The sequence below is a fragment of the Anabrus simplex genome, chromosome 1 (assembly GCF_040414725.1).
Source record: "Anabrus simplex isolate iqAnaSimp1 chromosome 1, ASM4041472v1, whole genome shotgun sequence".
Lineage (NCBI taxonomy): Eukaryota > Metazoa > Arthropoda > Insecta > Orthoptera > Tettigoniidae > Anabrus > Anabrus simplex.
This window is the reverse complement of record NC_090265.1, coordinates 1,592,265,133-1,592,409,311: the sequence shown is the minus strand read 5'-3', so window position 1 is coordinate 1,592,409,311 and position 144,179 is coordinate 1,592,265,133.

Here is a 144,179-nt window from a genome sequence, read left to right as displayed (position 1 = left end):
GTCCGTTTATTGATAACAATTGCCGTTTAGCCACAGGAGAGCTCGAAACGAAAGCCTGCACCGTCATTGAATTTGGCTTAATATTTCGAATTTTTTAGTGGATAAAATATTAAATATTTTAACTTTTTGCAATTTCTACGTCGGTTACAGGCTAGGAGCTAGAACTTTGCCAAATATTAATTTTCTAGGGCACTGCATCACGGTATCCGCCATTTTGTTTGGGGGGAGGGGGGCAAAAATTTAAAATTTAAAATTTTTGGAAATTTTCCGTAGGTTACACGCTAATAGCTATCACCTTGCCAAATTTCAAGTTTCCAGCTCATGTCGAAGTGGGCAAACATTTATGTCAGTCAGTGAGCCTTGCGGCTTTATATATATAAGATAAGATAGAGCCAGGCAATGTGCACGCTGAATAGTGCAGGCTTTCGTTTGGAAATTTATTGCGAGCAAACGGTGCATCGTATCGCGGTACGGTTTGCGGCGTTAGGCGACCCTTTTAGTGGTCTATATTACTATCTTTGGCGCCTTCTCCTGCCCCGCATATTTATGCCATAGAAAGAGGTGAACGTTTCGATCCATGTCAAATTTCGCCCACTTTTCACAAATTGAAAAATAATTTTGCCAACTTGGCAGACAGCTACAGTCTTGAAACTTTGCAGGCAGGTTGACGATGAAACGACCTATAATTTTGGTTATTTGAGGTTTTGCCGTATCTCAACGGGTTTCGCCATAAATTGCTTATGAATCATCAATTAGGCCGAAATTTCAATAGTGTTCCCACATGTACCCTCCGTTTTCCCATACTTGCAAGGCAGCTAGAATAACGAAAGTCGGTCTACATATGGCCAATGACGTTGCCAAGGAGTGTCCTGAATTTAGTTCATCTATCCATCTTATGAGTGTGTGAATCAGTAAAATCATTTATGGAAATTTAACAAAAATGACCAAAACCGGGAAAATGAAGCTCAATCTAAGGTAGAAGGAGTCGAGATACGGCAAAAAGTCATAGGACCAAAGTTGTAGATCTCTTCATTTTAAGGGACGAAAGTGCAGTCCGTTTATTGATAACAATTGCCGTTTAGCCACAGGAGAGCTCGAAACGAAAGCCTGCACCGTCATTGAATTTGGCTTAATATTTCGAATTTTTTAGTGGATAAAATATTAAATATTTTAACTTTTTGCAATTTCTACGTCGGTTACAGGCTAGGAGCTAGAACTTTGCCAAATATTAATTTTCTAGGGCACTGCATCACGGTATCCGCCATTTTGTTTGGGGGGAGGGGGGCAAAAATTTAAAATTTAAAATTTTTGGAAATTTTCCGTAGGTTACACGCTAATAGCTATCACCTTGCCAAATTTCAAGTTTCCAGCTCATGTCGAAGTGGGCAAACATTTATGTCAGTCAGTGAGCCTTGCGGCTTTATATATATAAGATAAGATAGAGCCAGGCAATGTGCACGCTGAATAGTGCAGGCTTTCGTTTGGAAATTTATTGCGAGCAAACGGTGCATCGTATCGCGGTACGGTTTGCGGCGTTAGGCGACCCTTTTAGTGGTCTATATTACTATCTTTGGCGCCTTCTCCTGCCCCGCATATTTATGCCATAGAAAGAGGTGAACGTTTCGATCCATGTCAAATTTCGCCCACTTTTCACAAATTGAAAAATAATTTTGCCAACTTGGCAGGCAGCTACAGTCTTGAAACTTTGCAGGCAGGTTGACGATGAAACGACCTATAATTTTGGTTATTTGAGGTTTTGCCGTATCTCAACGGGTTTCGCCATAAATTGCTTATGAATCATCAATTAGGCCGAAATTTCAATAGTGTTCCCACATGTACCCTCCGTTTTCCCATACTTGCAAGGCAGCTAGAATAACGAAAGTCGGTCTACATATGGCCAATGACGTTGCCAAGGAGTGTCCTGAATTTAGTTCATCTATCCATCTTATGAGTGTGTGAATCAGTAAAATCATTTATGGAAATTTAACAAAAATGACCAAAACCGGGAAAATGAAGCTCAATCTAAGGTAGAAGGAGTCGAGATACGGCAAAAAGTCATAGGACCAAAGTTGTAGATCTCTTCATTTTAAGGGACGAAAGTGCAGTCCGTTTATTGATAACAATTGCCGTTTAGCCACAGGAGAGCTCGAAACGAAAGCCTGCACCGTCATTGAATTTGGCTTAATATTTCGAATTTTTTAGTGGATAAAATATTAAATATTTTAACTTTTTGCAATTTCTACGTCGGTTACAGGCTAGGAGCTAGAACTTTGCCAAATATTAATTTTCTAGGGCACTGCATCACGGTATCCGCCATTTTGTTTGGGGGGAGGGGGGCAAAAATTTAAAATTTAAAATTTTTGGAAATTTTCCGTAGGTTACACGCTAATAGCTATCACCTTGCCAAATTTCAAGTTTCCAGCTCATGTCGAAGTGGGCAAACATTTATGTCAGTCAGTGAGCCTTGCGGCTTTATATATATAAGATAAGATAGAGCCAGGCAATGTGCACGCTGAATAGTGCAGGCTTTCGTTTGGAAATTTATTGCGAGCAAACGGTGCATCGTATCGCGGTACGGTTTGCGGCGTTAGGCGACCCTTTTAGTGGTCTATATTACTATCTTTGGCGCCTTCTCCTGCCCCGCATATTTATGCCATAGAAAGAGGTGAACGTTTCGATCCATGTCAAATTTCGCCCACTTTTCACAAATTGAAAAATAATTTTGCCAACTTGGCAGACAGCTACAGTCTTGAAACTTTGCAGGCAGGTTGACGATGAAACGACCTATAATTTTGGTTATTTGAGGTTTTGCCGTATCTCAACGGGTTTCGCCATAAATTGCTTATGAATCATCAATTAGGCCGAAATTTCAATAGTGTTCCCACATGTACCCTCCGTTTTCCCATACTTGCAAGGCAGCTAGAATAACGAAAGTCGGTCTACATATGGCCAATGACGTTGCCAAGGAGTGTCCTGAATTTAGTTCATCTATCCATCTTATGAGTGTGTGAATCAGTAAAATCATTTATGGAAATTTAACAAAAATGACCAAAACCGGGAAAATGAAGCTCAATCTAAGGTAGAAGGAGTCGAGATACGGCAAAAAGTCATAGGACCAAAGTTGTAGATCTCTTCATTTTAAGGGACGAAAGTGCAGTCCGTTTATTGATAACAATTGCCGTTTAGCCACAGGAGAGCTCGAAACGAAAGCCTGCACCGTCATTGAATTTGGCTTAATATTTCGAATTTTTTAGTGGATAAAATATTAAATATTTTAACTTTTTGCAATTTCTACGTCGGTTACAGGCTAGGAGCTAGAACTTTGCCAAATATTAATTTTCTAGGGCACTGCATCACGGTATCCGCCATTTTGTTTGGGGGGAGGGGGGCAAAAATTTAAAATTTAAAATTTTTGGAAATTTTCCGTAGGTTACACGCTAATAGCTATCACCTTGCCAAATTTCAAGTTTCCAGCTCATGTCGAAGTGGGCAAACATTTATGTCAGTCAGTGAGCCTTGCGGCTTTATATATATAAGATAAGATAGAGCCAGGCAATGTGCACGCTGAATAGTGCAGGCTTTCGTTTGGAAATTTATTGCGAGCAAACGGTGCATCGTATCGCGGTACGGTTTGCGGCGTTAGGCGACCCTTTTAGTGGTCTATATTACTATCTTTGGCGCCTTCTCCTGCCCCGCATATTTATGCCATAGAAAGAGGTGAACGTTTCGATCCATGTCAAATTTCGCCCACTTTTCACAAATTGAAAAATAATTTTGCCAACTTGGCAGGCAGCTACAGTCTTGAAACTTTGCAGGCAGGTTGACGATGAAACGACCTATAATTTTGGTTATTTGAGGTTTTGCCGTATCTCAACGGGTTTCGCCATAAATTGCTTATGAATCATCAATTAGGCCGAAATTTCAATAGTGTTCCCACATGTACCCTCCGTTTTCCCATACTTGCAAGGCAGCTAGAATAACGAAAGTCGGTCTACATATGGCCAATGACGTTGCCAAGGAGTGTCCTGAATTTAGTTCATCTATCCATCTTATGAGTGTGTGAATCAGTAAAATCATTTATGGAAATTTAACAAAAATGACCAAAACCGGGAAAATGAAGCTCAATCTAAGGTAGAAGGAGTCGAGATACGGCAAAAAGTCATAGGACCAAAGTTGTAGATCTCTTCATTTTAAGGGACGAAAGTGCAGTCCGTTTATTGATAACAATTGCCGTTTAGCCACAGGAGAGCTCGAAACGAAAGCCTGCACCGTCATTGAATTTGGCTTAATATTTCGAATTTTTTAGTGGATAAAATATTAAATATTTTAACTTTTTGCAATTTCTACGTCGGTTACAGGCTAGGAGCTAGAACTTTGCCAAATATTAATTTTCTAGGGCACTGCATCACGGTATCCGCCATTTTGTTTGGGGGGAGGGGGGCAAAAATTTAAAATTTAAAATTTTTGGAAATTTTCCGTAGGTTACACGCTAATAGCTATCACCTTGCCAAATTTCAAGTTTCCAGCTCATGTCGAAGTGGGCAAACATTTATGTCAGTCAGTGAGCCTTGCGGCTTTATATATATAAGATAAGATAGAGCCAGGCAATGTGCACGCTGAATAGTGCAGGCTTTCGTTTGGAAATTTATTGCGAGCAAACGGTGCATCGTATCGCGGTACGGTTTGCGGCGTTAGGCGACCCTTTTAGTGGTCTATATTACTATCTTTGGCGCCTTCTCCTGCCCCGCATATTTATGCCATAGAAAGAGGTGAACGTTTCGATCCATGTCAAATTTCGCCCACTTTTCACAAATTGAAAAATAATTTTGCCAACTTGGCAGACAGCTACAGTCTTGAAACTTTGCAGGCAGGTTGACGATGAAACGACCTATAATTTTGGTTATTTGAGGTTTTGCCGTATCTCAACGGGTTTCGCCATAAATTGCTTATGAATCATCAATTAGGCCGAAATTTCAATAGTGTTCCCACATGTACCCTCCGTTTTCCCATACTTGCAAGGCAGCTAGAATAACGAAAGTCGGTCTACATATGGCCAATGACGTTGCCAAGGAGTGTCCTGAATTTAGTTCATCTATCCATCTTATGAGTGTGTGAATCAGTAAAATCATTTATGGAAATTTAACAAAAATGACCAAAACCGGGAAAATGAAGCTCAATCTAAGGTAGAAGGAGTCGAGATACGGCAAAAAGTCATAGGACCAAAGTTGTAGATCTCTTCATTTTAAGGGACGAAAGTGCAGTCCGTTTATTGATAACAATTGCCGTTTAGCCACAGGAGAGCTCGAAACGAAAGCCTGCACCGTCATTGAATTTGGCTTAATATTTCGAATTTTTTAGTGGATAAAATATTAAATATTTTAACTTTTTGCAATTTCTACGTCGGTTACAGGCTAGGAGCTAGAACTTTGCCAAATATTAATTTTCTAGGGCACTGCATCACGGTATCCGCCATTTTGTTTGGGGGGAGGGGGGCAAAAATTTAAAATTTAAAATTTTTGGAAATTTTCCGTAGGTTACACGCTAATAGCTATCACCTTGCCAAATTTCAAGTTTCCAGCTCATGTCGAAGTGGGCAAACATTTATGTCAGTCAGTGAGCCTTGCGGCTTTATATATATAAGATAAGATAGAGCCAGGCAATGTGCACGCTGAATAGTGCAGGCTTTCGTTTGGAAATTTATTGCGAGCAAACGGTGCATCGTATCGCGGTACGGTTTGCGGCGTTAGGCGACCCTTTTAGTGGTCTATATTACTATCTTTGGCGCCTTCTCCTGCCCCGCATATTTATGCCATAGAAAGAGGTGAACGTTTCGATCCATGTCAAATTTCGCCCACTTTTCACAAATTGAAAAATAATTTTGCCAACTTGGCAGGCAGCTACAGTCTTGAAACTTTGCAGGCAGGTTGACGATGAAACGACCTATAATTTTGGTTATTTGAGGTTTTGCCGTATCTCAACGGGTTTCGCCATAAATTGCTTATGAATCATCAATTAGGCCGAAATTTCAATAGTGTTCCCACATGTACCCTCCGTTTTCCCATACTTGCAAGGCAGCTAGAATAACGAAAGTCGGTCTACATATGGCCAATGACGTTGCCAAGGAGTGTCCTGAATTTAGTTCATCTATCCATCTTATGAGTGTGTGAATCAGTAAAATCATTTATGGAAATTTAACAAAAATGACCAAAACCGGGAAAATGAAGCTCAATCTAAGGTAGAAGGAGTCGAGATACGGCAAAAAGTCATAGGACCAAAGTTGTAGATCTCTTCATTTTAAGGGACGAAAGTGCAGTCCGTTTATTGATAACAATTGCCGTTTAGCCACAGGAGAGCTCGAAACGAAAGCCTGCACCGTCATTGAATTTGGCTTAATATTTCGAATTTTTTAGTGGATAAAATATTAAATATTTTAACTTTTTGCAATTTCTACGTCGGTTACAGGCTAGGAGCTAGAACTTTGCCAAATATTAATTTTCTAGGGCACTGCATCACGGTATCCGCCATTTTGTTTGGGGGGAGGGGGGCAAAAATTTAAAATTTAAAATTTTTGGAAATTTTCCGTAGGTTACACGCTAATAGCTATCACCTTGCCAAATTTCAAGTTTCCAGCTCATGTCGAAGTGGGCAAACATTTATGTCAGTCAGTGAGCCTTGCGGCTTTATATATATAAGATAAGATAGAGCCAGGCAATGTGCACGCTGAATAGTGCAGGCTTTCGTTTGGAAATTTATTGCGAGCAAACGGTGCATCGTATCGCGGTACGGTTTGCGGCGTTAGGCGACCCTTTTAGTGGTCTATATTACTATCTTTGGCGCCTTCTCCTGCCCCGCATATTTATGCCATAGAAAGAGGTGAACGTTTCGATCCATGTCAAATTTCGCCCACTTTTCACAAATTGAAAAATAATTTTGCCAACTTGGCAGACAGCTACAGTCTTGAAACTTTGCAGGCAGGTTGACGATGAAACGACCTATAATTTTGGTTATTTGAGGTTTTGCCGTATCTCAACGGGTTTCGCCATAAATTGCTTATGAATCATCAATTAGGCCGAAATTTCAATAGTGTTCCCACATGTACCCTCCGTTTTCCCATACTTGCAAGGCAGCTAGAATAACGAAAGTCGGTCTACATATGGCCAATGACGTTGCCAAGGAGTGTCCTGAATTTAGTTCATCTATCCATCTTATGAGTGTGTGAATCAGTAAAATCATTTATGGAAATTTAACAAAAATGACCAAAACCGGGAAAATGAAGCTCAATCTAAGGTAGAAGGAGTCGAGATACGGCAAAAAGTCATAGGACCAAAGTTGTAGATCTCTTCATTTTAAGGGACGAAAGTGCAGTCCGTTTATTGATAACAATTGCCGTTTAGCCACAGGAGAGCTCGAAACGAAAGCCTGCACCGTCATTGAATTTGGCTTAATATTTCGAATTTTTTAGTGGATAAAATATTAAATATTTTAACTTTTTGCAATTTCTACGTCGGTTACAGGCTAGGAGCTAGAACTTTGCCAAATATTAATTTTCTAGGGCACTGCATCACGGTATCCGCCATTTTGTTTGGGGGGAGGGGGGCAAAAATTTAAAATTTAAAATTTTTGGAAATTTTCCGTAGGTTACACGCTAATAGCTATCACCTTGCCAAATTTCAAGTTTCCAGCTCATGTCGAAGTGGGCAAACATTTATGTCAGTCAGTGAGCCTTGCGGCTTTATATATATAAGATAAGATAGAGCCAGGCAATGTGCACGCTGAATAGTGCAGGCTTTCGTTTGGAAATTTATTGCGAGCAAACGGTGCATCGTATCGCGGTACGGTTTGCGGCGTTAGGCGACCCTTTTAGTGTCTATATTACTATCTTTGGCGCCTTCTCCTGCCCCGCATATTTATGCCATAGAAAGAGGTGAACGTTTCGATCCATGTCAAATTTCGCCCACTTTTCACAAATTGAAAAATAATTTTGCCAACTTGGCAGACAGCTACAGTCTTGAAACTTTGCAGGCAGGTTGACGATGAAACGACCTATAATTTTGGTTATTTGAGGTTTTGCCGTATCTCAACGGGTTTCGCCATAAATTGCTTATGAATCATCAATTAGGCCGAAATTTCAATAGTGTTCCCACATGTACCCTCCGTTTTCCCATACTTGCAAGGCAGCTAGAATAACGAAAGTCGGTCTACATATGGCCAATGACGTTGCCAAGGAGTGTCCTGAATTTAGTTCATCTATCCATCTTATGAGTGTGTGAATCAGTAAAATCATTTATGGAAATTTAACAAAAATGACCAAAACCGGGAAAATGAAGCTCAATCTAAGGTAGAAGGAGTCGAGATACGGCAAAAAGTCATAGGACCAAAGTTGTAGATCTCTTCATTTTAAGGGACGAAAGTGCAGTCCGTTTATTGATAACAATTGCCGTTTAGCCACAGGAGAGCTCGAAACGAAAGCCTGCACCGTCATTGAATTTGGCTTAATATTTCGAATTTTTTAGTGGATAAAATATTAAATATTTTAACTTTTTGCAATTTCTACGTCGGTTACAGGCTAGGAGCTAGAACTTTGCCAAATATTAATTTTCTAGGGCACTGCATCACGGTATCCGCCATTTTGTTTGGGGGGAGGGGGGCAAAAATTTAAAATTTAAAATTTTTGGAAATTTTCCGTAGGTTACACGCTAATAGCTATCACCTTGCCAAATTTCAAGTTTCCAGCTCATGTCGAAGTGGGCAAACATTTATGTCAGTCAGTGAGCCTTGCGGCTTTATATATATAAGATAAGATAGAGCCAGGCAATGTGCACGCTGAATAGTGCAGGCTTTCGTTTGGAAATTTATTGCGAGCAAACGGTGCATCGTATCGCGGTACGGTTTGCGGCGTTAGGCGACCCTTTTAGTGGTCTATATTACTATCTTTGGCGCCTTCTCCTGCCCCGCATATTTATGCCATAGAAAGAGGTGAACGTTTCGATCCATGTCAAATTTCGCCCACTTTTCACAAATTGAAAAATAATTTTGCCAACTTGGCAGGCAGCTACAGTCTTGAAACTTTGCAGGCAGGTTGACGATGAAACGACCTATAATTTTGGTTATTTGAGGTTTTGCCGTATCTCAACGGGTTTCGCCATAAATTGCTTATGAATCATCAATTAGGCCGAAATTTCAATAGTGTTCCCACATGTACCCTCCGTTTTCCCATACTTGCAAGGCAGCTAGAATAACGAAAGTCGGTCTACATATGGCCAATGACGTTGCCAAGGAGTGTCCTGAATTTAGTTCATCTATCCATCTTATGAGTGTGTGAATCAGTAAAATCATTTATGGAAATTTAACAAAAATGACCAAAACCGGGAAAATGAAGCTCAATCTAAGGTAGAAGGAGTCGAGATACGGCAAAAAGTCATAGGACCAAAGTTGTAGATCTCTTCATTTTAAGGGACGAAAGTGCAGTCCGTTTATTGATAACAATTGCCGTTTAGCCACAGGAGAGCTCGAAACGAAAGCCTGCACCGTCATTGAATTTGGCTTAATATTTCGAATTTTTTAGTGGATAAAATATTAAATATTTTAACTTTTTGCAATTTCTACGTCGGTTACAGGCTAGGAGCTAGAACTTTGCCAAATATTAATTTTCTAGGGCACTGCATCACGGTATCCGCCATTTTGTTTGGGGGGAGGGGGGCAAAAATTTAAAATTTAAAATTTTTGGAAATTTTCCGTAGGTTACACGCTAATAGCTATCACCTTGCCAAATTTCAAGTTTCCAGCTCATGTCGAAGTGGGCAAACATTTATGTCAGTCAGTGAGCCTTGCGGCTTTATATATATAAGATAAGATAGAGCCAGGCAATGTGCACGCTGAATAGTGCAGGCTTTCGTTTGGAAATTTATTGCGAGCAAACGGTGCATCGTATCGCGGTACGGTTTGCGGCGTTAGGCGACCCTTTTAGTGGTCTATATTACTATCTTTGGCGCCTTCTCCTGCCCCGCATATTTATGCCATAGAAAGAGGTGAACGTTTCGATCCATGTCAAATTTCGCCCACTTTTCACAAATTGAAAAATAATTTTGCCAACTTGGCAGACAGCTACAGTCTTGAAACTTTGCAGGCAGGTTGACGATGAAACGACCTATAATTTTGGTTATTTGAGGTTTTGCCGTATCTCAACGGGTTTCGCCATAAATTGCTTATGAATCATCAATTAGGCCGAAATTTCAATAGTGTTCCCACATGTACCCTCCGTTTTCCCATACTTGCAAGGCAGCTAGAATAACGAAAGTCGGTCTACATATGGCCAATGACGTTGCCAAGGAGTGTCCTGAATTTAGTTCATCTATCCATCTTATGAGTGTGTGAATCAGTAAAATCATTTATGGAAATTTAACAAAAATGACCAAAACCGGGAAAATGAAGCTCAATCTAAGGTAGAAGGAGTCGAGATACGGCAAAAAGTCATAGGACCAAAGTTGTAGATCTCTTCATTTTAAGGGACGAAAGTGCAGTCCGTTTATTGATAACAATTGCCGTTTAGCCACAGGAGAGCTCGAAACGAAAGCCTGCACCGTCATTGAATTTGGCTTAATATTTCGAATTTTTTAGTGGATAAAATATTAAATATTTTAACTTTTTGCAATTTCTACGTCGGTTACAGGCTAGGAGCTAGAACTTTGCCAAATATTAATTTTCTAGGGCACTGCATCACGGTATCCGCCATTTTGTTTGGGGGGAGGGGGGCAAAAATTTAAAATTTAAAATTTTTGGAAATTTTCCGTAGGTTACACGCTAATAGCTATCACCTTGCCAAATTTCAAGTTTCCAGCTCATGTCGAAGTGGGCAAACATTTATGTCAGTCAGTGAGCCTTGCGGCTTTATATATATAAGATAAGATAGAGCCAGGCAATGTGCACGCTGAATAGTGCAGGCTTTCGTTTGGAAATTTATTGCGAGCAAACGGTGCATCGTATCGCGGTACGGTTTGCGGCGTTAGGCGACCCTTTTAGTGGTCTATATTACTATCTTTGGCGCCTTCTCCTGCCCCGCATATTTATGCCATAGAAAGAGGTGAACGTTTCGATCCATGTCAAATTTCGCCCACTTTTCACAAATTGAAAAATAATTTTGCCAACTTGGCAGACAGCTACAGTCTTGAAACTTTGCAGGCAGGTTGACGATGAAACGACCTATAATTTTGGTTATTTGAGGTTTTGCCGTATCTCAACGGGTTTCGCCATAAATTGCTTATGAATCATCAATTAGGCCGAAATTTCAATAGTGTTCCCACATGTACCCTCCGTTTTCCCATACTTGCAAGGCAGCTAGAATAACGAAAGTCGGTCTACATATGGCCAATGACGTTGCCAAGGAGTGTCCTGAATTTAGTTCATCTATCCATCTTATGAGTGTGTGAATCAGTAAAATCATTTATGGAAATTTAACAAAAATGACCAAAACCGGGAAAATGAAGCTCAATCTAAGGTAGAAGGAGTCGAGATACGGCAAAAAGTCATAGGACCAAAGTTGTAGATCTCTTCATTTTAAGGGACGAAAGTGCAGTCCGTTTATTGATAACAATTGCCGTTTAGCCACAGGAGAGCTCGAAACGAAAGCCTGCACCGTCATTGAATTTGGCTTAATATTTCGAATTTTTTAGTGGATAAAATATTAAATATTTTAACTTTTTGCAATTTCTACGTCGGTTACAGGCTAGGAGCTAGAACTTTGCCAAATATTAATTTTCTAGGGCACTGCATCACGGTATCCGCCATTTTGTTTGGGGGGAGGGGGGCAAAAATTTAAAATTTAAAATTTTTGGAAATTTTCCGTAGGTTACACGCTAATAGCTATCACCTTGCCAAATTTCAAGTTTCCAGCTCATGTCGAAGTGGGCAAACATTTATGTCAGTCAGTGAGCCTTGCGGCTTTATATATATAAGATAAGATAGAGCCAGGCAATGTGCACGCTGAATAGTGCAGGCTTTCGTTTGGAAATTTATTGCGAGCAAACGGTGCATCGTATCGCGGTACGGTTTGCGGCGTTAGGCGACCCTTTTAGTGGTCTATATTACTATCTTTGGCGCCTTCTCCTGCCCCGCATATTTATGCCATAGAAAGAGGTGAACGTTTCGATCCATGTCAAATTTCGCCCACTTTTCACAAATTGAAAAATAATTTTGCCAACTTGGCAGACAGCTACAGTCTTGAAACTTTGCAGGCAGGTTGACGATGAAACGACCTATAATTTTGGTTATTTGAGGTTTTGCCGTATCTCAACGGGTTTCGCCATAAATTGCTTATGAATCATCAATTAGGCCGAAATTTCAATAGTGTTCCCACATGTACCCTCCGTTTTCCCATACTTGCAAGGCAGCTAGAATAACGAAAGTCGGTCTACATATGGCCAATGACGTTGCCAAGGAGTGTCCTGAATTTAGTTCATCTATCCATCTTATGAGTGTGTGAATCAGTAAAATCATTTATGGAAATTTAACAAAAATGACCAAAACCGGGAAAATGAAGCTCAATCTAAGGTAGAAGGAGTCGAGATACGGCAAAAAGTCATAGGACCAAAGTTGTAGATCTCTTCATTTTAAGGGACGAAAGTGCAGTCCGTTTATTGATAACAATTGCCGTTTAGCCACAGGAGAGCTCGAAACGAAAGCCTGCACCGTCATTGAATTTGGCTTAATATTTCGAATTTTTTAGTGGATAAAATATTAAATATTTTAACTTTTTGCAATTTCTACGTCGGTTACAGGCTAGGAGCTAGAACTTTGCCAAATATTAATTTTCTAGGGCACTGCATCACGGTATCCGCCATTTTGTTTGGGGGGAGGGGGGCAAAAATTTAAAATTTAAAATTTTTGGAAATTTTCCGTAGGTTACACGCTAATAGCTATCACCTTGCCAAATTTCAAGTTTCCAGCTCATGTCGAAGTGGGCAAACATTTATGTCAGTCAGTGAGCCTTGCGGCTTTATATATATAAGATAAGATAGAGCCAGGCAATGTGCACGCTGAATAGTGCAGGCTTTCGTTTGGAAATTTATTGCGAGCAAACGGTGCATCGTATCGCGGTACGGTTTGCGGCGTTAGGCGACCCTTTTAGTGGTCTATATTACTATCTTTGGCGCCTTCTCCTGCCCCGCATATTTATGCCATAGAAAGAGGTGAACGTTTCGATCCATGTCAAATTTCGCCCACTTTTCACAAATTGAAAAATAATTTTGCCAACTTGGCAGACAGCTACAGTCTTGAAACTTTGCAGGCAGGTTGACGATGAAACGACCTATAATTTTGGTTATTTGAGGTTTTGCCGTATCTCAACGGGTTTCGCCATAAATTGCTTATGAATCATCAATTAGGCCGAAATTTCAATAGTGTTCCCACATGTACCCTCCGTTTTCCCATACTTGCAAGGCAGCTAGAATAACGAAAGTCGGTCTACATATGGCCAATGACGTTGCCAAGGAGTGTCCTGAATTTAGTTCATCTATCCATCTTATGAGTGTGTGAATCAGTAAAATCATTTATGGAAATTTAACAAAAATGACCAAAACCGGGAAAATGAAGCTCAATCTAAGGTAGAAGGAGTCGAGATACGGCAAAAAGTCATAGGACCAAAGTTGTAGATCTCTTCATTTTAAGGGACGAAAGTGCAGTCCGTTTATTGATAACAATTGCCGTTTAGCCACAGGAGAGCTCGAAACGAAAGCCTGCACCGTCATTGAATTTGGCTTAATATTTCGAATTTTTTAGTGGATAAAATATTAAATATTTTAACTTTTTGCAATTTCTACGTCGGTTACAGGCTAGGAGCTAGAACTTTGCCAAATATTAATTTTCTAGGGCACTGCATCACGGTATCCGCCATTTTGTTTGGGGGGAGGGGGGCAAAAATTTAAAATTTAAAATTTTTGGAAATTTTCCGTAGGTTACACGCTAATAGCTATCACCTTGCCAAATTTCAAGTTTCCAGCTCATGTCGAAGTGGGCAAACATTTATGTCAGTCAGTGAGCCTTGCGGCTTTATATATATAAGATAAGATAGAGCCAGGCAATGTGCACGCTGAATAGTGCAGGCTTTCGTTTGGAAATTTATTGCGAGCAAACGGTGCATCGTATCGCGGTACGGTTTGCGGCGTTAGGCGACCCTTTTAGTGGTCTATATTACTATCTTTGGCGCCTTCTCCTGCCCCGCATATTTATGCCATAGAAAGAGGTGAACGTTTCGATCCATGTCAAATTTCGCCCACTTTTCACAAATTGAAAAATAATTTTGCCAACTTGGCAGACAGCTACAGTCTTGAAACTTTGCAGGCAGGTTGACGATGAAACGACCTATAATTTTGGTTATTTGAGGTTTTGCCGTATCTCAACGGGTTTCGCCATAAATTGCTTATGAATCATCAATTAGGCCGAAATTTCAATAGTGTTCCCACATGTACCCTCCGTTTTCCCATACTTGCAAGGCAGCTAGAATAACGAAAGTCGGTCTACATATGGCCAATGACGTTGCCAAGGAGTGTCCTGAATTTAGTTCATCTATCCATCTTATGAGTGTGTGAATCAGTAAAATCATTTATGGAAATTTAACAAAAATGACCAAAACCGGGAAAATGAAGCTCAATCTAAGGTAGAAGGAGTCGAGATACGGCAAAAAGTCATAGGACCAAAGTTGTAGATCTCTTCATTTTAAGGGACGAAAGTGCAGTCCGTTTATTGATAACAATTGCCGTTTAGCCACAGGAGAGCTCGAAACGAAAGCCTGCACCGTCATTGAATTTGGCTTAATATTTCGAATTTTTTAGTGGATAAAATATTAAATATTTTAACTTTTTGCAATTTCTACGTCGGTTACAGGCTAGGAGCTAGAACTTTGCCAAATATTAATTTTCTAGGGCACTGCATCACGGTATCCGCCATTTTGTTTGGGGGGAGGGGGGCAAAAATTTAAAATTTAAAATTTTTGGAAATTTTCCGTAGGTTACACGCTAATAGCTATCACCTTGCCAAATTTCAAGTTTCCAGCTCATGTCGAAGTGGGCAAACATTTATGTCAGTCAGTGAGCCTTGCGGCTTTATATATATAAGATAAGATAGAGCCAGGCAATGTGCACGCTGAATAGTGCAGGCTTTCGTTTGGAAATTTATTGCGAGCAAACGGTGCATCGTATCGCGGTACGGTTTGCGGCGTTAGGCGACCCTTTTAGTGGTCTATATTACTATCTTTGGCGCCTTCTCCTGCCCCGCATATTTATGCCATAGAAAGAGGTGAACGTTTCGATCCATGTCAAATTTCGCCCACTTTTCACAAATTGAAAAATAATTTTGCCAACTTGGCAGACAGCTACAGTCTTGAAACTTTGCAGGCAGGTTGACGATGAAACGACCTATAATTTTGGTTATTTGAGGTTTTGCCGTATCTCAACGGGTTTCGCCATAAATTGCTTATGAATCATCAATTAGGCCGAAATTTCAATAGTGTTCCCACATGTACCCTCCGTTTTCCCATACTTGCAAGGCAGCTAGAATAACGAAAGTCGGTCTACATATGGCCAATGACGTTGCCAAGGAGTGTCCTGAATTTAGTTCATCTATCCATCTTATGAGTGTGTGAATCAGTAAAATCATTTATGGAAATTTAACAAAAATGACCAAAACCGGGAAAATGAAGCTCAATCTAAGGTAGAAGGAGTCGAGATACGGCAAAAAGTCATAGGACCAAAGTTGTAGATCTCTTCATTTTAAGGGACGAAAGTGCAGTCCGTTTATTGATAACAATTGCCGTTTAGCCACAGGAGAGCTCGAAACGAAAGCCTGCACCGTCATTGAATTTGGCTTAATATTTCGAATTTTTTAGTGGATAAAATATTAAATATTTTAACTTTTTGCAATTTCTACGTCGGTTACAGGCTAGGAGCTAGAACTTTGCCAAATATTAATTTTCTAGGGCACTGCATCACGGTATCCGCCATTTTGTTTGGGGGGAGGGGGGCAAAAATTTAAAATTTAAAATTTTTGGAAATTTTCCGTAGGTTACACGCTAATAGCTATCACCTTGCCAAATTTCAAGTTTCCAGCTCATGTCGAAGTGGGCAAACATTTATGTCAGTCAGTGAGCCTTGCGGCTTTATATATATAAGATAAGATAGAGCCAGGCAATGTGCACGCTGAATAGTGCAGGCTTTCGTTTGGAAATTTATTGCGAGCAAACGGTGCATCGTATCGCGGTACGGTTTGCGGCGTTAGGCGACCCTTTTAGTGGTCTATATTACTATCTTTGGCGCCTTCTCCTGCCCCGCATATTTATGCCATAGAAAGAGGTGAACGTTTCGATCCATGTCAAATTTCGCCCACTTTTCACAAATTGAAAAATAATTTTGCCAACTTGGCAGGCAGCTACAGTCTTGAAACTTTGCAGGCAGGTTGACGATGAAACGACCTATAATTTTGGTTATTTGAGGTTTTGCCGTATCTCAACGGGTTTCGCCATAAATTGCTTATGAATCATCAATTAGGCCGAAATTTCAATAGTGTTCCCACATGTACCCTCCGTTTTCCCATACTTGCAAGGCAGCTAGAATAACGAAAGTCGGTCTACATATGGCCAATGACGTTGCCAAGGAGTGTCCTGAATTTAGTTCATCTATCCATCTTATGAGTGTGTGAATCAGTAAAATCATTTATGGAAATTTAACAAAAATGACCAAAACCGGGAAAATGAAGCTCAATCTAAGGTAGAAGGAGTCGAGATACGGCAAAAAGTCATAGGACCAAAGTTGTAGATCTCTTCATTTTAAGGGACGAAAGTGCAGTCCGTTTATTGATAACAATTGCCGTTTAGCCACAGGAGAGCTCGAAACGAAAGCCTGCACCGTCATTGAATTTGGCTTAATATTTCGAATTTTTTAGTGGATAAAATATTAAATATTTTAACTTTTTGCAATTTCTACGTCGGTTACAGGCTAGGAGCTAGAACTTTGCCAAATATTAATTTTCTAGGGCACTGCATCACGGTATCCGCCATTTTGTTTGGGGGGAGGGGGGCAAAAATTTAAAATTTAAAATTTTTGGAAATTTTCCGTAGGTTACACGCTAATAGCTATCACCTTGCCAAATTTCAAGTTTCCAGCTCATGTCGAAGTGGGCAAACATTTATGTCAGTCAGTGAGCCTTGCGGCTTTATATATATAAGATATTATTTCAATGTTAAATGAGTAAATTGTCCTTCAAACATGAAGGTATTATGCACTGTCTGTTAGGAATTCTTTCTTTCTTTCTTTCTTTCTTTCTTAATCTCTTTACCCTCGAAGGTCGGCTTATCGCTCGGACTCAGCGAGGGATCCCACCTCTACAGCCTCAAGGGCAGTGTCCTGGAGCTTCACTCTTGGTCGGGGGATACAACTGGGGAGGATGATCATTGCCTCGCCCAGGTGGTCTCACATGCTGTGCTGAACAGGTGGGGGATGGGAAGATTGGAAGGGATAGACAGACTTCAGGATTTCAGCAAGATATAGCAGATATCCTGGATTCAGGAGGCCAAATGGACTGTATTGCGATTGACCTATCTAAGGCATTTGATAGGGTAGATCATGGAAGACTACTGGCAAAAATGAGTGCAATTCGACTAGAAAAAAGAGTGACTGAATGGGTGGCTATATTTCTAGAAAATAGAACTCAGAGAATTAGAGTAGGCGAAGCTTTATCTGACCCTGTAATAATTAAGAGGGGAATTCCTCAAGGTAGTATTATTGGACCTTTATATTTTCTTATATATATCAATGATATGTGTAAAGAAGCGAAATCAGAGATAAGGCTGCTTGCAGATGATGTTATTCTGTACAGAGTAATAAATAAGTTACAAGATTGTGAGCGGCTGCAGGGTGACCTCGATAGTGTTGTGAGATGGACGGTGGGCAATGGTATGATTATAAACGGGGTTAAAAGTCAGGTTGTGAGTTTCACAAAATAGGAAAAGTCCTCTCAGTTTTAATTACTGCATTGATGGAGTGAAAGTTACTTTTGGGGATCATTGTAAGTACCTCGGTGTTAATATAAGAAAAGACCTTCATTGGGGTAATCACATAAATATGATTGTTAATAAAGGGTACAGATCTCTGCACATGGTTATAAGGGTATTTAGGGGTTGTAGTAAGGATGTAAAGGAATAATAATAATAATTTCGTGTGGCTATTTCTAGTCGAGTGCAGCCCTTGTAAGGCAGACCATCCGATGAGGGTGGGCGGCATCTGCCATGCGTAGGTAACTGCGTGTTATTGTGGTGGAGGATAGTGTTATGTGTGGTATGTGAGTTGCAGGGATGTTGGGGACAGCACAAACACCTTGGCCCCGAGCCTTTGGAATTAACCAATGAAGGTTAAAATCCCCGACCCGGCCGGGAATCGAACCCGGGACCCTCTGAACCGAAGGTCAGTACGCTGACCATTCAGCCAACGAGTCGGACAGGATGTAAAGGAGAGGGCATATAAGTCTCTGGTAAGACCCCAACTAGAGTATGGTTCCAGTGTATGGGACCCTCAGCAGGATTACTTGATTCAAGAACTGGAAAAAAATCCAAAGAAAAGCAGCTCGATTTGTTCTGAGTGATTTCCGACAAAAGAGTAGCGTTACATAAATGTTGCAAAGTTTGGGCTGGGAAGATTTGGGAGAAAGGAGACGAGCTGCTCGATTAAATGGTATGTTCCGAGCTGTCAGAGGATAGGTGGCGTGGGAGGACATCAGTAGGCGAATAAGTTTGAGTGGTGTCTTTAAAAGTAGGAAAGATCACAATATGAAGATAAAGTTGGAATTCAAGAGGACAAATTGGGGCAAACATTCGTTTATAGGAAGGGGAGTTAGGGATTGGAATAACTTACCAAGGTAAATGTTCAATAATTTTCCAATTTCTTTGCGATCATTTAAGAAAAGGCTAGGAAAACAACAGATAGGGAATCTGCCACGTGGGCGACTGCCCTAAATGCAGATCAGTAGTGATTGATTGATTGATTGATTGATTGATTGATTGATTGATTGATTGATTGATTGATTGATTTGGAAGAAGGAAGGAAGCGGCCGTGGCCTTAAGTTAGGTACCATCCCGGCATTTGCCTGGAGGAGAAGTGGGAAACCACGGAAAAACACTTCCAGGATGGCTGAGGTGGGAATCGAACCCACCTCTACTTAGTTGACCTCCCAAGGCTGAGTGGACCCCGTACCAGCCCTCGTATCACTTTTCAAATTTCGTGACAGAACCGGGAATCGAACCCGGGCCTCCGGGGACGGCAGCTAATCACACTAACCAATACACCACAGAGGCGGACGTCTGTTAGGAATTTCTGTGCATTATCGCTTGTATTGTGATATCTCCATTGAAAGTATTTCTAAAAGAAGGAAATAAGTTGAAGTGGTCAGAATGTATTCCTCAGTGGGTAATTCATTTGACCAAATGATACGTATGGTTTTCTGACAATCTCCTAATTTAGGCAAGTCTTAAATTGAAGTCTCTATGTCTACACTTTAAATCCGTTTCTTGGTACGGGATCGGGGACGAGGTGAGATGACTATACATTGCATGTATTTAAGACCGGCTGCCCTTCCTGACATCAATCTCAGTTGAGAAGTTAATGAAGATGAAATAAATGATGGTGACAGACATTGGAAGGGAAGTGAAGGGAACCGGCTGTGCCCTTTGAATAGGATCTCACCCGGCATTTGTCAGAAAGTAAAAATGGGTAAAATACAGAAAACCATTCTTAGGACAGACAACGGTGGGGTTCGAATCTCAAGAATGCAGAGCTTTGGCTCCACAGCCGAAGCGCGTTAACACCCGCGGCCACTCCGCTTAGTCGAGTGTTAAATCAAATTAACTCTATTGTTGAAAAAATATCAAAAGACATTTCAATTACTATTGCTTTACACAATTCTCGTAAGTAATGGCACAAATCATCCATTACTGTTTGGGTCATGAGTGTATAGACTGGTTTGATGCAGCCCAGAATCCCACCCTATCATATGCTAACCTTTCCATTTTTACGTAAAATATTTCATCCTACATCTTACATGTCATATTCATACCTTAGTCTAACCCTATCGTTTTTCCCGCTTACATTTTCCTCAAAAGCCAACCGAACCAATCCTGGGTACCTTAATATGCGATCTACCACTCTATGTCTTCTTCTGGTCAAATTTCGCCAAATCGTTTTCCCCTCACCAAATAGAATTAGTATCTCTTCATTCATCACTCAATCTATCCATCTCACCTTCAGCATTCTTCTGCATCACAACATTTCAAAAGCTTTAATTCTCTTTCCTTTTAAGCTAGTTCTCTTCCATGTTTCACTTCCGGATAATGCCGCGATTATTTCAATTTCTATATCAATCTTCGAAATGAGAAAATTTCTTTTCTTAACAAAGGCATTCCTTGCTTGTGCTGTTCTGCATTTTACGTCCTTCTTATTACTACCATCATTAGTTAACCAAGTTACCCAAATAACACAATTTTGTAACTCAATTGAGTATATTCAGGGATTTTGGAATAGTATAGACCCTAAACTCACTGACACTGCCCTTGAGACGGTAGAGGTGAGACCCCTCGCTGAGTCCGAGGGAAAAACCAACCCTGAAGGGTAAACAAATTAAGAAGAAGATAGACCCTAAAACCTACGTTTGGATGGGTAGATACTAAATATGAAGTTTAATTAAAATGTTATCAGTAGTTTTCCAGTGATAAAAACTCAAACAGGAAACATTCAAACAGTAATTATTACACCCGAAACGGATAACTATAAAAAAAAATCCATAGTTCTACTCCTTTGAACAAGCAACTGAACATTGAAAATGTTCCTTCCCGACATGTGGAAAAGGGAACTTTTATGACATTAAGGAAAATAAACCATGAGATTGCTTACAATGTATCACTCGGCCCTGGTTCCTCACTATATTTCCTTAATTTCATTTCTTTTCCCCAATTTTATAACTTTCTATATGCAACCAAACGACGTGTACGTGTTGGTGGCATAAGGGCGCACGATATACTCACGTGATTCATTGTTAGATAACATAACATCAAACTGGAAACTTATTGGTTGACTAACACTAGTAATGCTATTGTCACATCATACATGACCCTCTTCAAATCGAATTGGAGACCTTAGTATTGCGAAACTAAAAATCTGGCACGTTTAGAAAAGTATCAATCTATCTATTGACATATTTAAAATGAACATCGGGTAATAATTGTGGAACAAGGTCATTTTTCACATTTGTCCTTTGTACGGGTTTTCGTGAACAACATTTGGACCGGATATGATTTCCGTAACTTTCTCTTTCCTTTTGATAAAGATCTCCAAAACATATGTTTTTGCACCTTCAGCATTTCAATACTTTCAAAACTTCACGTTTTTGCTGAAGTGGGGGGGCCTACAATTACTGTGTGATCTAAGAAATATTTTCACTGTTAAAAAATCGCCACAATAATCGACGTACAGATACATGGTCGTTACGATTTTACTTACAGTATATACATTGAATATTGTGTTACTAGCTAGAACTTTTTTACATTCCAATTTCTTCCCCGCGGAACTCGAAATATCGTTCGATCGGATCTCATTAAATATCCTTTAAAGTTTTAATAACTCTGGCCAGGAAATGTGTGACGGTGATGTGGGGTTTGTTGAAGAGTGTCTGGCCTAATACAGGAACTGTCCCTAAATTTTTATGAAAACGAGAATGGAAAACTACAGAAAAGCATTCTCGGGACAGCCGACTGTGAAGCAAGCGTACCGCGTACCGCACCGCTAGGTTGGATCTCATTTCAATGTCACATAACAGATAAGATTAGAGAAATAGTTTTACAGATTATACAAACTCAAGTTAGACCGGATCTTAAAACTGGAATTTAAAGGATGGAATAATTAGAATGCAGCATAATAATTATAAGGAGGCTAAATTGAGTCATCCATTTATCATGTAGTGGTTAAGTTAATTAACTCTAATATAAGCTTGTCTTCTTGTGACCTGAAGAAACAGTTACTTTACTTACCAGCAGCAACACTGGGGAGCAATTTTCTTCATTGCGCGAGAAACTCACCTGAAATAAGGAGAGAAAAACGTTAATATTCGTTATAATGATTGGTGCATCATTATTTATTGGAAGAACTAGGATATTCAAGTACAGTTCAGGATATCACTGCAATATAGTTACAGTAATAATAATAATAATAATAATAATAATAATAATAATAATAATAATGGTTTTATGTCCAACTAACTACTTTTTACGGTTTTCTGAGACACCGAGGTGCCGGTATTCAGCCCCGCAGGAGTTCTTTTACGTGCCAGTAAATGTACCGACACGAGCCTGACGTATTTGAGCACCTTCAAATACCACAGGACTGAGCCTTGATAAACCTGCCAAGTTGGGGTCAGAAGGCCAGCTCCTCAACCGTCCGAGCCACTCAGCCCGGCGAGGTACAGAGAATAGTACCGAGTAAATTTTCGAGATTTCTGAGTACAATATCACTACTCAAAGTATGACAATTATTTAAATATATCAATGTGCTAGGATTTTATATCCTAGTCAGCAGGAAATAGGTTAGAGATCTTTGGATCATTTATAAAATGTTTAAACATTCTCTTGATAGTCCATAATTGGATTTACAATATAACTCTCATATCTCTCTCTTCTTTCGGACCCAAACTCATTTCATTTCAGTTCCCTAAATGTAAGCTGCCTCTGTGGATCAGTGGTGGAGTGTCGCCTCCGGATTCCAAGATAGAGGGTTTAAACCCGGCAAAGGTAGTCGGGTTTTTGAAGGGCGAAAAAAAAAGTCCATTCGGCACTACTCTGTCATGTAGTAGGCCTAGAGTAAAACGGAAAACATCGACATTGACGAGCAAACAGCCAGATGGCGTCAAATTAAAGTGTCTGCATACGTCAGCTGAGACCCTTTGATTATTATTATTGTTATTATTGAAAATGAAAGTGAAAACCTACAACCTTTTTTCCAGTCTTTGACCGGGTCAGGGATGTAATGAATGAATCATACATATAGGCTGTTAGTACGATGGGATCGCCACTCCCTAAGTGATTTATATTAATGACTGATAGATGCTATGAAATGAGAATGAGAACGGAGAGTGTTGCTGGAATGAAAGATGACAGGGAAAACCGGAGTACCCGAAGAAAAACCTGCCCCGTCCCCGCTTTGTCCAGCACAAATCTCACATGGAGTGACCGGGATTTGAACCACGGTATACAGCGGTGAGAAGCCGACGCGCTGCCGTCTGAGCCACGGAGGCTACTGTTGTTATTATTATTGACACGATATAGGACTGAGTATTATAAACACTCACATTTCCTAAGGCCTTAAAATATGAGTACATTTTTCCTACATTTAAATTTATTTTCTTGCAACTGAATGATTTATAGATTTCATGCCATTGTTTAGACATCTGGCTACCGTGTTTTTATATACGTAATCAATTGTTACCAATTATTGTATTCACAAATAGCACTATAGCACTGGCATTCGTGTAGTAACGTTATTGTTACGTTTATCTTTCTTTCTTTCTTTCTTTCTTTCTTTCTTTCTTTCTTTCTTTCTTGCTTTCTTTCTTAATCTGTTTACCCTCCAGGGTTGGTTTTTCTCTCGGACTCAGCGAGGGATGCCACCTCTACCACCTCAAGGGCAGTGTCGTGGAGCGTGAGACATTGGGTCGGGGATACAACTGGGGAGGCTGACCAGTACCTCGCCCAGGCGGCCTCACCTGCTATGCTTAACAGGGGCCTCATTGTTACGTTTATATTGAAATTAATTGACACTACCATACATTGCAACTCGTTTAACATCACATTAACTGAGACAGGGTTTCAGTGATGAAGGGATAGGAAAGGGCTCGGATCGAGCCATTGACCACAGGGTTAGGGTCGTGCAGCTGTGAGCTTGGATTCTGGAAATAGTGGGTTCGAAGTCCACTGTCGGCAGCCCTGAAGATGGTTTTCCATGGTTTCCCATTGCCACACGAGGCAAATCCTGGAACTGTACTTTAATTAAGGCCACGGCCACTTCCTTCCCTCTCCTACCCTTTTCCTATCCCATCGTGGCCGTAAGACTTATCTGTGTCGTAAAGCAGTTTGTAAATAAAGGAATATAAATGGAAACGTCGCAGTCCTTAAGGTACAGCTCCGGAATTTAACTGGTGTGAGAATGGTAAATCACGGAATGTCATTATCAGGTCTGTCAATGGTGCCGTTCGAACACACCATCTTCCGAATACAAGCCTATAACTACATGGTCACTACAACGCAGACAGATCACTCGATGACACTACCACTATTATGCTTAAAGATCACTGAATAGATAGGGTTTCATAGGGAAACCGCAACAGTCTTACATCCCTGCCGTTCAAATGTATTACGTTTAGGCCCCGAAACATATCAAAATATGGAGGCAATTTCAATGACAGCGCAGATATTCGTTTCGTGATAACTGCTTTCTAAACGGTAAGTAATTTCACAAAGCAGATTACACAATGGCTGCTCAATTTGGAGAGATCTTCAATTTTGGTCCTATGCTTTATTGCCATATATCGATTCTTTATACATTAAAAAGCGCTGCATTTCTCGATTATAATCAAATTTCTCCAACTCTATTTGTCAAGCTTATTTCCAAAAAGGTACCAAATCCAAAAAAGTTGAAATTGAAATTATGATAGAAAACGTACATTGGTTGCTCCATCGTATGAAAGAAAAAGAAATAGCCAAAACGACCTAAATCCATATCAAACGGGGCATTAAAAATCTCGTTTGATGCCAATAAGTACCAAATACTGTGGCCTGAATGTGCCAATACGTACCGTATCCATGCAGCCAATGAGAGGCCATTTCCGGGTCACGTGAACAGCAGCAAAATGGCCGCGCTCTGTTCACAAGATGTGAAGTGACAGTTTTCTTACGAAGTTGGTTTTGTTACTGTGTGCTATTTGTTTTTCAAAAGTATGGAATCAGATATCTCAGATGAGTACTGTGATACTCGCGAAGAAGCAAATAAAGCAAGGAAGAGGCTATTAGCTCCAGATAAATGGAAGAAAACGCGTACTAGAGTGCAAAAATACGGGAGTAAAGCGAGTGTTAAACCAAAAATTGCTTTTTTCCACAATGTCGGTGAGATTTGTAGAGCCCGTGATTCAACAGAACAAGAAATAGTAGTGTTTCATGGTGCCTTCTGGGAAAATACAGATGCTGTTTCTCAAAAAAAAAATTGCTTCGTATATTGATGTATCACCAGAAAGGCATAGGCCTAATCAAAAGACACAATGTACGCATGTTTCGAAGAAAATGACGATTAAATATAAAGCTAGAAGTAATAGCGGTATTGTCAGTGTACTGGATAATATTATCCATTGTCTAGTTCACAAGTTATTTACCATATTCATGTTCTTTACACACAAATTACAATTATAATTCCTTAAGTTCAGTACTGATACTTTGCATGATTTTCATTGTTTTGTTCAATTTTATTTAATATTATTTTAATAATCTGTGCTTTCACTGTAAGTATCTTAAATCTAATTAGTGTATAACTAAATACAGTCAGTTTTATGAAGGATTCTGATGACTCCAGTGAAATTTATGTCTTTCAGGTGAAGGTATTTAGAGTTTCAGTGCCAAAAAAATACCAAATCCATCATTTTCTTTGAATATTTCCTAAACTGCAAAAGCTTCACAGAAATAATTAGTATAACAATGCATTTATTCTATCTGAACATAGTAAAAGTACTCAAATGAATTTTCAGTTGAAATTTTACACTCTGAGCGTTTTTCCTCTCTCGTGTAAAATATTACTTTTTGGAAACAAGCTTCTCATTTCGACTGGCATTAGGAAAGGGGGCCTGTCATTATAATGAAAACTATCCATCTCTATTGTGAATGGCAGTTGGCATGTGAGCCTGCCGTTATTGTAGAAACTCCTTTACTTGATTGTGAATGGCAGGGTAGGAAATGTGGCCCTCCATTATCATCAAAATTTCCCCAACGTGCACCGTACATCGGATCAATATATGAGGTTCTCCTTGTTTTGTTTCTCGGGTAGCGCTAAGAGTTATGCAAATGAATATAATCTTACTCACCGTGTGTACAACAATTTACGTAGAACTCCTTATACAAGGTAGAATACCGTAGTGAAGCATGGGCACATTTGCTAGTAAATAAATAAATAGCCTTGCAAATACCCTAAGGGCTATGGCCTCCTGGAATGCACGGACAACGCTCAGTTTAACTCATCAGTTTAGCTGATCCTGAGGAGCACTATTATACAGGTTATTTCCTAGTTTGTTTCGTGGGAACGTATTACTGCATGGTGTACGCTTGCGTAGTCTCAACTCCGCGTGGATACAAATGTATCTTCCGAGGTCAACAATTTGCAAAAGAAAATATCTATTATAAAGTATATAAATAAATAAAAATAATATATGATATAGAATGAAAATGAAAACCTACAACCTGTTTTCCAGTCATTACCGAGCTCGATAGCTGCAGTCGCTTAAGTGCGGCCAGTATCCAGTATTCGGGAGATAGTAGGTTCGAATCCCACTGTCGGCAGCCCTGAAGATGGTTTTCCGTGGTTTCCCATTTTCACACCAGGCAAATGCTGGGGCTGTACATTAATTAAGGACACGGCCGCTTCCTTCCCACTCCCAGCCCTTTCCTCTCCCATCGTCGCCATAAAACATATCTGTGTCGGTGCGACGTAAAGCCAATAGCAAAAAAATAAAAATAAAATAATTTTCCAGTCATTGACCGGGTCAGGAATGTAATGAATGAATCATATATAGGCTATTAGTACGATGGGGTCGCCACTCCCAAAGTGATTTATTAATGACCGATAGATGCTATGAAATGAGAAAGGAGAGTGTTGCTGGAATGAAAGATGAGAGGGAAAACCGGAGTACCCGGAGAAAAACCTGTCCCGCCTCCGCTTTGTCCAGCACAAATCTCACATGGAGTGATCGGGATTTGAACCACGGTATCCAGCGGTGAGAGGCCGACGCGTTGCCGTCTGAGCCACGGCGGCTCATTATATAGAATATATAGGATAAATATAATATAAATTTTCATTCTCTCTGGCCAGGAAAAGTGTGGCGTTGATCTGAGATGTGGTGAAGAATGTGTGGCCTATAACAGGACCTGTCTTGGAATTGAGATGAAAGTGAGAATGAGAAACCATAGAAAACATTTCCAGGACAGCGAACGGTGGAATGAAAAAATATAAACAATAAATAAATTATAAGTATTATTTATTATAAAATTATGTATACACATACACTGTAAAGAGAGGACATTGTGAGCTTTTTTATGAGGAGGGTGATATTGGGAACTATTCAACCAATTTCAGCTAATCCTTCACCATTAGAAAGCTTATTTGTTCCTAATTATATCGGACATATACGAATGTATGCTTATCTGGGGGCAGATAGTTCTTAAAAGGCAGAGCAAATAGGCAAATATGTGCGTTCGAGGCCCTTAAAAATGCCTGAAAAGTTAATTCTATTACAAGCAGAGCTCACGAAGTGTGCTAAGAAGTTTTCCAAACAAAAATAATAAATACATCATATGCATTTTCTTCCCAACTAACTAACTATCCAGGAATAAGGTGCCTTTGTTTTGGCGCATGCTCGATCCGATGATAACCAAACTAACAAGTAAACAGTTAGTCTCATAAAAAGGAGCATAAATACAGGATTTAGAATTGAATTTTCTATAAAATATCCCTATTCGTGTACTGCATAGCTTCAGAATTTTGCACGAAAATTGCGCGTTTACCATGTTTATACAAGCATTTTTTTGCATGTGGCCAGGGCATGTGCATGGCGAGCATGGTATAGCTGGGTGGTTAAGGCTAAAACTGCTTAGTTTTAATTCATTATTGGTGCAAGAACAATATTCGTTATACATTTTCACTGCCCATTTTCACTGCCTGAAAGAAAGATTGAGGCTGAAAGAAGGAGCACTAAAAAAATTATGGACAAAGCCATACTAAACATATGTCTGGAACACTTTAAAGGGAATGCACAGCCTATTAACAGTATGTTACATGTACAAGTTAAATACAGGAAAATGTTTCCTAGCTACGGCCTTGGACATGCCAATTGATTACAGTAATACTGCCATTGGTTTTTACGTCTCATTAACTACTTTAACGGGTTGCGCAGACGCCGAGGTACCCAAAGTTTGTCCCACAGGGTTTCTTTTACGTGCCGGTAAATCCACCGACACTGGGATGTCGTATAAGAGCACCTTTAAATATCACCAGACCGAGTCAGGGTCTAATCTGATAACATGAGCTCAGAAAGCCAGCGTCTTAACCGTCTGAGCCACTCAGCTCCGCATGCAAATTGATGTAGATGCCACCATCTTCCGAACGCAAGCCAATAGCTACATCGATGGCCTAGATTGAATATCTCGTATCTCACAATGTTCTTCCTATCCATTATTTCCCTTAAGACTGGTCATGCCTTCCAGCCACATTTGGATATTCAGTCCATCAGAACAATGTTCGTTGGGTTTATTTTCCTATGCTTACGAGTAAAGGAAAATGAGCCTTATAAAAATTATACTCTAGGAGTTAGTAAATACGTCACGCAGACATACTTTTCTATAGTACGGTACGGTAAGGTTCATTTTCCTTCACACATCGGCATAGGAAGAAGGAACACAACGAACGAACATTGTTCTGATGGACTGCATATTCATGTGTGGCTGCGAGACGTAACTAATCTTAAGGGAAATAATGGATAGGAAGAACTTTGTCAGATACAAGGTATTCATTCTAGGCCATCGATACGGCCCGTACTACACAGAGAAGATAGTCAGGGATAAAATTATTGTTGAACTATTAGCTTTTGTTGCCAGCAGCGCACAAATCTAAGTTTGACTTCAACGCCAGAGGAGCCGTGGGAACTGTTAGCACGTTATATTATATACGGCTTTCACAATAATAATAATAATAATAATAATAATAATAATAATAATAATAATAATAATAATAATAATAATAATAATAATAATAATAATAATAATAATAATAATAATGTATTTTGGATATTCAGCCCGAAGGTTGATCTGATCCTCTACAGCTACACTACCTGCTGTCATAGATATCCTAGGTGTCACCGAAGAGGAATACTAGGGAAACGAGGAGTGAGGTAGTTTCCTCTTGCTTTCTTCACTGAGCCAGAAGTTGCTATTACATATCAGTCTGCCAAGCCCACTGAAATGCATGCATCAACCGACCCTATGAGCGACATTTTCACACCATTCATAACAGGGACTGGCTGCATAAGGAACGGTATTACTAGAATCGCTCGTACCTCGAGTTGTCAAAGCCAAGGATGAGACTGAGACAGGTCAATGAAAGTAACACATTTATTCTAGCCCATACCAGAAGACATAGTGCACTGTAAACACTACATCCTGCCAACAAAGGCATATAATAACAACAAATCAATATTAAATTTAATTATTAATTAATAATTATTTATTATTATTATTATTTATTATTATTCCGGGGATTTAAATGGATCAGAGAAGAGGAAAGGCGAAAGGAGTAAATGGCTGGACAGAGCGAGAACCAGTTTAAATTGAAAAAATGTTATTTATCATGATCTCTTTCCTTTTCTTTGAACATCGTTTCAGAAAACAACAGAAATAGAGATTTAACAACAGGAAATAAATAAAAGACAATCGTAGAGGCTTAGTTAATTCACAACCATGGAGGATGGACTCACACAATCTTTCAGTCACAACCAGAACAATAGATGTTACAAATATTTAAATCTTTGGCATAAATGATATTACATAAGATGTCCTCCAGCAGAAGGAATGTAGGAACTTTCTTAGAAAGGAGAGGAGCCCCAGAACAATGTTAACAACAGGGGAATTGATCCCTTAAATTCGAAGTTACGCATGATGTGGGCCTCGAAACCTGAACCACAATTTATAATTTAAAATTTACAATGGGCTAATGGCCTCGAATTCGCATTAGATTAACGAATTCACTTCAGGGCACCTCTTGTTATATTTTTCAGATCACAACATTCCGCCCTTAAAAGCTTAATGAGCTTTTACACTCGCTACACTTATTACATAGGGTAACCATAAAAAATAAAGAACTCAATATTATTGCTCTTCTTCAACGAGAGGAGAATGCAGGGTTGATATCTACCATACAGGTCACGATACACATTTCACACAAAATTAATTACACCAGATTGTTGACCTAAATTTAACAATCCACATGCAGATAAAATCAGCATATTAATTTAGTAAAGAAAAGGAGCAAACTTCATGTTAACTAATAGCATCGAGTTTCAAAAGATAAGACTTTTCCCTCATTTTCTACATCCTCTACGCTGTACATGCCGGATGCAAGTAATATTCATTTCTTCTTCTATTCTTGCCCCAGCTACATACACTTGTATACAAAAGAGAACACATGTATGTTTCATTCTGACTTGGTCGATATTCTATAACGGTTTTTTTCCCAGTGAAGCGTAAACTTATCATCAGTACAGGGTCTAATATATACAAGAAATTTTTCTTGCCTTATCAGAATGACCCGCTGTATGATTTGAATGTAAGAAATATATGATTTGAGGCAACTGCATGTTTCTTTTTCTTGTCATCTTTTATTTGTGTACACTCTGTGGCTATATTGCTATTTCTTCAAGATATAATGGTAGTAGCATGTGGGTAGAAGTTGAACGCAAGTCAAGTATTTTTCTTCTTTCCCCAAAGGAAAGGAACTCGCCCACAATATCAAGACCTTTTCTCCTCAATACAGAAAACTTGCATGTCCCTCACATTGCGTTCACAATACATATAGATTTCTGCAATGACTTTAAAAATCAGTTGTTGATTACAGTGGGGTCTGAAAGGATGTGATCATCAGGTCCACATACACAGTTCAGCATTTGTTTACTAAATAGCACAGTAGTGTGTGTGTGTGTGTGTGTAATGTGTGAAGTGATGCACCATCCTTGCATCACCTGGAGTGAGCTGGAATTTGGAGTAACATTTATATATTGTTGTTTCTAATTAGTTTTTAAGAGCTTCGATAACCTTTATTTAGTGATTGTTTCTAATCCGTTTAAAGAACTTGGAACAATATTCATTTTTGTTTGTATATAACTAGTGCAAGAGCTTAGAAGAACATTTAATTTTGTTTATTTCTGATTCGTTGTAAGAGTTTGGAACAATCATTATATACATCTAATACTTTTACTAGTTTGAACTACATTTGATTTGGTTTTCCCTTTTTCAATTAAACGCTTGAAATAATGTTTTATTCCGCATTTGTTTCTGGTGAATTGTGAGAGCCAGAAAAGTTATGATGTTGGTTTGTTTCCCATTAATTTAGAGAATTTTGAACATTTTCTTTTGTCCTTTTCGAACTCGTTGCAAAAACTTGGAACAACAGTTATATTTTGGAGCGTTAAGAGCTTATAACAATATTTGCCTTTTGATCCTGATTCATTGCAAGTGTTCTGAACAACATTTTTATACATTCTTCTTTTGTTTTATGAGCTTGGAACACGCCATTCGATTGTGTTTATTTAGGCATACTTCATTTGAAATTATTTATTGTGTATTTTGAAGAGATTATGATGCAATTTTTATATTGTATTAAAATATACGTTCCAGCGTTACCAGTTTAAGTTGGTATAAGTGGGCTGCTGTTTACTTGCTTCATCAATAATTCGTATTTGAGAAGTTTCATTTCTCTGTTGTTGAAGGTGGACTAATATAATCGATTCGTGCAACTATTATATTAACAATACAACATTTTATGAATTTAATATTTCCGCATCTATTTTCACCGCAGATGATGAAAACAATGTTCCCTTTTGTATCTCCAGCTGGACCTAAATGAGATTTTAAAAATATTTTGGATGGATCCATCGAGTTCTCTTAGTTATTTTGAAAGAGACTGTGCGTGTTGAATGCAGATGACGTATATCTATTCATATATTTGTAATTGAAATTTTAATATAATAATAATAATAATACATGTAATGTTCTTTCGACTACTATTGATGTTGAGGGATGCTGAATTATCACAATGTTTTCCATAAAAGAGATTATTTACTGTGTTATTAATTCGACTGGCACATACCTCTTTGTATTTTAATAACTGAAACCGACTGTGCCAAATCAATTAAATTACACATCCTATTTGATTATGAAAGTAGGCTACTATACATTAAAAATTTCTTTCTATTTGAACAGTAGAATGTAGTTACTCTGCTGTGTAACTCCGTATACATGGTACCAATAACTGCTAAATGATATTTAAACTGCAGAAGGGATTTTTGAAGATCTATTACCTGGAACGAAACCAGGCAGTTGCATTCAAACCACGTTAATTTTCATCTACAGCTATAAACGGTATCATTAGTGTCATAATTGTTCGAAATAATAATAATAATAATAATAATAATAATAATAATAATAATAATAATAATAATAATAATAATAATAATAATAATAATAACGAAAAGTGGATTCGTGAGAACTTTGAGTTAAGGATCCCACGGCCTGTTGAACTAAATGTACGTTCTTAATCCGACTTGGATCGTGCTGTTGTTTAATGACCATTATGTACAGGTGTATAGCAGCCTTCATTATAAGACCGACTGAAACACCCGAATTTGATCCGAGCAGCGTAGGTCTTTTAGCTGGCTGGGGAATTTAATAATTTCGGCTTGATTAAGAATACTACAATATTTTTGAAACGTTGCTAAACTGTGCATAATTAACATACTGTAGAACAAGAGCACTGCCTAACCTGGACGAAGAAAGCGATGGATTCGCAGTAATTTGGTCTTTGCTAGGCAGAAGTCTCCATGGACAAGCAGTTCGACGTAGAAGATCGGAGTGGGATGTACTTACCATATTACGAAAAAGACCGCTCCCATTTCTATAGTAGAGATTTCGATTCGATTCGATTCCCGTGAGTAGTTATGCTTCTATATTATTAATCTTGTAACGAATTTGTTTGGAATAGGCATCCTTTTAAATATTTAGATATTTTGAAAATTGTCTCTGATATATAGTTTCAAATTTCTGCTAAATCAAAAAACTTAAATCTACGTAAACGATTCAGTTTTTGAAAGAATTAGACAATGATCTCTAAGAGATAAAGTTCTTCGTACAATAACCTATTCTTGTTGCGTAATGAGGCAGGTATCTTGAGCACAAACACAGGGCTGGTCTTCCGTGAAATACAAACCCTTCTCACCGCTGTACCTCTTTAAACGTGCTCAGTTTCTCTTTAAGGTTCCCCTTCTCCCCCATGGCCTGGCCAGAAGCCCAATTAACCTTTCCTGAGCGACTTCAATAAGCTTATTGTCTGTACACGGCTCCTGTATACGTCGATTGAATCGTGCAAAGGGCACGCCACGCCCTTCCAAGGGTGGCGAAGGGCTGCTTGAATTTCAGACATAACTTGGCCGGGCCCTGAAGCACCTGGCGGAGGTTTGATTACAAGGTCATGAATACAATTAAGTTAAGATCAACAGCGCTTTGTGTTTATACTCTCAAACAAATGCAGTACATTAACCTGCCGATCATAATAGTATCACCGTTTCAAAACCACACGAAATCTTCTCACATTACGGCAACATCTAGCTTTATTCGACAGACCGTCAGCTACCATCCCCGGAGCAGAACTGGATGCTATATAGTCGGTATGACGTCAACGAGTTCACCGAGACGAGCGTCACTATGTTTTGACATTGAGAGCGAAACTGATCTTTGCTATACGAGAGTGAAAGCTAGGTGGACTAAGGATTTCTTATTCATGAGTTAGAACAGAAATGAAAATAGCAAGAATGATTGCTGGTACAAACAGGTGGGAGCAATGGCAGGAGAATACTCGGAATGGGGTGATGAAGGATAAGTTAAGAATGAACTCGATGGATGAAGCTGTACGCGTAAACCGGATTTGGTGGTGGGGTCATGTGAGGCGACTGGAGGAGGATAGGTTTCCTAGGAAAATACTAGACTCTGTTATACAGGGTAAGAGAAGAAGAGGGAGAATAAGATGACAATGGTTAGAGTCAGTTTCTTACGACTTAAAGGTGAGATTAGGTATAGAACTAAAGGAGGCCACAGAACTAGTTACAAGTTGTGGCAGCGGTTAGTAAATTCACAAAGGCTTTCAGATTGAACGCCGAAGGGCATAACAGTCTATAATGAAGATGTACGTATATATGTATGCACGTATGCACGTGTGCTATTTTTATACGGCAAAAATTGACCCATCAATAATTACATTTTTGCTTAAACAGCCATAGTGTTAGTAATAGATATCAGATACGAAAAATACACTCAACGAATCATCAGAGCTGCTCATCCATTAAGGATATCCCGTTGATAGCACCATCGGTGGTTGTTCTCCCAGTGAACTTCTGTTACGAGCATTCCATTGCCACATGACAGATAGTTCGAGGCTTGTTCTCACAATGACAATAACGATGTTCGGTTTGATTCCACTTTATGAAGCTAGAGTTATGACCTGGCACGTTTTTTCCGTATTCGATTAAGGCAAGTCCCAATTCTCGTAAGTACATTAAAGTCAGGTGGACGTCTATTAGTCCTAGCTGGTCAGAATTTGAAGTGGCATAATTTTTCCACCACGCTTGATGACACTATGCGTTAAGTCAATGTGTACCAGGTTCCGTCATAAATCGGATTATATATTAAAAAACACTGCTTAAATTTAAATTCGAATTTCCCTCAAACCGGTCCTTGTTAAACGATCGTCTCATCTCGAAGAAAATACGATGTGAACAGTTATAAAAATATAAGAGTAATCCTACATGTCGATTCTCTTATGTGGAAAGAATATATTATTACCTGCAGCAAGCAAAGAAAACTGTATTTCAATTGTGTATTTGATTTTTATATTTTATTCTATGACGACAGAGAAGCACAGCATTTTAACCACACCAATATTATACAAAAGAGATGTTACTACTAACCGATAAATACTATTTGTATTAACTCTTTTATTAATGTTAATAATAATAATGGCAAGTGGCTTTCGAAGAGGCCTCGTTCAGGTCCTTCGAGTTATGACGTATAGGCAACATACGTGTCTGAGTGTATGAGGTATCATCTAGGATGAATTCTAATGTTAAAGTCCGGCTCCATGGCTAAATGGTTAGCGTGCTGGCCTTTGGTCACAGGGGTCCCGGGTTCGATTCCCGGCAGTGTCGTGAATTTTAACCTTAATTGGTTAATTTCGCTGTCACTGGGGCTGGGTGTATGTGTCGTCTTTATCATCATTTCATCCTCATCACGACGCGCAGGTCGCCTACGGAAGTCAAATCAAAAACCGGCATCTGGAGAGCCGAATATGTCCTCGGACACTCCTGGCACTAAAAGCCATTCGCCATTTCATTTCTAATGCTGAAGAGGGCACACACACACACACACACAAACACACACACACACACACACCCATCCCCTGAACCATTGGTAATGACCATTGAAGGTTAAAATTTCCGAGCCACTCGGAAATTGAACCCGGGACCCCTGGGTCAAAGGCCAGAACGCTAACCATTTAGCCACGGAGCAGAATTTATTAGTGTTGAAACATAGTAACTCATCTACATACGTCCCTGATGGTCCTAAGGCTCATAACATTGGGATGGAACATTTCGTGCTAGTAAACTTTGGTGAGAGTTCATATTGTAGTGCAGTGTTGCATATCACAATATTTCTAGGAGATCACCGCGCAATAATGTAATTGCAGAATAGTTCTTGGAAGTTAAATTACCCCCTAAAAATCGGTAAGTAATTTTTTAGAAGTTTGCACTGTCATTAGTAAGAGTTTACAAAATTTCTAGATAGTTTATCAACTCCGTTGACTTTGAAAGACGAAATGACAGAAGAGCCACTCGCATGTAGAATGAAACATTGGATGGTGAATAAAACCTAGGATGATGAATATATCAAATCTCCCCTAAGCAGCATAGTAAAGCAGAATTCAAGCCTGAAGCTTGATGTGACTGTTCATATAAATCGCGGAACCTGAAGTCATACGTGGAATTGGAGCCACAGGAACACACATTTTTCATTTCAAAATGAGGTGGTGTCATCTATGGTGATAACCTTTATTGATTGCGGCAATGATCGTCACAGAGGTATCCGAGGACATATTAGAGAAAGAGGCCGAACGAATCTCATTGTCGACAAGTTCATATGGCTAAGGCCAGGCAAAACGTACTGGAGAGCTATTGGTTTTAATGTGATACTGCTGTTGGGTGTTGTGGACTGTCTGTATGTTGACAAGGGATTCATTCGAGTAGTTGTCCCACTGAAGGCGAACTTTACAGGAAAATTCCCGCACTCACACTGCACGTATCTCTAAAGCTCATAACTTTGCAATGGTCCGCCAGCTTTCTCTACCTATACGATGCGCCGTGTGGCTCGTGTTGTGGAGACGACTGAATGACTCAGTCTTGCTTGTACAGCCGGCCAAGCAGGTTGTCTGGCCGGGCCCTGCTAACTTGACGAGGACGGTAGTGTGAGTGTTTGTTCATCTGAAGTTGCAGTTTATTGAACAAGTACCGTTAGGAAACATGGCATCCAAAATTACACGGCAAAACACCCTGAAAGTTGTATTTGGCAAGGAGCAACAAAGACCAACAGCCCACGAAATCCACCAGTGGATAGAAGACGTTCTAAAGGTATGTGATGATGAACTACAAACAATTCAACTAGTTGGAAAACAGAATGCAGCCTATCTCAAATTTAATAATGACAGAAGCTACCAGAAGTACATACATTCCTTTAGAGGTACAAATTCTCTTACATTAATGAATGGCGATTCAGTAACAGTTACAATCATGCCCGGTGAAATAGAACTTATCACTGTACGCTTAATGAATATACCGCCGGAAGTACCAAACGAGCGGGTACAGTACGTATTGCAGAATTATGGCAAGGTACAACAGATAGAAAACGAGAAGTGGTCAAACAGATACCGCTATCAAGTCGATACAGGAATAAGGGTAGTTCAGATGTCAATTGAAAAGCCTATTCCTTCAACCCTCAATGTAGCGGGTTATGAGGCATATGTAACCTATCCCGGACAGGAGCAACATTGTTTTTCATGTGGAAGTTGTTCTCATATTCGGACTAATTGTCCCACTAGATTTACTAACAGCAAACCATCGACGGCATCTAGATCACGCTTCACATTGAGCGATCTATTCAAACCTCCCTCATTTGACAGTGCGCGGTCAGATAGAGAACCCGCTCTCACGGATGTAAACAAACCAACGTCCGTGCAGAGCAGGGTAGCGAACGGTGCAGTGGAAAGTAGCACAGATAGCAACGTCAACCCTACAACACCTGGCTCAAGTCATGACAATAAGTTAGAACATATGGACATAGTAAACACACTAGTGTTAACAGCCGATTCACAGGATATAGCTAACGCACCTGCAGGGGACCAATTTCCATTACCTTCAAATGACAGTACAGACTCAGATACCGTATCAGTAGAAGAAACATTAGATATCAGGGACATACACGTATCAGATAAAAGAACCATAGAAGAAAATAACGCGATCACAAACACGCTGAGACAGGAAGACCAACAACTTGATACAATGCCCATCACTCTTCAACCTTTGACAAGGTCTGAAACTGAGAGCCAGCGCCCTCCGGAAAGTACATTATCTTCGTCTGATATGGATAGGTCTGTGATCACTGAACAGCATCCTCCCACTCTCGGATCGTGGAACAGTCAGATGGACCTGGAGGAGGAAGTATTGCGGAGTGAGGACCCAGTAGCAGAAATATCGCTTGATGTAACAAAATGTAACCCCGGTCAGCAAAAAGTAAGCAAGTTAGCTAGTAAACAACGAAACCATCCGTATAAGACAGGAACGAGTAAGCAAGGATTACCTCCCCCGACTACGAAGAAATAGTTTGACAGAATATCAATATGTGGACTGCATTCTATTTTTCTCTCTGTTGTAGTGTCATGACCCTCACACTAACAGTGGGGACAGTCAACTTCAACAATAATTCATCCCCAACTAAAATGCATGCTCTGCTGAAATTTCTACAGTGTCATGATATATATCTTGTAATGCTACAGGAGGTCTCCATCAATGATTTTTCTTCGGTATTAAACTATAATGCCTATGTAAATACTGGTAGTGAGAACCTAGGTACTGCTATCCTTACTAAGTCAGGTATTGAACTGCAATTCATAGAGAAGCTTCCCTCTGGTCGTGGAATGAGTGGCAGATTTCAAGATTACCTGTTTTACAATGTTTATGCACCATCTGGGAGTAATAAACGCCAGGAAAGGAACGAATTCTTCCAGTCGGACTTAACATATTTACTTCGCTCCTTGCCTACGCATTATGTGATGGGGGGTGATTTTAACTGTGTACTGCGTGCAGTAGATTGTACAGGTCCCTTTAAGCCGAGCAGCAGCTTACAGACTCTAGTTACAAATCTCCAAATGTGTGATCCTTGGGTGCTAAAACATAATACCCCAGGATTTACTTTCTTTTCTTCAAATTCAGCAGCAAGACTGGATCGATTTTATGTTCCTCAAAATTTAGCTAATGACATAAGTCGTGTAGAAGTAGTACCAGTCACATTTTCTGATCATGAAGCTGTTATCCTACGTATAAGATTAAATATAAATTTTATACCTAGAGGACGGTCTTACTGGAAGATGAATGTAACCTGTCTTCAAAATTCTAGTATCCTTGAAGAGCTGAAATTGCTTTGGTCAGAATGGAGTAAAAGAAAGATTAGATATCAAGATTGTGCTGATTGGTGGGATCGGTATGTAAAGCCGCAAATAAAGTATTTCTTTAAGCGAAAATCTTACGAACTTTATCAAGACGAAGAACGTCTAATAAACCTTTATTTTAGGTGTATTTATGACTTACAAGAAAACTACCAGCCATCACCAGAGAGAAGAAGTAAAATCAGCCGCTATAAAGCAAAAATACTTTCTATATATCACAAACGACTGCAGGGACTCAAAATACGCAGTCGGGTCAACGAACCAATCGAAAATGAACGGATCAATCTTTATCATTTAATGAAGGACTTCAAGCGCCGCAGATCATCTCTCATATTGAAAGTTCAGGACCCAGAAGGACAAGAGTACATAACACAACCGACTATAAGTAAGGCTTTCGATTCCTTTTATCGACAACTGTTTGATGCCGAGCCCACCCACGACAATGAAATTAATTTTTTTGCTGACTGTAAGCCTCCACCGCTCAGAGAAGAGGATAACTCAAGCCTTGAAGGACCCATAACCAAGGAAGAGGTTTTAAAAGCGATACAACATGGGAAGAGCTCAAGAACACCTGGGATTGATGGAATACCTCAGGAATTTTACTCTACCTGCTGGCCGATAATTGGAGAAGACCTCACCTGCGTCCTGAACACTGTGTTACAGAGGAAACAACTCTGTGAATCACATCGTCGAGGGATTGTTGTACTGATAAAGAAGTTCTCTACAGCTATCACTGTCAATGACTATCGCCCAATTACCCTCCTTACTTACGACTACAAAATATTAGCCAGAATTCTCGTCAACAGATTACAACCTTTATTATCCTCCATCATTCACCCTGCACAACACTGTGGAGTGCCTGGACGAACAATTTTTGATGTTACCTGTTCGCTGCGTGATTACGTGGCGTCCACGGAACGCACTCATTCACAGAGCTTACTAGTGTCCTTAGACTACCAGCGTGCGTTTGACAGTGTGAATCATCAGTATCTGCTAAACTGCTTAAAGTGGCATGGTCTTAGTCCCACATTTATCTCTTACATTCAGTGCCTATACACAAACGTATCTGCGATTTTGCAAATTAATGGCTTTCACACTAAAACCATTCCCATTAAGAGGTCAGTAAAACAAGGATGTCCGGCTTCGATGGTGCTGTTTACCTTGGCCATAAATCCTCTCATTTGCAAGCTGCATAAAGAAATAGGAGGAATAACACAAGGAAGTGCAAAGCTCGCGGTAGCTGCTTACGCGGATGACGTCAGTGTAATATTATCATCGGATAACGATATACTCCACATGCGAAATGCTCTCGCACAGTTCAGTGCAGTATCTGGGTTGTCTATTAACTATCGTAAATCGAAAGTGATTCCGCTAGGAGACTGGGCATCATTACCTCAACTCCCACCGCTACAAACGGTAGAATCACACAAGATACTTGGAATACATTACACTCGAAAGACCAGTGACATGAATCAACAAAACTGGGGACCTGTTGTCAACAAGATAAAAGTCTATGCAAAAGAACTCTACTGCCGAGACCTCTCTCTAATCCGAAGGATCTGGACTGTCCACACATACCTTCTATCACAATGCTGGTATCTTGCACAAGTACTACCACTGCCTGCAACGTTTGCTAGACAGATAATATGTGCTAGTTCCTGGTACATATGGCGTGGCAATATCTTCCGAGTACCGATAACTACCTTGTGTCTTCCACCAACAGCTGGTGGACTTGGGTTGGTAAACGTCATCATTAAATGTCAAGCCCTCTTCTTGAGTCGTGGAAGAAAAATAGAAATGAACCAACGGAGCTTCTCATCTGCTTGGCTGAAACACTGGTCTACTGTGACGGACTTGCGCAATCCACCTGATCTTCGGATTGTCCCGTCTGCCCTGAAGTATCTCCGAATTTATTTGCAAGAATGGTGATATTTGACGGAAGCCAAGTTCGTATCAGAAGTACAATTAACACGTCGGGTTTATACTGATTTATTTCGTCTAACACCTACACCACTTATGCGTTTATTTCAACAAGTGCCTTCAAACACCGACTTTAAACAACTTTGGAAAAACATTAGTGCCCCTCATCTCCCTGCTAAAGTGCGATCTACATGGTATATGGTAGTCCATGACATTGTACCCACAAAAGAACGGCTATATCGAATACGAATGACTGATTCGGACTCCTGCTCATATTGTACTCAACATGACTCAATACTTCACAGACTGACCACTTGTATGAGGGTCAGACCGGTGTATATGCAAGCCAAAGTGTTTCTTCACCAACTGAACTTCACAATCAATAGAGATGACCAATTCATAAGACCAGATTACCTCCTTACCCCAAGGACAAAGCACAATTCTTCACTATGGATAATTGGACACACTATCCATTTTATAATGACTACTGATGGACAGCTGGACAAGGAACTTTACGGTGCATACCTGAAGCGAACAAGATGGAAGTTTGTTGCTCCCCGAGTCAACGACGTGTGTGGACATTATCTAAGTGATTTGTGATAAGTAGTACTTTGTTGTTGACGTCTTTGTTGGTTTTGTTACAGGAATTACGAAAGTGCCACAGGAATTTCGGATACATTACGGACTCTAAAACCTCAACAGAGAGAAATTTGAACACAGTACAGTAATGTCTTTGTCTAGAATACTCTGTGAAACTAGTTTGTATCACTTCTTAGGTGTGTCTAACATGTAACACGTAAACAGCATTTTTAAAAAGACAATCCAGTCCGTACCAGAATTACAGTATTTCTTTGAAGATGTAACATTAAAAAATCTGTAATTTACTTGATCAATAAAAAAAAAAATAAAAAAAATGACTCATCTCAACCACCTGAGCTTTGGAGGAACGATGTTGACCCACGTGATACTGTAAACATAGACCAGAATCTTATTAACTCCAGTGATTGAGGTGTTCATGCAGTATATTGGCATAATGCATTTCCACAAACATCAGTACAGAGGTGATTACAACATGATTATGAGGGTGTTTAGGGTTGTAGTAAGGATTAACGGAGGGGGCGTATAAGTCCCTCGTAAGACACCAACTACAGTAGGATCGTCGCTATAAGACCTATCTATGTCGGTGCAACATAAAGCCATTAGGAAGAAAAAGCAACTAGAGTAGAGATCCAGTGTATGGGACCATAACCAGGATTACTTGATTCAAGAGGAAACAATCCAAAGGAAAGCAGCTTGACTGGTTCTGGGTAATTTCCGACAAAAGAGTAGCGTTACGAAAATCTTGAAAAGTTTGAGCTGGGAAGACTTGGTAGAAAGGAGACGAGCTGCTCGACTAAGTAGTATGTTCCGAGCTGCCGGTGGAGAGATGGCGTGGAATTACATTAGTAGACGAATAAGTTTGAGTGGTGTTTTTTAAAGGAGGTAAGATCATAATATGAAGATAAAGTTAGAATTCATGAGAAAATTTGGGGCAAATATTCGTTTATAGGAATGGCAAGATGTAGTGTTTACAGTGCACTATGTCTTCTGGTATGAGCTAGAATAAATTTGTTGCTTTCATTGACCTGTCTCAGTCTTATCCTTGGCTTTGACAATATGAAAGTGACTGAGGTATGAGCGATGCTAGTAATGCCATTCCTTATGCAGCCAGTCCCTGCTATGAAAGGTGTGAAAATGTCGCTCATAGGGTCGGTTGGTGCACGCATTTCAGTGGGCTTGGCAGACTGATATGTAATAGCAAAGTCTGACTCAGTGAGGAAAGCAACGGGAAACTACCTCACTCCTCATTTCCCTAGTACGCCTCTTCAGTGATACCTAGGCCATCTATGACAGTTAATGGTGGACCTGATGAGGACCCAACATACAGGAAGGGATTGGAATAATTTACCAAGGGAAATATTCAATAAATTTCCTAATTCTTTGCAATCATTTAAGAAAAGGCTAGGAAAACAAGAGATCGGGAATCTGCCACCTGGGCGACTGCCCTAAATGCACATCAAAGTTGATTGATTGATTGATTTATTTATTTATTTATTTATTTATTGATTGATTGATTGATTGATTGATTGATTGATTGATTGATTGATTGATTGATTGATTGATTGATTGATTGATTGATTGATTGATTGATTGATTGATTGATTGATTGATTGATTGATTGATTGATTTAGAAACCAGTAAATGTTATCCGATCACTGTACGCTCGTCTGCTGCTTCATTGTGTTGCATTTACCATGTTCAATGGTGTATCAAGATAAAATATTTCTTCTTTCTATTTTGTGAATGTTGAATTATGTGATATTTAACTGCCGTGGATCTCAAAGAGACGTATAATCATAGCATTATAGTAATATCCTCGCAGGTGAGTCGTATCAGAACAGTGGCTGTACTGGATGAGATAAGCATTACCCGTATTTGTGACACTTTGTTTTTGTCACGTGACAAGTAGGAGAACAGGAGGAGTAAGGTCAGCTGGTGTGACGTCGTTTATCTCTCAAAGTTATCTGCAACGAGTAAAATGGAGGGAGGGGAAGCAAACACACGGAAACAAAAATATAAAAGTTTGCTCATTTTATGCTAGAGTGGAGACATAAGATAAAGGAGTAACAGTTAGCATAGCTGAAATAAACGTGCACTGCTGTACGACTACAGAACGAGACATTTTAATATTATTTCGCAGCTCCATAAAACCAAAATATTAGACGCTATTCTTTCTCTTTGCAGATTTAGGACATCGTAAGCGATCATTTCTACATTCTGCATGCTACCTGATAATCTATACTACATTAAAGACTGTAAAAGATTCAAACAACCACTTGAAGTTAACAACTCTACTGTAATTCTACGTACCTGAATCTCAATCAATAACTTTCGAAGATTTATATTTTAATTAATCCACACTTCATTAATATCAAATAATCTGTACAATCCAAATGTATGCCAGATCATTATTACTATGTCTCGTTCTACAAATAACTAACTTGTACTTTTTTATACAGACATTAGTATTAATTCCTTGTACATACAATACTATGACATGTTCATTATTGAATTTTAGCTGCATTTTAAGCATCGCTTTCTCCATAGACTAGATTTTTATGACTGTTTTATCTTGTATTAAAGCATGTATTATACTTTAATGAGGAACCCATTTCAGGGCCCTGACTTAGCTTTAGATTAAGTATGGCTGAAGATGCTTACAAAGTCTAAGCGAAACATGTCCCATTTTAACATATATGTAATATTTGTATCTCAAACTTAAAGATTGTTAAGTATTGGAATGGTGGTTTTTTAATATTTGTTTGAAACTTTTACATTCTGTACTCCAATACGGCTATCATAATGAGACTCATAACATGTAACATTAAAGACTGTAAAAAAATGTGCAAGTAAGTATCAGTATTTTGGGGCAATAAGTGACTGTTCCCAATAATATTGTACCAAATTTACACTCAGAATAGCCACTGTTCTTTCTTTCCTTTCTTAATTCATTTACCGTCCAGGGTTGGTTTTTAACTCGGACTCAGCGAGGTATCCCACCTCTACCGCCTCAAAGGTAGTCTTCCGTAGAGTTAGACTTTGGGTCGGTTGATAAAAATGGGAAGGAGGACCAGTATCTCGCCCCGACTACCTCATCTTCCATGCAAAAGAGGAGCCTTGTGGGAGGATGGGAAGATGGAAGGGATGGAAAAGGATGAGGAGGGAATCGGTCGTGGTTTTAAGTTAGGTACCATCCCGGCATTTCCCTGGAGGAGAAGTGAGAAACCACGGAAAATCACTTCGAGAATGGTCTTGGTGTTAATCAAACCCCCTCTACTCAGTTGACTTCCCGAAGCTGAGTACCCCGCTCCAGCCCTCGTAACACTTTTCAAATTTCGTGGCAAAGCCGGGAATTTTAATCTTGTGTGATTAATTCTTCTGACTCGGGGACTAGGTTTTTGTCCCAACACCCTCCTCTTGATATTCAGACAACACACCACACTACCAACCGCATGAAACAATCCAAAGTAAAGCAGCTCGATTTGCTCTGGGTGATTTTTGACAAAAGAGTAGCGTTACGAAAATGTTGTAAAGTTTGGGGCAGGGAAGACTTGGGAGAAAAGAGATGAGCTGCTCGACTAAGTGGTATGTTTTTAATTTGCAAGCTGTCCACTTCATGGCCGTATCGATGAGTTTAATCAACAAATTAATCTAAAAAGCCACCTAATCGATACTTTATTTCTTTTGCCTTTGGCAAACTTAAAAATACATTAACAACCTCCTATACGAACAATTCAGTAAATACGTGGAAATGGTAAACAGTAAACAAACAAGACAAACAAATGAAATACTCGAACACGACGTCACTGAAACACAACCAGTAATCCCTCCCCCCTCACAAGACGTACTAGATGACGACACAACTCTACTTCCCCTTTCTCCGGAATATTCCACGAACAATCAGACCATGTCACACCGCTATCACACTAGGTCGTGCACGAAGGCAGTTCTCCAAGGCAACGCGGTTTAAACATTTGCCAGATAAGGTAAGTCAAGGCCACGCAATCTCGAATACAAATATCTTCCCGCTATCTATTTAGAATTCGGAGCTTTTTACTTTTATCATATGTTATATTTTAATATATTACGATCTCCTGCTGGTTACAGATCGCGAGGCAAGCTGCCCGAATCAGATCGCCAGTTTGTATAACAGAAGCCACCACAGGGTTTTAACAAGTTAAACGACTAACACAATTTCTTATATCACATTCCGAAGAGCAATTCTCGGAAGCTAAACAGTCAACACGGCCTTTTAACCACAAGAATATCACTCAAGGAAGTTATTAAATACAAACAATAAATACCTGAAGACTGGTGCATCTGACATAAACTTTCATTCAAGCACAAGTGTTTTTGAATAAGTGCCTTACCATAGACACTTTAGAATATTTTAAAGTGTGTTTATTAAAAACAAAGTGTTTAACGGCACCACAGACGCGAATTTTAATTAAGTTATTATTTTCTCACGAATGCCTGAAGATTATTACAAACACGAACTTTTTATTCACGCCACCAATTTTATCAAAAAGAATTTTACCATAGACGCTTTTAAATATTTTAAATATGTTTTTCACCATTTAAGTTTTTTAAACACAATTGTAAACGATACTGTAATTTAAGTATCATCCACATAAATCTCCTTACCCCCAACCCCCCCCCCATCTTCCAATTCATTTAATGCATCTAGAACAATAGTTTTTGGATTCCCATGGGATATAGTTTTAAGATCTAATGTGCTTGCTTTTAAATGTTATCATCTAAGATTTTTTTATATACAGCTGAAGATGACCACTAAGTGGTCGAAACATGTACTGTGTTTGTTAATGTATTTTTAAGTTTGCCAAAGGCAAAAGAAATAAAGTATCGATTAGGTGGCTTTTTAGATTAATTTGTTGATGTTTTTAATTGTCAGTGGAGAGATGGCGTGGAATGACATTAGTAGAGGAATACTTTTTTTATTTACGGAAGAAAGAGCAACTGAGCCGAGGCTCTTAACGGTGCAATACAAGGGTTAAATATTGGCGGAGTTTACAAAATATTTACAATACAATAATACCTTATTTCTAAATACGTTACAGTCTTAGAGAAGAGGAAAGCGACACAAATATTACGACCACTGTACATAAGTTGGTTTGTAAGATTTACTGCTCAGTTTCTTTTGTCCAATGATTATTTATTTTTTATTTAAATTTTGAAAATGTTGTTGCCTGTTGTATATGTTTATGGAGAGCATTGTACACCTTCACAGAGTAGTGCCATAAAGAGTTCCAACCATACTTACTATTTTTTACAAATTTTGTATGGACTCTCTCTGCTCCTCGAGTGTTATATGAGTGTATGTTAGAATATGTGATACAGATAGTGTTTATATGAACCAAATTATGCTTAATTAATTACACTATCATAGCTGAAGCTTTATCACGTAACATGTCGAGTGGCGGAAGTCTGCATTTCTTATAAAGATAATCTATAGGTGTTAAGGGCGGCAAATTATAAAGTAATTGCTAATTTTTGTAAAATGGCATCTTTCTAAAAGAGGTCCTTATTGCAACATCCCCAAACATGAATCATATAAGTCAGATGGCTTTCATTGAGAACATGATAAATAGATTTTAAAAACTTATGGTTGAATTTACACTGACTGACAGAGCAAATGCAACACCAAGAAGGAGTGGTCAGAACTTTATGCCAATTGCAGGGTAGACTGACGTCACTGAGGTATGCTCATGATGTGAAATGCGCCGCTGTGCTGCGCACGTAGCGAACGATAAATGGGACAAGGCGTTGGCGAATGGCCCACTTCGTACCGTGATTTCTCAGCCGACAGTCATTGTAGAACGTGTTGTCGTGTGCCACAGGACACGTGTATAGCTAAGAATGCCAGGCCGCCGTCAACGGAGGCATTTCCAGCAGACAGACGACTTTACGAGGGGTATGGTGATCGGGCTGAGAAGGGCAGGTTGATCGCTTCGTCAAATCGCAGCCGATACCCATAGGGATGTGTCCACGGTGCAGCGCCTGTGGCGAAGATGGTTGGCGCAGGGACATGTGGCACGTGCGAGGGGTCCAGGCGCAGCCCGAGTGACGTCAGCACGCGAGGATCGGCGCATCAGCCGCCAAGCGGTGGCAGCCCCGCACGCCACGTCAACCGCCATTCTTCAGCATGTGCAAGACACCCTGGCTGATCCAATATCGACCAGAACAATTTCCCGTCGATTGGTTGAAGGAGGCCTGCACTCCCGGCGTCCGCTCAGAAGACTACCATTGACTCCACAGCATAGACGTGCACGCCTGGCATGGTGCTGGGCTAGAGCGACTTGGATGAGAGAATGGCGGAACGTCGTGTTCTCCGATGATTCACGCTTCTGTTCTGTCAGTGATAGTCACCGCAGACGAGTGTGGGTCGGCGTGGAGAAAGGTCAAATCCGGCAGTAACTGTGGAGCGCCCTACCGCTAGACAGCGCGGCATCATGGTTTGGGGCGCTATTGCGTATGATTCCACGTCACCTCTAGTGCGTATTCAAGGCACGCTAAATGCCCACCGCTACGTGCAGCATGTGCTGCGGCCGGTGGCACTCCCGTACCTTCAGGGGCTGCCCAATGCTCTGTTTCAGCAGGATAATGCCCGCCCACACACTGCTCGCATCTCCCAACAGGCTCTACGAGGTGTACAGATGTTTCCGTGGCCAGCGTACTCTCCGGATCTCTCACCAATCGAACACGTGTGGGATCTCATTGGACGCCGTTTGCAAACTCTGCCCCAGCCTCGTACGGACGACCAACTGTGGCAAATGGTTGACAGAGAATGGAGAACCATCCCTCAGGACACCATCCGCACTCTTATTGAGTCTGTACCTCGACGTGTTTCTGCGTGCATCGCCGCTCGCGGTGGTCCTACATCCTACTGAGTCGATGCCGTGCGCATTGTGTAACCTGCATATCGGTTTGAAATAAACATCAATTATTCGTCCGTGCCGTCTCTGTTTTTTCTCCAACTTTCATCCCTTTCGAACCACTCCTCCTTGGTGTTGCATTTGCTATGTCAGTCAGTGTATATCCTAGTCTGTGAAGCACTCGTATTGCTGGAGTTATTTTTTTGCATATAGTTTTAATTTTCTCATTCCAGTAAAGCATTTCGTCCATTTGTAAACCTAGAAATTTAGTAAATTGTGCTCTCGTAAAGGATGATCTAAAATGTTAATGTAACATCAAGAGGAGTTGCACATGAGGGCTTGTGAAAAATTATGTAGTTGGTGTTGCTAAGATTGATGGATAGTCTACTGTTTGAAAGCCAAGATTGTAATAAGCTAATGTAATACTGCATTTTTACCTCAGTGTCTTTAGCAGAAGTACCAACATGAAAATATTTGTATCATCTGCAAAGATGTAATTTTAGGGAGCCTATATCATTCACAAATATTAGAAATAATACTAGACCAATTAATGAACCTTGAGGAATTCCAATTGATATAGAAAGAGATAAACGTTTTGAATTTTTATATGAAACGAACTGTGATCGATCACTGAGATAATCCTTAAACCAGTTCATCGCTACTTCTCTTACTCCTGCTTCTTCCAGTTTTCTGATTATGATCTTGTGATCAACTGTGTTAAAGGCTTTGCTTAAGTCTATTAATAACCCAGAAGCTAATTTTTGTTAATCAAGAGCTTCCTGCAGTCTAATAATATCCTCAACAGCCCTGTACCGAGCTCGATAGCTGCAGTCGCTTAAGTGCGGCCAGTATCCAGTATTCGGGAGATAGTGGGTTCGAACCCCACTGTCGGCAGCCCTGAAGATGGTTTTCCGTGATTTCCCATTTTCACACCAGGCAATTGCTGGGGCTGTACCTTAATTAAGGCCACGGCCGCTTCCATTCCAGTCCTAGCCCTTTCCTGTCCCATCGTTGCCATAAGACCTATCTGTGACGTAAAGCCAATAACGAAAAAACAGCACTGTAGTGCTGGAATTTGGAATAAAGCCACATTGATATTTATAAAAGTAATTATTCTTAAGAAAGAATTTCAATCATCTTAATTTAACAATTTTTGCTAATATTTTGGCTAAAATGTTGTCTTTTGTTGTTGTTGTTGTTGTTTGAAGTATCTCGTTAACTAATTTCCATGGATTTTTACTAGAAACTAACCTGTTACTGTAATAAGAACTTTCAGCTGCTCTTTTAAGTTAAGTGACCTTATTACAGAGTATTGTATATTCATCTTTTAGATATTCTGAGACATACTGGCATCCCCTTCGCAACCTATAATGCTGTCTCTTAATTTTCCCATATATTTCATTTTTATGTTTTATGAGATTAAGGAGTTCAGGTGTCATCCATGGACATCCTGAGTTTTTGTATCTTGATTCAGCTATTGTCTTGAAAATGGATATTCTGGCTTCTGCTTATAGGTTAGTTTATGAACAGTAGTTTCACAGTTGTCATTAGCATCAAATATCAAAGGACTTTTAGATGAAAGTTTCCTGGCACTTTTAATGTCTACTTTTAGTGTGTGTGTTGTGGAATATTTAAAAATACTACTAATCACCTAGATTACCTATAGTATTCATCTTTAGACAATTAATGCCGTAAGACTAAGAATAACATAACCTAGTTACGCCGATTCTAATTTTAAGATGTCCTATATGCTCCGTATGGTTACTACCTGTGAGGTGTCATCTTTCCTAGCAATGATTTTCCCTTCTATGGACCATATACACTTAAATACTCTCGTTCTAAGGTCCTTTGCTCTCTTCAAGATTCCCTCTGAATTTGGAGTTAAGTGCTCGTTTATATAGATCGGCTGGTCCACAGCATTGATACCAATAGCCCGAGATGAAATTCTTGGACTTCTTGGCGCTGAAAAATTCGGCCCTCTTCCATCTATTCACAAACTTTACAAGTAATGGCCTCGGTAACGCTGGGTTTTCGGACGGTAACCTACGTGCGACGTCAATATCATTTTTATTTATGTCACATGCGATCAACGCACCTATGCTGCTGATAATACTATTAACATCTTCATTATGTACTTCCGGCACACTATGGATTCCCACGCTGTTCCGTCTTATATATATTGATTGATTGATTGATTCATCCTCTTCATGTGAGTTGGAATTCAGCACGTCTTTGTTGCAACTCGGGAATCTCTTTGACTAAGTTCTGCCTTTAAATCAGTAATGATTTTATTGTTAAAGTCAATACTGTCAGTTAACCTAGCAATCTTTTTCAACTAGACGTTCCAACACGACATCTAAGAATGTAGAGCTACTCATAACTCTAATCACCTCTTTGGTTGGGTCAGATGAATCAGCCTCCAGAGGATATCAAATTTCTTCTTGAACCTCCGTTACTCTTTTCCCCGCTACGCAGCTCAGGCTTCGGTCTGGCAATGATGTGGGTGAATTCTCCGTCTTGGTTTTGTTCTGCTTTTGATTTCCCATGTCTTCACTAACAAGACATATTAACACAAGTCACACGTATACAAATGAATTCCACAACTGTTTCATCCGTCACACGCAAGCACCAGTTTGTTTAGTGGGACCCATTTACAAAATATTTCTCTTCTTCGTTACTTAAAGGGTAACAACGAAGTTCAATCTTACGTGGACGATATATTTCGTTTGATTTTAGTTCAGTAAGAAAACGAATGCTACAAGCAGCTGGAAGAAATCTCTAGAGACACCTGATAATTCCAACATTTGTGAGGTACCATATTCCATTTAGCTATGAAGGACGGGTGTTAATTACTCACTATACTAGTGGAAACACAACTCTGTTGAGGAGCGTTCCTCAATCGGGCAGGCACAGTCACATGTGGCACAGACGACCTTATATGGTCCTCTGTCCTATGGAAACGGGTAATGGTGGAGGTGCGGGGTTTGGAGGTGGGGATTGAAGTGAGGGGTAGTTTGATTGGCTCAATTCGTTTGCAGAAATTTCTATATTTATGACGATATTGTAATACTGTTTTAGATACTTTGTGGGGAGTCCGTTAATTCCAGTGTTTCGTTAGTGAATTTAACAGCAGGAACTGGAAAGATAGTTCTGATCGGGTGTTTTCGTTGTGGATTGAGATAGTTAATTGAGTCTGTGGGTCGCGATGCCTAAAGGGGTGTTGGCTTGAAGGCTTAGGAGGTGTGTGTGTCTGCGTGTGTGTTCTGAGGTTGTGGGGTGAAGGTGTGTGTCCATCTGTTTGCATGAGTATTGTGATTTAATTGGTGTTTTTGAAGTAAAGGCGGCCAGAGAACGAAGCGGTGTCCTGCGCGTGCTCCCGTGGTACCTTAGAGGCATTGTGGTGGCGCCTATGTACTCAGCAGCGGAGTGGTTCAATTTGAGCCAGTTAAAGCACATAGAGACCAGGGTAGGGTGACTGGCAGTGTGGGGTACTTGGCGCCAAGTGGTACGGGTTATGAGTGATTGTGCACTCCTGAGGTTTACGTGAGTTTATGGGAGATGTGGGTTTGGTGAGGTGGGTGACTTGGGAGTTGATTATTTGATCCATTTCTTTTTTTAATCTTGCGTGGTGTGATTTGTGTGCTTTGGTCTTCCGTGAACTGTGTGTAGAGTTTATTGTGTGTGGAAGTTGCCGTTTGTACTTCTGTGGTTACAGCGGGTAGTTGTTCGGGAGGGGGGGGAGGAGGAGGAGGAGGTAGGTGCTGGTCGTTGGTTTTATTCGGGGCATAGGCACTTCTTTATTTTCTTCTCTTGGCTAAAATTCAGGGTCTGTGGGTGTTTATTATAATAGGTTTGGGGATTTCCTTCTACCGTGCACCGAGTTAGTGTCACCGATCCTGGGATTGTAAGGGGGGGGGGGAGAGGGAGAGAATTAGGAATTTACTCATAGGGGGAACTGGGAATATTGTGTTATTCTTGATGTAGGTGTTGGGGAATTCATAATTAGCTGGCTCACCGGGCGAGTTGGCTGGCGCGTAGAGGCGCGCGGCTGTGAGCTTGCATCCGGGAGATAGTAGGTTCGAATCCCACTATCGGCAGCCCTGAAGATGGTTTTCCGTGGTTTCCCATGTTCACACCAGGCAAATGCTGGGGCTGTACCTTAATTAAGGCCACGGCCGCTTTCTTCCAAGTCCTAGGCCTTTCCTATCCCATCGTCGCCATAAGACCTATCTGTGTCGGTGCGACGTTAAGCCCCTTGCAAAAAAAATTAGCTGGTTCGGCTGCGATGGGGTAGTGTGACTTGCGTTTGAGCTGGAGGAGGTTGATGGAGACGAGGATTGAAAGGAGTGGTTGGAGATGTGATTTGGGGAGGTAAACTCTTTGTTAAATTGGACAATTTCAGTTTTGAAATTTGAACCAATTTTTACGAAATTTCGAACCATTTCTATGTCTGTCTGCAAATGTTTCGGCTGTTATGGTGAAACCTCAAAAATTGGTAGCAGACCAGAATTGAGGTGTGCTATCCAGGATGAGGCGTGAGATAGTTTGCCATTGCCTATGTCACTAAACGCAAAGTGGTATTTTAGCACTGCTCACCCAATGAGTAGTGCATTTAGAGGCTCTAGTCTTTCTCCGAATGTAATTACTCACTATACCTCATCTCAGCAGCTTCCATACGGTCACCAACGTAAATTGGGCCGAGAATTCGAGAGGAACTGCAATTTGCTCTCTGGTCTGTGCCAAGAGACAGATGCAAAAATAGTAATCCATCAAGAACTGTAAAATAATATATCTTTGAGCAATTGTGACAAGGATCTTCCTTTATTCCCACTTCAAAACAATCGTTTTGATATACACGTGATATATATACCAGCTAGTTACATTTAAACTTTCCTGTTTAAAAATATAACTTTACTTTATTATCATTTGTGTTGTTAATCTGGTAGTAAGCTCAACCGATCGTATCGTGTCGTGGTATTAAGCACTGAAAATACTTAAGTTGTGTGTGAATTTGTAGATATACTGGGCTGAGTGGCTCAGAAGGTTGAGGCGCTGGCTTTCTGACCCCAAGTTGGCAGGTTCGATCCCGGCGCAGTCCGGTAGTATTAGAAGGTGCTCAAGTAAGTCAGCCTCGTTTCGGAAAATTTACTCGCACGTAAAAGAAACTCCTGCGAGACTAAATTTCGGCACCTTGACGTCTACGAAAACCGTAAAAGTCTTTACTGTGACGTAAAGCCAATAACATTATTATTAACATGTATATGATGATGCTGAATTTAGAGTGTTAAACTAGTAGTATATCTTGTAATATTTTGCTTCCATGGAATTGCTTTTTGTACTTTTGTGGTTGTAGTTGTTTTTATTGGAAAATTATACTTTAACATTATTTTATTATCACTTGTTAAGCTAGTAGTAAGCTCATTCTATAGTAGTGTAAGCCGCAGTATTAAGCAATCGAAATAACTAAGTTGTGTGTGATTTTGTATATGATTATGCTGGATTTAGAATGTTAAATTTGTAGTATCTCTTATAATATTTTCTTTCCATGCTCCTATAAATGGACCTATTACATAAACACAGTTCAGTTATACCTGTCTTTGAAGAGCGGTAGGTCCATAGATAGCTTTCTTTTCTTTATCCATCCCCTCAGCTTGTTGAAGACCAACCTCGAATCAGACGGAGGGGTCAATTATTATGTAATGCATAGTGAACCCGAGTGACTTAGGCCCAAAGTCAATCATGATTGATTGATAAAATAATATATGGTACATTTATTGAAATACAGAAGTATAGTTGAAAATATTTCATCTGTGTAATGTCGAAATATGAGCGAGGAAGGACGACAGACTGGAGCCGGACGGATTAGCTCGACACAACAACATTTAGCTACTTCACAGCAGGGGATCTCATTAGTTGGCGAACAGGGAAAAATACAAGTCCACAAATAAGTCTTGGTCAGAAAGAGAAGGGGATAGGTGACACAAAGGAAGCTCGCAACGTGAGTAATGCGCTGGGATATTTTTGGCAGGACGGAGATTCCCGTGACGTCATGGAAAACTACAGCGGTTGCGAGGACATTCGCTAGCCTAGGTTCGGGCAGGTGGAGATTTAAATCACGTGACCGCTTGCCGGCCAATCGATAAAAGTTGATGGAAGACCCAGGGATACCATCTTAAGGAATGATGGATGAGATATTCTCGTAACTTCAAAAATAATCATTAATAAATTATTGTGAGTACACGGATCGATGTAATGAATTTATTAGATGTCGCGCATGGAAAAATAATCAATAATTATTGGCAAATTAAATAAATTGAAGGCTGGATTTCTTGGAAACCAGACAGCTTGAATGTCATTGGCTGGACGAAGACCACGTTGTAAGGGACGCTTCCAAAGGCGCGAAATGTGAGGAACTAAATCCACCCGTATCTCCTAAATCTGTGATCGCCAGGAGTTCATATTTAACCCAGCAAATATGCTAGCGGAGTGGATTAATTTGATATAAATTTTAACGTCCAATTCGGAGTGCAAGGGCCGATAATAAAAATCCACCCCCTCCCTCAGGGGTATGACGTCAATGAATCCGCGAGGGAAAGCTTCATCCATATATACGAGCGCGAGGGATACTCGCCACCACACTTGAAGTGAATCTCTGGAGCTGAACCGTCGGTCGCAGCTAACTTAGAATTCTACGGGCGTACAGTAACTCAACATGTAATGGCGCGAGCATCCGCCAGTGTTTAGAAAGTGTGATCGCGCTCAAGCAACATGAACTGGAAATAGTTAACGTAGGACAGTGTTTGTCAGTTATAAATATCAGTGAAATAAATTAATTGCACTGTAAGAGAGTAATATAAATTGCACCGCAATAAGTACGTAAATAACTCACTGTGTGACGAACAGTACTTTAAGGGAATAATAGCCTGTACTTTGCAATATCGAACCGCTATCATGAACACTTCAAGAAGGTCGTATGAAACGGGCGTATCGCGTCGGACGACATAAATCGCGACGGGCGTAAAATTTGACACCTCGTCGTACGTGTCCAGGTCCATTGTGCGGTAATTGGACGAAGATTAAAATAGTGTAAAATATTAAAATTTTGTGTCTAGGATATTAATTTGTTGTATAAAAGTTAAAGTGTTCAGTGTTAACGTTGTCAATGGTGAAGTTTTGTGATAATTAAGGTATTAGTGTAAAATGGTAATGTGCCAGGAAATCTTTTGTGGAACTACGCCATCAAGAATGGAGGAGTAAAATGCAGAGAGGGGCCGAAAGGAGCCTCTCATCTGCAAAGCTGTAATGGAATACCGAGAAACTAAGATGAGTACATAATGTAAATAATATTTGGGAAATGTTATCGTGATGGGAAAAATGGGAATAATTTGATTAGACTTGGTTACCTTCTGTAACAAGATGAGTCGCTTAACGACCCCATCCTAAATTTGTAGCACGGACAGTAGTAAATAATAACAATGTAAATAATCGGGTCTTTTTATGTATTCAGTTTGTTGTAGATGTAAATTTTGTAGATATAGGGTAGTACGTTAAGTCATGCATGCATTCATATTTTCTTTGTAGTCAAGAATAATTTTCTTTACATTTGATTTTGGTTATTATAGTTAAATAGACCCGATATGTCCTTTTCTGTTTGTCATTTTAACGAGCGATGTAATGACATTGAAGGAAAGTCCAGCCTCGTCATACCAGTTGTGTTTGTTGATGATTAGTATGTTCATATTTTCAAAGTGAAGTTGTTAAAATTTGGGAGAAGCGATAATAATAATAAAATTTCCAAGTGAATCATATCTGGATTGATTAATGCCAGAATAAATCGAAATTGTAAAAGGGGGTTATGCGTTAAACATATTAAGAGTGGACTACCGTGTAACAGGCGAAAATTAATTTTTTTAAAAATTAATAATAATAAATATAATAAAACTACTTTTTTAAAGAAGAATTTACTTTTTTTAATTTGGATATAATAATAATTCATGTGTTATCGGAAATTTAGTGAGCCGTGCGTAATAATAAAATTTAAGTGATCAGGTGTTGAGTTTATCAGGAACCATTTAATGACGGGAGGTCGTTTTTAATTCGGAATTAAAGAGTGTGGTAATTTAATTTGATCAATTAATAGTATTGAAATTTAAGATCGGTGCTAATAATCCGTACATGTTAATGAACGTCTGGTTTAAATTACGGTCCAATATTTTTTTACGTATAAATGTCGTGTCTTAAAGTTGCAATTCATTAGCCGGAACACGTAGGACTAATATTACGAAACCATGATTGTCAAATTTTGGTAAATATAATTTCAAGATGTTACGATTATTTGTGGAGAATGAACTAAGGCGTAGATCAAAATGAGATAGAAAATGTTAAAGAATCTGCAGTCAGATAATAAAAGGTCGTACGATGTCAGAAGTGGAATAAATAAGTCAGTTGATAATTCTGTGAGAAATAAATGAATCAAGGAATATTGAGATAGAAAGGAAAATAAATTCCGTACGAGAGACACTTAGGATATTGAAATGAGTGTAAAATGTACGGGCAGTGTCACAGAGAAATACTGAGTTACGTAGCGGGTAGAATTCGGACCCGTGACAGCATGTACGAAATAAATAGACTGCACAGCTATTCGTCGAGATACTACGGATCTAAGGATAATGAGAGTTCAGAGTCCACATAAATGATCGTATAGTGTAATCATTGTAATGACGAGCGATGACAATCATGATGTCGTGATAATAATAATAATAATAATAAATATTGCAGATAAAGGATTGGACCGCCTTAATTAATTGAGCGTTGATAAAGATGTTAAACGGGAATCTAAATGAGAATATGCAACCGATATAATAATAATAATGTAAGGACGATGTTAAATCATCGCTCTCAGATTAATAATAATTGTCATAATAATAACAGTAATGATGCCGTTGGTTGATCAGTGAAATAATTATAATTGCGACCGATATCTTAATATATTTTGGCGGAAGTGACCGGTTCATTAATAATAATAACCTCTTGAGTGACGTGAATAATAATAATAATATCTGGAGTCACCTATTCTTTACTAATAATAATAACCACAAGAGGGATATATTAATAATAATAACAGTAATAACCATTTGTGTTTGCGTCCCGCATAATAATGACGATATTAATCAAACGTGGCAGTGCCAGGAACCGTTGAGTAATAATAATAATAATAATAATAATAATAATAATAATAATAATAATAATAATAATTTCAAGGATGATAATTTCATGGATAGATGAATATTCTGACGATAGTGAATTAATTAATTGGTGACAACATCCCTCTATTCGTATGTTGAATAATAAGAGTGATAAATATTATAGTCATTTTGTTACCTCGTTATCACACGGTTTCCGCACGGGACGAGTTACAGTAATACTTGGTGTGTTTGTTTACTTCGCCCGCGATGCGAGGGGGGTCATCGGCACGGTATTTCCCACCGCTTCTCGTTATCTCATCTGTGGCAGTAGTCTACTGAGGCTACTTTGTAACATCTCAGATCATGTGTAAATAAAATATAAATGCTAACTCAGTGGTATGGCATCAGCTGGACGTCGTAAGATAGGAACTGTCCGTGTAATCCATTTTTCGTAATTCACGAGAAACATTACCCAGTCCGAGTACCGGTCTCGGAAAAATGTATATAGCCGGGGTACATCATCTTAGTTAAATCGGGAAGCCGACCGTAACATGGGTTATGCTCGGGCTCCCGATAGAAGGAAGCTATATCCTTGAACAACGGTTCGATTCAAATGGAATCGATCCGTAAGTTATACTCCACTTGTAATTTCTTTCAGAAGCAACCCAGCAACATATTGATACCACTTGCGGTATAGCAAGTGATTTATTTATGTAACATGTGTGGGAATTTAAATATCGTTGCCAAATGTATCAAAGTTTCGTACGCCGGATGGCGTAATAAACTGCTCCTTCTGGCAAATTATTTCAAAGGAAACCATTCTCATAATCTTTTTATTGTAGTTAGATGGTACCCTTTTTAAAGTTAACAGTCACTTCCTAGTCCTATCATGGAGTCCTTAAATTCAAGTTTACAATCGAGCCTTCCCCATTTTTAATTTTAAATTGCTCCGTTCATTCCCGTGTTCATTGATGTCGCTATATTTATATTTGATGACTTAAATAATGAACCGACACCCCTGAGATAAATGCTAGTCTGGGACTCGGGAGGTGGACGGGTGCAATAGAGATGTTAGAAAATGTAATAATATCAACTCTTCTAGTAGATCCATCTGAGGAAATGCATGGGATTTCTTCGTGGACTTGCGACTCTTCCTGTAGCAAAATATTAGCGATCATTGACCTCACCATGTGATGGCGCGAATTACGTAACGAATGTTGAAAATTTTAACATACGGTTTGTATGATTAGATGTGTCTGGTGCACTTAAGACGTATACTGTTAGTAATACTTTAATACTCCTACCTATCCCAAAAATTCATATTTTATCGTACGTTACGTCATATGTTTACCATTTTAGGTCATATTTAGCTAGATTTTAGGGCATATTTGCTTTCATACTTTGTACTTCTTTAGATCATAAACTTCCTAAAACTAGTGATCACCCATTGTAGTCCATAATTGTTGTTGTTCATGTTTTTCGTCTTCTCAAAGGAGACCTATAGTTTCTTTTAGTCGGTTGCTCTTCTTTATTGCTTATTTGTTGTTTGAAAAACTATCCAAGTCATTCGCAAACACCAGACAGTCAACGCACACCTCTTTGAGTTTGGAACCTAAACTGAACCAACCTTCGTTCTCTTCTTCTTTTCTCATTACCGAATTATCTTTTCAAAGACACGGTTGTAAACGAGTGGAGAGATTGCGTCAGCTTCTCTAACATCTCAAAGGGTTCAGACACCTCCTACATGTACTGTATTTTACCTCCGACACAGTGTTGGTAAGTGACTGTTTTATCATGCTTCTGGTCATATCATCCACCCAAAACTCTTCTAGAACAGTCAATCACGACCATATGTCAACTGAAACGTATGCTCTCATAAAATAGACGAAAACTGATTAAGTAATTGTAAATTCTGATTGATCATACGATGTTCATGTTGAAAATCTGTTCTGAAACCAGTCTGGTACCCGCCGGTCTGTTTAAAGAGGTGATCTTAAATTCTATTTTGGAGTGTTTTGTAAAGGATCATGTATGGAACAGGAAACAGGAACATGCCTCTATAATTGTTGACGTCCTTCTTGTGTCCATCTTGTGAATACAAGGAATTAGTGCTGACTGCCGCTCGCAAGGTATCCTGCCAGTTCTACAGATATTCTGCAAAAGCTCTGCTAGTACATCCAGAGTATTATCATTCACAAGCTTCAGCCAGTTCCTCATGAATTAGTAGTCTTATTATTCTTTAGATTTTCTATGATATGCTTAATTTCCCATCTTACAAGAATAATGAGTGGCAGATGTACCTCAGAGCCTGTGGGACATTGGTAGTATTTGCCTTCGTTTCTCACAGTCGGAGTAACGTGTTAAAGTACTGAGCCCAAATTTCGCAGGTTTGTTTGATGTTCGAAAGTCTCTAAGGCACCAAGTGGGGACTTGAGAGTCTGATGAAATATCCTGATGTCTTCCCTAGTAAATTCTTATCAAACTCTTCCATCTGGTTTTCATGTTATAGTCTTGCATGTCGGGAACACTCGAACTTTATCATTTCTAATCTTGGGAAGTAAATCAAAATCATCTTGTATTTTAGTAGAGTTTCACTTTTACCAGACTTCGTTATACGTGCCAGTGCATCGTCACGGGTTTCATTCCACCATCTTTATTTTCGTTTGTAATCTACCTGGATTGAAACATTTGCTGTCTGTTGAAATTTGGATGAGATTTAGGGTCAATTCTTGGTTTGAGATGTCACGTGCAGGTGGTACAGTTCCAAAACTTCTTGGTCAATGTTGAGTTTTGTCACGCCATACCACGAAAGCTCTTTCTGGTTTACAGAGCCTTCCTGAAAGGGATGAAGTTCAACTTTATCTTGAATAGGAAATGATGGTCAGAGTCAAACTTGACAGCTCTCTGTACTTTAACGCCCACAATTTCCATCATCGCACTTCTGGAGATTGCCACATGATCAATCTGTTTTCCTTCATTCCAATTAACACCTGACCACCAAGTCATCTGTTTACTTGGTTTGTGTTTTTAGAATGTGGACATTACAAATCTTATTGCGTTTTTGTTGTCATTTTGTGAACCAGATATCTTCTACTTTTATTGACCTGTACCTTGCTTCCAAACGCAATTGAACAACATAATCACCCATCTTGATGTTCTTGACTGGTATTGCTTCCATCTGTTCTTCCATCTGATCCAAAACTGGTGTACTCTCTCCTAACTACTCCTGTTGTCCTCAGTGACTGGTGCGATAATAATAATAATAATAATAATAATAATAATAATAATAATAATAATAATAATAATAATAATAATAATAATAATAATAATAATAAATAATAATAATTATAATAATAATAATAATTATATATTAATAATATTATATAATAATAATAAATAATAAATAATAATAATAATTATAATAATAATAATTATATATTATTATTATTATTATTATTATTATTATTATTATTATTATTATTATTATTGCTATTATTAACTCTGAAGAATTAATTTTCAACGGCGTAGCCTATAACACGTATCATTTTCTATCTCGTGATATCATTAATGTTAGGTGTTATTGAGCATGCCTTACTCTAACCTGGAAACACCAGTTTCGATCTCCGGCTCGTATTTGAATTTTAATTCTGAGCTGAGTGTTGAAGGTCAACAGAGGCGTTTCCTGATACGAAATGGAGCTTCTTCGGTCATGAAAGTCGACTGAGGGACCGTTACACTAACAGCGTGACACTTCAACACCAGTTGGCAAACAGTTACCCTCAATGACTGATATGAGCGAAAGCTTTAGTTCTTATTGAACTTTTTCATTACATCACTCTGTGGAAGCTAGAAACAATCTTTAGATATAGAACGTAGTGCATTGTCTGTAGATATTTCAGAACATGATTTGTGTACGGTTAAGGTACACTAGACTTAGACCGTCCTCCTCAGGTTAAGTGTAACTAGCAAAAGAGGCTGTGCTACAGGCTGTTGTGTCATGACACTGATCCTAACAAAGCCGGTTAGATTAGTCTGTACCAAGTCGAGAACAATGCTGCAAGGAGATTACTTCCTCTTTATCCATGCAATTTCCCGTCAAGATTTTGTACCGCCGCTACATTCTCTTCTAGGCAGAATTAATTTCTGCTCTTGCTTCCTGAGATTACCGTGAATTCCCCGCAACGTTGGCACATTTGTACTTTGAGAATAACATGTACTGGCCTTGGATATTCTCCAGTGTTAAAGATCACGTGTAAGGGTTTTAGTCGGAGAGAAAGACAAGCTGCCTGCAGCGATCGAGTGATGAAATGCTTAGTAGATCAGGGAGAAAACAGTACACGTAGTAGGCCTACTTTGGTTGTACCATATGGTGGACTAAGCACGCAGTTAGGAATTCTGTCGGATGTTCTGTGTAATGGAGGTGTTCGTATCGGTATATGTATTTGTGACAAATTTATTTTGTTCATATACGTACATTTTCAAAACAATGTCGAAATTCTATGTAAATCATTTCTTATTTGTTGTTTTTTTTTCTTTCATGCATGGCAAATGTGGTACAGTGTTATTGTATTATATGTCATTACAAGTAGTGTTTTCTCGGATATAATTTAAAAAATAAAGCGAAGTCATTTCCACAAAGGTCCTGAAGCCCCTTGGAAGAGCGGAAGGTGAAGACTTTCGCTATTCGTAACGTGGCACTTAATAGGGTAGAGTGGTTCGCTCTATCTCCGACAGGTTCTCCCGCCCTCCCGACAGCAATTCCCAGATACTTATTTCAGGTGTAGACTGAGTGAAACTTATAAGCATGTGCCTCTCCAGAATCGGGGGCCTCGTCTATACATTTTCCATGAAACAGAACCAACATCCTTGCGGTTGAAGATAAATCTATTATCGTCTGTAGTTTCAGATCCAAACTTGCACCAATGTAATAAAACATAACAGTTTAATAATCGAAATAATTTTTAGACAAACCTCTGGCGACATTCTTCAGTATCTCAATGCAAAGAGAAAGGATTATTGATCTCGACAGAGATATGATGACTGTGGTGGAGATTGTTTCTTTTTTTTGCTTTACGTCGCACCGACACAGATAGGTCTTGTGGCGACGATGGGAGAGGAAAGGCCTAGGAATTGGAAGGAAGCGGCCGTGACCTTAATTAAGGTACAACCCCGGTATTTGCCTGGTGTGAAAATGGGAAACCACGGAAAACCATCTTCAGGGCTGCCGACAGTAGGGCTCGAACCCACTATCTCCCGATGATTGTTATTTTAAGAGCAAGTGCAACTGGGCAACCATCCTCTATTAACACTAATCACAAGAAAAATGTCCGACTCGTTAGCTAAATGGTCAGCGTGCTGGCCTTCGGTTCAGAGGGTCCCGGGTTCAATTCTCGGTCGGGTCGGAGATTTTAACCTTCATTGGTTAGCTCCATTGGCCGTGAGGCTGGGTGTTTGTGCTGTCCCTAACATCCCTGCAACTCACACACCACACATAACGCTCTCCTCCATCACAATAACACGCAGTTACCTACAAATGGCAGATGCCGCTCACCCTCATCGGAGGGTCTGCCATACAAGGGCTGCACTCGGCTAGAAATAGCCACACGAAATTAAATTGCAAAGACAATTTAAGAGGTCAGACACTTCGAAAAATGAAGGTATCGGCAAAAATGTCACAAACGCTGTAACAACGAAAAATTCACTAGGCCTCCAAAATATAATACTGTTGGGGTCGGAAAAAACAATACTTGACCAAGGGAGATCGGATAGGAATGATAAAAGCCAGGAGCCTGACACAAGTAACTTGAAGCAATGTCAGACCCAGCTAGAGGAACCACTGAAGCCAGCCCCCGTCCGCAAGTCGAAACCTCCTCGTCACCCTTTCAGTAACCTCTTACGACAGGCAAGGGATACCGTGGATGTCATTCTACAGCCCACACCCACGGTGGGTGGTCTCAATTTAAGGTAAGAAAATCGCAGTGCTGCTCGGTTATTAGTCAGGGTAGCTCTGGACTACTGTATGGTGACACGTCGTGTGAGGTGTCATTCGATACGTCTCAGTGAGTTCTAAACCAATACGGCGAAATGAAAACTTGCGGTGCGAAGAAGTGCGAAAAATATATTCCTTTCACAAAAATGTCACGAATTATGGATTTAAAATGCATCAAAATGATCGAAAACCCATTCAAGTGTATTAAGCGGAGTCCAAAATCATCATAAAAATATTATCGGCAGTGTCTCCAAGTCAAGGACGCCCAGCGTCCTGAAGCTAGTTCCCCGCTACCGGATCCTCATCTGTGCAAATCCCTGTCCATGTGATGGTGATGATGAAGCCCAACGCGTCTCCCACAACTATTGAATTTTCTGCCGTAACATTTACGCACATCCCCTGTGAACCACGTGATTTCGCCGCAGTGGGGAGACTTATGGGTCCCAATGAAGTAGACAGCCGAGCCGTAGGTGCAACCATATCGGATGCGTATCCGTCGAGAGATCAGACTAATGTATGGTTCATCGAAAGGTGGTAGCAGGTGGTATAAGTTGCAAGGCCGCCAGTCTCCACGACTGACTGATACGGTCTTGTAATAATATCTAACATGGGTTAGCTGTGTTGATGCTGCTACATGGGTGAAAGCAACGGCAAACTACAGGCGTAACTAACTACCTACTACGTGAAGGTTTCTCTTTATGGATGGATAATGTACTTATGATGGCTTCCAACGGGATAAACTATTCTGGAGGTAAAACAGTTCCCATTTGCATCACCGGGTAGGGACTATACAAGAGTGGGCAATCATCAGAAAGGTGGATACTGACATTCTGCGAGTCGGAGCGTGAAGTGTTGAAAAATCTGAAAAGGGGAATTGATAGGTTGAAGTTAAATGTAGTTGATGTAAGTGAAGTACGTTGGCAAGACGAGCAAGATTTTTTTTGCTAATTGTTTTATGTCGCACCGACACAGATACGTCTTATGGCGACGATGGGACAGGAAAGGGCTAGGAGTGGGAATGAAGCGGCCGTGGCCTTAATTAAGATACAGCCCCAGCATTTGCCTGGTGTGAAAATGGGAAACCACGGCTGCAGACAGTGGGGTTCGAACCTACTATCTCCCGAATACTGGATACTGGCCGCACTTAAGCGACTGCAGCTATCGAGCTCGGTGAGCAAGATTTTTGGTAAGGTGACAACAGAATTATCAACACAATACAAACGGGGGAAATCCAGGTGTTGGTCTCATTATGAATACAAAAGTAAGACAGCGGGTGAGCTACTACGGTCAACATAATGAACGGATTATTGTATTATGATAGACACCAAGTCAATGACCACCACAATAGTGTAGGTCTATATACCTACTATTTCAGCGAATGATGATGAAATCGAAAGAGAGCATGAAGAGATAGAAGATTTAATACAATAAGTAAAAGGAGACGAGAATCTGAATGTAATATAATAGGAGAATTCGTACTGGTTGAATTCTGCACCTATCACAATTTAGTCCTTGCTAATACTGGATTCAGACACTACAAACGACGGCTGTATACGTCGACGAGTCCAGGAGAAACTTGAAGGTATCAAATAGATTTAATTATAATTAGGATTAGATTCAGAAATCAGGTGTTAGATTACATGAAATTCCCGAGAGCAGACGTGGACTCTGACCACAACTTGGTGGTCATGAAAGGGCATGTGAAGTTGAGAAAATTTAAGAAAGGAAGGAATACAAGAAGATGGAATCTACATACGTTGAATGAAAAGAGTGTGAGGGATTGATTCAAAGAATATGCTGCACAAAGACTAAATGAAAAGGCTGAAAGAAATACAATAGATGAAGAGAGGACAGTCGTGTGGAATGAGATCAGTAGGGCTATTGAAGAAAGGTTAGGAAATAATGCAAGATCAAGTATGAATCAATGGATAACTCGGGAGATATTAGACCTGATTGACAAAAGACGAAAATGCAAGGATACTAAAATAATGAGGAGGTCAGAAAAAGGTGATTAAAGAATGAATTAAATAGAAAGTGCAAGAGAGCTAAGGAAGATTGGCTGAAAGAGAAGTGCAAGGTTGTTGAAGGTTGTATGGTTCTAGGAAAGATAGATGCTGCATACAGGAAAATCAAGGTAATCTTCGAAGAAAGAGATATTAAGTGTACCAATATTAAGAGCTCAGATGGAAGACCACTTCTAGGGAAAAAGACAAGACAGAAAGATAGCAGGAACATATCCAACAACTGTATCACGAGAAGGAATTTGAAGATAGGTTTCTTGAACAAGAAGAGGCTGTAGATGCTGATGAAATGGGTGACCCAATTTTGAGGTCAAAAATCTACAGAGAACTGAGAGACCTAAAGAGAAGCAAGGCACCTGGAACTTAATGACATACTCTCAAAATTATTGATTGCCTTAGAAGAAATCAACATGACGAGGTTATTCTATTTATTGTATAAGATGTATGATATTGGAGAAGTGCCATTCGATTTTGTACAGAATGTTATATTTATTCCCAAGAAAGCAGGTGCTGACAAGTGTCAAACCTACTACAGGATTAGTTTAGTATGTTCTCTGGTACGCTTGAAAAATGTTAACACATATTATTTATAGGAGAATGCAAAGGCATATTGAAGATGAGTTTGGAGAAGATAAGCTTGGTTTCCGAAGAAATGTATACACACATTAAGCAATCCTGACTTTACGACTGATTCTAGAGGATCGAATTAAGGAGGTCTAGAAAAGGCCTTCAGTTATGTTGATTGGACCAAGCTGTTTAAGATTCTGAAGGTGATCGGGACCAGATACCAAGAAAGAAGAATTATCTACAATCTGTAGAATAATCAGACTGCAGTGATACGAACAGAGGGCCCAAGAAAAGAATCTTCAATCCAGCAAAGTGTGAGGCAAGGCTGTTTTTTGTTCCATCGCCATTTCACTGTTTATATAGAACAAGAAGTAAAAGAAATCAAAGAGAAATTTGGAAAAGGAATCACAATCTAAGGAGAGGAAATAAAAACTCTGAGATTTTCCGATGATATTGTTATGTTTTCTTAGTCGGCAGAAGACCTGGAGAAATTTCTGAATGGTTTGGACACAGTCAAGGAGTACATGATGAAAATAAACAAACCCGAAACAAATATGATGGAGTACAGTCGTAGGAAGTCAGGTGATGCAGGAAATAGTAGACTAGGAAATGAAGTCCTAAAGGAAGTAGATGGATATTGGTATTTGGGTAGTACAATAACTAATTATAGCAGAAGTAAGGAGGACATAAAATAAAATGCAGAATAACACAAGAAAGGAAGGTCTTTCTTAAGAAGTGCTCACTTTTAATATCGATTTAGGAGTTAGAAAGATGTTTTTGAAGACTTTTGTCTGGAGAGTGGCATTGTATGTAAGTGAAACATGGACGACACCTACCTCAGAAACAGCATAGAGGCCATTGAAATGAGGTGTTACAGAAGGATGCCGAAGGTGGGATGAGTAAATCGAAACACGAATGAAGAGATACTGAATCGAATTGGTAAGAGCAGAACGATTTGGTGAAATTTGATCAGAAGAATAGTATGATAAGACACATCATAAGAAACCCAGGATTTGTTACAAATCTCTCTAACTCATGGCCCGTTCCTTTATCTGGGATACTAATCCTTACTTTCACTTTCCCAATGTCCAGTCACCTCCTACAGCAACTGTGCGTAGATAGCTGGATTTGAACACACTGCCCCTGGCTACACAACACACGATGACTGTTCGTTGGTTCGACTCCATTTATACTTTACACAGTCACATGCAGTGAGCAACCAAACAGCTCCACAGGATTCAACAGAAGGACGATACTCACAACAGTGAACATTAACCCAGGTCCTCGCACTCACGATAGCGCGCTTCCTCGCTGGCTCACGGCGATCCTCAGTAAACAGAATTACACAGCACAATCCTTCGTTCTGTCGTCTTTACCTACGCACTGGTCTCTCCAACACCACAACAACAGCTCCTCGTTCAGACATGGGTGGGACACTAGTGACAGCCAAAACCTCTGTCGCCGTCAGCCCAGCCACCGAACCCCAGTTCACTGAGTGTCACACCTGCTGCACCTCGGAGATCAACTGTCGCTCAATCTCACACTGAATCCCACACGGAGTCCAACTCTGACTGTCCGCGGCTGGCCACCCTTTTCATAATTCGCGTGATGTGGCAAAGCAATTTCGCGATGTCACTAGGGGCAGATCATTCCCGTTGAATCTCCAACGAACTCACAGGTAAGCCGGCCGCCGAGAACAATACACGGGAAGGTCGTCTGCGTCACCAGCCCCTTCCGGAAAGTACCGAAAGGAGGCACCATGGGTCTGGAACGTAACAATAATAATATTCTTCTTCCTCCTTGTCTTTTTCCAATCTATAGGGCAAGTGTTACGGACGGATGCCCTTTCCTCCACAGATGGACGTATTCAATACTGCGTGGCTTTGTACTAGTGCGGTGTGTTTGTGTGTGTGTGTGTGTGTGAAATGTATTAAGACAAACACAAATACTCAGTCTCCGAACTAGGGGAATTAACCGTACACAGTTAATGTCCTCAGGCCAGCCGAGAATCGAACACGCGTCCCTCTGAGCCGAAGAATATTTTTGTTCATTGATATTTAAAACTATTTACAATAATAAATCACGTAACACTAAATTTCACTTCTGAAACTGGCAAAAACGTTGTCCAGATTGTTCTTTCGTAATAGTGAACACTACACTAGACTACGCTAACCATTCAGCTAAAGGGCCGGACTATATTATTAAAAATATTAATTCGACTAAAGGGCCATCAGGCCATCATTCTTTCCTTACTTCACGGCATTGTAAAACAATTATCACTTAGTTGCATTTCAGATCAGGTGACCTTCGGTACTTAAAGTTATTACTATATTGTAGTGTCCAATAGGTGGACAACTAGGGCAGGTTATCATCATCACCATCAAGTCAATTGTAATGCCAATTTTAAATTCCAAAATTCATCCACTGACCAGACTTCAAAACTTGATGTTGAATGAATGAATGAATATGAATTAAAAATAATCAGCGGATCCGACTCACAATACTGAAAGTTAAAAAGTAATTCCAAAACCAATCCACTGACTAGAATTCACGAAGACGGCGATGAACAATGCTTATGAACTTAAAACAATCACTGGATCCGACCCGCAATGCCCCACCTTCCCAGAAACTAACTTAAACATTATGTACAGACCAAGGAGCTGCTTCCAAAGTACAATTCTGAATTGATGATTCTTGTTGTTTAAGGGAGGCTGGGACTGAGTTTTTGGTAAAAAAAAGTAAAAATTGTCGATTTTTCAATTTGTGCATATTATTGTACGCCGGACTCCTGCGGATCATTTGGCGGTGGTATTTTTCGGGTTCCGCCAGTTTTAAAGTACTATCGTGATATTTAAATGTCCGGTTGAGTCCCCATCCACTAGCTTTTACTTACAAAATGTGTTTTTTCATATATATACATTTTCAGTTATTTAAAATGTTCCAGCTGAACCAATTTGGTTTCAAATTCCATGAGAATTTCATGGGTTGTTAACACCTGTATTGTCTTGATATTAACACAAGGAATGTTTTATAATGTTGATACTTTAGAAGGTAGTAGCCTTCAAATGGGTATTTTTTAGCATAATTTGAGAAAAACATAAACACATACAACATTCTCACATTCATGAATTACACATGCAGACTTTCTCTCTGTTAAATTTCTTTCCATACCTTGAAGTGCCTGTACACCAGTTTTCAATGTGATATTTGAAGTAACTCTTCAGCTGGAGCATTTTTTATGCGTATCGATTTTTAATTTTTTTAAAATGTAAGTGTTAGTTTCTCAGAAAGTTCTATTGCTATTTTCCTGAAAATTGGTATATGGTCTTATTTAACCATCAGGAGGCCATAAACCGAATTTCATTCAATTCTATCATTAATTACTATTTTCCATAAATTCAGTCCTAACTTCCCAGGGGTTCAAAATCCAGGTCAACGGCCCCTAATAATTGTATTTATCACTAGTAAGGTATTTCTCATATAGCGTAGCTAGTAACGTAGACTCACGGTGTTCCTCATATTGTCTACTACTCATAGGTAACGCAGACTTGTGGTGTTTCTCACGAAATAGCGCGGCCCATAGGCAACACAGACCCATAGTGTTCCTCACATAGTGGTACCAATTACGGGGACCCGTACTATCCCATGGTGTTCCTCACATAGTGGGTATTCATCACAGGTAAAGCAGACCCATGGTGTCACTCATATAGTGATACTAACCACAGACCTGAGGTGTTCCTCGGAATGCAGACCGATGATATCCATGACCAGATGCTGAAATACCCCTTGGCGTGTTCAACTGAATCTGGACAGAGGGTGAGTCTCCGTCAAAGTGGCGGGTACTGTAAACACATAGTGATCCATCCACAGACCCTTGGTATTCCTCACATAGTGGTACTAATCGCAAGAAAAGTCGACTTATGGTGCTCCTCGAATGATGGTACTAATCACAGGTAAACTCATTGTTCAAAATTCAGGATCACTTGGTCGCTCCTTTTAGTCGTCTCTTACGACAGACAGGGGATATCATGGGTGTATTCCTCGTCTGCTTCCCTCCACTCATAGGTGGTTATGTGTTTAATCTTTGAGAGGTATTTTATTTCACTCAAGTCCGCAAGCAAGCCGGTTAGGACTCCACTATCCGCCACCTGGGACGCGCCACGTTGGAGTATCACCTCTCTTCCTGTTATGGCAGCGTAGTAGGTTCGTGGGGTCAGAACATTACAATCTGAGCCACTCCATCTGTTATCATCATCATCATCAGTATCATCATCTGAATGATATGACTCATGATCGGAAGCCCGCTGTCTTGCCAGCAAGCCGCACTATATTATAGTTGGGGACAAATCATGAAGACCTCGCCTCACACCACTACTTTCCAGCGGCAGCTCGGTGTCTATTAGCGACTTATAGGATTTACAACCTCTGCTGCAGCCAGAGTTGCCAAATCGGCTACTGCACTCTACTCGAAGAAAGGGTAAATACTGCAGAGAGTGAGGAAGAAAGTGGTTTGGCAGCCTCTCCAAAACAAACAAGGATCACTTAGAACTCGTTAACTCAGCAGGGTGCAGGGTGTGATTGACTGCTGGCTTTCAGCTCGCTTCTAGGAACTGAGGCCGTCACTGAACTGTATGAGTAATACTAATTTATTACACCACTTAAAAAGGAACACATCGGGCAGGAAAGCGAAAATGTCATCTCATTCGAAGGGAATGTTTTCTTATGTTAGTCTAATAATACTGAATTGGACATTGTGTCTTAATATAAACACATTTGGGATATCCTACAACATATTTATTCACTTCCAACCTTTCAACTCAGCAATGCTCATGTTGTTAATGAAGATGTATAGTACATTTTTGAAATTTCTAGTATTTTCCTCTATATCTATGAAATTCTGACAAAAATCATGGAGATATGCAAACTAAATATTTTGAGATAAAAGAGCTGCTGTCATTGGTCTTGAGATTTACTTGCCAATTGTGTGAGCAACATAATATATTCCCTCGTCGTAGAAATTATCCGTTGCTTTCTAATTATCCGTACTACAACAGTAGAACACAACAATTATAGCAAATTAACTATATGTATCTTGAAAAACCTGGTTATGCTGAGAAATAATGGGACAGATTTTCTAGGAATCGACAGATTGACAAGAGATGTATTTGTACAATTCAGTTCTTCACTGAGAAGGAGACATGTATATCATGTGAAATACTTGAGCGGATTCTCTCTTGTTGAAATACAGTTATTATGATCCAGCATGTGTTGTGAGAAACAAGGTTATCGCAGTATGGACAGGGTGTAAAGGCCGTTTGTGCATGTCAAATCTGTGCATGTTATTAAGGAAAATATTTTAGTTATACAGGATAACAGACACTATGATCATTCCCACGGGACCTCCAAGTTTTACGTGAAATCCGAACTAACGGGATGTGAATTGTCATTTCAAAGCTCCCATATGTATTGACCAAAATTTAAAAACCAGTCACGTTGATGGCAATCTGGTGCTTACGTCATTCGGCTATTATTCCTCACCGCAACTGTAGTACTGAGCCCCATGTAACATAAAACAATAAATCAACGACGCCCTTCCAGTCCAAGATATTCATATTATATTCAATCACTATTGGTAATCGAGCTAGTTGACTATGTAGCTCTAAACATTCATTCTAGAAATGGTGTGTTTGATCCCCCACCCTCTGATCCACAGTTATGAAAATATGTTTCCTAAAATTTTCTGGTAAACATATCAACACGAGGTTAGTGTGTCTGAGCAATTTCAAATGCCTTTGGAAGGATCCGGTATCCGCCTCGCCAATTTGGGCTCAGGAGGCCATTTCTACCACCTGTTACTCAGCCTGACATAAATAAGTAAATCTATATTGGTGTGTAAAGCTGGAATTTGACCTTGGAAAGGAAGCTTCAAACTCCCAGAAAATTTACCTCAATAGATTGCACCGGTTTTCGACCTTGTAAAACTTGAGCATCGGATGTGATTAAGAACTGCAACAACGTGCAGAAGATGAACAAGCAATAAGAGAAATATCACGCTCACCTTTGTACTTGTTCCAAGTAATTCTGAAACATTCAGCAGTGAGATGCACATATTGAATGGTAAGGTCTTTAATTTGTGACTCCATTTTCCCTCTTTGTTACATTCCCATTTTTGTGGTGGCACAAAGAAGACCATTACAGTTAGGCTTCCTTCCCCTCTGTTACTCCCGGTGTTCGTCCGAAGAATGAAACAACTTAAGGGTCCCCTGCTGCGGTCTACAACTTGATTGATTGGCGCAATCCCTAGCACAGCGCCGTAAAGGAAATATTGACACGTGCTATGAAGAGGTGAAATGGGGACGGGGGTTGAAAGAGCCGAAATGAAGCCAATCACGGGCGCGAGAATAAATCATTAATGAAAGGCAAAGAGTGAGAGAAAGCCTTCTCGAACCACGGGTTAATTATCAATGACCAACCAGATTGAACATACACGAGAATCGGAGACGGTACAGTAATTTGCGTGCAATCTGCTTCCTCATGGGGCGGGAGGAAGGAAAGTACGTGAAATAGGGCTTCTGTTTTAAATGTCTGCCTGCATCTCTTATACGTCATTACATGCATACAATTCTTACCAATAGTTTAGGACCACTAGTACGACTTTGAGAATTTATTCACGGGCTTAAACATACGAAGCGAAGTGCTAATTATTATTTCCAATTTTGCATAGGTCTACCAGGGCGAGTGTTTGAACACAAAAATATTTTCCTATTTTATTTCATTCTACAAATATGAAATGTTAAACAAGAAAGGAAGTTGGGATACATACAGATAGACTTTTTTTTTTTGCTAGTGGCTTTACGTCTCACCGACACAGATAGGTCTTATGGCGACGATGGGATAGGAAAGCTCTAGGAGTTGGAAGGAAGCGGCCGTGGCCTTAATTAAGGTACAGCCCCAGCATTTGCCTGGTGTGCAAATGGGAAACCACGGAAAACCATCTTCAGAGCTGCCGAGAGTGGGATTCGTACCCACTATCTCCCGGATGCAAGCTCACAGCCGCGCGCCCCTAACCGTACGGCCGACTCGCCCGGTGGATGTGTTTTCAGTGTGTACAAAATATACTTCCCATATGGAATGTGTTAATATGTTAACATTGCCATCTACAGATGCATTCAACCAGTTACAAACGGAGCTGCGAACCAAGAACGAAGATATATGGGAAACATTTTACACACAGAGGCTATGACCAGTACGGACTGGATGAAGGCAAACACACGGTTTTCATCACCGCGTGTGTGGCGTGTGTGCTAACAAAACTTTTCACATCCTAAGAAAGGAATGTATATGTGTACTGTGCGAGAAGACTTGCGACTTATATCATGCTGTGACGTGTAGGCTACTAAAAGACAGATGGGACTAACCAAATTCTGTTTAACGTAATTAGTCATGTAAACATATTTTAATGGCCATTGGCTGCAATAAAATGTTTATTTACATATCGTCGTTGCCGGGACAAAACCTCCTATGTGATAATATGTTTTGGAGATATACTGACCCGCAGCACATACGTTGTGAAGAGCGAGAATGCCTTGACAATATGCACACGATATAGCACCTTAGATGACAGAACCTTATCAGCCAAAGTTCTAAGCTAAAATTATTTCACATGGGAGGTTTTGTCCCGGCAGCGACGATATGTTATACATTCTTCCATCATGTACCATATTTTTGGTGAAAAACATAAACGATTTAAATGATCAAATGTGTATTTTTACCCTGATTAACTGTTCTTTGAATACACGTGAAAAATGTATGAAATCATCGAAACATTCATCTCTTCGTACGGCCTATATCGACTGAGAGGCAAAGCCACCTTTCAACACTTCTTTGGTTTGTTATATGCTCAAAACATAGGGATTAAAGGCGGGCAGCTATGAGCTTACATTCGGGAGATAGTGGGTACGAGCCCCAGTCCGCAGCCCTGAAGATGGTTTTCCGTGGTTTCCTATTTTTACACTAGGAAAATGCTGGGGCTACACTTTAATTAAGGTTAAGGTCGCTTCCTTCCCATTCCTATCCCTTTCCTATACCATCGTCGCAATAAGACCTATCTGTGTCGGTGACACATAAAAAAATGGTAAAATTGCAAAGACATGTTCATGGTAAATTACAGGCTTTGTCTGTAAACAGGACCCATTCATTCAATGTCTTACTCTGCTGAGAACAGTGTACACTGCTAAGTTAAAAATTTATTAGAACAGATTACGTGGCAAGATAATTATCATGATCAGGTTTAACAAATCTCGCAAAGCAATCGCAGAACTGTTGAATGCTAGGAAGACTCCTGTAGTTAATGTAATAAAATAAAATAATTAGACAGATACTTTAACAAGCAATTACCTTAGTGAAACGAACTATGGCTCCAGACTTATCATGTTAGTTTTAAGTTGATGGAAACACACTTAATTCTTGAAACACTGAGCAGTACTTCCTAAACAAATCAGACTCATAGTTGGGTGGTTTTTCCAGTCACAGTGTAAAACACACGCACATATGCATTGGCTAATTCCATTCAAAATATCGTTTTTACATTTGATCAATTTATAGTGACTTGGAGCCTTATCAGCGAGATTCTCGTGCGCTTGCCTGAAAAGGAGGCCTTGCAAACATGTCAGCAATGATTCGATCGTACTTCAGTGTACGAGTACTTTGTAACAGCAATCCTTTGGTGATCTGGACTATCTGCTTAACATCATCTACATTTTTCTTGTCGTGGAGCTTCTCTCCGCAGCAAGCCTCTGCTAACATGACCAGCTCCGTAACGGCTTTCTAGATCCTTCTCGTCGCAGAACTTTTCTTCTCCCAAGTACTGGTTACGTCGTCCACCGGGTATACAAACGCATTATGCCTCTATGTTCGCCGTCCCCTTGTGAACAAGCATCCAGGATGAGAATGCGGCAGAGCGGCTAAAGTAAGGAGAGAGTCTTTCCAGGATGGAAATTTCAATTACCACTTTTAATTTGCCCAGAATTTGCTTCACAGTGAAATCATCTTTTGGACATATGTGATCTTCTTTCCTTGCTTTCGTTCCGTATCCTGATGTGGATAGACAAGCCACGGTGACGCCCTCTCATATGCCAGGAGGAGTGCTGCGGTGATATGAGGTGCGGAGATGGGTGAGAGGGGAGCGGCCGTGGGTTATAAAGGGAAATGTCCCGGTATTTGCCTTAGCGAGAGAATGGAAAGTCACGAAAAACCATTCCCAGGAAAGTCGACGGTGGGACCAGCCTACCGCATTACGAATGCAGAGCTCTGTTTCAAGGTGCTCGTTAAATTTATTTAGGTTCTTCAGGCTGCCGAAACCAATTTTTATTAAACACACTTATAAACTACATGAAAAAGAAAACCTATGATAACAGAATTATAGTGAAAAAGAAACGGCTTAAGTAATCCGGCAGGACGCGGGCTCTCTGTCGAGACGCAAGGACGCGCGCTGGGTGAAAAATTACCCACAAGCAAAAATCCTCCGAAATTCTAATTATTGGAAACCATGTAAATGATGATACATTTATGCAATAAATCAATTTTAATAGTTTAGGAGTAATTATAGCAATGTGCAACTTGCGATAATAAGAATGGATATTGAAATATTCATGGTCTCATAACGCTTACACATACACTGGAACACTCAATTGTTGATATTTGTTTATATTAGACATATATTTACTGTACCAAAAGAATCACGTGTGATAAACACCCGTTGGGTATAGAGGGAAGAGCAAAGGGTAAGAGCTGTAGAGGATATTCAAAGTTCAGTCTTGATTACACTTCACTCCTGGTCCATTACTTCCCGTTGCTCATTCACTTGGTCCACACATTCCCCACACACTGGTTTCACATGTTCCCGGTAAACTAATTTTTCGCACATTACACAACACGTTGTGTTTTCCCTGCTCTTTTTGTTTACACGGGTTTTGCATCTTCCTGCTTGTCACTTTCTGTCATTTACCTTTCCCCAGATTTTACAGAAAGCCACTGAATACGACTTCGGAGATTTGCTGGTGGATTCAGTATTTTACTTCTCGATGCCAAATGTTCCTTTGTGAGATCCATGGGTAGCATTTTCAAACAATTTTGTCGGAATGTAGGTTCAGAGTTCAGTTGACATTCCTTGCTTTATAGATGACTTGAGCATTTGAAATAGCATGCAATAATGTCAAATACACTATATAGGAAATAAACATATTAGAAAAGTGTCTGATCACTTTCTTCCACAGTGTCTAATTCTCAGTCATCACTAGCTTGCTTGTTGTTTAAAGGGACCTGACATCCAAGGTCATCGGCCCGTCATCACTAGCCGTGATGTCGCTGTCTTCCCTGGGAGCAACAGGTTTACAATTTCGTTTTGCTTCATAGAGTGATGCTTATTCAGTTCCTGAAATTCAAAAAAAATTCGCCCAAACTTGCCGAAAATACGCATATATATACTATAAAGTAGACTCGTCTGATAATAATTACTGCACTGTTCGTCCGTAAAAACAAGTAGTCAAGCAAGAATGGCATTCTGAAACGTGTGAAGGCGCGCACGGGGGAAATTTACCCAGTCGATGTTTCTCTCACACTATTGTATGAGCGGAACTAACAAAACCGCGCAGCTGATTCGAGGTCATGAAATTTGGAAGGGTTCACTCGAAAGGTACTGAGAGAGGAGGTCTGAAGAGCACATTAGAAATAACTGAAATATCCATTTCAATTTCGCTTGGGTAATTTTTACCCATACGCGCGTCCTTACGGGTTAAAATAGATTGGCGTGTCTCGTTCTTGAAAGAAAATTCCATCAAATCACGCTAAAATATTTAGAAATGTATAAACATTGGATAATTTCAGGAAGTTTTGCTTATCATTTGTGTAAATATGCCGTCCAAAACTCAAGTGAACTTGTTGGAAACGTTGCTGTTCTTATTACAGAGGTGTTGTGATTAATGATAGCAGTCTTAGTGGAACAAACACTAATACATAGTAGTACCCAGATATGTAAGAAAAAAGCAATGAAACGGCCGCAAAGACCTAGTTGTAATCATACATGGGACCATCAGATACATATCTGTCTGATTAGATTCCAACGAAGCTTGGTCTTTCTAGGGTTAAGTAAAAAATAAATTCAACATAGTATCAAATAAAATGTTTTAAGTTACAAGGACGAAAGTGTTCCGGGTATTGGTTTCAAACTTCAGGTCATTTCAACTCATGCTCAGAATCCCTCTTTCGGCCCTTCTGTAGTAAATAACTGTTAGTTGATTAATGAAATTTCAGAGGAGTGTGGAAAATATGGTACATGAAATGGTCAGGGAAAGGAATTAAGTCGAGTTAGTTCTAAGAAATAGTCAAGACCATTAGCTGTCTACACACGGTACATCTGTCTCACTAGCCTCAAACAATTAGTTCCAAGATATATACGTTCCAGACAAGGGAGTAGGAAACTGGTTACTGTCTTTCGATCTGCCTCTCCCGGAAGCAATCTGCGGTAGACTCAACGATGCAGTGTTTCTGAGCCAAGTACTAAGAATTAAAACCTCCCACGGGAATCTATAAATCAGGAGAGGGCCAAGAAGAAAAAGGCAATGAGAAAGTGAAGCAATAAATAGAGATGGAGAACATGCGACAAGGAGGGAAAGACGAGAAGCAATATCCTAGGGAAAATATGATGTATTTCTATTTCTTCCTTTTAACAGGAGGAAACGTTGTAGTCTCATTTTAAGATACGCTGTCGGAATCTATTTCGTAGATATTTCTTTTCTTTTCCCACCTGATCGTTTATGTCTCTGTCTTCTTTTCAGGAGGGTGTGAATGACTGAATCTTCAGTTCCTGGATGCTGCTGTCTGTGAAAATATCTAAAGCCTTAAAACCCATCATTTCGCAGCAACGTTTCCCTTCTCACCCTCCCTAACGGGAGTGACAGGAGGAGATACTTGGGAAGAAAGACATCCTTCTGCTGAGATTCTTAGGGATGTGGGCGAACAACAAGGTGGAGGGTACAGCCGACAACTGTTGGGGAGAGAGAAATAAGAAAGAGTGGACGATAATAGAGGCAAGAGTATTGTTTATGAAGCTTGTAAACAATATCAGGAACAAGACGGAAGAGGGTGATTGAGATCAGAGAAGGGAATGGAACTGAAAATTTGGACGAACAAGGAAGATGCTTTTTAGATAGAAGTGCTTTGTTGTACTGCACGCTATTTTTGGGTTAGGAAACGTGTTTCAAGCTGAATAAATGTTCCTTTGGAATAGAAAATTTGATATGGACAGATGTTTTCAATTTGTTACATCAAGTACTAATTCTAGGCTAATGTCAAATACATGTTTACATTTATTCAGAATTCATAGAGAAACGATAAAGTTTCTGTTATTTTAATCAAACAAAAGCTTATTTAGTCTCTGGGTTATGATTTTTATTCTCAGATTGACAAAGGTTCTGCACAATGTTAAACTGACAAAATGAATTATTTAAAATTCGCCTCGAATGGTATTTAAATGATTATCATATTATTTTTTCTTAATAATAATAATAATAATAATAATAATAATAATAATAATAATAATAATAATAATAATAATACTCGTACAAATATCAATCTCAGCGTTCTTGTTTGTTGTTGCTTAATTTTGGGTTGGTCATCTGCTCGGTGTATCTCGTCCTGTCACATGAAAACACTCTAATGCAATGCAATAATAAAGTACGTCTATTAGTATTCAATTGTCATTGTTGTTATCTAAACGTGTGAAAGAGACGGGCGTTTAACAGAAAGGAATAATTTTGCTATGGTGATTCTGGAAATGTATGTGGAAATTCACACTCAATGTAACAGCTGCCATGATAGGGGATACAGGTAATGTTAATGATGATTATGGTTTTAAATTTGATAAATAATTTCGATTTAGAGACGCCGAACTGCCGAAATTTTGTGCTACAGGAGTTTTTTTACTTGTTAATAAATGTATAAGCATGAGTTGAGTATCCTGGAATATTATCGGCCGCAGCGGGGATCGTGCTACCAACTTGGGCTAAAATGGCTAGCGCTTCCACTGACTGAGCCACTCAGCCGGGCATGGAGTAATAATAATCTCATTAGTTTGATGTCCAACTGACTACATTTTTATGATTTTCAGAGACATCAAGGTGCCGGAAATTTGTTCTGCAGGAGTTCTACTACGTGTCCCTCACCTAGGCAGTCCCAGATTTAATCCCGGACAATGGAGTGGAAGTTTTGAAAGGAAACCTCACCTCCTCGCGGTTTGGGTTTTGTGGCTATAATGCAAAATCTATACGTTTGCTTTCATTTTTAATAGAGATAGGGTGTCTTTGCTACCAGGAAATACATTTGTACTCACTTTTGTAGAATGAGTGAACCCCTTACCGATGCGGCATTTCAACGATTCCTATTCAAACTCATTAAATAATATTCTTTCCCTACCTCAATCTCTGAAATGGTGAAGCTTAAACTTTTCAGACCTATTAATGAGTTACATTTGATGTGATTTCCACATCCCAGGATTGTTTTTCCAGGTAATAAATACAAAATTTCTTTCGTTCGATACTACTGAACTTGAAAAGCCTCATCAGTGTGGAACGAATACTGTGATTAAATAATAACACTATCTTTATGAATATTCTACTTTTGGTAATCGTTTACGTAAATCTTTCTTCAGGACATGTTTTAAATTTTTTAATTTGAGACCATTACTACACTGCTGTGATGTCATCTGGCCTTGATAGTGCGCGGACGATAAACATGTCAGAATGGCCGAGCATTGTGCGTGATAAATTAGGACAGCTCTGGCTCTCGATGCACTAGGACGCTGTTCTTGGTGTCATAAGAGTTTGAAATAGAATATTAAAAATTAAAGGTGATCCTAAAATTGATAACAAATACCACCAAAACTTCTGAAAATAATAATAGTAATAATAATTGTATGGCCTCAGCTACCGTGTGCAGACATTTCAATTTGACGCCATCTGGCTGTCTGCTTGTCAATTTCGACGTTCCGTTTTACTCTAGGTCCCCACTAGACGGAAGACCGAGTAAACCGAAACTCTCTTGGGCGTCTATGGCTGAGATTTAATGAATTTTGTCGGGTAAACACCAAATGTGTCACCAGAGATCTTTTACATGCCGACATCGTACGACATGGAGTGTCGAATGGACTTTTCTCCGCCCTTCAAAAATCCGACTACCTCTGCCGGGTTTGAACCCGCTATCTTGGGATCCGGAGGCCGACACTCTACCGCTGATCCACAGAGGCAGCTACTTCTGAAAATGACAACGCGGGAATACAGCAGCTTGTAGCCGTCTACGACTGCTACAGAGCGGAAAAAAGCCGAACGGGAGCGAGTCAAAGAAGCCAGGCGCGCGGAGCCACAACCGCATATTTCTTGAGTGCAACAAATACATGATGTATAGTGAAGCGAAGGTAAAGGTGTCTATTGTATGTTTTTCAAAGAGGGTCATTAGCTAAAAAATGACGTTCGTGTTTATCGTAGTTCCGCAAGACCTGCCAACAACTGGGTTAATAAACCAGTGGTTGATTGTGGTTCGTGACATCTAAGTCGATGGCCCTGTAACTCCTTCCACCATTACATTCTTTAAATGAAGACTATTAAATTAAGCAAGAATATTTAAAATTAACTTCTGTATTCTATATTTATAACCGATACCGAGGAATTGTAAATATCTCGATATGGTGACAATTCCAATTGGTCCATTATGTTTATTTCTCCACTGTACGATTGCATAGCCTTCTTGATTTGAGCAGTTCAAAGACTAGGTAGTCCAGAGTGCAATTAATTAACAAAAAGTTCTCGTGCAATTCTAGAACATCTTTGGCGTGCAATATGTCGTCCGCTTCGTTCCAATACCCCAAAGGTTAAGTAAATTCTTTATATTTAGAGAAGACATAAATACTAGTAGTAATTTAATCCCAGAGTCGCGTGAGTTTGTTAGAAAGAAAGGAAGCAGCATGGTTAATTTACTTAAAGGGAATCATTCGAAATATTTTTAACGTAGACTTATGTTCTCAACAAAGGGTACATGGACAGAAAAATTTTAAGACGTTTTTAGTGTTTGGGTAGGACGCGTATATCACTGAATGTATCTAACTTACGATATGTTCAATATCTCAATTGACAGATAAAAAAGGGAGTCTAAATGTTGCATAAAAAATTAAATATATGAAAATCTGAAACCTAGTTTTTTTTTGAAATAGCGCTTCAAACTAAGCCAAAATTTGTTCTAAATATGTGACGTCACACGCATGCTCTGTTATAAGATGGCACTGTGTTGACCGGCGCGCTCAGTTGGAGCTAAGCTGTCGTTGTAAATACATCGGGGTCAGTGGTGTAGAATAACAAATTTAATAATGATAAATCCAGATTTGATTAGGATTCTGCAAAGGTAAGGTAAGGGTTATTCTGCCCGAAGGCAGGTCCGAACCTCAGCAGAGGCGTTCCTGAGCCGGAGTTTACGTGCGGTAGGGTGGCCAGTTCCTTTCCGCTCCTCCATTCCCTTACCCCCCACCAAGCTACAGCCCCAGCATTTGCCTGGTGTGAAAATGGGAAGCCGCGGAAAACCATCTCCAGGGCTGCCGACAGTGGGATTTGAACGCACTATCTCCCGAATGCAAGCTTACAGCCGCGCGCTCCTAACCGCACGGCCAACTCGCCCGCTACGAGAAATTGAAACAGTGAATACAATTAACAATATGCAACTCTTTTTATTTTTTACTATTTGGTTTACGTCGCACAGTCACAGATAGGTCTTATGGCGACGATGGGTTAGAGAACGTCTAGGAGTGGGAAGGAAGCAATCGTGGCTTCAATTGAGGTACAGCCCCAGCATTTGCCTTGTGTGAAAATAGCAAACTACGGAAAACCAGATTCAGGGCTGCCGGCAGTGGGGTTTGAAGCCACAATTTCCAGGATGCAAGCTCACAACAGCGTGACCCCTAACCGCACGGCCAACTCGCCCGGTTAACTCTTAAATTGTCTCTTATTTCTCATATCACGGACCGATACTACACCGAGTTATTACCCCACATTCCAAACATACAGCGTTCTATTAAATAAAATGTATTATTCACATCATATTTGTCTTTCATTCTAATGAGTAAGCCTAACCTCAAAACCCTGCGGTCGTTAAAATAGTGACAGGCTACCGCCAGTTTTTCCCTATGAGTTTTTCTCTTCTCCGGCCATTGGGTGGTGTTTCAAATAAAATTCACTCCTTTCCATGTACATGGATTTTTGGAAATGAAGTCTGGCTCCATGGCTAAATGTTTCTGTTCCCGGCAGGGTCGGGAATTTTAACCATAATTGGTTAATTTTCCTGACACGGGGGCTGGGTGTATGTGCTGTCTTCATCATCATTTCATCCTCATCACGACGCGCAGGTCGTCTACGGGAGTCAAATCGATATACCTGCATCTGGAGAGCAGAATTTGTCCTCGGACACTCCCGGCACTAAAAGCCATACGCAATTTTTTTGGAAATATATAGTTACCCCATTAGTGTTAGCAACCTGCTGAAAATTGGAAAGTAATCCAACTTTCTATTATAAGTATGACGATTTTAATATCTAAATGCATTATGGAACTAATGGGGAAAAATCGATCCATTCTCTTAACAAGTAAAAATAATTGTGTTGGTTTGTTGAGTGAGAAATGGCTCTTTCACAAATTATAATTACAATGGAAGAAGATTCTCCACACCGATTAGAGACGGGCAAGAGATAGTCTGGAGGATTCAAGTCTCATGGGAGCTGTGCGTGTAAAGGATTTCAGTAAAAATAATAAATCAGTTGAAACAAGAAAGGCGCATGCCAAGGTAGAGGGGATTTCAGGAGGGAAAGCAGGAGCCAGAGAAAAAAGACACAAGAAGGTTTTCGGACGTGTGTAGGATTTCAAGATGGAATTGTGAACTCATCCGGTAATAAGTTGACAATGAAATCTCAAGGGCTGACAAACGCTCTCGAAACGAACGTAGAGCATCCGGAAAATAAGTTTGGTTCACAAGTACTGTAGAGTTACTTTGTAGTTACCATTGTGTGAGCGGGTGCTTTCACTGCTCTGTTTTACTCCCTGTCTCTGACAACTTGTAAGCACGTTTTATTGAATTCTTCCAAAAATTAATCATTAAGACTGATGCTGTATCAGTGAAGTATTGAGGTTACTTTCCGCTTTTTGGTAACTCTACATAATACATTTAAAGTTATTGAAAAGTACAAACAACATTTTTTGAAACTAGCATGTACCCGCGTCTTCACCCGCGTTTGTTAATTCACCCCTTAGAAGTTTTAAACTATTTATTTAAAAGCAAAATAAAAAAACTCGAGTTCGTGTTTTTTATTATATGTTCTTAATGCACATCGTTTTTACATAAGTAAATTGGATGAAATACAGTACTTTTACATTTTCTAGGTGTGCCCACGACTTCAAACGCGTTGATTTTTCTTTTTGACTTATAAAGATTCCTTGTCAACTTTTGAAGTATTTTGCTGTGTGTTTTTTTTATTTTTTTTGCATTTTCATATTAATCTCGTTGGGAAATCTCTTTGTTTGCAATTTTTGGTGTACGATTCCTTGGGCTATTTTTACTTATAAAGCTTCAACGTTTGAAATAGTTTCATATTTTTTTCTTTTCGTGTTAATCTCATTGAGAAATCTCTTTGTATACAATGTTTGGTGTACGAATTCCTTCGGCTAAAACAACAAAGCTAGTGTCATCCTTCGCTCGTGAACATGCAACATACAGCTGCCCATGGGTAACGCAACCCTTAGTTAAATCTATGCCAGCTTTGCTCACCGTTTGCCCTTGTGACTTGTTGATTGTCATAGCAAAGCTGATATTGATAGGAAATTGCAGACTTTTGAAATCAAAGGAAAAATTTGACGGTATGATGGGAATCCGTGGTATAAATACCGTCTCACCTTTTCCGCATACGGATATTATAAGACCTATTACGTGTCTTTGCAATGATGCTACTCGCAATCGAGTACCATTGCAAAGTTTCGGTGGGTTTAAATTACAGAATAGTATGAAGGGCACGCCAATCTTAAGTTCTAGTTTGTGAGGAGGTAGAGCAGGCATAATTATACTGTATAAAATTTATGTTGGATAATTAACAGCTTCATCCGGATTGCAAACTGTATTCGTGGAAAGGTATGTTTGTGATTCACCAGGAAGCGTATCTAAAATTCGCAGATTAAGCGCAGTAACCTGGTAATTCATTGGTGCTAAAATTGATCTTTCACCTGGTACCTTAAACAGGGACAGTCTCTGTTAATGTATGATAATCCTGTCAGAAGAGTCTCTGGACCTCCATGGTGGGGGTTGGTGTGGGGTTAACTCCCTTACCAATTGAAGGAGCTTTCGCAGTCAGTCTGACTCAAATAAATATGGAAACTTACAAAAGTCAGGCTTTAAAGTATGGGGAAGGAAAACTGAGATGTATGGTGACAGCTGACGAAGGAGGTCTATAGTGCCAACTTTTAAGTATTAGAAATTACGGTGTTAAAATCAAAAAAGGCCAAATTCACATGTGTGACTCAGTATGCACTCGAAACCCAACTAGGGTTCCACTTCGAACATAAAAAATTGTATTTTATTAACGCACATCGTTTTACACCGGTAAATTTGATATTTCTTTCTGAGGTGAATTTAGTACTGTAAGGTGAGAATGGGTGTTGCTGGATTCGGATGAATATTTGCTTACGCCACTTGATATTTAGAAATTTCATCATGATACCTGTTGAAGTTGGATTACAATAAATTGAAATTATTAAGTATCCACCTATTTAATAAAATAGCATTTACTAGTTTGAATAAATCACATGTCGTTTACATAAGGTACTAGTTTCGGCACTTATATCGTGCCATCTTCAGCCATAGAGTCAAATTAGGCAATCACAAACAATCTTAAAACAATTTAAAACCCATTATAACACCTGTCTGTGTCTGTTAGGTCATCAGGCCAGAGGCTGTTTGAATCCTCAAATAGCACCACCAAAGGCTATGCAGTTATAGGGAAACCGCAAAAACCAATGGCAGAGCCCAAATGAGGCGTACTAGGAAAGATGAGGAGTGAGGTAGTTTGCCATTGCTTTCCTCACTGGACCAGAAGGCGCTACTGCAGCACGACTGATCCTATGAGCAACACCTTTCATAACACTCGACACTAGATGTGCTCCAAATGTATTACTCAACACCACCAACACCCCAGTAGCTTCCATATTGTCACAACCATGGATAAAATTGGGACTTCGGTGGAAGCTGCACTTTGCTCTGGCCTGTGCCAAGAGACGGACAAAAATACTGCATCCATAAAGAAAAGGCAACAGGCGGTATAACACCTGTATAGATGAATATTAAATAAAATTATGGTACAAGATAATGTTGCACTCTAATATAAAATCCTTTTAAAAATGATGATGACTCTGTTGTTTTATACACATAGTGCATAGTCCAGCTTGTATATGCCTTTCGTCTTGCTGAATATAAGCTGAAGAATTTTATATTGTCATGTGAGGTTGACACTTGTTTTAATCTGTGGTTTAGGTTGTTCCGAAAGAATAAACGGTCATGTGATGGTTCTAGTTTGACCCAAAAATTGATTCCCACTTCAATATGCGGTTTGGAAGCTGGATACGGAATTAAAAGCCGAATTAGGTAAAGGGTAAGGAGGAAAGAATGAAATGAAATAACTAGAAATGACTAGAATGACTTCGCACCAGACAGTTCAAACTTTTACGACACGTTTGTGCAACCTGTACTCAATCTGTTTCAGCTGTATAATATTCCAATAATTACCAAGCAGCTGCAGAATTGTACTCTGAAAAGTTGATGTGCATCCGTCTTCTTAAGGGAATGCTAACTGTTCCAGAAATTTTCATCAAGTGAGGTAGAGTATGCTCTGTATCATTTAACTCTTAAGAATGTGTACTTAGAATAATTAAAATTTAAATAGAAAATCTCCTGAAGCAGAGAAAAGTTGTGTGTCACACTAAAACCTTTCCAGTAACAATTAGCCAATTATTAAGGTGAAGAAAAGAGGAAAGTTGAACAGTTATGATCAAGATCACATAAATTTGCAGGGCGTAATTTTGTGCAATAGTAAAGTTGTGTTAAACTTTCTTTGATATTTTCCCTGCAATTTGCCACTCTTGGTGGGGGCAGTAGAATACATCCACGGTATCCCCTATCTGTTGTAAGAGGTGACTGAAAGGGGCACCGGACGAATTTGGAGCGTGTTTTGGAGACTATGGGTTTCTAGCTGAGTTTGGCATTTCTTCCCATTACTCGTACCAGGCTACAAACCCCTTTGGTTGACTCTTGTGTCTTTCCGACCTTGATATCTTGCACGGCCTATTGAGTCACTCATTTCTTCGTCCTCAGTGGATTTTTTTACAATTTCATATTTCGAAGTGCCACATGTCTTCCATTTTCATTTCCGATTAGTGTTAAGAGAGGGCAGTTGTACTTCCTCTCAAAATAGTAATCATCACCACCAATGCAGCTTGAAAAATATAAAACTATTATTCCTTTCGTAAAAAGTGTACCCTCAGATCTGGAAGGGTTAAGGACAGTAATTAATTATTTGCACATGTAATACCGTGCAGTGTATCTGTTAGGTCATTAGTCCAGAGGCTGGTTGGATCCTCAAATAGCACCACGAAAGGTTATGCGGTTATAAGGAAACCTCAAAAACCAATGGCAGCACCAAAATGAGGCGTACTAGGCAAGAATAGGAGTGAGGTAATTTGCCATTGCTTTCCTCACTGGGTCAGAAAGTACTATTGCAACACGACTGACCCTATGAGCAGCACAGTTCATAACACTCAGATGCACTAGTCATGCTCTGAATGTCATTACTCAGCACTACCCAATACCCCAGCAGCTTCCATATTGTCACAGCCATGGATGTTGACTGGGACTTCGGTGGAAGCTACACTTTACTCTGGCCTATGCCAAGAGATTGATACAAACGTACTGTATCCAACAAGAAATGGCAGCTTAACAAAGGAAAAAAGAAGGTTAATATTCATTCGATTGTTAAATATGCTGCAATTGTTGTTGACAATTCATGCACATATCCCAGTGTTGGCATGCTTCCTGGCAACCGGAAGCAACTTCAATAATGTCAGAATTTTAATGATTTTAATATTTTAAAATAAAATGTTCAAAATGTCCCGCCTTTTTAACAATATATCACTGTTTCCTTTATAAATTTCAAGTTTATAAGAATTTTCCTACGTTTCCTTTTTTAAAGTGTGTATCAAACCTCCAGCTACAAAATGAACATCAATCATTAACATAGACTGTAATTCGGATTTTTTGTTGGGTTTTTATTCCGAGCACCAGAAAATATTAATATTTTTGTAAATAAATAGGTTATATAGAATCTAATTTTAATCCCATTGATCTTAATGAGATGCAGATTGTAGTACAACACTATGCGAGGAAACTCTGAAAAATTCATATTTATCCGTGAAACAGTAAGGGAGTTATGAAGGAAAGGCGGGAAATTTTGAACATTTTATTTTGAAATGTTATAATTGGAAATTGGAAATTGGAAATTCTGACATTATTGAAGTTGCTTCTGATTGCTCTGAAGCATGCGAATTCTGGGTTATGTACAGCATTTGTCTATTACGTTTGTAGCATATATAAAAATCGAATGAATATTGGCCTATTTTCCTTGTGTTAAGCTAGGTCTCCCCTCTTAAAAACACGACGAACTATTTACATAAAGCCTTTTCTGTCTGATCAATGAACATGGTGTACACGAACGTTGCGGCTCGTGGTCAAAGAGCATCAGTAATTTCTCATTCCTTGCTGATCCCAATCCTCGCCCACATTCCCTTTACCTTGTCACGTCGTCTGCAACCGAGCTATTTAAGAAACGCTTTACCTTGGCTGTTCTTCGTTCCAGCAAGGGAGCCCTGGACATTCCTGGAGCTCAGCCCTTTGAAGAACGAGCTTTTCACTGAAGGAAGGGGACGCCTCACGTCCAGACAGTTCAAGCAGGAAGACACGAGTTTATATTGTAATTACGACTGGAAGTGTCTGTCACACTAGAGTGCGAAAATTGTGAGGAACATGAAAGTTGCTATCACAAATATCTGAAATTTGGACACTTTTAGATTCTAATCCCACAAATACATTTTTAAGCTTAAGAGATTCATTGCAGAAACCAGTTTTTGAGATTTACTTAGAGTTAAAATTACCCCACTTCATGCGTGCTTCCATTGAAACCTTCGCATTTTCAAATGAAGTGACAGAGAGCGAGTGAGGTGGCTACACAGTTCGGGCTGTGCAGCTGCGAGCTTGCATTTGGGAAATGGTGTGTTCAAATCCCATCGTCGGCAGCACAGAAGACAGTATTCCATCGTTTCCATTTTCACACCAGTCGAATTCTGGAGGTATGCATTCATTGAGGCCACGGTGGTTAACTTCCCAAACCTAGCCTTTTCTCATCCTTGCGTGCCTGATAATCTTCAATGTGTGAATGTGACGTTAAACAATTAGTGAAGTAACCGACAAGGATAGAATTATCATTAATTTAAAAAAAAATTACGTTGGTAGTATTGTCTTAAAAGCATATGGCTCCCTGTATTGGAATTATACATAATTTCACGTAACCCATTATTTGATTTAAGTGTCGAAATTTGATACATTTAATACACAGCACTAAAAAGTGTTGAATATTACTTTATCACACAATATTTATCACAGCACCTCAAAAATGTTAGCAGTATGCACTGTAGACATGGTAACGCTAAACCGAGTTCAGGCTCGATAGTTGTCTGATCAGTGTTGATCAGTTCAACTTCACTTGTAAGGTCAGTAGTGTTTAGACAGCACGTGTAGGACTGAGTTTAACATGGCAAAAGACCCATTATTGTTAGTGACCGCATTTGAATTGTGACATTGCTATAAGAATGGTAAGTGCATGCCACTGCTCGTGTTTAAATGAATCGGAGTGACTAGAAACGGTGGCACTAGGTTTTCATTATCTGTAGAAGTCTCCTTGGTATCAGACCTCTGTTTCGAAGCCGACTTCGCACTCTCTAATATGGCACATTAACTCCGGTTGCTCCAAGAAACCCTCTCCGTCCGTATCATATCGCTGAGATGTTCCAGGTATGTCCCTATGTGTACAGATTTTTGTTCGTCAGTGAGGTGCCGGGTACACACTCAGAACACAATTTCCAATACCCTAGTTTCGTCCGCACGATCCTGTGTATGGATCCGGCACTGAGGTTGACTGCCGTTGACAACTCACGCAAAGATACGGAGATATTCTTCACCATCATGTTCAGAAGCAGTTTCTGATCGACAACGGATGGGACGCCCACGCAAAACAGTTCACAGAGAGAATCGGATTTTGTTGATTTCAGCATGTCGTAGGCCCACCGCTTTTGACTTCTCGTTCCGCCAGGGTCTTCAGAGGGCAACCGGAGTTAATGTGTCAGATTAGAGAGTGAGAAGTCTGCTTCGAAACAGAGGTCTGATACCAAGGAGACTTCTACCGATAGCTCCTCTTATATCACACCACCTCGTCAGTTCTTGTGAATTGGGCAACAATTCATAGCCCATGGCGTCAGGAACAGAGAAAGCGTATGCTCTTTTGTGATGAGCTTGCATCCGTACAACAGGAGCACTATAGTCTGGAGACGATCCCGTGAGAGACTTCATTCTGGAGCTCCATAGGGATCAAGGTAGCTTGTCATGTTTTGGGATGGTATCATATTTGGTCGATGTACGGGTCTAACTGCTATCCAGGGTAATATGTCTGCTCTTGTATACTGAGACATCCTCCAACCTGTAGGTACAATATTTGCTGCTACTGTGGCGAGGGTTTTACGCAAGTTGAATATAATGCTAGTGCCCATCGAGTCTAAATGGTCATCATTTCCTGAGGCATAGCAAACAACGACGGTGTGGCCAGCATATTTTGCAGACATGTAATGTGTTGGATATGTATAGCATGAACTGAACACAGCAATTGCCAACAATCTTAATCCTCCAGCAAACATTCAGGAACTGATTGATGCTGCTATCTAAGAATGGGATAATCTGCCATCCCCCGCCCAAAAAATTATTTGGCGTTGAGTATTTTACGATATGGTGAATATTTCATTCATCGAATTTTTTATTAGAATCGAAGCAGCATTCGGCAATTCTACTGAGGACTGCAGAGCATTTCGAAGCCCACCAGCGTAAAAAATTTAATCCACCATAGCAGACTTGGACCACGATTGCTTGGGGAGTTGTTAAGAAATTATGTAATAAATGTACTTAGGAAGAATCTGCACCCAGGCGCTATTAACTGTGGATTTACCGCCACACCTCGGGAACCGAAAATTGTGTTTGAGTATACATCCGATACCAGGACATAGAATTTTTGATAACTTTCAACTTGTTTAATGATAACTGTAACACTGATCAGAGTGTAGAAAAGAATAATGTGTGTATTGCAGCCGTCCACTCTCTGAGTCCCAGACTAGCATAAATGATCTTAAATTTAATTAAATATAAATTTACTTACGTAGTAGTTATCGATAGGGCCACTAATAACCTAGATATTGAAAATTAAATATTAGGCCTTTCCCTAAACTACCATAAAATTATATGCAGCTTAGATTATAGAGCCTCATTCTCCGACTTTACATACCGATTTCCATTAACTGAGCTCGATAGCTGCAGTCGCTTAAGTGCGGCCAGTATCCAGTATTCGGGAGATAGTAGGTTCGAACCCCACTGTCGGCAGCCCTGAAGATGGTTTACCGTGGTTTCCCATTTTTACACCAGGCAAATGCTGGGGCTGTACCTTAATTAAGGCCACGGCCGCTTCCTTCCCACTCCTAGCCCTTTCCTGTCCCATCGTCGCCATAAGACATATCTGTGTCGGTGCGACGTAAAGCAACTTGAAAAAAAAAAGATTTTCATTAAATTAGCTTCTGCCATTTTCTCTTGACAGACAGACAGACAGACAGACAGACAGACAGACAGACAGACAGACAGACAGACAGACAGACAGACAGACAGACAGACATGACTGAAGATTTCCTTGTTACTGTGGACACGACCGATACAAGTATACCATTCGTTTCAAATTCTGAGCAACGTACCGACAAAACTCTCATTATATATATATGCGAACCAAAACGAACTTGAAATTCCATTACATAAAAATCACACTAAAAGTATTTCAGAAATGAATCCTTCGAAACTTTACATTTACTTTACCTTACAACAAAGCCGTGAGCGGGTAACCCATGAGGAGAAATAAAGATGACCATTTCTATTCTTGTGGACATCCTCCCTTAGACCTGTAATCGGTGAAACCATGTTTCTGTCTCGATTAGATCCTTAACTGGCTGGGACTTGATTTCTATGATTCTACGGGGGATTGTGTGGGTGGTTGGTATTGGCACTACTGGGATAAGCTGGCAGGAAATTGCGAAGACCTGGACCGGGGTGAGGCGGGGGAGAGGGAGGAGAAAATGACGGAAAAAGCGCTGCCTCAAGCAATTCGGCTTCAAATTTCCACCGTTTACCTCGACCGAGACAGGTTGTCTATTTTTAACTCTGGTAAATAACCAACAAAAGTCTCTCCGCCTAGCAAGAGAGTATATAATAATTTAGAAACAACTCTTTTAGTTACAATAATGAGTGTTGTCACTGGCTTCTCACTAACGTGGCCGAAGTTCGAATTCTGATCAACAAATGTGTGAATTGTTGAACAAAAAGGCACAGTTTTCCGTTTAAACTCGCGTAAAACTAGAGGTCCTGTAGCTATAATCACGATTTCAACAGGCACTTCAAAATAATGTATAAGCCTGGTTTTAGTAATTAGTCTATGATATTTTATAGTATTTCAGACCTTTAGTTCACTGATATTAAATTGCAGTCAGATTCATATCTAGCCCTATGTTTGTCGAAATTCACCTCTTCGAGACTGGTGTATGAGCTAACTAGTTTTTGGAGGAAATACGGTACAAATTCTCTCTCCCATCAACTCCAGCATTCCAAAGTTTATTTCGCGAACACCAGAGAAAGAAATTGGAAATCTGGTTCGACTTCTATAGTACGGAAGCGATGATAATGACAAATGGAAGGAAGACAACTACGAGTCAAGGCGCGTATCAACAAGGCTTGCTGTGCATGGTTTTCACTTCAAACTATGCTCCACGACGAAGTATCTCTCGACAAATGAGGGATGCATGTGTGCTTTGTGCGGGAAGCAGTGTGATCGCCATCACGTACTAAGGTGAGAAGGAAGGAAAATTCCTCTAATTAAGTTCTGAATTGAATGATTTTGTTTATCTTTGTATATGGCAATTAGCTGCAATAAATATATTATTCACTGCAGCCAGTTAGTCTTCTGTTTGCAAGATTATTGAATCGATCTCGGTTTAAGAGATCTATGCTATTATTATTATCAGTTAAATATAAATTTAGTCATGTAAGCAAATTATTTGACTGGAAAGTTGAAGAGAAAATCCAGAAAAAATAATTACTACTTTTGGTAAGTAGAATTTCTCTCGTATCTTTATCGGTCTTCTCGTAAGTGAAGTCACATACCCATCTCTGGTAAGATATAGTGTTTACAATGTAGTGTATCTTCTAATATGGCCTACATCAATTTTCATAGGTAAGTCTCAAGCTCATCTTTTGCTTTAACAATATGAAAGTGACCGAAGCTAACAACACCATTCCTTAAGCATCCAGTCCCTGTTATGAATGGTGGGCAGAAGCCATTGATATGGTCGGTCAGTTATTGTATGCATTTCAGTGCATTTGACAGACTGATATGCATGGTCCGATGTGGAAAACAACTATTGGTGGAGTTGTTGGAATCCACGAAACCTTGGAGATGAGGACTTTACATACATACATACATACATACATACATACATACATACATACATACATACATACATACATACATACATACATACATACATACATACATACATACATACATACATACATACACATTCAATGCATAGGTAACGTAAGGGAAATTATTATTTGACTAACGTTCCAGTAATATCGTTTGCATCCCGACTGGTTAAAAAAGAAATCGTTGCAATGCAAAATTCCCACACCTCAACGTCTGTTAAGGCAATAGTTCGAAAGGACATTAAACACGTAAAATAAAATTTTTTCCTTTAATTTCTGTACAGCAAAGAAAACTCAGGAAAGTAAAAGATTCTTTATGTAGGCATTTACATCGTGTGTTACTAAGTTAACACCAGTTCTATTGGACGGCCAGTCGATTTTTCTTCGTTGATTGTCCCCTATCTCGTTGTTGATAGGCCTCGCTTGTCCTTGTTCCGCAAAAAATACTACTAATTAAAATTTACTCGAAATAAATATCTTTTTTCTGCAATCTATTGCTTACTGAGAGGGGAGAAATCGAATGACGTCATTGGTTTGGCATTTCTACAGCCTGGAATGTCGCAGTGTAGAAGAAATTCTCCTCCACGTACCCTGACCCATCATAACCACAAACCAATAAAGTACAGGGTACACTCCCTCTCTCTTTGTCCCCATCCCACTCTCCTTATCTGTCTACACATTTTATTTGGCTGCTCTTCCACCTCCCTTCATGCTTCACACCCCTCCCATAACCTTCGTACCTCCAAGCCACCCCCTCAGCCTCCGGCAAATCATTTTATATCCTATTCTCACGTCTCTCTCTCACACACATCCACACAGAAATACTCTTCTAATTTTCCGTCACTTCCTTCATTCCATCAGCCTTTAACACGTCTTTTGTGTTTCATTTCCATTGTTCGAGAGATCGTTCGAGTCTTGGAGCCAATGCTCTGATTTCAACCCCTTGATGACTGACCCGAGCCCATGTTCGCGGTCTTGCAGCCGTACGATTTCATTTCATTACTCTCTGTTCTGGTTTGGTCGCTTCTTAAGAGGCCGACCGTCCGTCAGACGCACATATTACCCTTTGTCTGTGAGTTTCATGAGATTTAAGTAGACACTGAAGTGGCTTTTACTGGGTCTTCAGCGCGTTGTTGCGTCACAGATTTTAGAAACAGTAAGTAACAGCAAGCCAAATTAAACGGAAACACTTTATTATGTATGCAGTACCTCCTAAGTACATGTTACTATAAAGAATCGTACAACTTAGTTCAAGTGACCTTGGGGCTGGGAGGTACAATTTAGAAGCTCCTATCACATTCCTAAAATTCTGGAGGCTTCGTAAAGCAGTGTCTCAGGGATATTGCCGTAAACAATTTCAAGTATTATACAGCTATCCAGCAAAACCATACCCATTACAGTAGCTCATGTTAACGCCTACCCAAACAAACTGAAGAATAATTGTGTTTTGTGTAAACATTCTCAGTTTTACATTTTCACATAAGGTGTTATTGGGTAAAAATATAATTGTCCATAAAGTGTTCCATCAAAATAAAACAGAGATTATAGAAATAAAATGAGAGAACGTTCAAAAAAACAAAAACATAATTGATTGAAATGAAATGTCGTATGGCTTTTAGTGCCGGGATATCCCAGGACGGGTTCGGCTCGCCAGGTGCAGGTCTTTCTATTTGACTCCCATAGGCGACCTGCGCGTCGTGATGAGGATGAAATGATGATGAATACAAGACATACACCCAGCCCCCGTGCCATTGGAATGAACCAATTAAGGTCAATATCCCCGACCCGGCCGGGAATCGAACCCGGGACCCTCTGAACCGAAGGTCTGTACGCTGACCGTTCAGCCAACGAGTCGGACAACATAATTGATTAATAATAAGGCAGAAGCAATTTGATCTCCGTACTGCCCATAGAGCCATTGAAGGTGATGAAGATAATCTCGACTGTACGTGTTAAAGGAAGAAGCCCTGTAGTTTTACGTGACTGTTGATATCGTAATCGTAATCAGCACTGAGAGAGTGTGCTTAGTCTATATCTGGTCACCTTTCAATCCTGGACTGGTACTCATGTTAGTCGAGTCAATCCCAGAGCAATGTGCATGAGGAACGAAACCTCACTTCAAAGATTTTCAACTTTCTGACGGGTAATCTAGTCCACATCTTTTTGGATGAACCGAACACGCCTTTACCAACTCGGATAGACAGCCTTAATTAGTGAAGCAAAATTCAAAAATTTGTGCAGTGGGAAAGAATTAGCAACATATTCCCAATTTCCATGAATATTAACATTACTTCTTAGCATACCAGACTGACTTCGTAATTTATTATGAGAGTTTAAAACCTCGGGTATTACAATACTTTGTCAGAACGGGAATAATGGTAAACGCTATTTCATTTACACAAAGTAATAATAATAATAATAATAATAATAATAATAATAATAATAATAATAATAATAATAATAATAATAATCTATATAAATAAAATTGTTTCTGTTTGTCTGTTTGTCTGTCTGTTTGTCTGTTCCACCATCACGTCGAAACGGCTGGATAGATCTCAACCAAACTTCATATTTAGAGTATACTGACCCCGGGGAAGGTTTCGATATGCATATCATTTTAAAATCTTTGAAAAGACGGGGGTTTTATAGGAAAAACGGTTTTCCTCCATTTTCTCTTATACTATTATAGGCAAAATATCGAATTTGTCGTATAAGGACGAGACAAAGCTCAATTTAATCCTCTTGACGCAAAGAACAAAACTCGGTAAGCCCTACGGGCCCGAAAACCATGTTTTAAGGCCCTAAAACCAACCGTTACGGAGATATTGGCACCACACTACCCCTGCTCTAGGAATCGGATAAAGAAATGAACTGCCGTAACCATGGCAACGTCAGCTCCAGGATTCTAGAGCAGTGAGATTATGCATGTACGTTTGGGCATAGCTGTCAACCAAAATAGGTACAAATAAGACTTAATATCTGGGAAAAAAATATACTGTTGTGTAAGGCACTCATAGGACTCCTTTGGGCGGGGATGGAAAGGGGGTGAAGAACGAGTGTAAAAATCTATATAAATAAAATTGTTTCTGTTTGTCTGTCTGTTTGTCTGTTCCACCATCACGTCGAAACGGCTGGATAGATCTCAACCAAACTTCATATTTAGGGTATACTCATCCCGGAGAAGGTTTTGATATGCATATCATTTTAAAATCCTTGAATAGACAGGGGGTTTATAGGAAAACCAGAATGGTTTTTTCCACCATCACGTCGAAACGGCTGGATAGATCTCAACCAAACTTCATATTTAGAGGATACTCATCGCGGGGAAGTTTTCCATATGCATATCATTTTAAAATATTTGAATATATGGGGGGTTTATAGGAAAATCAGAATGGTTTTTCCACCATCACGTCGAAACGGCTGGATGGATCTCAACCAAACATTGTATTTAGAGTATACTAATCCCGGGGAAGGTTTAGATATGCATATCATTTTAAAATCCTTGAATAGACGGGGGGTTTATAGGAAAACCAGAGTGGTTTTCCCACCATCACGTCGAAACGGCTGGATAGATCTCAGCCAAACTTCATATTTAGAGTATACTCATCCCAGGAAAGGTTCCGATATGCATATAATTTTAAAATCTTTGAATAGACGGGGTGTTTATAGGAAAACCACAGTGGTTTTCCTCTATTTTCTCTTATACTATTGATTTTCTGTAAACTTCATTTACCGTACGTGAAACGTCTCTTCATTATAAACAACTTTCGTTATGTTCATAATTTACCTTACTCTTCACATGACGGAGAAATTTACAATTTTCTGCTGGTATCATGCTCTGCATTTAGTGACCGACAGACCGACAACGAACCTACAGGTTACCATGGCAACGTCTCTGACTGCATGCCAGTAGGGAAGTAACGTATTGCCATTTTCCTCATCATGCTTTTAAATTCGTGGTTGTTCCTTGGGTAGATGGCAAGAGAGGCATCAATCGGCTCATCTGCGGGATATTGGCGGAATATCGTTGGAGGTTATAACCGCCCTCGAATAGATTAAGTAATAACACCATTAGTCAACTTCATATTTGTTTACCTAAGAATCACTGAACCTAAATTTCTCCTCTGTTAGCGCTTTATTATATCCATAACTCACGGCATTTATTTATTTGTCGTTATCCGGCTGTCCTCAGTTATAATCCATTTTCTATTACTTTCAACATTCTTAACTGTATTATTTTCTTCCTTAATTACGCCGTATGTACGTGAATGCTAGAAACTACTGGATGCATTTCCACCAAGATTCGTATTTAGAATACACCTGTCCTTGATAGGTTTCAGGGCAAATATTGTTTCTAAATCCCTGAACTAACTGGGGGTTTATACGAAACCGAAACAGTGATTTTGCACTTCCAAAAAATATACACAACAAAAGTTTATGGAAGTCTACCTACCTTGGTAGAAATTAATGTCTAAACCTTTTTTTCTCATGTGCATCATTTCGATACGAGGATCAATAAGGGAGATATCATTAAAGGACCGTTTTTCTGTACAAGTCCCATCGGACTTAACTCACGAGCGGGTGCGTGTAAAGCGTATTCCTTACAACTTGAAAACTACTGAAGACATTCGAAACAAAATTTATATTTAGCATCCACCTGTCCAAAGGTAGGTTTTAAACGTAAATAACATTTCATGTTCCGGAATGGACTGGCGGTTTATAAGGAACCGAAATGGTGATTTTACTCTTCCACAATATATACAGAACAAGACCAACCTGACTGGAAATCGACCAAACCTGATGGAATTCCACCTCTAAACCTTTTTTTTCATGTGCATTTTTTCGTCAGGAGGATTAATAAGGGAGATATCATGAATGGTCACTTTTGCAGGTTAAGTCCAGCGGACATAGCCCAAAAGGTGTTTTACATGGAGCAGATTCCTTATCTATATAAATCAAATCGTAACGACTGTGTACCTCTACACTGACTATTTTGGCGAAATTTTCGTACAGCTTTCCGTTTAAGGGGTAATAATAACAATCTCCATAATTTTTGATTTCCTGAAAGTCCTAATTTTTACCCGCCTCGCCCAAAATCCACATTGTGGCATAATCTGCCAGAAGAATAAGAAGATAATTGAAATTTGACAAAATTATACGTTTTAGCCTGTAACGAATGAAAAATCCTATATCATTAAATTTTTCATTTTTTATCCCCGAAGAATATCGAAATATGCAGGCAATTTTAATGATGGTGCAGACCTTCGGAAATTCCTATCACGTAACGGATTGCACAATCTCCGTTCAATTTGGAATGATCTACAACCTTGGTCTTATGACTTTATGCCGTATCTGTATCCCTTTTACGTTTGATTTTTGTCTATTAATCGATGTTAAGTCAATTTGGAATTTTCACATGCATTATTCATACTTTCAATTACTTATATGAAATACAGAATCATCAAACTCTTCACGAAAATTGGCCCACTCAGTAGCCATATGTGAGCCAAATGCTACGTATGTAGCTGTCACATTATTATCCGAAAAGTAATGTAATGTGAGATGATCTTACAAAACCTTTACCCTGTTCCACGTTTCTAAATCTGACCCAAGAATAGATGACATATCATTGGACCAGCCATTTAGGCCACTAAATCCGGCGTGTCTTATGGTATAATCCTTTGTCGATATGACGTACGTTTAGTAGCAGTTAATCTGTAAATGAAGGTCTTCAATATTGTAAACACGCATATACTTTCGTATGTCGATCTATATATATTCACTGATGTCGATTTAGCGATCGAGAAAGGGTCGGTCTGCTATTGTAATCAGTACTCCCCACACCGACTTTGACTGGCAGTAGGAAAGGGTTCCTTCTCCAACTCCTGTGTAACTGTCATTAGTAAGGAAGGCCTACAATTGTAATGAATAGTTCCCTTCTCGATTTGACTTGCAGAAGGTAAGTGAGCATGCAGTTTTGTTTAAAACGCCCCTACCCGATTGTGTTTGGCAGTAGGCAAGGGTGCCCGCCATTATAAAGAAATGTACTCATCTAAAATGTGACTGGCATTAGGCATAGTGGCCTGCTATTTTGATGGAAACTCACCAACTTGGTGTGACTGGCAGTACGCTGGGTGGCAGTAGGAAAAGGGGCCTGTCATTATAATGATAACTGCACAACTCAATTTCGAGTGATAGTAGGGTAATTGCCTGCCATTATAATAAAAACTGTAATCTGTCTGGAGGTAGGAAAGGGGGGCTGCCATTTTAACGAAAACTCCCCAAATCGATTCTGTCCGCATAGTAGGCAATGGGGCCTGCAATTATAATGTAAACTTCCCAACCTGATTGTGAATGCCAGTAGGCAAGTGAGCCTGCCGTTATATCACAAATCCGTAACAAACACTTTACATTGGAAACGTACGGGGACCTCCCCATGCTCTTTCTCGGATAACGCTAAGAGACATGCAATTTTAAAACTATCTTATTTACTGCATGTACACTATTTACTTCGATATTCGAATACAATGTAGAATACCGTAGCGAAGCACGGGTACATTCGCTAGTAATAATAATAATTTGGGTATATTAATTAGCTCATTCTGGTTAATATGGAGTGACAGTTGCCATTATGCTGTGTTACTGCTCTGAAGACGATCCTGGTCGCAGGATCGAAAAGCGTCAGCTGATAATTAATATTACACGACCTAATATCCCGAAATAATTATAATATTTTGTGGTCATGAATGTATGCGTATTAAGATAATAATAATAATAATAATAATAATAATAATAATAATAATAATAATAATAATGGCTTTACGTCTTACTAACTACTTTTACTGTTTTCGGAGACGCCGATATGCCGGGATTTAGTCCAACGGGGTCATTTTACCGACACGAAGCCGACGTGTTAGAGCACCTTCAAATGACACCGGACTGAGCCAGGATCGAAACCGACAAGTTGGGGTCAGAGGGGCAGCGCCTCAACCATCTGAGCCACTCAGCCCGGCTTACACAAAGTAGTTCGGCTCCTTGAATGAATGGTAAGCACAGTGGTCTTCGGTTCGGAAGCCAACGCGCTCGACTCCCAGCTAGGTTGTGGGTTTTAATCGCAAGTGATTTCCTTTGCTCTGGGACTGGGTTTTGTGCTGTCCTCAACATCCCTGAAAATCACACACTAAACAGTATACAACACTATGCTGTACCATAATACGTAGTTTCCCCATACACGGCAGATGATAACTACCCTCGTCGGAGGGTCTGCCATACATGGGATGGACCAGGTTGGTAATAATAGAGATTATTATTTACATGAAGTTATATCCATTTCTTATGTGCGTTTAAATTGATTGCTATTCATATTTTCATCTTGTATTTATAATATTTTTTTGTTTTTTTCGCTATTTTGCTTTACGTTGCACCGACACAGCTAGGTCTTATGGCGACGATGGGATAGGAAAGGCCTAGGAATGTGCAGGAAGCGGCCGTGGCCTTAATTAAGGTACACCCCCAGCATTTGCCTGGTATGAAAATGGGCAACCACGGAAAACCATCTTCAGGGCTGCCGACAGTGGGGTTCGAACCCACTATCTCCCGATTACTGGATTCTGTCCCCACTTAAGCGACTGCAGCTATCGAGCTCGGTATAGAATATTTGTAACAGTTTCATGAATTTACTTTTGTATCACCTCATTGTGGTGGTCGAATTTAGTACTCCTAGAAGGAAAAATAAATAATTTTAAAAAGTTACACGAAACGGGTGAGAAAATACAATATTAAAACTAACCATCATTCCTTGTGTTCCAGTTTCGATCTACTCTTCGTTGTCCGAGTTATTCATATTCCCTGACAAGCACAGTGATAATAAAATAATTTTAAAATCCGGTTTTAATTGCAATATTGGCGAGTTAAATGAAACATTTTAATGACAATACTAGATTTAAACACCCTATTGGCTTCCACTGACGCGACCAATTTTTTATATTTTCAAACATTTCATTAATTAGTCATCCGGATACTAATTAGTTTACAGTAACTTAGTCACGATTGTGAGTTTGTATTCGGCTGCCTTTGATTGACAGCGTTAGATAAGCTCCCCTCGTCATACAATACGTCAAAACACCCAATTGTTTGTTGAAAATAGTTAACAATATCGGTTGTTTTCCGTACCCGCTCTTTGCCGACTGCTTAAGTCGGCTGGTAGATTTCAGCGTAATCTAGAATATTCGTGGAGCAGTTTTTGCCATCTAAATAAGAAGTCCCAATGTTATTTCAAATTTGATGATGCAGCAGTAGGTACTCTATATTTACAACTCCATGAGCAGATAAGATCACAAATATTGAAGTGATAAGTGAGTGATAAATGAATCAATTCAAATTCTCTATTATGTTAGGGCACCTAAATCAATCTATTTGGGTCATATAACGAGACGTGAAATATAAACACTTGTAGATTATAATTTACTGTTCGATAGCTGGGAAACATGAATCTGGTCGTCGAAAAGTATTGCAACTTAGAAATTTCTGAAATAATCCGGTTCGAGCACTACGTAATTCCTACAACCTCCCAAATCAAAAGATGAAAACGCCGAGATGTTTAGCAACGTCACTAAAACGCGATCGTCATAGAATTGTATAAAATTACCAATTAATGTATTCTTCTTATTCTCCTTCTTTTTCCTTTCCTAATTTATTGGGGTCAACACGTGAAGTGGATTTGGTTCAATTTTAAGGTCAGATATTCCTAACACGAAACCTATATGGATGGATGTATTCAATATTGCATGTTTCTGTGTTGCCTAGTAATGTGATGTGTTGTATGTACATGAAAAAAAGTGTATTGAGACGGATAAAAACACCCTGTCACCGAAACAGAGGAATTTATCACACAAAGTTAAAACCCGTAGCCATCTGAACCGGAGGCCAGTGTGCTGACCATTCAGCCAAGAAGCTGGGCAACCAAAGCATCTAGTATCGGAAATCAGGCCACATTAATATAATTGCCTTTATTATCCGTTAACTTTTGCAGTTATAGTCAACTGTACAATGTCAAGGTCTATAATTGTTGTGTAAATTGGACATCTAATCCACGGCGATTCTGTATTGAGATAGTTAAATTATTGTTTTTGAGACTGATGATGATGATGATGATGATGATGATGATGATGATGATGATGATGATGATGAAGCTTGAGACGAGCTGCCCGACTATGTGGTATGTTCCGAGCTGTCAGTAGAGAGATGGCGTGGAATGACATTAGTAGACGAATAAGTTCGAGTGATTCTTTTTAAATAAGAAAGGTCACAACATGAAGATAAAGTTGAAATTTCAGAGAACAAACTGCGCGAAATATTCGTTTGTAGGAGGAAGGGTTAGGTATTGGAGTAACTTACCAAGGGAGATGTTTAATAAATTTCCCAATTATTTGCAATTAGTTAAGAAAAGACTATGCCTTTGCTGGCGAGATGTAGTGTTTACAGTGCACTATGTCTTCTGGTATGGGTTATATCAAATTTGTTACTTTCATTGACCCGTCTCAGTCTCATCCTTGGCTTTGACAATATGAAAGTGACTGAGGTATGAGTGATGCTAGTAATACCATTGTTTATGCAGCCAGTCCCTGTTATGAATGGTGTGAAAATATCGCTCATAGGGTCGGTTGGTGCATGCATTTCAGTGGGCTTGGCAGACTGATATGTAATAGCAACGGCTGGCTCGGTGAGGAAAGCAACGGGAAACTACCTCACCCCTCATTTGCCTAGTACGCATTTTCAGTGACGCAACAAAAAATATGAGAACATATCAAGGGAAGAGAATCATTCTCGTTGCTGATTTTTGACGCACTCTCTTCTCTTCTTAAGACTGAGATACTACAGAACTCTGCAAACATTAGAATAATTGTACCAAATATTTAAATATGTGAAGAAAATTAATGCAAAATTTGTTCGGTTTAGTACGGAGAAGTTTGCTTTGTTCGGTTGTAAATATCGTTGTCAGTTATTTATTAAATCAAGAGTTACATTATTATTATTATTATTTTCATTGTGAATTTCAGAGGCAGAGTATCTGTCAAGATGTTTAAAAACGGTACCTGTAGCTAAGTTATGAAAATTGAACCCTACGTAATGATTACGATATAATGACATCATGGACCGGGCGAGTTGTCCGTGCACTTAGGGGCTCCCAGCTGTGAGCTTGCATCCGGGAGGTAGTGTGTTCGAACGCCACTGTGAGCAGTTCTGAAGATGGTTTTCCGTGGTTTACTATTTTCACATCTGGCAAATGCTGGGGCTATGTCTTAATTAAAGCTATGACCGGTTTCTTCCAACTCCTAGGCTCTTCCTATCCCATTGTCGCTATAAGAACTATCTGTGTCGGTGAGACATCCAGCAAATAGTAAAAAGGAAATACATCATGGTTTTGCTTTAACAGCAACAGCAGAAACAAAAACGAAACATAAGTACAAAGGAGAGACAAACTTAATAATGCAACCAAAATAATAATAACAACCAACAACAATATGACCAACACTAATAGGCAGTTTTTTTATTTTTGAAATATTTCTTATGCATATCAGACCCATTCAAGTCATACTTAGTATATTGTATCTTTTATGTAAGTGTAAATCAATGCAGAAAGGAACGCTATTTACGCTCAACACAGGACTTCCCGGAATTACTTTCAAATTTTGGCTTTTTATCTGCGAACAGCCTGAGTGCGTGGAGAAAGGAGGGCGCTGCGTCATATGACAGGAAGTAAGTCATATTACAGCCCTCTAGGAGGATTTGTGGGAAATAAATCTGATTTGAGGAGAAAGGCGTACATAGAAGTCATCTTAAAGCAAGCTGTAAGCTTAGCTCGGGAAGATCTGCCTTGCCAGCACAGAAGTGGTGTATGATGGACCTACTGCTCACCGAAATTGCTGCCTCTCACCGCAGTGAGCGACAGTACACTTGTTCTAAATGGACACAACAAAAGGATCAACAACAGGAAAGGCAGAATAAGCTAACGCCAGAATAAGTTAAATATTCCAACAGCACATTCTAGCACATTTACAGCATACAACGACTCTCCACTACCGTACGTTAACAAGTTTATTATTCATAAATTCGTATATAACGCCGTATTTAAGAGTACACCTATACTAATACATACCTTGGGAGCACCATGGCAGACAGTCTGAACCATGGAAAAGAGATCAGACTCCGTATTGAGATTTCCAAATCATCTTTCCAAAAGGTGAGGGCATGTTTTCGTGATGATAGTCTAAACCACAATCTCGGCTATTTCTAGTCGAGTGTATCCCTTGTAAGGCAGCCCCTCCGATGAGGGTGGGAGGGTGTAGGTAACTGCGTGTTATTGTGGTCGTGGTTAGTGTTATGTGTGGTGCGTGTGTTGCAGGGATGTTGGGGCAGCACAAACACCCAGTCGCCGGGTCATTGTAATTAACCAATGAAAGTTAAAATCCCCGACCCAGCCGGGATCCGAACCCAGGACCCTCTGAGCCGAAGGCCAGTACGCTGACCATTCAGTCAAGTGTCGGACAGACTAAAGCTTTACTTTTACTGTTACTGTTACTTTTGGTCAACTTCAAAAAGCTTCCTGCGTGAACATATTAGAGGCCTTTGAAATGTGGTTGTGGTTACATAGGGGAATGTTCAGATCATGGACAGATTTTTCAGCCAATAATGAAGTGAAGGAGAGCTAGAGCTGAGCGTAATTTGACAAAAATCATTATTTAGGTCATGTTCTACGAGGTAGAAAATACAGGCTTTTACACGTGATGTTACAAGGAAAGATAGAAGGCAAGAGAGCAGTTGGTAGACTACAGATGTCATGGCTGCAAAACATCAACTTACATCAACAGCACCGAATAACTCTTAACGTTGGCTAAAGAAGCGGGTTATTTCTCCAGGTTGATCGCCAAAGTCTGGGGGATTACATATGGCACTTGATGAAGAAGAATGTATGAGAGACTGTGAGTTTTTGTATTGCGATGGGTAATCTCAGGAACTTCTGGACCGATTATAGACTATCAAATCGTTCCCATGAGAACCATAATTTGCACATCACTAATAAGGTCGTCCGCCTCTGTGGTGTAGTGGTTAGCGTGATTACCCCCGGAGGTCCGGCTCTGCCACGAAATTTGAAAAGTGGTACGAGGGCTGGAACGGGGTCCACTCAGCCTCGGGAGGTCAACTGAGTAGAGGTGGGTTCGATTCCTCGAAGTGGTTTTCCGTGGTTTCCCACTTCACCTCCAGGCGAATGCCGGGATGGTACCTAACTTAAGGCCACGGCCGCTTCCTTCCCTCATCCTTGCCTATCCCTTCCAATCTTCCCATCCCCCTACAAGGCCCCTGTTCACCATAGCAGGTGAGGCCGCCTGGGCGAGGTACTGGTTATACTCCCCAGTTGTATCCCCCGACCAAGAGTCTGAAACTCCAGGACACTGCCCTTGAGGCGGTAGAGGTGGGATCCCTCGCTGAGTCCGAGGGAGAAGCCGAACCTGGAGGGTAAACAGATGATGATGATGATGACTAATAAGGTCAACACCAGTCAAAAGTATTTATACAGCGTTACTACAGCGGAAGCCCTCCATCTCCCTTATAAAAGTCAAATACTCGGTGAAGAACTGGAATGTAACTTAGAAAAATGTACACAATAAGCGTATTCCTTTAGAGCGGCGAGTTGCAATGTACAGTTCGATGGCAGAGAACGAAATCGTTACAATTCAAAATCATAATTTTTTCAGGAGAAGATTTTAAATGATTGTCTCTCAAAAACACACTTGTTACACAATTTTATGAAAATTGGTGTGTACATAGTTCTTGCATCTTTTACGATAATCCGAAAATGAGTTGGAACTCAAAATGAATTCGAATTAGGCAAAGCGACTAATGTCAGAACATTGAAAATCGTTAGAAGTGCTTCCTGGCATGAATATATTAGATTTTTGTGTTAAAATATTTCGATGGTTTTTGATCTGTAATCCTCTCGTTCTCAGCCATTGAGTTGTGTCAATGAAATAGTGTCAACTAGTGTTAAAATTAAAATAAATGGACAAATTGCACGTGCGTGGTGTGTAATCGTAAAGATACGGTGGTACGTCGCATTACTGAGTTTGGTTATGCTGCCATCATTTAGACGTGGAAATCCAATATGGAGAAAATATTAAAGGAACTACATTTTTTGCTAGTTGCTATACGTCGCCCCGACACAGATATGTCTTATGGCAACGATGGGACAGGAAAGGCCTACGAATGGGAAGAAAGCGGCCGTGGCCTTAATTAAGGTACAGCCCCAGCATTTTTCTGGTGTGAAAATGGGAAACCACGGATAACCATTTTCAGGGCTTCCGACAGTGGGGTTAGAACCCACTATCTCCCGGATGCGAGCTCACAGCTGCGCGCTCCTAACCGCACGGCCAACTCGCCCGGTGCTACTACAAAATTTAGCTTCTCAGAGGGTGTATTGGACGGTCTTGAACTTCATACCTTTTTTTACCAAAACAGTGAATGCAACTCTGTGTGTTACATTGGGAGCTGTAACCTATATAACTGTGACTTATAACCAGAACAATCCAGGAACTTTGCCATACTTTCTGGACGACCTCCGCAAAGAATGGTGGTAACTAGTGCAAAAGAATTCGATAGAAGGCATCTTGAGAATGTAGTTCTACAAAGTAGTGTTACATTAAATTTTTACTGTAATCATCCCTACACTACTACGATAATTCTTTCTGTTTCATCTGTGTGCTCCAGTGACTTAGTGTGAACCAGAGATGAAATGAACTTAAAGAGTGATGGAGAGAGAAGCGTTTGTGTTGTGATGTACTTAGACACAGTTGTAAAACACGTGCATTCAGTTGTATAACACTTGCTTTTAATAAACAAATTTAAAAGTCGTGTGATCTCAGTAAGTGAGCTATAACTGCCGTCATACGTGAATGGTTACCATAACCTAGCGTTGGTAGGCAGTACGCAGTACAACCTGGCATGCGGGTTGCGTACATAATCAGTTCGAGGAGTATAAGAGCTCAATGAAGAATACAGTTGATGAAATGTGATGGTGTTGATTTTGAAATATTGGTCTTGTTCTAACATCAACATTGAAAAAAAAATGCCTATACGAATGCAGTCTGAAGTTCGACTTACTGCTAAGGGGAAACTTTCTTAAAGTTGCAAAGGCCAGCCATTGCCGTGTCTACGATCTGAAAAGAGTCAAATCAGAAACAGAGAAGTGTGGCTATAAAGGGATGAAGATAAAAGCAGGGGTCAGAATGAGATCTTCTGGTCTAGACTAGGATGTTGCTGAGAAAGACTTAAATCCCTCCCCAAACACCCCTTCCCTGCCTCCCCCTCCCACACACATACATACGGCTTGCTCGGTTGTGGTCGCCTCTAACCCTACCGAGGAAATGGGATTGAGTAAAAGTTGAAATTACGAGTGCGACATCGTAAAACTTCAAACAAGTCCGGTAGTAAAAATTCTGCTGGTATAAACATACGGGAAAGGAGAAGAAAATCCGGGATTTTGTGGATGGAAGAGAAGGGGTGGAACCTTAACTCTACTTAGTACTACACCTTGAGTTATAGAGAGCGTTCCATTGGACATGTCTGAATCTAAAGAAGTGGGAAGAACACTTAGATGCAAGCGGTGACAATAAAAAACAGATCACTACATGGTGGAACATGACTTAAAGAATGGTAAAAGAAACATTATTTATTTTCATTTTCCACTACGTATGGGTAGTTTATTTTACAAAGTGATGCCGTAAAGCATTAAATAAGTTCCAGATAACCTACTATATCTTATAACCTGCCTCTTTGGATCAGTGGTAGAGAGTCGACCTCCGGATTTTTGAAGGATGGAAAAAAAGTCCATTCGACACTCCATGTCGTACGATGTCGGCATTTAAAAGATCTCTGGTGACATATTCGGCGTTTGCCAGAAAAGAAAATTAAATCTCTGGCGCAGACGCCCAAGAGAGATTTGGATTACTCTGTCTGCCTTCTAGTAGGCTAGAGTAAAACGAAACGTCGAAATTGACAAGCAGACAAATTGACAAGACGCCCGATGGAGTCAAATTAAAATGCCTGCACACGGTAGCTGAGGCCATAAGATTTATTATTATTATTATTATTATTATTATTATTATTATTATTATTATTATTATTATTATTATTATTATTATTATTATTATTATTATTATTATTATTATTGGATATCATACCTGATTAGTGATTATTCAGGCAATTTTCCTCAGTAAAATGTTCACTTGGTTCTTTATGCCAAATGTATCTAAAATACGGAGAATAGGAATATATTGTTCCAACATGTTTATCTTAATAGTAAAGCAAAGCAAAGCAAAGTAAAGCAAAGTCACCTCCGTACAGGCCATGAAGGCCCTTGGAGGAGTGGAAGGTAAAGGCTTCCACTATCCGCAACCTCGGCACGTGATGGGGTAGAGTGGTTAGCTCTACAACCGGCCGCCTTTGCCCCCAGGAATTAACCTGGTACTCATTTTTGGTGTAGGCTGAGTGAACCTCAGGGCCATATGCACCTCCGGAAGTGGAAATCTCGTTTCTTAAATTTTACGACTTCCTGACGGGGATTCGAATCCATGTCCTTCCGGGCGAACCGAGCACGCCTTTACCGCCTCGGCCAGGCAGCCCCTATCTTAATAGTACCTTATGTAAGTTCATTTACACCGAGCTCGATAGCTGCATTAGCTTAAGTGCGGCCAGTATCCAGTATTCGGAAAATAGTGGGTTAGAACCCCACTGTCGGCAGCCCTGAAGATGGTTTTCCGTGGTTTCTCATTTTCACACCAGGAAAATGCTGGGGCTGTGCCTTAATTAAGGCCACGACCGCGTCCTTCCCACTCCTAGCCATTTCACGTCCCATCGTCGCAATAAGACCTATCTGTGTCGGTGCGACGTAAAGCAACTTGCAAAAAGAAAAGTTCATTATTTACCATGTCGTCATAATTTATCGCAAAGTTAAATTTCTGAAGTTAGGCCATATAGTGGAGAGGATAGTTTCTTGGAAGATACTAAACGTCGGGGATGATTGCAAGAAAAATATACATTCGATGTATTTAACTGAATTTTATTACAAGATAAGAGCTGATTTACTTCTATTCCCTTTTTACTATATATCATGAAATTTTGTCGTTTCAGGTTAAACGGTTGCTGTACAAGACTCCATTACATATATGTTGTCCTTAATGAAACAAATCCTCGTATGTCACAAGGCTCTTCCTATCCATAATTTTTTTAAATACTGGTCACGCCTCCCAGCCACATATGAATATTTAGTCCATTAGAACAATTTTCGTTGCTTTCATTTTCCTGAACATGTGTATAAGGGAAAATGAAACTTAGCACACAGTACTGAAGGAATGTGTGACGTATTTACGAATTCATAAAGTGTAGTATATTTAAGGTTCATTTTCCTTTACACCTTCGTATACGGAAATGAACACAACGAGGACTGTTCTGATGGACTGCATATACATAGTGGCTGGGAGGCATGACAAGTCTAAAGAAAACTGATGGACAGGAAGGGCATTGTGAAATACGAGGTATTGTTTCTTCATCGACGATGATACGAAGATCGTATGAATTCAATGGTGAAAAGCCCATGTTTTGTCAACGAATCGTAAAAGAAAAGAAGAATCGCACCGTCTCAACCATTTCCTTTCTAAACGTGCACTCTACTTCTGATCATCTGCGCGCAGCACAATCTGGACCGAAGTTGGATCTGGATGCTGTTGCTTTACAAACAAAAAGGATAATTTTTTGCAGGGGTGAAGGATTTATACGAGAAGGATATTTTTCATAGGGTTTTGTTGGACCACAAATTATTACAGGACAAGAGGGAAGGAACTCTCAGGGTGAGTTACGGGGGAAAAACCACTCCCTACTCACACATGTAAACCCCAGACCTGCCCTATGCTAACCCTGAATTGCTGTCTTCTACACTTTTACTACCTCAGTGATTAACGTGCGTCGTCTTGCGTTTTATTACCCAGAGATGAATCATCCTTACCCTCTCTTCCTCCACGCCAATAAAACCTCTGCTCTTGTTCGAGCGGGCGATAAGGAGTAGTTTCAGCTGGGCTCAAACTAGAGTATTGGTGCTTAAATGCGTCCTAATATCGTCTCTTTGGAAACTGGCCCTTTACACTAACAAGGGCCGTAAATCTCTGCAACTTTATCTCTAGGCTCTTTATCGTTGAGTATGTACTTAACTCTGAATCCTTACGGATATGAATAGAACATTTTAGTTCATAATGTTAAAGTCCATTGTATAGTGGTGATAATAATTCTACAGAATTAAACTGACTTCACAACTGTCTTACATCGGTAAACGAACTACTTGATTGGTTCGCTTTCAGCCAATTATTTCTATATGGTCATCCTCAAAACTGATTCCTTTTGACTCATAACGTAATTTAAAATCTTAAGAGATACCATTGGCCTGTATATTTACTCCAGGGAAATATTTATTTTAGCAAATATGTACACTAGTTTTAGTAATTTTCCGGAAATATTTAGAGGAATCCTGGGAGAAATTTCACCCAGTGTAACTTACAAACTGGTATTGCTATAGAATGATTTATTGCGCAAGGGTACAGACATGTGTGAATACAAAAATATTTAATTAGGGGTGCAACCCATTAATAATTTGTGAAATCCTTTTGTTCCTGAAGAACTAATCCTCGGATGTATTATTGGACAGCAGTAGGTTAACAATATGGCTGTTTCGTAGATTCAGGTCTGTAAAATGGTATATATCACTGTGAAACATTTCATCCTACTTTCCTATTTCTTTCCTTCTTTCTGTCATCTTGTCTTTCGTCTTCTGCTTCTTGGTGTCGTATTGAACCTATGGAAATGGCCTAGTTCCGCGGTCTGATATCCTCCCTGACGCCGATCTTACGTAGAAGGATCTATCCATACATTACATGTTACTTTAGTAGCAAATAGTGTAGTATGATTTGTGTAAATGAAGAGGGGTCAGGAAGAGACACTAACACCCGGCCACCGAGCTACAGCTCCTAAGTAGACCCGCCTAAGATCACCGACACGGCTAAAAATGGAAACTATGACCGCTGAGACTGAAGGAAAAGACATCGAATAATAATAATAATAATAATAATAATAATAATAATAATAATAATAATAATAATAATAATAATAATAATAATAATAATACTGTATAGATTAGACTCTGGAGTTACCACTAATAGGCGACTTGGGCAAAAATACAATGGTTTTTATTTTCATCAGCACGTTGCACCTTTCCATTCAGATGATATTTTCTTTGATGTTGGTTAGCGTCGCACTAACGCAATAAAGGTTTTCTGGGGAAAGGACTAGGATTGCGAAGGTAGAGGACGTGACCTTAATTATGGTACAGCCCCAGAATTTACCTCATTTGAAAACGGGAAACAACGGAAACCCATCTGCAGCGCACCGAAGGTGGGATTCGAACACACCGTCTCCCGAATGCAAGCTACGTGACCCCAACCTGGCAGCCATATCTGTCAGATAATGGATATTGCTTTGAAGGGAAATCCTACGAGGAATAATAATCCCTTTTTACCGCAATACAAGGCGATAAAGGAAGAGTACTATTACAGGGCATGAAAGGTAAGGAAGTGGGCTAATGAATCTAATACCATCAGGGTCGAAAGAGAACAGAAATAAAAATGACAGGAATAATGAAAGAGAGGAGCAAGGCATAAATAAGTAGAAACAATGCTACGCTCAATTTGAGGCCTCTAGGTTGATTGCTCTGTGATGTCAGTAACAATACGGAGAATTTCATATTATGAAAACCAAGGGATACATTTCTCGATTAGATATTATGTTCTCCAGATGGACCCTTTAATTAGGTATACTGAAAATATCGAATGATCAGGACGACTATCGAATCCATTTGCTTTATTGTCGTGTACAAAAGCGATCTAACTAAATTAACTGTCTGGAAGTCTGTTTCCTCAATGAGCGCGTTTTATTAACTCCTCTCTTACCTACTTGAAGTGCAACAGTGTTTGGGTTTCGCTTTCTCGCACGTTGAAAGGAATAAATGTAGGAAGGTGTAGAGGGAAGGGAAATTTGTAGTGTCCGATTGCTTAATGTTCCAATTTATAAAATCTGTTCTAAGCGCAGAACATATAAATTATACTTATCATCATAATCGTCATCATCATCATCTACTAAATTCAATTCCTTGTCACTGTAGCCACATCTGACGATCTTCTGTTAGCCTCTTCATGTTGCTATATGAATCACATGCAAGTTCACCCGTGGAATTCCTGTTGTATGATATCCTTGATCGTCCTCAGGGTCTCATTCCCTGTACTTTGCCTTCAATCATAGTTTGGAGAAGAGACAAATGTCTCAATACGTATCTAATGAACTTGGTTTTCCTCTTTTTTATCGTATTTGATAAACATCGGATCTCTCTTACATTCTTTAAAACAAAACATATTGTTTTTTATCTGTCCTCAAACATTTAATCTCTGACTCCTTCACCACACCACCTTATAAGATAAAGTACTGTTACACCTCTTATCCAGACTAATTTCCTTATCAAAACTGACGTAATAGTTTCAGTTTTCATTCTGTTCTGTTCGAGATTATATTAACACAAGTTAGACATTTCTTATGAAGGTTCAGTGAACGTAACATTGGGCTTGCAATGAAAAAATGTTAATACATGTAGTAGACCAGTACTAATAGGCCTATCTTCATAATTATATTTACACGACGTCCATCAAAAACGTACCTATTTCGACTGCTTTTTCATTCACAATTTTAAAATGTACCTTCGTACAAGGTTGCCCTAGATTTATACAATTCAGCAAATGCTGGGAGCCCTGCATTATCTTACAGGAGTACAGGGAATTTTCTCCTTCCAGGAGTTCTAAATTGGTTTTTGAATTCTGAAACGGCTGTGTGGAGCTGGTTCAAATTGTTCCATACAAGCAAAGATAATTCATGTCCGAGTGGTAGCCCTTTCTTCAGTGAAACGATGGGAAACTGGTTCTAGGCTCTCAATTTCTCAATCCTGCTACATTCTCCGCTTCATTTGAAATACGTCGCTCTAGCCAGAAAGCTATGCTGGAATTGAAGTCGAGGTCTGGCCAGTCGATTGCCATACAGTGGATTCCTATGGTTCGTCTCTTGCATCTTCCTTTCTGCCTCTTCCAACAACTTACATACAGATGGCTTGGATTGAGATTAGTATAGGAATAAGCTTGAGTGGAGTTTTCGAAAGTAATAATAATAATAATAATAATAATAATAATAATAATAATAATATTAATAATAATAATAGACGCTGAGTGTTGGAATTTAGTCCCTCAGGAGTTCTTTTACGTGCCAGTAAATCTACCTACAAGAGGCTGATGTATTTGAGTACCTTCAAATACTACCGGACTGTGCCAGGATCAAACCGGCCAAGTTGGGGTTGGAAGGACAGCGCCTCAACCGCCTGAGCCTCTCAGCCCGGCTTCAAAAGTAGGAAAGATCACACTCTGAAGATAAATTTGGAATTCAAGACGAAAAAATGGGACAAATGCTCGCTTATATGAAGAAAAATTTGCGATTGGAATAATTTACCGAAGAATAAAGGGTATCTGCCTCCGGGAATATAGCTCTAAATGCACATAAGTGGTGGATGATTGAATAAACATGTCTTCTGATTTCGGGTGGCGCAAATCCAGCAAGCGGCTACAGGAGATGGACAGGCGTAGATTTAAGGCAGCCATTAACGAGTCCAACCGTCTGGTTCGGGGCTAAATGAACCCGCTTTGCATGAGCTAATGCGCCTCATGCAGGAGCGGCGTACTCGGCTGCAGCTGTGAAACAGAGTGTCATGACTGTTCTGTTGTACTGTTGATTGTGCTCCCCATGTTTTCTTACCAAGCTTTCGAAGGAGGTTGTTTCTGGCATTAATATTAGTTCTTGTATTGAGGTAAAGGTTTGTACAGTTAACTGTGTTAAATAAACGAGAGCAAGGCATACTTCCTTCTTCAAAAACGTCATCTATATTTTGGACAAGGTTTAGTATTTTATCACAGAAGGATTTCCCAGATATAAAATCGGATTTTTCGGGAATGTTCTCATCAATGATGGCAGAGATTTTATTCAGAATTAATCGTTCCAGGAGCTTAAAAATTCGGCAAAGCAGTGATATAGGCCAAAAATTATTTGTATTATTGGGCTGTTTCCCTGGTTTCAACTGACGGGCACGTCTCCACAGCTTAATGTACCTTCAATGTAGTAACGCAAGATATAACAACCATTCAAGAGCTTTAGCCCCAGAATTCTTTAACTTTCCCTCTCTGATGTCATCAAGACCAGCGATCTATTAGTTTTCACGCTGGATATGGTTTTCTTTTATTCTCCAAGACTGAATTGGGCTTTGGATGAAATGTCTCTCTGATGCTTTGTCACGGATAATTCATGCCTTGATATTCTTTCTCTTAAAACGACATTTCTGCAGCCTCAAGTTTTGTTTCTTCCTGTTTCTATAACGTCCAGGTTTCGGATCCATAAAGTAGCACACTCCAAACGTAGGTCTGGAGAAATGATTTTCTGGTCTCCAAATTGAGATGGTTGCTTAGCAATACGGTTTTCTTACTTCGAAAGACTTATTTTGCTTCCACTAATCTTTTCACGATGTCCACTACACAAATAGGAGAATTTTGTGACTTGTTCTATCGGTGTGTTACTTTATTTCAATTCAAATATTAGTAAAAGCTTCAAAATGGAAATAGGCCTATATCAACAAGAACTAGTTATATTCTACGTCTGCTATTTAAGATAAACCTCTGACCGCTATTAGTACCGAGTTTGATTTCTTTCTTTGGAACTATGCGCACTTTAGACCACCGTGTTTGTTATATACATACAGCCCACGTAGAAGGCTACACAGAGGCACGTTTTGTGATAAATAGCCGCTGGCCAGATCACGCTCTCCCCATGTCAGATTTATCCCGCTGTATTCACACGTTACTAACGAGGGGCAGCCTCAATTTTGAACAGAGTTAAACAGAAACACAGCTTTCCGCAATTAAGCTAAAGGGGATTTGTTGTTACTAACATTTTTCTTCTGAGGGAATATCTGGCTTCAGAGTCTGTGTTTTTATATTATTATGAATTAATTAGGTAAGAGCCTTGTGGCTCACTATGACTGAGACAGTAGCAGTAATAATTCTAGTTTCGTGTGGATATTTCTAGTCTGGTACGACCCTTGCAAGCCTATACCTCCTTGTAAAGGTAGCTGTATGTTATTGTAGTGGATGATAGTGATGTGTGTGCTGTGTGATTTGTAGCGATACTGGGGTCAGCACAAACACTTCGTCCTCGAGCCAATGACATAAACCATTTCAGCTTAAAATATCTGCATAGACGCCAGGGAATATAATTCGGGGCCACTAAGCTGACCATTTAGCCAAGTAGCCGGGCTAGTGAAGCAAATATCGGACACTAGTTTCTCGTATAACGTTCCCTTAAATCCAGATTCCTCTGTGGAACAGTGGTGGAATATCGGCCTCCATATTCCAAAATACCTGGTCCAAACCCGGCAGAGATGGTCGGATATTTCAAGGGCGAAAGAAAGTCCATTTGCAATTCCATACTGTACGATGTCGGTATGTAAAAGATCTCTGGTGACGCCCAACAGAGATTCGATTAACCCTTCCATATAGTAGGCCTAGAGGAAAATGGAACGTGGGGACTGACCAGCAGGCAACCAGATAGCGTTAACTTGAAATCGCTGCAGATTGTGGCTGAGGCCATATTATTATTATTATTATTATTATTATTAGTATTATTATTATTACTATTATTATTATTGCAAGTCGCTTTACGTCGACACAGATAGGTCTTATCGCGACGATGGGAAAGGAAAGGGATAGGAATAGGAAGGAAGCGGCCGTAGCCTTCATTAAGGTACATTTGTCTGGTGTGAAAATGAGAAACCACGGAAAACCATCCTCAGGGCAGCCAACAGTGGGGTTCAAACCCACTATCTCTCGAATACTGGATACTGGCTGCACCTAAGCGACTACGGATAACGATCTACGTTTATTATTATTATTATGATTATTATTATTATTATTATTATTATTATTATTATTATTATTATTATTATTATTATTATTATTATTATTATTCCTATATAATCTCTGTCATTCAAGTCGAGCTCCCTTCAGACCTCGACAGTATTATTGTAACCTGTATACAGTAGTGACAATTTAATCATCATTGTCATACGTGGTTATTTACACTAGCGGTACCGTGTGCTTTGCTACACATACAAATTGAAATGTTTTAGAAAAAATTCAACGATGAATGCATGTGAACAATGCAGTGGACTATGTTATATAACAATAGTTTTAAATACGTGAACCATCTATTATTACTGGAGCTAGTCTTTTTTGTAAATAAATAAATAAATAAATAAATAAATAAATAAATAAATAAATAAAATCTTCATTATTTATTGCATTCAACAAGCCATTAAGACACAAGCCAGAAAGTAACTAAGTATACAATGGTAACAAAGGAATAACGTCACACATACAGGTAGATATCACGGATATATGACCATTTAACTCTATCCTTTGTATCTTTCAATCTTAATGTTGGATCACCCGTTGTTCTAAATTTGTGAGGTGACGACTCCTGGACGTTTTCCTATAGGCAAGGAGTGAAGCACATGATGTGGTAAATACCCTCTACCCTAAGGACGTGTCCAAGCCACTACAGTCTTTTCCTTTCCAATATCAGACAGATATCTGGTTTCCAAATTTGCTGGTGTAGGTCTCCCTTTGCCTCCTTTTCGACCTTTCAGATTCTGTATTGTAGACTATGCGATATATTTTCCTAAATACCATCCTCTCAAGTGCACATATTCATTCTTCAAAGTTAGTGGTGACACCCGTGACTCACATCCCTGCAGCAATATAGGTCCCACTACGGTTATGCGGAGTTGGAGTTCAATTTCTTGTGGTATCAATTGCGATTTGAGAAAGTTACTTATACTACTGAAGACACGTCGCATTTTTCATCCTCTGCCTTATTTCCTTTTCCATCTCGTTTCTGCTAGATCCCAAATATTTAAAGGTCTGTTCTGTATTTGTCCAAAATTATATTCATCAATGAGAATGGTAACATGGTAGAAGTGTCAGAGGCATATACATTGTTTTGAGCTCGTTGACTATCAAAACCCACTTTCTTTGCATCTTGTAAAAACTGGGACGTATCAATCTTCAGCTGGTCGAGGGGTTCACCCATCAACATGATATCATCCACAAATGTGAAGATTCTGTCCTACCAGATCTTCTCCAATTTCCTACAACTGACGACCCTAACGCTTACCCTCTTCAGCGTATAAAGTTGAAGAGGACTGTTGCTAGAAGGTCTCCGTGCCGCAGTCCATTTTGTATATGGAAGGGCGCTGGTAACTGAATAGAAGAACGTATTTAACATCTGGAATCTGAACAGCAGGTCTTTATCAATAAAATATACCTTAACGGGATGCAAATATCCTGCATTATTGTCCATAGTGCACTTTGATTAATGCTGTCATATTTATGGCGAAGGTCTATGAATATAAGATGCAATTCTCTACCGAATTCACAATATTTCTCTATTAATAGTATCAAGGTAAGATATGATCAATGGTCGACCTTATAGGTTTGAAGCCGCACGGGCACATCGGGCTAAGACGGTTCAGTACAAGAGATGTTAAGCTTTTGTATTCTAGCCTATATCAAGAAACGAAATTCGTCGGTAATTAGCTACCTGATAAAACTCCCCTTTTCTTTAGGATTGGGCAAATGATAGCTGTATTCCGTTCATTTAGAATTACTTCCCTCAACCATATATGAGTGATGAGATGTCCTACGTTTTCCACCAATATCCCATCATCGCATCCAGTCAGTTCTGCATTTGTATCGCCATGTTCAGGAGCCTTGATATTTTTGAGAGTTTCGACGATATTCTACATCTCATCAAAAGAAAGGTCATCAAACATGATAGGGACATGTGCTTACAAAGCGTCATTAGAGACCTAGAGACCTCAATATTTAGTTTTTTCAAAATATTTTCGAAACAAATTAGCGTGTCTCATAGGGTGTTACTATTTCCCCTTCTTCATATGTTAGGATTAGTGTCCGTTGTCCATAGATTCTCCATGCAAAACCAACCAAACTATAAAAAGAGGTGTTGATACTGTCCTCGAATTAATTTATAAATTAATAATTAATTAATTAATGTCAAGTCCATCGCTGTATTCAAATTGGTGGATCAAAATACATTCAGTAAAATAAGTTCTTTATTATTATAATTATATTATTATTACTATCATTATTATTATTATTATTATTATTATTATTATTATTATTATTATTATTATTATTATTATTATTATTATTTAGGCTGAGTGAAAGCCAGGCACATATGCTTCTCCAGATGAGGAAGTGTAGTTTCTAAATTGCTTTCGGGGAATGTATATTCAATTTTGTTCGAGGAGCCAAGCACGCTTTTATCGTCTGGTCTGGATAGCTACCAACCCAAATTTTAAGGAAATGTATTTTATATGTCGGCCGCACTTCGAAATTTAGATGATTGAAACGGGTGCACGTCACCATATACCTTGAGTTAAGGTCTTAAAGTAAGCTGTAAATTGAGTGGGAGAGTAAAATCACTGTTTCTGTCCCCTTATAAACTCCCGACACATTCATGGATTTTCCAATTACAGTATTAAGAACCTAACACGTACCAATGATGGCTACTAAATATGAAGTTTGGTTAAGATATTTCTAGTAGTTTTCCAGTTATAAGAAATCTGCTCTACGTGCATCCGCTTTTGGGCTATGTTCGCTAGGTCTTACACTGTTAAACCTTCCGTTAACGATATCTCCCTTTTTAATCCTCGACATCGTCGATATTTAGTATCTGAAAAAGACTGATCACCTCGATATATTCAGTATTTTGTTGCCGAAAGGGACTAATTAATTCGTCACCACCTCTGATATTTTATTCGAGAACAAACATGACTTCATTATTAATCCTCCTATCAAAAAAGTATAGACGAGAAAAAGTTTTACAAATAGATCTCCATTAAGGTTGGTAGTTTTTATTAACATTGCTGATGTATATTGAGGTAATCGGTTTCTCTAGACGGTAGAATATCGACGAGGTCAAGGAAATTTTTGTCTGACGGCTATATTCAACTCGACTTGAATATCGTGTAGCTTTCCTAGCGTCATCTATCTGTACACTACGTACAGTAATTCAAACAAGGAATGAGCGTGTGGAGTTCTACAGGGTATCTCATATAAACTAAGACCGAGCGCACGGTGTTTGTACTCTGCACTACGGCAGCTGCCTCAGCCGAACTAATATCGCGCGTGCCGCCCTGCTTTAAGCGTGTATACAATATTGTATGAAACCTTATAAAAATGCTGGAAGTGTCATCCTTCCTCGGTTATACAGGCATTGTACCTGGTAACCACATTCTAACTGACGCGGGTGAGTTATGCCACTAATATTTCCGATTCCATTCGTAATCTTTTCTTTCAATTCCTTCAATATGTGAGGATTTCTTCAATAGACTTTTTCTTCCAGTTTAACCCACAAGTAAAAATCACTAACTATTAGATCTGGAGAACGAGAAGGAAACAGACCAGCACTGATCACTCTGTCTGCAAACCCTTCAGAGATTGTAAGAAGGCAATCTTCTGCTGTATGAACAGGGGCTGAATCTTGTTGAAACCGCCCTGCACGATTTTGTTCCTTCTCATGGAAAACTGAAATGGCGTATGGCTTTTAGAGCCGGGAGTGTCCGAAGACATGTTCGGCTCGCCAGGTGCAGGTCTTTCGATCTGATTCCCGTAGGCGACCTGCGCGTAATGATGAGGATGAAATGATGATGAAGACGACACATACACCTAGCCCCTGTGCCAGAGAAGTTAACCAATGATGGTTAAAATTCCCGACCCTGCCCGGAATCGAATCCTGGACCCCAGTGACCAGAGGCCAGCACGCTAACCATTTAGCCATGTAGCCGGACTCTTCTGATGAATACTGAGGCTGTACATTAAGGCCACGGCCACTTCATTCCCACTCCTAGGCCTTTCCAGTCCCATCGTCGCCATAAGACCTATCTCTGTCGGTGCGACGTAAAGCAAAAAAACAAAAACAAAAAAACAAACAAAAAAACATGAAGATATTTATAGGTTAATCAATCATCATTCATAGGACAGTTTATAGGAGAACTCTTACAGTACATCGTGCTTTATACATTACGTATGCAAGGAAATATTAATACGTATACAAAGTTGTGGAAAAGCGTTCTTCATCAACACTGTAGCGAGCACAGAACGGAAGCGACAGATTGGTTTGAAAGTTAATGTGACAGAATAAGCAAGTCTGTGCGTGAGAATAAAGGATTTGTATCCAGAGAAGATGTTTAAATACTAACGTGATAAAGAAAGTCCTCTTGTCTTCTAGAAACTGGATTATCAGAAGATCTTAAGGGCGGTACAACAATGGGTAAGCAAACAATGGAACTTTCTGTTCCAGGGCTGTCTTCATTCATTAGGAACACACACACAAACGCAGCGTCTTCCCACTCTCTACCTCATGCTGTCTCAAGCCAGTGTATTCTGTCTCAGTGTGGTCGTCTATCTGACAGGGCTGCCTCTTCAAATAACGCAGGAATAAATTGCATGCAGCAAAATCGCCAAAGGCATTGACATACTTTTGTGATTAAAAGGTAGCAAACCGAGCTCGGTAGCTGCAGTGGCTTAAATGCGGCCAGTAACCCGTATTCAGGAAATAGTGGGTTCGAACCCCAACACCGGCACCTCTGAAAGTGGTTTTCCTTGGATTACCATTTTCACATCATGCAAATGCTGGGGCTCTACCTCAATTAAGGCCATTTCCTCCCCACTCCAAGCTGCTTCCTGCCTCATCGTCGCCATAAGACCTATCTGTGTCGGTGTGACGTAAAGCAGCTTGCAAAATGAAATGTAGCAGGATTGTAGTTTAATCTGTCTGTTAATACATTCATCATAAACCATGTGAAGTTGCGTAGTTTAAACCACACATTCATTCGAGCCACGGCCGCCCTGGTGCCGAGCTGAAACGTACTTAGCTATCACGTCCCAAATAAAGGCTTCAGTTTGTTGTTGTTGTTGTTGTTATTACTGTACATTCATGTAAGTGGTTTGGTGGCTCAGTGTATTCAGTGTGTGCGTGTGTGTGTGTGTGTGTAGCTTCTCCACCTGTTTTTTCTATACGGGTTTTCGGCGGCAATGGGATAGACATTTGTTAGAAATGTGGAGGAAGCGGCCGTAGCTTTAAATGAAGTACGTCCCCAGAATTTACCTACAGTGAATATATGAGAGCATAGTAAACCATATTCAGGGATGGCGATGGTGGCGTTCAATCAAACCAACTCCTGGCTGCAAACTAATAGCTATACGGTCTGAACAACGCAGCCAACTCGCTCAGTCTAACTTCTGTCTGATATCTTGTGCTGTGTGCTTTTGGAATTAATTGGTCTGGACCTGGGATTGAAAAGAAAGCGATCGCAGACTATAAATATTATATACCATTCCAGCATTTGGCTGGAGTTCAAGTGGGGACAACCACAGAGAAGGTTCTCCTCTACTGAATTATATCACCTGAGACCAATAGTGGTACGATCAAGTCATAAAATCGTAGAAGAGCCTGGATTCGAACCAGAGCCAACCAGGCGGGAAGCCACTATCATAAACCCCAAAATACGGTGACTTACAAGCCTCATTTAGATAACGCTTGAATAAACAAGGAGGGAACATGTCAGTGGTAAATTTATTCTGCAGTGTTGATATTCCTAGACCTGAATTGAGTGGCTAATACGGAGAGCGCTCTTATAATGAGCTCAGGTTGTCACCTTAGTCCGATGGTATTTGGAGAGGTCAGATACTGCTGCTTCGTATTGGTGGACTTATCAGGATGTAAAATAACTTCTTATTGACAAAATTGCAACACTTTGGAATCTTTGAAAACTATAAGAATATAGATTTCGTTTGCTAATTACTTTACGTCGCACGGACACAAAGAGTTATTGTACGACAATGGGATACGAGAGGGCTATGACAGTGGCCTTAATTAAGGTACAGTAAAAATGGGAAAGCAAGGAAAATAATTTTCAGGGCTCCCGAATGTACGCCGAAAGCCACGTGACCCGAACAATGAACCAAATTTGCTCGGTTGTAAAAATAAATGATAGGACGTGAAACCATTATTATTATTACTACTATTATTATTATTATCCTAGACTACAGTTACCTCAACAAACAATCAATAGCCAATTCCGTGGGCTCATGGTTCGTGGTAAAAGCAGGGAATCAGCTGAACCAGATTGTATCAGACTACCGCTGTGATTCTTTTAACCGTATCATCCTTATTAAACTTTTATTCTTTTGCAGATTCAACGGAATTTATTTTGTGAGGCTCAAGCTTTCATCGTTATGAAAGACGGTCCCCTAGATTTCTATAATTGTTTTCCAGGAATGCCCGTTTTCAGTGTACACTTAACTTTGAATACATTCGAGCAAGTAGAAATGAGTTTAATTTCACTCTTACTTGACCACAAGACGTTCGACAGATATTAAAATTTTATTCATAATATTAAAACAGTATGGACCAAAATGTATCACCATCTCTCAGTCACTCTTTGTCTCTCAAGTCCACTGTTAGGTGGAGTTGTAACGATTGGTAGTTTACTCGTTTAGTGGAGTCTTCTTCTGGTTATTGAGCGAGTTCTTTGTCTATCATAGCAGACGCTCCTGACATCGTCACATGAGGTTGCGTGAATCACATTCCAGCCCTCAGTTCAGAATTAAAATCCTTGGACAGGCAAAGAATCGATCCTGAGTCTTTCATGTGAGTGTTACGCTTATAAATAAATAAATAAATAAATAAATAAATAAATAAATAAATAAATAAATAAATATAGATTCTCTGAAAACCTCGAGAAGTTATCGTTAACACTTCAATTGCCAGTTTATCAAAAAGAAATCACACCAACATCACACTTGTAGAACTTGCTACTTGTTTCAATATTTTAAGTTTCTAGTTATATTGCTTTATAACCATCCTATGAAAAGAAATGTCTTGCTGTTCATTTTTCTGTAGTGATAAGTAAGTAGAATTATACCTGAATTATTTATGAACAGTTTAGGAATATCTTGCGTCTTTACTTCTTTAAGGAGATAAAAATATAATTTAATATTTTTCGGTATCAAAGTACCAGCGGCACAAACACACACACACACATCTTCGGTAAGCAATGTACGCGCTTCCGTGAGTCCTAACGCGATAAGGCGCTGGCTGCAGAAATCCCACGCACGAAAATGACAAGGCACACACACACATATCAGCCCTCTGAGTGCTTGTCTCTACTTTGCCATTCCTTCTCTCTCTATTGCCACTTAATTTATCTCTCTAACGTTACTTCCCTAATTTCTTCCTTTGCTTTATTTACCCTTGCTCTTCCTCTTTCTTTACATAATACATAACCCTCAATTTGCTGCCTTCCGAGATGCCAACTTTCCATACTTTTGAGGTTCACTTAACCCTGTAAATTTCTCTGCGCTCGTCGTCGACACGCCATGTGTTGCCTCCCGGAACCAATAAGCCACCTTATATATATTCAAATTATGGTACCTTTTCTTCTTTTACTTTAAGGAATTAGGTCCAGGTATTTGAAAATATTCTAGAATTATTCACTTTCTTATCAGATGAAGGTGGGACAGAGAGTTAGACGATAATCTTGTATAAATCAATTATATTGTTCCTTTAACAGGTAGAATTCGACAGATTTTTTATTTCTGTTAAATGAGATTTACCACTGATACTAACTAACTGATGCATGGTTGCGATAGATGAGTGATTAGCTACTGAGCCTTTAACCCATTTAGAAATGTACGTCCTTTATTGAATCCCTATCATCATCTTCATCATCTCTTTACCCTCCAGGGTCGGCTTTTCCCTCGGACACACAGCGAGGGATCCCACCTCCACCGCCTCAAGGGCAGTGTCCTGGAGCTTCAGACTCTTGGTCGGGGATACAACTGGGGAGAATGACCAGTACCTCGCCCAGGCGGCCTCACCTGCTATGCTGAACAGGGGCCTTGTGGAGGGATGGAAAGATTGGAAGGGATAGACAAGGAAGAGGGAAGGAAGCGGCCGTGGCCTTAAGTTAGGTACCATCCCGGCATTCGCCTGGAGGAGAAGTGGAAAACCACGGGAAACCACTTCCAGGATGGCTGAGGTGGGAATCGAACCCACCTCTACTCAGTTGACCTCCCGAGGCTGAGTGGACCCTGTTCCAGCCCTCATACCACTTTTCAAATTTCGTGGCAGAGCCGGGAATCGAACCCGGGCCTCCGGGGGTGGCAGCTAATCACGCTAACCACTACACCACTGAGGCGGACTATTGAATCCCTATTCCATATAAAATAGCAGGTTGTGTGGCTGATAATTACAAGAAATTAAGATGTACAAAAATCCAGTCTCCCTCGCGGTAGGCGCGCTGTTGTCGTTTTCAGACGGGGCACTTTAATTTGCTTTAATTTTATGATGTACAGAATGTAAGACAAGTAAAAATACTGTTCAAAAAACTACGTCCAGTTTCACCTACTGTCATGTTGTCATTTTCTCTGACGATTTGTTCCATTAAGCGGGAGGAACACCCTTATAGGACAATAAATTTGTTTTCAATTTATTTTTCTTTCTAGAATATGATTTTCTCCTTAGTACGGTGAACGTAAATAATTATCTGCACAATATTAAAGATATGAAGGTAAATTTCCATTTATCACCTGGAGATCGCACTTATCGTATGTTTTTAAATGTCCTTACGTGTCACTTGAAGATCGCAGTTATCGTGTCTTTGTAAATATCCATATACGTCACTTGCAGATCACACATATCGTATAATTGTAATTACCCATACACCGAGCGAGTTAGCCGTGCGGTTAAGTTACATGAGATAAAGTACAAGCTGAAGATGATTTATTTTCAAGTGCATTTATTATACGTTCCACGGGATCACCTGTAATTAAAGTCACTTGAATATTTAGGAAGCGATTCATTTGTAATTAAATTTATCAATCATTTTATGTTAAATTTACAGTAGAATTTCCTCTAAGAGCACTATACAGGTTTGAAGAGGGAGGCTGTTTAGTTACCTAAGTGAATTTGGAGCGTTGATGAAGTCTAACGTAATACCCATGCCTCATAGATGCAACTTACTAAAATTAATTGAGTTCCTCCTAGTGCCTTTGAATGCCTTATCGGCACGTCGTTAGATGTACTGACCGCTAATAATTAGCCTGAGTGAAGATGCTATGAATGAGAAACCTGAAATAGTATATATACTATATAAAGAAAGGCCGGAGAGATGACTACGGACTGAATTTGAAGTTATGGGATATTGAAGTCTAAGTGTGCAATCATTTGTGAGGGGTCTGTTATATGAATTGCATCACTCTTGACTGTTAATATAGTAATTTACCACAACCAGACTGAAAGGCCCAGAGGATAAAGCGCTGGCTTTCTGAGGCCAAGTTTGCTCAGTGTGGTGGTGTTTGAAGATGCTTAAATACAAGAGATTTGTATTGGTAGATGTACCGGCACGCGAAAGTAGTTATGCAGTAACTCATCATTTCTGAAAAGGAAACATCAAAAGTAGTTAGTGGGGAGAAATGCCAATAAAGTTCATTATTATTATTGTACCAGGGGTACACATCCCCGGCTATTTAAACTGCGCGCCTTCTGTACGGCTATCAATGCCAACGGACTTGAACTTTTAAACTACAAAAGAATTTCGTCTTCTACAGTTACATGGCTCTACCATCGATTTGTTTTCTCCTTTTGCTGGACTAACAACTAACAACTTGATAGCGTAATGTTTATTTTAGGAGTTGGTAAACCTTTTCTAGGATAGCTTTTAAATGTACCGAAGTTGTCAACACTTTAGCTGGTTCCTCCTCTATTGTAATCTACCTATCAAATGCTTGGAAATATGTGATCTAGCCAATTAAAACCGGGTGTGTGTGCAGGAATCCAACCTATTAGCAAAGTTTTTTGGAAGCTTCCCCTTACGGAACTATAAAAGCATGACACTTTACTGCCTCCTTGTCTGAACTGCTCCAGTGCTTGGGAATGCGACTGGACTGAAGCCTAGGGGGCAGGCGTATTCTGCTTGAAGAAGATCCAGTGACACAAGGTAATGGCAGAATTGACCTAAACATGGGATAGCGCCTGCGGGCAGTTGGAGGGGAAGATTTCAGCCGTTTTTCTTTTAATGTAATGTTGTAATCTGGTGGTTAAATAGCATTTTAGATGAAGTCTAAGGACTCCGTTTCTAATTCCTACTGGGAAATATGTAATGAAAGGGAACAATGAGTGATGACCCTCTGTCGTTTCCTATTCAACCTTACATTGGGTGACTAAGGTTTTCAGCTTCAAAATTTTGTAAATCTTGTCTCGGCTTTAAATATCCCTCATTTAGTCACCCCTTGTAGTATAGGATTAGCCTCTCTATCGTGGGACCGTAAGCCCATTTAGGATTTTAGTCATTTCTATAAGGAGTACAGATGTTTCGCCTACTTGCCTTTTATTTGTGGCCGGTTATGTGCAACCTTTCCTTTTTACTGTTAAGGCCATGTAGTATGGGCAATTATGTCCTTGTTTATTCTGTAACCGTTTCTTCGTTTTGGTTCTCTTTAGGAGCAGTGTTTCATGTTATTGTGGGGCAATCGATAATCCCCACATGGGGCAATCGTGTATGGACACTCTAAAGTGGGATCACTCGATTGGTCGTTTAGTATAACGTAAGAAACTGATTGCCTCTGTGAGGCAAGACTACGGTATTTTGGAGCTCATACTTCTGTGGTATGTACCTGCTAGGAGAATATTTTTCTCTTGTAAAATATTGTACATGTCCAGAGAAATTATTCTCTTCTCTATGTAAATTAACACACTTGTAATTATCGCAAGTTTTTGGTAACTGATTTCCGGACTTCTACGACCCCGATATTGTTAGAGCTGACAAGCTCATTAATAACCTGCTCTACTGTTTGATAATCATTCAGATTTTCTATCTCTCAATTTAAAAAAGGAAAGAAGTAAAATGTTCAAATTTGTTATGTTAAATGCTGCTCTAAGTAATTCCTTGGCCAGCCATTCAACCGAGGCACTTACTATTCCTCTGTGAGCCACGGACATTCCATTATTATTATTATTATTATTATTATTATTATTATTATTATTATTATTATTATTATTATTATTATTACTATTAATAATAATAATAATGCTATGCGATTAGGAGCGCACAGCTGTGACATTGCATTCGGGAGATAGTGGGTTCGAATCCCACTGTCGGCAGCCCTGACGATGGTTTTCCGTGGTTTCCCATTTTCATACCAGGCGAATGCTACGGCTGTACCTTAATTAAGACCACGGCCGCTTCTTTCCCATTCCTAGGCCTTTCCTATCCCACCGTCGCCATAAGACCTATCCGTGTCGGTGCGACGTAAAGCAAATAACAAAAAATTATTATTATTATTATTATTATTATTATTATTATTATTATTGTTATTATATTATCACATAAAGATGTCTGTTTGGTTGATATTTAAGATCATTTATAAAGAATCACACACAATATAATGTATAATTCACATTCGTAAACATAATGTTCGATATTTTAGGCAAATATAAACACGCCTGTCAATGGTAAAGAAATTGTCACACTATCAAGTGATTAAATCCGTAAATACTGCTGCACTTTTGAAATTCATTGTCAAACGTCTTTAACGGATTACAATCGTCGTTTTCCTTATTCTGGAATGTTTTAATAAATACAGCATTGATTAAGAACCATTACTAACGTTGAGACGTTTCTTAACTCTCTTACTAAATTTAAAAACATATATAAAACTGCATTTAACTTGAAAAATTTGGAATTCTGCATTTAAAATGGAAATTATGAAAAATTAATATTTATTAAATAAAATACACAATCGTCGGACCTTGTACTCACACTTACTTCGTACCTGCTTACTTACACATACGTTAATTGAAGGGCGCCAGCTACCACTCAGTGCAGCAATGAGAATCTTGACTATCTCTAGGGTGTGGGGTAATAAGCTTACTTTTGACAATATACCATATAAGTTCTGGGAAAAGGAGATTGGCGTTCGGTTTCCCCATTAAATTTGAGGTTATCTAATTCTGTCATTGAAATAATACTATAAATTCATTTGATAGAACAAAATGTATTCTTTAAATAATATATAAAAAATAGTGAGTCTTGTTGCGATAAAACAGATGAGAATATAAAATTATGAAATTGCAACTGAAAGAAACTAGGCATGAATTTGGATTCTTCTTGACCGGACATTTAACAATTCATACAAAATATATCCCTCACTGTTTCACTTGACTGTACCTTCAACACTTTGAGTGTAATTACGACGTATTCCTTAAATCTGGTGTTTACTGTAGATGAGTCACGCCTAATTTGGTGATGTATCCATGTGACTGCTTCTTCTCCATATCATATGACTTCTTTGTAAGTCTGGATGGTATTACTTCATTGCAAGTGGTATCCTTCGATGACTCCATAGTAAGCCTTTGCGTCCGTATCTTCAACTAAGTGACCGACCAACTTTGGCCTCACTCTCTCAATGACCAAAGAATAATGGCTGACTGAGTCTTCTCCATCTCGTTCACACAATGGCCAACTGAGGCCTCTGCTTCCAGTGTAATAATGACTGTCCACTTATCTATTTGACTTCTTCGCTGTTCAGCTTCCGTTTAACTAATGACTAATGACTTATACATTTTGACTTCTTCACTGTACTGCTTCCGTTTAAATAATGACCGACGCTACAATATGCAGCCACCTTTTATAGACGTTGCATGGCACACCTACGTAATCTCCAGAAATAACCATGAACTACTCCCACATACGCGACAAGTATTACATGTAATGGTGAAATCCCCTGGGGCTCCCTAAGAAACTCAAAGGAACAGAGCTCAGTGCTAAGTGAGCACGATGAATAGCCATGACGTGGCGATGACTTGACAGAAATGCCAGCAGTATTGCACAATATAGCAATGCCATATCCAACATCTGATATACACTGACTGACAGAGCAAATGCAACACCAAGAAGGAGTGGTCAGAACTTTATGCCAATTGCAGGGTAGACTGACGTCACCGAGGTATGCTCATGATGTGAAATGTGCCGCTGTGCTGCGCACGTAGCGAACGACAAATGGGACACGGCGTTGGCGAATGGCCCACTTCGTACCGTGATTTCTCAGCCGACAGTCATTGTAGAACGTGTTGTCGTGTGCCACAGGACACGTGTATAGCTAAGAATGCCAGGCCGCCGTCAACGGAGGCATTTCCAGCAGACAGACGACTTTACGAGGGGTATGGTGATCGGGCTGAGAAGGGCAGGTTGGTCGCTTCGTCAAATCGCAGCCGATACCCATAGGGATGTGTCCACGGTGCAGCGCCTGTGGCGAAGATGGTTGGCGCAGGGACATGTGGCACGTGCGAGGGGTCCAGGCGCAGCCCGAGTGACGTCAGCACGCGAGGATCGGCGCATCCGCCGCCAAGCGGTGGCAGCCCCGCACGCCACGTCAACCGCCATTCTTCAGCATGTGCAAGACACCCTGGCTGTTCCAATATCGACCAGAAATTTCCCGTCGATTGGTTGAAGGAGGCCTGCACTCCCGGCGTCCGCTCAGAAGACTACCATTGACTCCACAGCATAGACGTGCACGCCTGGCATGGTGCCGGGCTAGAGCGACTTGGATGAGTGAATGGCGGAACGTCGTGTTCTACGATGAGTCACGCTTCTGTTCTGTCAGTGATAGTCACCGCAGACGAGTGTGGCGTCGGCGTGGAGAAAGGTCAAATCCGGCAGTAACTGTGGAGCGCCCTACCGCTAGACAACGCGGCATCATGGTTTGGGGCGCTATTGCGTATGATTCCACGTCACCTCTAGTGCGTATTCAAGGCACGTTAAATGCCCACCGCTACGTGCAGCATGTGCTGCGGCCGGTGGCACTCACGTACCTTCAGGGGCTGCCCAATGCTCTGTTTCAGCAGGATAATGCCCGCCCACACACTGCTCGCATCTCCCAACAGGCTCTACGAGGTGTACAGATGCTTCCGTGGCCAGCATACTCTCCGGATCTCTCACCAATCGAACACGTGTGGGATCTCATTGGACGCCGTTTGCAAACTCTGCCCCAGCCTAGTACGGACGACCAACTGTGGCAAATGGTTGACAGAGAATGGAGAACCATCCCTCAGGACACCATCCGCACTCTTATTGACTCTGTACCTCGACGTGTTTCTGCGTGCATCGCCGCTCGCGGTGGTCCTACATCCTACTGAGTCGATGCCGTGCGCATTGTGTAACCTGCATATCGGTTTGAAATAAACATCAATTATTCGTCCGTGCCGTCTCTGTTTTTCCCCCAACTTTCATCCCTTTCGAACCACTCCTCCTTGGTGTTGCATTTGCTCTGTCAGTCAGTGTATATCAATTCTCACTGTACATGTCTTGAGTGTTATTCTACACATACGTATATATGCATACATCTAAGTATAATCCTGCAAGCGACAAGCATTGCAAAATTGAATTGAATAAGAATGACAATTTCAATGATAGTAATATCAAAAATAATAATAATACTGATATAATATTATTAATAATAATAATAATAATAATAATAATAATAGAGATAAAATAATAAAATAATAAAAATACAGATATCATCTTGTAACGGGATTTGAACCGTTACAACGTATATGACCACAACATGTCACAATATTACTGTAATACGCTATGCGATAAAACAAATGACACTGAAACACTTTCTTGTTTGCTGCCCATTTTCCCTAGCAACGATATATTTATTGTATACAATATATTGACATATTATGAATTCAATGCTGTGTTGATTTCTGAAATTATGGTTTTTACAACAGACGACAAAGTGTTTATCGTGAAGCGTTATCCCCGGTCAATAAGGAGTGGAGCGTAATAATGGGCCACGTTTGCTTCACGTTAAAGAACAGTACGAGGGACGATTTAATGAGAAGGCACCAAATAACAGAACAATGTTGTCTGTCGCTGATAAGTTACGTCATACTGGGTAACTTTTATCTCATCGAAAGTAGACAACAGGGCGCCCAAGAACCGTCACTATAAACGAGAATCATGGGTGACTCCTCCAGTGCGTAGTCTACGATGAAAATCCATGAAACTCGGCTTGAGCAGCAGGTCTGTTCGATGGATGATTAAAGGCCTGTGTGAATTTGCATACCGATTAGAAGTTGCTCAGTGTCTAACAGAAAGTGGAAAACGAGCCCGATTACAGTATTGCAGTCGAGTTATGATCATGTCGCACGAGGATACAGATTTCTTCTGCAATATGTGGTTTTCAGATGAATTCCATTGTCACCTTGATGGCTACATCAACCGAAAATCAACTCGTTTTATAGGATTTGAATGGTCTGGTATCGTTATAGAGAAAACAATACACAGGTTACAAGTTGGTTCTTGGGCGCCCTGTTGTCTACTTTCGCTGAGATAAAGGTTACCCAGTATGACGGAACTTATCAGCGACAGACAACATTGTTCTGTTATTTGGTGCCTTCTCATTAAATCGTCCCTCGTACTGTTCTTTAACGTGAAGCATACTTGGCCCATTATTACGCTCCACTCCTTATTGGGCCCTCATTTCGCCGAGGATGCTACACAGAATCCAAAATCAGTGGAGCAGGTAGTCTACACAGACATTATTATTACTCCAGTCGTGTGGGAATTGCTCCGGTCTTTTTGTTGCGCCATACAACTCACACCAGTGGGGTGAAGGGGTCATTTCTTCAATGAAACCTCAGGCATCTTATAATTTCTCGTGAAACTAAATTACCACATGCTTCCTGTCGGCAAGATATCAATGTTTACAGACACCTAAGTATCAGCCATGTTGAAAGAAACAGTTTTCTTGACAGAAGACTCACCTACAATATACCCGAATTACGCAAGGAGATAGCGTCATTATTTTTGTGTCTTTACAGCAACCTTTGTTCTTCACTATGTTCAATAAAATCTTCAGAAACGTTATGAATAATGTGTGGCACGTGACGGTTCACATTTAAACACATACCGTAGTGAAACAGTTAAATAATATCATTTAATTTTCGTTGGTTTTTCTACACACGGTATTATACGATGTTGTTTGCTTTATGTCCCACTAACAACGTTTATGATTCTCGCATAGGCTGAGGTTCTGAAATATTGTCCTGCAGTCGTTGATTCATGTGTTGTCACGAAATCTAAATCACGAAATGTATTTGTCTACCTTCAAATCATACTTCAGCTCAGGAAACTAACCCTCTACCGTCTGAACCACTCAGTCCATCTATTATATGAATCACTAAGACTTGTTGCCACTACTATTTACTGCGTTCGTATGGTTGAACAGTAACGTTGATCACACGAAAAGTGTCCCCTCTACAATATACTGCACAAGGTAACTTCATAAATGAAATGTCGTATGGCTTTTAGTGCCGGGAGTGTCCGAGGACACGTTCGGCTCACCAGGTGCAGGTCTTTCGATTTGACTCCCATAGGCGGGGATGATATGATAATGAAGGCGACACATACACCCAGTCTCCTCGCCAGAAATATTAACCAATAGTGATTACAATTCTCAACCCTGCCAGAAATCGGACCCGGGACCCCTGTGACCAAAGCCCAGCACGCTAGCCATGGAGCATGTAGCCATGGAGCCGGAGTGGGAACTTCATAAAAATAGGTAATAAGAGCTTGCACGAAATTTCATTTTACAGGCACATATAAGGTTAGTAGTTTGGAATTGATTCGCATTACCATTCAACATGGTCACCATAATTGTCAAAGCCTTGTTCGAACGGTACACCGAGACATCAATGCCGGCATGGAGGAAAGTCTGTGTCCAGTCCCCGAAGCCACGCCATGACGGCAAGTTAAATGGCTATATCGTCGCTGAATCGCTATCATCCAGAAGCTTCCTCAACGTTCTGAAGAGGTTGAAATCACTGGGTGCCAGATCAGGGTATTCGGGAGGGTGGTCGAGTTCTTCCCACCGCAAGCGCACTAACAATTCACGCGTTCTGTTATCTACGTGTAGTCTGGCGTTGTCGTGTAGCAAGAGGAGTCCAGGTCGTTTCGCGGATTGCTACACACAAACGCTCCAGTATGTCACAGTTTCTGGCAGCATTCGCTGTCGTTACCCTAGTGATGAAATCAACCAACTGGTCCATCCTCCCTACAGCCCCAACCTGACTCCAGTGATTTCAATATCTTAGGACCGTTGAAGATACTCCTGGGTTTAAAGCAGTTCAGCATCTATGCGGCCGTTCAGCTTGCAGTCGTGACGTGATTTCAGGGACTGGATTTAGACTTCTTGTCGCCTTGGCATACTCGTGGAACAAGTGGTTGGACAAGGTTTAATCTGCAAGGTTTACTTTATAACCAGAACCATGTGAAATTGATGGAACTTATGAAATGGGCTTCTTGTGACAGATTATAGTAATGCAAAGTTATAACGCGTAAGCAATATTGCACATTTATATGCATACTTAAAAGTGATTTCTTATAACCTGAGGAAGTTATTGTAGAACGAAACATGTCATTCTGTTACTAATACATGTATTAAAGTATTGTATTTCGTGTTTCGAGAGAATGGAAAATTTAAATGTTATATTAACAGAGTCGACACTGAAAAAGAAGGATACCTTCCTTCTAAAAAATAATTCAAAGATGGCCATGAGAATAAGGTTTGTGCTCTATACTTTAAAGAATATTGTAAAGTCAAAAATAATTTTTGTTTCTTTCTGGAACACAGTCCTCATTGCATGTTTATACTTTTCAAGATAAATATCTCCTTTCGTACCTCGAAATAACAGGACTCACTTAACAAAAATATATCAAATTCAAGTTCGCCAATCCAAACTGCATGGATACATCAAAGGCATGGTAGAGGTGGTGGGTTATTTATAATAGAAATAACCCGATTCTGAATTGGCCTCGTGGACTCATTACGTATCTATATTTAATGATGAAATGTTCCACTCCTCACAAGACCATTGTTAACCTACATAATTCATACAGGGTATAGAAAGTGAAACAAACTCTTTTATGGCAAGGAACTCCTCTACATCTTAAGATTTAAAAAAGACGGAGATATTTTTGTCCTGACCAAACAATGTAATAAAGCTACATAATTAGCTCTTTTGTGTGCTTCTTAATTAGCTGAGGTTAAGGGAGATGTCTTAAAAAGGATTTCACTTCCAGCTTTACCTTTTGAACAAACAGAAAAGGACTTCAGAAATACGGGATATAGCCCTACCAAAAATAATGGTTTAACGTGGTTTTTACATTACGTTGAATTTATTATTAAATAAATTAACAAGTGTAGTACCAAAATCGATTGAACAGATTCGAATTCTGCATTGACTATACATTCTGGAGATTCACTTTCTTTAACACATGCGATATATTTCTGATATTCATAACGATAACAAGTTACAGTCTAATTTCTTTTCAGAATATTGTTATATTATGTACAATATTATCACGTATTCTGTGTGTTTTATACGACAGCAGTGTTGTTGCGTGTTTGTACTGATGAATATTATACAACGGCTGTAAATACTGTGGTGGAAATATTGATAGAACGCAATATTTAATGAATTGCATTACATTCCTACAATGTAGTCATTCACAAAGTTTATTACATTTTGCCAAATGTCGGGAAGCCGTTGAGGACCGTTGGCAAGACGTTCTGTGTTGATGACAGCGAGGGAGCGCCCTACTGCGCGAAGTACAGATGCCACGTCAGGAAATCGGCGGTCTGGGACGGGTTCCTTCGACTACGGAAACAGGCCGAAGTCACAAGTACTCATATCTGGTGTATACCTCCCAATGCCACCGTTGCAATAAGAGCTTCCCATTATTTGCGACGTGACAGCATGCGTTGTCATGCAACACGATAGGGCGTCTCGCAATGAACGTGGACACAGAAATTTAAGACCCAACCAAGGCTATGAAATTACTAGGCATTCTCTATCGCTTCACAGAAATTTCTGACCCCATTGCTCTTCGTCACTTCTTCCTCATGATCATTCAACCTCTCTTAAACTACTGCTCTCCGATTTGGACAACAGCCTCCCCCTCCAATACTAACCAGTTAGACAGAGCAGTGTCCTTCTTTGCTGCAATTGAAAGGAACAGAAACCCCAAGCTCAGAAATCTGTCTACGCACCAGGTATTAAGGGCAATTAATGTCACCGCTGCACATCAGACGACAGGTAGCTGACCTGAGTTTCCTCCACGGGATCATAAATGGGCATTACCGCTCTGAAGATCTTGTCTCACTCTTCTCCCTCCGTGTTCCTTCCCGCTCCACCAGAACCAAAGACCTTCTCCACATTCCCCAAACTCAGCACTCAATACTTCAACGATCTTTCCTAATCCGCCTCCCAACACTATTTAACAATATTAATAGGAGACAAGAACTTGATATAGCATCAAATAAAAGCATATTCGAGAGGGGTGTAAATAGTCTCTTAAAGATAAGTGAATGATTATACCGTCATTTTGACCCACGACGACTTGGCTATGAACATGGAAATTCTCATGGTTTTCGATTTGGAAAGTTGTTATTACTTGGCTGTGTACCTGATGTTATATTTTGTTATGTTTGTTATGTTTTATTATGCAAGTTTACATTTGTTAAATAGTCTATTGACAGTGCAAGTGAAATTTGCTCAGTGTAACTGTATCTTGTGCTTCGTAAATAAATAAATAAATAAATAAATAAATAAATAAATAAATAAATAAATAAATAAATAAATTCTCCCTCAGTCGCATATGCGCAAGAATAACACCCTCGTAGCCGTATGACACAATCAGCATCAGCTTCACCCGACTGAGTTCCTGTAGAAATTTTTGTGGATGTGGCGTACCTGGTTTGACGCCATTCATTTGATTGACGCTTTATTTCAGGCTCATAGACTCGTGTCCACGTCTCATCAATGGCAACAATACGCGTCTCTTTCGTTGTTGTATCTGTCCAGGTAGACGCCAGCCAGTGCATATCGGTGCCATTTCAGTACGTCCGTGCAAAGGGAGGCGATTTTCTTCACGTTAAGACATTGCGACAGTATGCGCCACACCGTTTGATGACTTTGCACAACCTCTACGGATAATTCCCGGACAGTTCATCGCTGGTCTACGCAAACGAGACCACTCACGATGTCGATCAGATCTTAAGGAATGGACGGCCGACCTGTGCGGTGCAAATTCGCAGTCTCATCCCGACCCTCAGGAAACGTCTTGACCCATCGTGCAGTCGCCCTATACGGTAATGTATTCTCGCCACGGAGAATCGTTAGTCGGGTTGCATCCATCCTAAATAGATGTCCATATAACTTCAGTAGTCATTTCCTTATTTACTCCATCAACCGTTCATTATCCCTGTATAGCCCTTCTCTTTCTCGGGGTCTATACTGTCCATCTGTTATCCTAGGACCCGTTATTTTGCGAATGATCTTGCGCTCATACTTCTCTGCTTCCCTCCGTCCGGTCTTTCCTGTCATTCTGAGGCATTCACTTACGTACTGACACTCGGGTTTGATAATTAGTGCCTGAGTTTAGCTTTTCTTGAGATTGTCCCTTCCTTATACAGGACATGCGTCCTACGAAAAGCTGCCAGCATCTTCTCTCGCAAGCTGTTTAATATTATAAAAATGTAGTTACTGTTTTCATAAATCTGCATTGTATTATAAGAAGACGCTGCATAAAGGGGCTTTTCAGTCTCAGTGGCATGTAAATCATGATCAATAAATTCAATTCAATTCAATTCAATTCAATTCAATTCAATTCAATTCAATTCAATTCAATTCAATTCAATTCACTTTCTCACAAGTTTTCGTCTGAACTATCTCACGAAGATATCTGAAAATGTCCACTTTTTCTATTTTAGCGTGCTCTGTTGTCAGGTATTATTATTATTATTATTATTATTATTATTATTATTATTATTATTATTATTATTATTATTATTATTATTATTATTACTATTATTATCTTCTTCTGTTTACCCTGCAGGGTTGGTTTCTCCCGCGGACTCAGTGAGGGATCCCACCTCTACCGCCTGAACGGCAGTGTCCTGGAACGTGAGACTTTGGGTCGGGAGGATACAACTGGAGAGGAGGACCAGTACCTCACCCAGGGGGGCCTTACCTGCTATGCTGAACAGGGCTCTTGTCGGGGGGTGGGGATACAAGGAAGACGGGGAAGAATCGGCCGTGGCCTTAAGTTAGGTACCATCCTGGCATTTGCCTGGAGGAAAATTGGGAAACCACGGAGAACCACTTCGATGATGGCTGAGGTTAAAATCGAACCCCTTCTTCTCAGTTGACCACCCGAGGCTGAGTGGACCCCCCTTCCAGCCCTCGTACCACTTTTTAAATTTCGTGACAGAGCCAGGAATCGAACTCGGGCCTCCGGGGGTGGTAGTTAATCACTGTAACCACTACGCTGTGAAGGCGGACATTATTATTATTATTATTATTATTATTATTATTATTACGTTCCATAAATTCTTTTATGGCTTTCAGGAACGACAAGGTGTTATTTCACGTGCTAGGCAGTTTATCATTAGTTGCTGTTCCCTCACAAGGAATCAGTTCTCGATAAAGGAGATGGGCACTTAACGTGTTCATGTCGCACTTCTTAACTGATATGAAAGTAGAGACTTTGTTGTAGAAAAGCCGAGTTTCACCACAAAAGCCATTCTCTCGGACTGGAGGCTAAATTGGATCTTGTTTCAGCCGTAGCAAAACGAGCGTTGAGTGTGTTCGGAGCTGTGAACGCAGATTGAAAGAACTAATTGTGCCGAGTTATTCAAATGGCAAACACACACACCTGTTCTCGTCAAACGGCTTTGGCCAATGACAGGGGCTATCAGCCGCCGATAACGTGCAGAAGAGAAAACCGTGTACGTGTCGCATTACCCCATTGGTCGGGTAGAAGCGTGATGCCACCAGCTAACTAGACAACTCCACAATTAGATTGTCAGTAAACACGCTAAAAGAATCGGTGCAACAGGAGAATAAACAAGTAGAGGTAGAAGACCTAACGTTAAACTTATAGCGGGGAAGTAATAGACGAGAATGTGAAAAAGGCTTCTTTATGTCCACCTTTATCGTTTATCGGGTGAGTTGGCCGTGCGGTTAGGGCGCACAGCTGTGAGCTTACATCCGGGAGATAGTGGGTTCGAACCCCACAGTCGGCAGCCCTGAAGATTATTTTCCGTTGTTTCCCATTTTTTTGCTAGTTGTTTTACGTCGCACCGACACAGATAGGTCTTACGGCGACGATGGGACAGGAAAGGGCTAGGAGTGGGAAGGAAGCGGCCGTCGCCTTAATTAAAGTACAGCCCCAGCATTTGCATGGTGTGAAAATGGGAAACCACGGAAAACCGTTTTGAGGGCTGCCGACAGTGGGGTTCGAACCTACTATCTCCCGAATACTGGATACTGGCCGCACTTAAGCGACTGCAGCTATCGAGCTCGGTGGTTTCCCATTTTCACAGTATGCAAATGCTGGGGCTATATCTTAATTAAGTCCATGGCCGCTTCCTTCCCACTCTTAGGCCTTTCCTCTCCCTTCGTCGCGATAACACCTGTTTGTGTCAGTGCGACGTAAAGCAAATAATAAGAAGTCATACAAACATTTTTAGGGACATCAACACATAAGAAAATAAATACAAGTTATAAATATAAATGTTTATTTGGCTTTTTCGATCGGAAGCCATATTTATGGTCACGTAGGAAAATATTTTCAAAGGAAACAAACCCATTGCGAATGAGCCCACTTTTATACAACATTGTCATTAACTACAGTATCTGACAGTGCAGCTGATACCAAATCTACCGCAGACTCTTTTATAGGCGGACGACATCGTGCTAGTTGGTGAAACACGTGAAGAGGTCGCGGGAGTGTTAGAAGTTAGCATTGGAGGCAAGTGCACTCAGAATTAGTTGTAAAAAGACGGAGGATACAGGGTATGAAATGGAATGGCGTATGACTTTTAGTGCCGGGAGTGTCCGAGGACAAGTTCGGCTCGCCAGATGCAGGTCTTTCCATTTGACGCGTCGTGATGAGGATGACATGATGATGAAGACGACACATACACCCAGCCAACGTGTCAGCGAAATTAACCACTTATCGTTAAAATTCCCGACCCTGCCGGGAATCGAATCCAGGACCCCTGTAACCAAAAGCCATCATGTTAACCATTTAGCCATTGAGCCGGACAGGGTAATCGGGAACAACGTGAAGTGAGTATATGAGCGTTACAACGTTGGTCATAATGATATGTAATTTGAAAAAAAAAAAAGAACGTCGATATCTCGCGCATTTTATCAGCTGTTGAAGTTAGCCAATCAGATTGCTTCGCGGCTGAATTCAAATGAGTTATACGAGGCAGTGTTGCTAAATCTGTCCGGCTTGAGAGCCAGCAGGACCGTCTCATTGGCGCAGGCGTGGGGATTGTAGCCCGTGAGCCTCTGTTAGGCTTTGAGTGCTGTGCTTGATGAAGATGTTCTTTATTCCGGAGCATGACGTACTATTTTTGACGGCCGATTTTATTCTTCAGTCTTAACTGGACAGAATAGCCCTGCGCCCTTGGGGGCGGAATTAAATTGGTGAAGCAAGGATCCGGTTTAGTGGTCACTCACTCCACTGCAAGGACTGATTCCATAAGCATCCAAGTGGTGACCACGCCCGATGTTGCTTAACTGTCATGAAATTGTTAAGTGTTGTATTTGAGTGAAGCAGAATGAGCATCAAATGCTAACATACCGTGGGTTTCAGAAAAGGCCACCTTAGCTTGCTTGCTATGGCCGAGCCTATCAGCAGGGTGGTCCTTGTACAAGTCCCTCCCCTGGTGATGTTTGTTTATTCTATTGGCGCTCTCGAGTCGGTCATAACATAAGCCACGTGCAGATATAGCAACACCGCCTCGCAAAGCCCATCTGAATTCGCCCGCGAAGCGATCAGATTGGCTAAATTCAGCCGCTGAAAAAATGACAACTGCGCGAGATACCCGATTACTCTTTTTAAAATATGTATCAGTATGACCAACCCTCTAAAGCTTATATAACCGGTTCACGCTGTTTGTGACCACTCTTTATGTTCTGTAAATTCGCCAAGCCAGAAATTCAAGGCTCGCCTAATGCAGTCTACGTAACAGGTGAACCACTGGTAATGACGGACAAATTCAAGTGCCATAGCCCTCTTATTGCCACCGACACCACGATCGATGATGATGTGAAGCACCGCATCAATGCTGGATGGACGAAATACCGTCCTGTAAGACAGGCAAATATACATTTTAAAGCTGAAAGTCATGATTTATAAGACTGACATCAGGCCTGTCCTCACTTACGGCTCTGTCAATCAATCAATCAATCAATCAATCAATCAATCAATCAATCAATCAATCAATCAATCAATCAATCAATCAATCAATCAATCAATCAATTCTGATCTGCATTTAGGGCAGTCGCCCAGGTGGCAGATTCCCTATCTGTTGTTTTCCTAGCCTTTTCCTAAATGATTTCAAAGAAATTGGAAATTTATTAAACGTCCCCCTTGGTAAGTTATTCCAATCCCTAACTCCCCTTTCTATAAATGAATATTTGCCCCAGTTTGTCCTCTTGAATTCCAACTTTATCTTCATATTGTGATCTTTCCTATTTTTATAAACGCCACTCAAACTTATACGTCTACTAATGTCATTCCACGCCATCTCTCGGAACATACCACTTAGTCGAGCAGCTCGTCTCCTTTCTCCCAAGTGTTCCCAACCCAAACTTTGCAACATTTTTGTAACGCTACTCTTTTGTCGGAAATCGCACAGAACAAATCGAGCTGCTTTTCTTTGGATTTTTTCCAATTCTTGAATCAGGTAATCCTGGTGAGGGTCCCGTACACTGGAACCATACTCTAGTTGGGGTCTTACCAGAGACTTATATGCCCTCTCCTTTACATCCTTACTACAACCCCTAAACACCCTCATAGGGGACAAGGCAGAAGAAGTACAATCAATAAATAATGCACGTCACGGAGATGCGGATGTTGCAGTCTCACCGATTGGTAAATGTACACGTGCGAGGATCATTCAATGCTGTTCCTGTTAGTGAGAAACTGGAGAAGCGGCACTTGCGCTGGTACGGGCACGTACACCGTCCAAATAAAAATCATATCGTACAGAGACCTCTTCACATCGATAAACCAAAGAGAGAATGAGGACGTTCTAGAACAACGTGGTGGCGAACGGCCCAGAATGGTTTGAAGAGAAACGGAATTTGAATGGCGCAGACATCAAACAGAAGAAAACGCTCTCTGAGGAACGGAAGAGCCGACCCCGAGTGTCCCATGTCTAGAGGCATGATTTTTTCGCATTAACGATAAACGCGACAAGAAATATTTTGAAGCGATTTTGTGATATCTTTACGAATCATATGTTTCTGGTTAAGAAAATATTGATATTATGTTCGCCAATTAAAGCGACAAGGCCATTTTAAAGCGAAATTGAATTATTTCGCGATAAGCGCGATATTACAGCGAAATCTGTAGTGAATAACGAACTTGACATTTTGTTCCAAGGTTATGCATGAAAAGAAAAGGAAGAGCGAACAAAGATCATCAACAGGAAAGAAATATGTTATCATTAATGTTCTGGAAAATCTCTTTAACACATGGCATCAAAGAAAAGGGGTTGGCTCCAGGCTTCTTGCCAAACGAAATGTTTGGAATGTTGTTCTTGTGGTGGCTGGTAATCCCACCCCAGCCTGTCTCCTCAAGGCATTGTACAATCCTGGAATCCTTAATGACGTCTATAAGCATCAAAATTGACTGGTGTATTTCAGCTTCGTGGTCAGGTAAAATTAAGAAAGTGATCACAGACAGTAGCGAAGATGGGTCGCTCGACAAGTGTTACGGTGCACAGCAGAACTAAACAGTTTGCGAGTGAAGGTTTATACGTTTCGGAAAGCAATGTTTTAATGTGTAAAATTTGTAATGTTCGTATCGAGTGGGAGAAAAAAAATACTGTCTCAAAACATGGTTTAAAAAATAAGGAACATTCAGAACGTAAATTTAGCACTCCAACAGTGAAACGGCAGGCAACAATAGAGCTCTCATTAGATGTGCAAAAGAAAGCTAAGAGTGAAAAACTAGAATTTATTCACGAAATAATCACGAAATAACAGCGATGCTACTCAAAGCCAACATTCCGCTGGAGAAGGTAGACGACCTTGCAATCCGGAAAGGGCTTCAAAAGTATGTACCAGGTATGTGCAGTCTATCAATTAAACCTCCACAATCAACGATCAGTGATGGTAATGAAGCCCTTAATGAGTAATTTTAGAATTTCATTAAAGCGAAATTAAAGCGATATGGCAATATCAATTTCGCGAAATAACGCGAACATTAGTATCCTTCTCGCGAAATCGTTCTAAAATTAATGCGAAAAAATCATGTCTCTGCCCATGTCCCATGTCGAAACAGTCCATTAGGACCTTGGCTAGGCGAGACGACTGCTATCCATTCAGATGACCTCGTGGACGGGGTGATGAAATCCTCAGTCGCGTTGCTTAGCATTCTTGACCAGGTCTGGACTGCCCGGAAGTCAGACCACGGACCTTTGGTTAAGAAGCAGGCACGGAACACCGCAAGGATGGTGTATGAGAATATCAGCACAATAAATCTCAATTTTGTGGCCACATGATAACCGTAAAGCACTGACTTCTCAGCAAGTTCATTTTGGTTTTTGAAATGGGAAGTCACGTCCTCGTGGATCGTATTCTATGTAAATCCGGAGGTCCTGTGCCTATGATCACGATAGGAAAATGTCGTAAAACCACAAGCTCTGTTCAGTCTTCATCGGTAACTGACTGTATAAAGGAGTAAATCCATTATAGACAGGGCCGTTGTTGCTAGTTGAGTAGATAGCATGGGATGGCTCCTGGTCGAGGTCTATGGATTTTTAAAGATGAGTAAAATCCATAGACATGTCTCACATGTCACTGAATAGAAAACTTTACTGCATGTCCTAAAGTACAAGTAAACAATATGTGACGTTCATGCGATACCGCATCACTGAGCTTCTTGTAGTTCCCTCTCCTTGTGTTATATCAGCAGCTGTTGTTAAGGTACAGTCCCGGCATTTTCCTGCTGTGAAAATGGAAAAAAAACTTAAACCTTCTTCTGGGGTGCGGACAGTCTGGTTCAACCCCACCATCTCCCGAATGCAAGTTCAGAGCTACGCAACGCGATCCGCGTAGACATTTCGCTCTGTTTCGAATGTTGTATTAAACATCTTCACCATTCTTTTCTGATAGTGTATAGTAAATACCTGGTCAATCGAGACTTCTATTGTTTATGGTTTTCATAATCCTTATTTAATTCTTTAATTAGCTTATAAAATTTGGGTGGTTTTCATCATGAAAGATAATTTCTTATCAGTCACGGGTGGCAAGTGATAATGAAGCATCTGTAATGATAATCTCTACTGATGCATGCAGTCAGTTTTTTATAATTTAAAAATAAAGATATTCGAAACAAAGTGTAACAAAAAGTCATCAAAATGTAACTTATTTCAATCCCATAAATATTTTCTGGATATGACTATTGATGATTAATCACACCAAGTGTTTGTGAAGTTCATCGTAGACTTAACCAAGTTATAAAATGCTATTGTTTTGTTTTTGCAGCGACACAGATAGAGTTCTTGGTGCTACGACGAGATAGGAAAAGTGTAGGAGAAGGAAGCAGCCATGGATTTAATTAAGTTACAGCCTGGTGTAAAAATGGGAAACCACGGATAACAATCTTCAAGGCTGCCGACAGTGGAGTTAGAACCCACTGTGTCCCGAATGCAAAGTCAGAGGCGAACTCTCTCGGTAAGTTATAAAGTCACTCGTCATTCATATTCTCAT